Source organism: Phaethon aethereus (genome assembly GCF_964289735.1).
Source record: "Phaethon aethereus genome assembly, chromosome: 6".
Classification (NCBI taxonomy): domain Eukaryota; kingdom Metazoa; phylum Chordata; class Aves; order Phaethontiformes; family Phaethontidae; genus Phaethon; species Phaethon aethereus.
The window spans coordinates 20,633,457-20,757,415 of record NC_138580.1 but is presented as its reverse complement, the minus strand read 5'-3'; the positions used below and the strand labels follow the sequence as shown (position 1 = coordinate 20,757,415).

The 123,959-nt window shown below is 38.4% G+C and overlaps 1 protein-coding gene across 1 annotated transcript; it reads left to right on the top strand.

The window, feature by feature from the left end:
* Positions 1-2,307: 2,307 nt before the first annotated feature.
* GRB14 (growth factor receptor bound protein 14) lies at positions 2,308-69,879 on the top strand. Its single transcript, XM_082001457.1, has 14 exons — positions 2,308-2,604; positions 4,280-4,412; positions 42,281-42,437; positions 48,789-48,910; positions 50,836-50,910; positions 57,398-57,535; positions 58,604-58,714; positions 58,902-58,997; positions 59,584-59,664; positions 61,901-62,017; positions 62,114-62,171; positions 62,257-62,344; positions 65,903-65,996; positions 69,660-69,879. The coding sequence occupies exons 1-14, from the start codon at positions 2,462-2,464 to the stop codon at positions 69,804-69,806; spliced, it is 1,560 nt and encodes a 519-aa protein (XP_081857583.1). The 5' UTR covers positions 2,308-2,461; the 3' UTR covers positions 69,807-69,879.
* Positions 69,880-123,959: the final 54,080 nt, after the last annotated feature.

Here is a 123,959-nt window from a genome sequence, read left to right as displayed (position 1 = left end):
AAGATTAAATTAAAAGAGAAAACAAAACTACTGAGTTGAGCTTTGAAGAATGCCCAGAAATTTAGTCTTAGGGAAATGTCAGTCTTAGAACAAGGACCATTGTGCTGCAGAAACAAGCAAGTATCAAAAAACAGACTAGGCAGCTCAGGTGTATTTATGATAAAAAGGAAACAAAGTCACACGGCACAACAAATATTTTGGTGTCAGGAAATCTGCTAGCCTTTTTATATCAACAATTGTGCAGAGATTACCGGCTTTGCACTTGTTCAAAGAAAGAGTTAAAAAAGGTTACACTTGAACAGAGTCTAGATCAAATGCTCTCAGATTTCTTTAGCTAAGTTCAGGCAATCTCTTTTTTCCTTACAGTTGTTTGCAAAGAGTGACAGTAAGTCAGGTGAAACCTTAGTTTCACATTCTCACCTATGCAATGTTTCCAATGCTACACTGGAACAATCACGTAGGTCTTTCCGTGCCTCAGTTTTCCAATGACTGTATTTTTCCCACAGAAAGCACTGAAAGCAGCAAGCATCAGGACAAACTATGAGAAGTAGAAAAAAAAAATCTTTACATCAATTTGTTTCTTAAATTACTACATTCAAGTGAAATTATAATAGTATTACAGTTTTTATTGATCTTTCCTTAAAAGTGGCATTTTTGCTGTCATGACTCTTTAGAATCCTAGCAAAGTTATTTTGAAACATAGAAGTGTTTAATTTATTTGCTAATATTCCTTCTAATTGTGTTATTTGCCTGCCATTTTAAAACAATTACCTGGCTAAGCCAAAGACACAAAAATGTACCATATATGTCAGGTTGCAGCTATGTAACAAGTTGCACAGACTGGGTGAAAAGTCAAAATATACTTCCTTTTTGTGGCTGAACTTTTAAAATACTGATTAATACCAGTATACAATTGCCACTTGAAGGTTTTTATCTCTTCCTGACCTCAGTTTTCTGCCTAGAGAACTTACATCAGTTGTCCTTCCTTCCATTCTTCTGAAGATAGTGAGGTTTAACACGCCACACTTATGCCAGTGAATCAATTAGACAAAAAATGGTCTGATCTGTGCAATTGTGTAAAAAGATAACTGTTTGCAAGCAACGAGCAAGTCCAGTCAATCATCTGACACTAAAATTCCAGCTATGTTTGCCAGTCTCTGTATATATGAATTGCTAATCAGCTCGGACTTGCACTTCTGCTGTCAGCGTACCAGCTGTTCAGAGGACAAGGAATCCTTCGCTTCACTGAAAATAAACGTCCTGCAAAATCATCTGTGACTCAGCCAAAATGAAAACTGTGAGTTTTGCTTCTATGTCAGAACAACCTTTCTCCAGAATTGAAATTTTGACTTGTGTGTGAGGATTTCTTCGGCGGGTTCAGGAAAACTGCAAAGCACAGAAGTCCCAAAACACCCTGTATTTTCACCAGTCTGACATCTCAGTTACTGGCCCTCAGCACGCCAGGTACAGTCGGGTTTCTACATACAGCTGTTTTTACCAGGGGCTGGGCTTTAGTTATTTGACTTTCTATCAAATAGACTCACACGGTTTTACCCACTCTGCTTGATGCCACGACACTGTTCTTCATAAAGCAAGGGGGCATTTCTATTTTGCAATAGGATGAACGCTGACAAGGACGGCCACGGAATTGCCACACGGGATTTTGTGTACATAAAGCAGGACAGGAGCTGGCTTCCTCAGCACGCAGGCTGCTGTGGGGGAGCCCAAGGCACCAGGAAAAACCCTTCCAGTACCCGCGCTTGTCGGAGCTGCGGCCGAGCTCGAGTCCCGGGCCTAGCAGGGCACCCAGCCTCCCCGCGAGCTGCCTCTTTGGCGCAAAGGTAACGGGTCTGTCCCCGGTCCTTGCTCATTCCTTATTTCTCGGAGCCATAACCGTAACCTCCCGACCTCACGGAGGGACGGGGCAGCTCGGTTAATGATTTGTCAGGCGCTTTGACAAGTCCGCGGGGAGGTTACGGGCCAGGCCCGGCGCAGGGCAGCTTCACCCCTCCGCGCGGGCGGAGATAAAGGGCGTCGCCCCCTCCCCTGAGCCGCCCCGGCCCCTGCCAGGCCAGGCCCGGCCGGGTGACACGGCGGCCTCGGGTTCCGGAGCCGCGCACCTGCCGGGGCTCGCCTCGCCCTACCGCCCTCCGACGTGGCGGAGGCAGCCGGGAGGGCACGGGGGCCCAGCACCCGCCCGCCCCGCGCTGCCTCCCCGTTGCAGCGCGGAGCCGGCGTCCGCCCGCCCCCGTCGCCGCCCGCGCACGTGTGCTGGGGAAGGCGCTCGGTGCCGCTCGCCGCCCGGGCGGCGCTTCCCCCCCCGCCCCCCGCCGCCTCCCCCCTCCTCCGCAGCGGGAGCGGAGAGCAGCCTCCGCCCGACACGCCCGGCAGCGCCGGGGCTGCTCGCCGACGTGCCTCCCGCGCGGGCGGCCGCCCAGCCAGGACGTCGTCGCCGCCGCCGATGGCCGCCCCGCTGCCCGGTGTGCCGCGCGGCGCAGGGCGGGCGGTAGAGCCCGCGGGCGGCGGCCCCCGCGGCGCGGCGGGCTCCCCCTGCCCGTTGCCCCGGCCCGCCGGCGGGGAACCGCCGCCCTCGCCCCCCGACAGGTAAGGCCGGAGCCCGGGCGGGCGCCGCCAGCCCTGTCCGCTCCGTCGAGGGCCCGCCCGCTGCCGTCTAGGGGCTGGCAGGCGTCCTGCGGGCGGGAGCGCGGGGCAGGCGGGGCCTGGGCGTGCCAGCGCCCTGCGGCGTGGTCGCGGCGGCGTGGGGAGGGGGCGAAGCGGCAGGAGGGAGGCGGCCTGGCCCGGGACCGGCCCGCGCCTCCCTGGAACTCAGAAGTTGTTTCCTGGCCGCGAAGACGCTTCCCTCCGCTGCGGAGGCGTCTCCGCACCCACCCAGCCCCCCTCTTTTTTTATAGAGGTTTCCCAGTTTGCGGTGGAAAGGGACGGCGTTGCCGAGCCCGCCTTCCCAAACTGAGCCCGGCCGCTACCTTCTCACTGCGGTGTCTTTCCTATAACGTTCGTGAGGTGAACTGCCTCTCCCCGCTCGCGGTGCCGCTGCGGTTGCTGTCAGTGATGTGCACCCGGTATTTGTTACCTCTCGGTCTCTTCTTAAAGGCATTTGTCTCTATTCTTAGTAAAGGAAACTGTGAGCTAGGTTTTTGTTTTGTTTTGTTTTTTATAAAGCGTATGATCAGTTTTGGTAGACCGAAGTTTAGGAAATCTTAAAATACTGCATACAGTATTTTACGCTCCGTCTTAATGCTAAATACCACTTTAAATGAATGTTCGGTGAGATTTCCAGAAAGTGAAGCATCTTAATTCAGTGTCGTTACAAAGTGGTTTTCCCCACTTCGTACCAATTAGTGTGTGAACTCTGCAATGATAATAGCGAAGGTGATAAAGTTAAATCCTAAGCTTGGAGCCATCAGCTCACACGTGTAGAAAAATCTGATTATATGTTGGCAGACTCAGATACTTGGGGTGCTTTGGGTACTGCTCTCCAGATAAAATCAAGTAGACAAAGTGCTGTTCAGTATTTCACGTGAGAAAACCATGCACTGTAATGTACACAGCAGTCTAAACAACCACGTTATTAATGTGATACTTTAAACCAATGCATAACTGAGCTCTTCCGCAAGTGCAGTAGTGATTATCTTGACTACTCTTACAAACGCTGCTCGGTGATATCTTGATTGCGACACAATCGGGTTTAAGTAGTCAGAAACTACTGAGACATTTATTCTAAGATGGAGCTATAGAGATTCAAATACAAAAGTAACTGAAAACAGAAATGAGCGTGTTGCTGTGCACTATTTTGTCTTGTCTGTCACTTTGCTGACTCTAGGGGTAAAAAGTTTCCATTTGTTTAAAATGCAGCTGTGATGTACTCAGGAAGCCTTACTGAGAAGTTACATCCATCCACTGTTGTAATATGTGTACACAGGGAATGGCATGAACACAGAGACAACAAAATATTTACTGATGTCCTTAGGAGCCAATATAAATATATCTGTGCTCTTACTCTGCAAAAACTTACACATATTCAAACAACTTTATATTCAGAGCTGAATACTTCGATTGCTTTCAAGTACTGTTAAGCACTGTATGTTAATAGATTCAGCTTGCTGATTTAAAAAAATAACTGCACAAAAAAGCTAATTGCTGCAACCAGCAAGTGTTGTGGTACTAGTGGATTAGTATTTCATGTGTTGTGTTTGGATATTGCAATTGCAACAGCAGTTGTTACAGTTATTGCTTGATATTATGTATTTTGTTAAAATAGGAGAAAAAAGAAAGATGACAGTATTTTGGAGATCCCATCAATTCCAAATCCTTTTCCCGAGCTGTGTTGCTCTCCGTTTGCATCAGTTTTGTCAGCCAGTCTGTTGCCCAAGGCAACTTCAAGAAAAAAGCAGGTAAGATTTATAAATTATTATTTGACAAATTCTAAATTGGTTTCATGAAAGCTTGAGGAAAAGTCCAGTTACCTATTAAGTTATTTTTTTCTAATAAAGGTGTTTCGTATTTCTGTAATTTGGTAAAATTTTCTCTGTAGGTCGTCGATGATTGTAGAAAATGAGGTTTTGGAATCTGTGACTTAAGACATGACTGTTCTTTCACAGAGTCTACATGTGACTGTGCAAATTTTTTGGGTAAAGCAGAACCAGGGGCAGGCAAGCAGTACTTTATGTCCTTAAATGAGAAGTTAATTTCTTTCTTCCCTTTCTCCCCATCCCCAATTACTGTCATCATTGCTATAGCATGGAGGGTTTTAAGAGTCGCTGAGCAGCTTCTTTTGTCTGAAGGTCTAATTTTGCTAGGATAATTGAGTAAAATTGAAATTGATGAGGAAGGAGCAAATGCTGCGTACATGGCTGTGTTTTATATGCATGTTTGTTTATCTGTTTATGGCTGATGCTACTGTATTTCCATAAATACCTTAAACAGTAAGCCAAGGGATGTTCAGAGTGGGCTGACAGACCTGGCAGTGCTCTGTCTTAGTATTATTCACACACAGTGTATTTGTTATCCTGAGCAGGGGTAGAGGTTAAAGAGGAAGAGTTTTCAATTAATGGAGATTACTGGTGTCAAAGATCTGTTTCACTCTTTGAAAGCTTCCCTGTCTCATTTCTCTTTTCTTTTCTTGAGATTGGATAGAGTTCTGACAAGGAACACCTGTGGGATTAAGGGTACTACCTCCTTCACATTCTCTTTTTTGGTGGTGTGCGAGATCCCTGTCTTAACAGTTTTAGGGGTGATATTAGATGTGTCAGAACTTACACAGCTGCTGCTTATTCAGTTTTTAGATTTGCATTAAGAGGTTGTCTGGAAGTTGAAATTTCTTGTAGTTGTATTAACTTTTCTGAAGCTGACCAGCCACGGCTCTTCCTGTGCACCTGCCAGAGAACTTTACTAGCAAAGTCTTGGCCAGCGCCTTAAGGAGAAACCTTCTCCCCCCTTCTCCAGTGAAAAACATGTGTGTGTCTGGGAAACTGCACTGATTCTATCTTGCCATATTTTGCATGTTCTCTAAATGTAGCTATGGTGTCTTTCTGGAGTACTTTTATTGCATTTAGTTCTTTTCTACACCACCAATACTAATCTGAAGCGTCTCTGGTCAGTATGTGCCTAAATGTTGCTAATGCAGTGGGGTAAAATTATGCTAGTTTTGTACTTGGGCAAGTTGGAGGCATTGACTGCCTCTGCAGAGGCAGGAAAACCACTGAATTGGTAACATTGTCTTTCAGAAGATAAGGACTAGAAGTCACATTTAAAAAAATTAGTTTAAATTACGCATGTTGCTGGCTTAAATTTCACTCATTGTGGTAATCTTTGTGTCTGCGACTGGAAAGTAGATTTCCCAAGCATGATTTAACACACAAAGGTCAACACTCTGCTTTTGTGGCCTGTTGTGTTACCGACTGGCTTGATGAGTTAAGCCAGCTTCAGTCCCTCAGAAGCTGAAGTTGATAGCTTCATTGATTTCACTTCTGTTTCTTCATAAAAGCTCGTCTTAGCTTTTGTGGCAATTTCTGCTCACAGTCCTTCCGTTTCTCCCGGTTTTCCATTTAATAACGTAGTGCACTCTCTGGTAAAAGCAGGATCGAGAACAACCGGTTTGCTGACAGAAGTGAGATAAAATGATAACAGTGTCCGTGGCAGGCCTGATCCATTTTCCAGTTACCAGAAAAACTGAGAGGAGTCCTCCTGTTAGTTTCTGGAGGCATTTTAACAAGATGGTGTTTCTGTCAAAAAGCCTTTTGCTTAGGTATCCATTTATGGCCACTGCAGGAGAAATGGTACTGGGCTAAGCAGACCTCTTGTCAGACTCAGCATGACTGTTCTTATGTTCTTCATCCAAAGCTGTTAAAAGTTATGGCACAAAGGCAACTGTTGAGTTAAACTTTTATCTTCGAAATTCAGGTTGAAGTCTTCTAATATGCTTATAAAATTACTTAGGTTTAAAAAGGAGACAGAGGGAATGCTGAGCAGGTGTGCAAAGGGGAGAAGTGAACTGGCTGTGACTTCAACTTCCCACAGTTCCCTCCACCCTGTGGAGGCTGTGCTTGGAAATGTTGTGTTTCGACCCCGTGTTCTTATTTTGCCAGCTTTGTAACAGCTCTGTCTGCAAATACATAATCAATATGCAAAGATTTCATTGAATATAACCCCCAAGGTCATGAATATTACTGTTAGAGTTCAATAGTTTTCTAACTCTTAAGAGACACTAGCTACACTCAGCACTTTTTTTTTTTATATAGTGTTGACAGCTGCCAGAATTTTTTCTGTTGCTTCTCTGATGATCGACATATGTTTTCATCAATTCTTCCTTTAGATTGCTTGCTTTCTGATTTAGTTTCTTTTTCTGCTGTGTTTTTAATTTCAGACATGCTAAAGAAAAATTACAGAGTGAATTTCTACTTATGTTGGGTAGGTAACTATTATCAAAATAGGTGTTTCTAAAAGAAAAAAAAGAAGCTATGCCTCTTCTGTCTTGTTTTTCTCTCCAGAAAAGATTTTCTACTTCCATGGAAAAAAGAAGTTGTCACAAATACCTACTCTGTTACTCATAGCACCTGAGACATCTGAAATATTTCCCCTTCTGAATAGACTATTAACATTATTTTGAATTCTTTTTTCTCTAAGCTGAAGTTCTTACTGTCTTCTGATGATCTTTTGTCATAAACCTCTCAAAACATTGAACATGCTGCTTGAACAGCATGTCTGTGGGGTTGACTTACTGGAAATAAGTTTATAAAAGCAAATTGGTAAAAGCCACATAGCAGAATAGTGAGTTGCCTCTGTGCTTGGAAAGTAGGACATCTGTGTGTCTTAACATTTTTGAGTCTACGTCATCAACACAGCTGCCCGTTTCCTTTCCCCCTCTGCAGTTTGGAAGAGTTTTGTGTTATATCCTCACAAACTCATAATTGTGACACGTTAACAGTAATTAGAACAAACTTTCTTTAAGAGGCAACCTTCACTATTTTTTTTCTCTTTTCATTTGAAAACTGGAGGGAGGGAGAATGATGGGGATCAACATAAGGAGTAATAATATATGAGTCAGTTTAGTGACAAATTCTATTATCCTAGAGGGATAGAATGGGGAGCTGGGAGAGTAGAAAGAACAGGCCTGCACTGAGCTGCTGAGAACATGGAGACTTGTGCGTCAGATTACCTGTTCTCAGTGGAGCATTTAATGGAGGTGACCCTCTCAGGCTGATGTTACAGTATCTCACCCATGTTTAGGAAGGTGGAACTTTTGAGACGTTTCACAAGTTGGGGGTGGGATTATGTATTTAACATCCTCAAGAGAATAATATGAAGATGAAATTACAGCTGAATGTATGGATGGGAAGACCACTTTGTGGATTGCATAATCCACTCTGTAAGAAATCATCAAGTTTGGTATCCTTGGAAGAAATGTAGGAGGGAGTTGGGTGCTTTTGGCACGAATAATGTTATATATGTTCAGATAAACTGAATTTTATGCTTCAGGGTGGAAGACTTTTATCTGAAAAGACAAAAAACCCCAGCTTTCCCCTCATGTCCAACACAGCATAGGCAACTAGGTTCGTGGTGGGAAAAGTTGCCTTCCCCTAAGGAGCCATAGAATGGTTTGGATTGGAAGGGACCTTAAAGATCATCTAATTCCAACCCCCCTGACATGGGCAGGGACACCTTCCACTAGTCCAGGTTGCTCAAAGCCCCATCCAAGCTGGTGTTGAACACTTCAGAGCGGAGGCATCCACAACTTCTCTGGGCAACCTGTTCCAGTGCCTCATCACCCTCATAGTGAAGAATTTCTTCATTATATCTAATCTAAATTTACCCTCCTCCAGTTTAAAGCCATTACCACTTGGCAAGTCACTACATGCCCTTGTAAAAAGTCCCTCTCTGGCTTTCCTGTAGGCCCCCTTGAGGTACTGGAAGGCTGCTGTACAAGGTCTCGCTGGAGCCTTCTCTTCTCCAGGCTGAACAACCCCAACTATTTCAGCCTTTCTTCATAGGAGAGGTGTTCCATCCGTCTGATCATTTTTGTGGCCCTCCTCTGGACCTGCTCCAACAGGTCCATGTCCTTCTTATGTTGGGGGTCCCAGAGTTGAACTCAGTCTTCCAGGTGGGGTCTCACCAGAGCGGAGCAGAGGGGCAGAATCACTTCCCTTGACCTGCTGGTCACACTTCTTTTCATGTGGCCCAGGATATGGCTGGCTTTCTGGCTGCAAGCGCACATTGCCGAGTCACGTTGAGCTTCTCATCAACCAACACCCACAAGTCCTTCTCCTCAGGGCTGATCTCAATCCATTCTCCACCCAGCCTGTATTTGTGGTTGGGATTGCCCAATCTATGTGCAGAACCTTGCACTTGGCCTTGCTGAACTTCATGAGGTTCGCACAGGCCCACCTCTCAAGCCTGTCAAGGTCCCTCTGGATGGCATCCCTTCCCTCCAGCATGTCGACCGCACCACACAGCTTGGTGTCGTCAGTAAACTTGCTGAGGGTGCACTCAATCCCATTGTCCATGTCATCAACAAAGCTGTTAAACACCACCAGTCCCAGTAATGACCCCTGAGGAACTCCACTTGTCACTGGTCTCCACCTGGACATGAAGCCCTTTACTGCAACTCTTGAGTGCGACCATCCAGCCAATTCTGTATCCATTGAGTGGTCCATCCATCAAATCCATGTCTCGCCAATTCAGAGATGAGGATGTTGTGCAGGACAGTGTCCAATGCTTTGCACAAGTCCAGGTAGATGACGTCAGTTGTGCTTCCTTTATCCACCAACACTGTAACCCCATTGTAGAAGGCCACCAAATGTGTCAGGCATCATTTGCCCTTAGTGAAGCCATGCTGGCTGTCACCAGTTACCTCCTTATTTTCCATGTGCCTTAGCATAGTTTCCAGGAGGATCTGCTCCATGACCTTGCCGGGCACAGAGGTGAGACTGACTGGCCTGTAGTTTCTTGGGTAGTCTTTTTTTTCCCTTTTTAAAAATAGGGGCTATGTTTCCCCTTTTCCAGTCAGTAGGAACTTCACTGTGCCACAACTTCTCAAATATGATGGATAGTGGCTTAGCAACTTTATCTGCCAGTTCCCTCAGATGCATCTCATCAGGTCCTGTGGACTTGTGTACTTTCAGGTTCCTTAGATGGTCTCAAACCTGATCTCCTATAGTGGGCAGTTCTTTATTCTGCCCGCCTTTGCCTTCTGTGACTTATGAGGTGTGGCTTGAGCACTGGCTGGTGAAGATCGGGGCAAAAAAGTCATTGAGTACCTCAGCCTTCTCCGTATCCCAGGTAACCAGGTTTCCTGTTTCCTTCTGGAGAGGGACCACATTTTCACTAGTCTTCCTTTTATCACCAACATACCTATAGAAGATTTTCTTGTTGCCCTTGATGTCCCTGGCCAGATTTAATTCTGTCAGGGCTTTAGCTTTCCTAACGTGATCCCTGGATGCTTGGACCATTTCTCTGTATTTCTCCCAGGCTACTTGTCCTTGCTTCCATGCGCTGTAGGCTTCCTTTTTGTGTTTTAGTTTGTCCAGGAGCTCCTGGTTCATCCATACAGGCCTCCTGGCGTTGTTGCCTGACTTCCTCTTTGTTGGGATGCATCGCTCCTGAGCTTGGAGGAGGTGACCCTTGAATATTAACCAGTTTTCTTGGGCCCTTCTTCTCTCCCGGTTTTATCCCGTGGTACTCTAAGCAGAATCGATCATTTGCTGTTATTAGGTGGAATATGTGAACTTGTGTGGAAAATCTAATTGTGTCTCGGCGTCTGTGTTCTCTAAGAAGTGACAAGGAACAGAATATAGAAAACACTTTGTACTTTTGTCTCTAATTATGATCAAATGCATCAAAATGGATATTAGTAGGGAAAAATGTTAACTGTAAGAAAACATGTTCTGTTCTTTAGTATACTTCTGGGATTCTTTGGTGAAATGAACTAAAAAGAGGTTACTAGAGGTTTATGAAAGCTTAGTTTTCAAGTCTTTCTGAAAACAAAACCTGAATAATTTGCACAGGAGTGACAGTTCTTGCCCTGCTCAAGGATAAGCCAAAAAGTGTTTCATCACAAAAGTAGTTCAAGGTAATTAGTGCCTTGTTTCTTTAAATTAAATTAGAAGTGCAAAAATAAAACTCAAGTAAATCTCAAGGTGAAGAACACTCAAATCTTTGGAATTTTATCTTGCCTCTTTTGTCTTTCTTGATGTTCTAAGCAAGCAGATATTTTTATCATTTAGAATCCAAATATACTCCCACTATGTTCTTTCCAGGAAATCGATTGTATAAAGAGACTTCAAATACATATTTGATTGTAGTGGAATGTCTCTTCTCTTTTTGCATTAACGAAGATTTTAATGCTCTTTGGGAAAGAAGAACGGAGAGGAACTTTGTGACAGAGAGAGCAGATGTTTTTTTAAATGTGTGCTATTCTAAGTTTATTATTAATATAGAGCATTGACTGTTGTAATTGGAGTACCATTTTTTTTTTTTACAGCTATAGCTCAGGATCTTCTAGCGTACCCACTTCACAGAATCACTAAGGTTGGAAAGGACCTTCAAGATCATCAAGTCCAACCGTTAACCCAATGCCACCATGTTCCCTAAACCATGTCCTGAAGTGCCACATCCACACGTTTTCTGAACACTTCCAGAGATGGTGACTCCACCACCTCCCTGGGCAGCCTGTGCCAATGCTTGACCACACTCTCGGTGAAGAAATTTTTCCTAATATCTAGTCTAAACCTCCCCTGGTGCAACTTAAGGCCTTTTTCTCTCGTCCTATCACTAGTTACTTGGGAGAAGAAACCAACACCCACGTCGCCACAACTCCCTTTCAGGTAGCTGTAGAGAGTGATAAGGTCTCCCCTCAGCCTCCTCTTCTCCAGACTAAACAACCCCAGTTCCCTCAGCCGCTCCTCATAAGACTTGTGCTCCAGACCCCTCACCAGCTTCGTTGCCCTTCTCTGGACACACTCCAGCACCTCAACATCCTTCTTGTAGTGAGGGGCCCAAAACTGAACACAGTATTCAAGGTGCGGCCTCACCAGAGCCGAGTACAGGGGGACAATCACTTCCCTGCTCCTGATACAGGCCAGGACGCTGTTGGCCTTCTTGGCCACCTGGGCACACTGCCGGCTCATGTTCAGCCGGCTGTCAACCAGCATCCCCAGGTCCCTTTCCGCCGGGCAGCTCTCCAGCCACTCCTCCCCAAGCCTGTAGCGTTGCATGAGGTTGTTGTGGCCGAAGTGCAGGACCCAGCACTTGGCTTTATTAAACCTCAAACAGTTGACAGATTTTAACAACAAGGAATATTGCCTGGTTTATATTGAGGTGATCTAGCACAAGCTGCCTGATACATCAGCATGGGAAAACTTCTGAATAAACACCGGTTTGTCTCTTTTTCTTTTTGTATTTTACTTTATCTTCTTTATATTAGTTCATTCATTAGTGAATCTTTCTTCTAGAAAAAAGGAATTGTTTTCTGTCAAACTTCACATCAACCTTCAATGTTGTTGCAAATTAACCTTGTACTTTGTTACTGTCCAAAAACAACCCAAGCAAAGACTCTAAACATTCTAACGTCACAAAAATAGCATGTTTTTCTTTTCTAATGAGCAAGAAAACAAGGTCACTCTAACTTCACTGGTTACTAAGATATTGCCTCTGCAAGCTCATTGTTTAATTCACTTACATCAGGCAAATGTTAGGCTTAAATTTTTACTATTTGTAGCTATATAAAATAAAATAATCATCAGTACTGTAAAAGATTCTGGTAGGCATTTTGCCAATGTTTGTCACATTGGAATGATTTTTAATCATCCTTTTGATTTTGATTGGTTTGGGCTTATCAGCTTGAAAGTCAAAACTGAAGTTTCATATGTTTTCTGTTAGGACTGTTTTCTCACTACAAGAAACTGCCTCTTCTATGCCATTTGGGAAGCTATATTTGGAACAAGAAACCTCTCGTACATTGCAGTAGATTGAATGCTTTGTGTAGAAAACCTTCTCTGTAAATTTGGAAACCTTGGTTCTCCAGAAAGTGATTATTTAATATTAATCTCTGGAATTTTGAGTTGACTACCTGGTATTTTGGTCCCGTGACACCTCTGTAGTACTATGTAATTACGAGGTGGCTAGAGCAGACAATGATAATAACTGTCTCAATTTCTTTGAATGCACAAGAGACTTGAGAGTTAAAGCCAGCTGAAACTACAGGGAACTTCTGCTCTAATCTTGCTGAGTCACTTCTGATAACTCAGTTTTATTCAGTTTGGCTTTAAAAGATTAATCTCTGGATGGAGCTTGAATCCTCATAGTTCTCAGGAGGCGATGAGATGCGACAGATACTAACACTGTTCTTACTCATAATTGTTCCCAGGGACGGCTGCATTTGTTTAGGGTTGGACTGGAGAACTGAGAAGTTTAGGTCATTTTGTAGCAGCTCCATACCTGCCATAGACAGATCCATGATCAAATAAATATTTTATTTACAGATGTTTTCCCAGATGGCTTCTCATTGGTGGCATTGTGAGTAAGTGATACTGTGATAAGTGGGGGTGCAAGACATCAGTATTGTAACAACAGAATGCTATTGACATCTTCTCCTTATGGACCACTGTCTGAACTGTCTTTTGATCAAAACAGATAAACTTTCCCATCGACTTCCAGGGACACACAGTCTATGTTAATCAGAATAGTTTTTAGTAACATTCATAATTTGTATCATTTAGTCTAGATTAACATTATGGTAATATTGAAGAAATTATGTGGATTGCTGTTTAAAGGCTTTATTAAACTAGAAGACACAAATTCTGTTGCTTTTGAAGCAGTACTCCTCCCAAATTATTGAGAGCTTTTCTATTCCCCAAAGGATGTTATTTACAACCACCGTCATTTAAGTATTTTAGCATGTACATTTAGAATTAAAGTTAATGTCTGCATGTGTGTGAGAGCTCCACAGATCATTTTTTTTTGTTGTTGCCACAGCAGTTTTCATTTTCAACCAGATAAAATTGAGATTAAGCCTTAAGTATTTTTGCATGTCTTGTGGCTTTTTTCCATTTTGTTTTTTCTCAAATTTCTTTTCTGGTCTTATAAAACTGTATAACTATAAAAACTGGAAAACTTCTGTGATCCTATTCTAGTCTACTTTGTCATCTCATTGAACAGTATTGTAAACACCTGCTTTATTTCATGTTCTGCTATTTTTATAATATAAACAATTTAATAGTTGCTTAGTATTGAATTAGATGAGAGTGGTCAATGATGAATAGTGAAATTACCTGACATGCTACAGGATTGGTAAAGCTGACAGCTTAGATGTTTCTTATTGAAGGTCGTTTCTTGGCAACTTTCACCTCCTGTGAATTAAAAGCTGTGCAACAGATGGAGAAAGTACCAAGTAGTTTACCATAAATTTTAGGGCTGAAACTAACATATGATGATCAGAAATTCTATTATTTTATCAGTAAAACTTTGTTATCCTAGTGTTGGGGCATTAATTGAAGAATGGAGCTCAAAATAGGATTGATTTCTGCTAGGAGTTCTGGTGCAGTTTTTAGCATATCCTTTGATTGCTGCATTTCTGATGTTCTAAGAGTTATTATCTATTCAAATAAGAACTTGAGAACTATAGAAACAAGCAGAGGAATATCCCCATCCTACTTCTGTGCGTAAATGTTGCCACAGTAAGAATAATTTAGATTTTGCATAAACATCAACATTAAACCTGGTTATTTTTCACCACGTGGAATTAATTTGATCATGCATATAGAATAGTCTTAGATATTTGTGATTGGTAAAACAATTTTATATTCATTACACCTGTGTATCTTCTTGTAAGTTATTTACAATATATAGCTGAGGACTTCTTTGTTCTTTTACATGATAATTCCAGAGCCATTAATACCATAGTGGTTTTCCCCCTCCCCCCCGATTTCTGTTAACAAGATGGGATATATCTCTAGCAAGTGGTGAAATCCTGCAATGATAAGTGGGAGATGACAGTTGACCACTGTCCAGATTCTTGTTTGTCTTCAACATGTTTAAAACTGTTACTTCTGAGGGAATTCATGCCTTTATGACTGCCGTTAATCTGGGGATGAAGATAAAGGGAAACCTTCAAGACAGCGTACTTAAGTGTGTGTCTCATGTTAGAGTCCTGAAGGGAGTCACCTCAAAAGGGAAGATTAAAAAAAATGCTAATCAGGCCAAAGAAAATTTTTCAAGAAGGGCAGTTGTGGGAGGAGGAATTAAGAGGGAGAAGAAATTAGACCTCTCTGCTCTAGTAACGGCATGAACTTTCTTTTCTCTTGTCTCAGTCACAGAACATTCATTTGCAGCTAATCAGCTCATATTTTAGCCCAATAGTGTACATTACATTTAATACTTAAGTCTCGAGAGAGAAAGGTATATCGGTTATCTTAGAGGTGTGCCTGTGCTTCTAACTAGGATACTGATGGATCGTTCCTATCTGTTTCTCATATGCATGCATATGCTGCAGACCGGTATGTCTATCTGTTTGCTTCTTAACTTGGTATTATATCCACAGGAAACCAGGATACACTAGATTGCCTTGTGGTCAGAATTGCATTTTTCAATGAGTGTATTCTTAGGCTATAAGTAGCCTTTTTATATTAGTTATGTTATGATAAGACCTGTTACTGATTACATTAAGACCTGGAGTTTATGAACAGCTGGAGACACTTGATAATGGCACAGAAATGGTATCAGCTGTTGAGAAACAGGCTGAAAGTTTACAAGAATTTCTTCTCATAATCACTAGAATTTACTGCTATGTAGTGGGAGGGAAGCCCGTGCAATGTGAGGATTTTCTTATAACTCAGTTGACAAAACTTCAGTATCAGTATGCTTTTCAATCAGGCTTGAACCTATTGATTGCAAAAATAGGCAGCAGAAAAGTTTTGCAAGGAGTGTGCATAACAAGGCTTTAAGATCCTGCAATTTAAGATCCTGCAAGTTTGTGAGGAAAATTGGCGAGGACAGAAAACTGCATTATGTTTTTTAATACTGTAGAATTTTGAGCTGCATTAAAGAGCAGTGTTCAGCTTTTTGCCGTTGTTCTTGCAATGTGAACCCTTCCATAATCATTTGAGGGGAGATGGATCATCTAGTAAGAGAAGATTTTTTCCAGGCTAGTGTGATTTTCATTATTAGGCTTCTCTCTAGTATCAGCCCCTCTCTGATTAGTAGCATTGTAGCATTAGGATATAGGAATAGCCTCTTCCATTTTGGTAAGCAAACAGGATCTGCCTCGTTTCTGTCTAGTACAATAATTACTCATTAGGGCTAAAGGAAAAGTGTCCATATCCCGATTTTCATGCTTTAACTTCGTTGTAATTTTTGACTGGTTACACTTAATATTTGTATCTGATTGTTCTCATTAAGTTATATTTTAAAGCGATTTTCTCCGTTGAAATTTTCTCAAAGTTTGGGGCTGTGTGTGTGACTTGTTCAGGAGGTAACAGATGTCTAATTTCAGATTGTCCTGGAAAGCTGTTTTACTTCTGCTGTAGTGTTGTGTTAAGATTTGTGTTAACATGTTTATTTTCTGTGTAAAATATGAATTGCTTAGTTAGCATAGACCTGGGAGAGAGCAAGGTCATTTGGACTTTTCAAATAGGAAAAAAGAAGTGATTTACAGAGTTGAAGCTTAAGGGTCCTGCTGGTGATGCTGAAGAAGAAGGTTTAAATCCTTTCCTTGATTTTAAGTGATCTGTATAGCAAGTCATTGCTCTAAATTGAGCAAAGCTGGCTTTTCCTAGTGTTTTTATAACCAATGATTCTGAAAAAAAAAAAAAAGAGATTTCACAGCTAAAAGTTTTAATTGGCAGTATGCTGACAGGCTCTAGTCCATGATTAGTCATTTTTGTAATAGTAAATTATTTTGAGTTTATTGTATTCAGGTAACCAGAACGTGGAACTTTCAAAGGAGTTTGCATGTTGTCTTCTCTGGGCAATGAGACCCATTTTTACCCAAGTGTCCACATAACTACTCATTAGTGTGATCTTAAGATAATATCCTTCTCACTCATGAGCAACCATTAAAAGGATATGCTGTGGTTTTGGTTTGTTTGTTGGTTTTTTGTTTGTTTTATTTTTTATTTTTTTTTTCTTTAGGTAAGATCAAAAGTGAGTTGAAAGGATTTTGGAAAAGGGTTCTTCTTAAGTTACTTAGAAAGTTTTGTACTTCGTCCTTTGTACTTCTACCCATGAGACAATGACCTTATTAAATAACATTGAGGATTTACTTCAAAAATGTATTAATGCTTAATTAAGTATCCAGTAGGAGTTTTGTAACTTTGTTCTTTTTTTAGCAGGCATTGGGTGAACAGATAGAAGACTCAGGTATGAAAGATAATGACAGTCTTGTAAAGTTCCTGTTAACACTTCAGCAGTATCTGGCAAAAGCTTATGTAAGGAATATACTTTATGGAAAATTGGAATATGTAACTGTTGTGTCAACCAAACCATATAGAAGACACAAGATACTCAAAAGTAAGAGGTCTTTGGAACAGCTGAATGATGAACTTATCATGGTTGAGTGTTATTTTTCTTCTGAGATGGAGACTTCACAATTCCTGAATGAGTTTATAAAACAGAAACTACTCAGCTTTTCAGGCTCAAAGGAGGGGCATTTGTAGGATAACTGCAAATAAGCAAGTATGTAAGTTAGTGGAGAGGAAAGGACTGAGTAGGTCTAGGCTTTTTGTATAGAGGTATTATGGAGAAGTAGTGAGAAAATACTCCCAATCTTTGTATTTGGGGCTTATAGATTGGTACAAACCTTATATGAAGCTCTCTTAATCTCTTCTTAAACTATTCCAGCATCATTACAGTTTTGAAGTAGGGATTGCATTTAGCTAAGTACAAAAATAATGACCTGGGAAATTATTCGTATAGACTCCTCTAAATAAGATTTAAGAAAATATGTACTGTTGTGACTCTGTGATAAAACATGTTACCAATTCAGTCCAAGCAGTCTCAACGTACCATGAGGAAAATGCATGGTTTGTGGAGCTCTCATATGTGCTTGATTGACTGCTGTTGTTGGTTGATTTCTGTGTAACAGAAATACTAACATGAGAAAGGCTTCTCTTTCTCAAATGAAACTAGCTCCTTCAGAAGACAAACGTATGGGGACAGTAAAACTGAAGCCAGTGATTCAGCCACAGCACCAAGAATCTGCCTTATGTGTCTTTGTCCACTCAAAAGTGGACACAGTTCTTCCTGCAACCCATGTTTCTCTTTGCTTTGATTCTATGGGTGTTATTAAAAACATTTTCCTGTGGAAAACTTAACACTTGATAACAAATTGTTTACTAATACAACCAGCTTGTAATGTTGACTATCAGAAAGTACAGTTGATGAGAATTTTTATCGAAGAATCTTGTTTTAAGTATGTTTAAGGGTCAGTTTGACCCAGTGGTATCATAGCTATAACCCAGGGCAAGAAGGAAGCTGACACATGAGTTAGTAATTCAAGGATAGCATTAAAAAGGAGTTCAGAGTTTGTGGTACATGTTTCTTGGCCAGCAAAAGGACAGCAATCTGCGGAGAACTATGAACTGACATATTTGGAGATGGCTTTTCAGTGCAGGGTTTGGGATCTAGACTCATCTTGCTTTGCCCTTAAACTGCTCCAGCTGGTGTGTTGTGCTGGTACTTTTCTGTGGTGCGTTAGTCTCTTAAAATAGAAGTATTTAATAGGTGGATAATTGTATGAAGAGACAGAAGAAGAGAGATCATGATGGCTCAAACTTCATTGTGAAGTTCCTAGGTGTGTTATAATATGTATGTTGCTTTACAGGTAATATAGTCTGTTTTAGTGCAACTGTTTTTTGCATAGGAATCAATCATTATCAACCCTCTAAGAAGATGTACTATATGTTCTGTTTGAGGAATAAGACCCGCTTACATTTCTTTATGTAAGAGACTACACAAGTAGAAAGGCAACAACTCACTGAATCACTTAGAAACCTTTCTTTTGTGGGGTGATTTTAAAGAAAATAGTTATTTGCCAAAAGTATGCAAATGTACCTATGCAAAAAATACCCTGTATGTGTTTCCACAGTCATGTTGATGGTATTAACTGACTCTTCTAGTAAAGAGACAAAGTGACCGTCTGTGCCAAGCAAGTGCAGATAGCACCACAAATAACTTACCTGACTTTATGTTGGTCTTGTGTAATAATCTTCTTCCTTAGCTTATAGAAAAAAACAAGTACAAAAAATAACATCAAGGTTTTTTATAAACCTTAATGAATTTATATTCACTAGAATTGTTTTTTTATCTACAGAAGCAAAAGCTGAGTCTGATTTGCTCTTGTTACCTATAAATGCCTGCATTCCTGTGTTGTCTGGCAGAGCCAGGAATAGATCAGCTGTTGTGACTCCGTATCCAGTGCCTTAAGTACATCACTGACCTTCCTCTACTAGCAGGATATCTCTATTCCATATGTTGTTATAAAACCCTTACTTGGAGCTACTAACTACAAAGAGCTTTTCAATTCTTGCCCACTCAATTTAGTCACACTTTCTTTAGTAGCAAGAAGTAGAAGTGGTTTATATTTTGAAGTATCTAAAAAGTATCTGTACAATGTTTTCAGAACTGTATCTGGTAGCTTAGTGACAAAAATAGGAGTGAAAAGCTGCATGAACTTATTCGTTTTAACAGAGCTCTCATGCAAGTGAGCTGGATCTGGTTTCCTTCCTGTCCACCAGCACCAGCAAAATTCTTTGCAAACCTGCCATGGACAAGTCAAGTCTTCTACCTGTGGAAAAAAAGAAGGGATTCTATATGTTTCCCTGAAGGCATCATTGTCTTTCAAAGCCTTCCTGTATCTCACATTTATCAGAAGAACTCCTCTTGGCTTTCAGACGCTGAAGTGATTCTGCAAGGCTTGCACTTAGAAGTCGAGGTGTGATTTGTTTTGTTTTATTTAATTTTATTAAATTGGTATTTCTGAAATTCAACATTGAGGAATACCTTCATCTCTTATTTTTAGTACTCTTGGGTGCAACTGATATGTACTTTCATTAGTATAAGTAAACTACTGTAGTATTTTTGTTTAAAATCAAATCAGATCTGAATTTATTACAAACTCAAACACAACACTGAAGTGTTTGCTTGCCTCTCTAAATAGGTCTGCTCTGTATATCTGACTGGAGAAGATAAAATACAGGTAGTCTCACTGGCAAAAATAATCCTCTGCTTCACCTTGCAGATAAATAGGTCAATATTATTCATAGAACAAAAGCTGCATGTGCTTTTCAAGACCCAAGGACCTTCAGTACCCAGGGGTAAGCAAAAATGGCCTGGGTTATTTTTGTTTCTTTCCCAATAAAGACACTAATGCAATACACCAAGATTTACAGTTACCGTTTCCCAAACATTTTTCCATAAGATCCAAGCAAAAAAGATTGTGGAGGGACTTTTTTGCTCTGGTGCTGCAAACATATGCATGTCTAATATTCCTGGGAGTAAAATGCCTACAGGATCAGGCTCTGGTACCATCAGTTGTTTTCTGACTCTTACGGCGAAATTTTGAAGCTATATTATAGAATTTTGAGAACATGCTCCCATAGGAAATAAAAACTTTGTGCCTGAAAGGTAAAAACCTAATTGCAAACACTTGACATTTATCATAGTTATCTCTAGTAGAAAAGGATGTTAATTCCAAATATTACCGAATTAACACTTCAAACTTGATCTCTAGAATAACTTTTTATTCTTCTGATTTCTCAAAACAGTCATAAGGATTTTGGACTGGAGCTTAAGAGAGAAAAATAAAAGTAAATAAATATAACATATTAAACTTAGAAAATTAGCTGCTATGCATCTGTTGCTGCTATAGACTCAATGTAAAATGAGTCAAAGTTAAAACTGAACCTTTATTATTGAGCCAAGGAAATGGCTAATATCTGCTGTATTTTTAACTGGCTTTACGGCTTCATTAAAAGCTCTTGTTTTAAAGCTAACTGAACAAGGATCAAATGTCTGTCTCCAAACAAATTCTCTTTGTGACTTGGCATCAGTTTCTTACCAGTTTTTTTCCACCCTGTATGTCTCAATCAAGGACAACAGGTTTTGAAAGTTTAGGAAAATATTTGTCTTCCTGTAAAATATTGTTTACTTCCTATTCCTTGGCAGTATTTTATTACTATTTGAGATCTGCAGGTAAAATGCCAGGGCATTGCAGGTTTTAGTTTTTAGGAGGGAGCTGTATTTTTTTTCTATTTATGGTGTGTGTTCTTCTTGTTCATCAACAGGATTTACCAAAGCTCTACTGATTTTAGGATTCTAGGAAAGTAATTTAGCACGAAAATAGATGCTTTGAATCCAGATTCTGAAGTATCTTACTGGTGCCAGTGACTTGTTATGTAGTTTTTGCCACTTACAAAACTCTCAAAACAGAAAATTACATGAAATCACATTGTTTAACTTGCTAGTACATAGGTTCTTATGTCCTGGAGATGCTATTTTTTTCTGGACACTTTGGGATTATTACAGAGTGTGCTCATTTCCAGTTACTGAGGGGCAAAACCACTACGAATATGATCTAGTGGATTTTAGTATGGATTGTTATAATATTTGCCAAGTCAGTTCTGAATGCTTCTAGGACATATACATCAGTGTGTGCTAAATAATATACTTGCAGTAACTTTCTATGAAACTACAGTAGTCTGCATATCTGATACATTGTTGTTTGAGATGTTATGAATACTTAATACAAATAATTTTTGCAGAATGTCTGCAGTCTTCACCTGTGGTGAGCAATGTTTCGGATGTGAACTGCTTGTCCAAGAGTTATAAAGGAAATATCCAATGTCGCAGTTCTAACATCTGTTTAATAATTTGGTTTACAACAGGATTATTGCTTACTCATAGCGCGTAAAAACAGAAAACTGTTTTTCTGCTGTTAGGCACATCATGAGACCTTAAAAAAAAAAGGTTATGGCTTTCCTTATTGTATAAGCAATTTAAAATCTTACTTTTTGGCAAAGAAGGAAAGAAAAAACCCTGGCTTCCTTAGTAGAACCACATTAATGAAACCAGACTTGTTATGCAGATATTTGATACATAAAGTAAATATGTGAGTGGGGGTGATGAACAACTTGAATTCATAAAACAGTCTTAAATTTCATTCACTTGTAAGATTATATGTGCCACGTTTTCAGGCCTTTGTTGCATTGCAAAGGCAGAAATTGCATTACATTAAGTAAAAGGGGAGTTTTGCTGCTGCTGCACTGAATAAAGGTAGTTAAGAATCATAGAATTAAACTCCATGGATTCAGTGCATCCATTCTTATGCTCAGTTACTTTTCTGAAACCCTAAGATCAGAAGTACTGAAGAATATTATATTTGCTGGAAAAAAACCAAACACTATAACCACTTAGTGTAAAGTGCTAGAACACAGTCTTGAATTATTTGGTTTTTGTTTTTGTTTTGACAGTGAAGACAGGGTTCTGAGTGATAGAAATGCATGTTGTTCTGCTTATTTTTATAGCCAGAGATATCAGTGTGGGCCTTTCCAAGGACAGAAGATGAGTTTTCAAGCTCTTTGGTTGGTTGATTTCTAGTTAGTCCTACCCCAGTTTCTTCTGTAATTGGCTTTGAGTAGGACTGGATTCACATAAACAGAGTGACATTTACTACATCCTTAGTCTTTTCTTTGCACTGACTCTCCAATATTTGGGTTATGAGAAGTTAGGCTTCAGGGAATATTGCTAACTACTTTGTTCTGCTTCGTGTTATCACCTGGATGAAGGTTGGCAAGGTCTGTGAAAAGGAGACATGAGTTTGTCTTCAAGAAGAGGAACATCGCCTGCAGTTATGCCAATAACTCTGCAGAAATGGGTATGGCATTTATATCAGTCTCGTAATTCTGACTTTAGTATGGGTTGGTAATACATTTGCTGAGTGTAAATAAACAATGTTTAAAATAAACAGGGCTATATAATTTTTCACCTAATTTTTTTATTTCTCTAGTGTAATAAGAATTTTTCTGATAAATGTAGATTTTTTTGAAATTTCATTATGTGAAATATGTTTACACAATATACATAAATATACATGTGTACATAATTGGATATTTGTTACTGTGCTTTTTTCTCTGTTACTGTAATTCTGTACCTTGCATAAGGAATTGATTTTGCTTACACATTAATGTAGTTTTTAAATGTAAAGTGTCATAATTGCATTTCAGAATATTAAAATATGCCCCTCTAGAAAGCTATGGTACTTTTCCTAATGGAGGGTTATTGGAGTCTGCTTCCACAGGCTTTGGATCAGCCTTTAAACACAACATACTTTTTCCTCACCCTCTCAGGCTAACACCTTACTAGTGGATGGTCCATCATATATTTTGGGCATCAGAGTAACACTATACAGTGTTTCTCCATTGCCACCGTACCTTTCCTTTTTTGCTATCTTGCTAAAAAGTGGAAGCAATGCAAAATCATTACACCTATGTGCACTGGGATTGCCTAGTGTAACTCTGTGCATTGGGGGTATCTATGAAGTTAAAAATACACACATAAGTGAAGTATGGAAATATGACTTTCTGCTAAGCCAGATGTATTAACTTGTAAAAAGTTACTTCAAACAAACTGTAAGTAATTCGTTAGTTGGATTTATTTTGCAAATGTGTAGATATTTTTCAAAAATTCATTGCTGCATGATATGCCTGAATCACTGCTAATAGACTTTTCTGTTACTCAGAGGCTTTTAATATACCAGCAGTGTGAAAAATGAAATTTGACTGAAATATTGCTACAGTATTAAATGGTTCTCATGAGCAATTCAAACAGGACACAGCACATACTTTATGGCATAAACCCAGTGGGTCTGAAGTAGTGTATGAAAACACAGCTCTTATTGGTTTGGGATGTATGGTATTCTTTAAGATTACTTAGGTTGTTTGAGTTAGAGGGGAGAAGCCTGTGAGCGTACAATTTTAGTGGGATTGATTGGTACAGATTAGATTATACTTCTGTGTTAATAACATGATCATATACTACTTTTCTGGTATAGTAACTTCTCTTTCAGGTTTAGATGTATGCAAGATGTGCTCTTACACAGTTTTATCCTAACAATTTACTATATCTCTGTTACACGTCTCAAAAATACGCTTTTAAAAATTGTGGTTTAAGTTCAGCTTCTCAGCTCTCATCCTCTGAATCCTGTGGTTCCCTCCCCTTACTCTCTCCTTCCCCCCAACCCCCTACCCCATCTCGAATCTTCAGTTGTCATAGTTATTTTTGGCTGTTCTTTGATTATTTATATGTTAGGAGATGAAGGTCTTTGTTCTTTCAGTGTCTGGTTGTGTTGGTCTCCTCTGGTATGCGCATAGCCAGTACTTGGTGCTATGTGGGAGGGGAGAGATGTGTAACTTTGCTCAATCCAGCATTCAGAAGGTTAGGAAACCCATTTTTAACTGTAGTGTATATTTTAAAATGGATTGCTTTTCTTCTTTTGCTGTTGAGAGGTGAGCATCATTCTCCAAGGAAGCTTAAGGGTTTTCTCTTTTGACAAATGCTTGGGGAGTAAGATCATTTTCTGTGCATTCTCTCCTAACTTAAAACACAAATATTTTCACACTGCTATCAAATTAGCTGTCAACAGTTATTGGATTTACTTCTCTTTATCTGTGCACTTTGTAAGCCCAAAATAAACATAATGGAAGCAGGAGGAGGAAGCAGCACAGGATGTTGCTTAGGTAGGTGGGTATTCGGTTACACACAGTTGCAAAAATTCTCAAAGGCATGTGCCCTCACTGAGGGGTCACTGTATGCCAAATTTAATAGTCCTGTTTATGCTTGTGACATATCTATCTATGCATGTAGAATTCCTCCTGAAAGTATCTCTTCTCTCTGTTTTGAAGGTGCTTTTGTTATTTCTGTAGCAATACCCTACTTTCTGGAACTGGAATGCTGCAGGGAGGGAAGGCAGGAAGGGAGACAAGAGCGAGCCTTGCTTGTAAGGGGTGACATTTCTGCATGCATGCACATGTGTAGATTTGTTTTTGTTTCTCATGGACGTTAGAACTTTAGGCATCACCCTTGACTTAAAGTAGTGCAACTTCTATTTCTTGTAATGCAAGAAGGATCTGGAAATGTAAAAACGTTACATTAGCAGTGCATGGTCAAGGGAAACTTAAGCATTAGCTCATAAAGTATTATTTTAGGCTATCGATCATCCCCAATCACTATTTCTTAAATTCATGGAATGGGTAATTGTGTAAGAAGTCTAGTTTAATTATGGTACTGCAAAAATTGTAAGTCTTTTTTTTTTTTGGTCTTTTTTTTTTTTTCCCCTCCCTCACAGAAGTTAACATTTTGCATTACCAATGTGCTAATCTGGCTATTCTTGCCAGTTTCTTGAATACATGGATTTTTCTCATTTTCATTCCAAATATCTAATATGCTTTGTCCAAAGTTATGTCATACTTCTTTCTGTTTTAAAATCTGATATGAAGTACTTATCACAGTTGACATGTTTTATTCTGAAGTGACATATTTTTTACTAAAGCTGCAGGACCTCGTTTAGGTTCCAAGGGGTGTCTTAGCACAGGCAGGAAAATGACTTGCTTAATAAGCATGGGGGATTATGCATATTGAATGCTCTTAAAACCAGATTTCTAGTGTGGATATAGACTACATATATAATTAATCCAACACAGTTAGAGTAAATGTTGTCTTTATCTTTTGTATGAATAACTTTGTACTCCCCTAAAAATGTTTTTAAGAAAATAGATTTAAAAGGTCATAATGCACTTAAAACACTGTTTTACAGTCAGTTAACGACCAATCATTTACTCAAGATAAACAGCCATAAGTCTACTAGACTTGTTATGTGATAAGAAGAAGAGTGTTTATGTACCTGATGTTGGATGCAAGGGGTATAGACAGTGAGAGTTGTCATTTTTTCCACAGCAACTGGGAACTTTATAGCACACTAGGTCACACGATGTTAAAAAGCCTTGTGTACCTAGGCAGTATGTATTGCAGCTGAATAATTTCCGGTGAGACTTGAAGAGGTTGCATAGTATCTTTTTAAACGGAAGAAATATTGATTAGAAAATGAGGATGTGGTTTAGATTGCTCAAATCTAGGACTGGTATAAGCATGCAAATTTCAATATGCTCTTGCATCTTTATTCCATCCATTTTTCTGGCCTGAAATCACATGCTGCTTTAATCAGCACTTGCTCCTCCCCTAACGAAAAATGGTCACTTAAGCCAAATTGTACTGAGAATTAGTAATGTCTGTCTGCAAGGCTAAGAGCATGAAAGTAATTTTTCGGTTTTGCATTCGGGTTCCCTGAGATGAAAGGCCAGTGTGCTAATCTAGGAATTTTACATAAGGCACTTTAAGTGACATGATAATGGTGTCATTAAATGGATACCTTTTATAAAATAAGTGCAGGCAGACAAAGCGTTCATGTATGAAACATCTCTTTGTAAGGACAGTTTGAAAAAGTCATTTAAAGATGTATAAACAATACCCATTCCCTTTTTGTCTTTTGTACAGTAATAAAAATAAAAGAAATACAGTAATAATGTAATACAATAATAAAATAAAAGAAAGGGTAACATCCCGGAAGAATTTGAAGATAGAGGTTTACATCAGAGATGGACTTGAGTGTGCTTTGAAGACTTTAGGAACAGTGGTCAGAAAACCTGTGGTGGTTGAGGGGAAGCATTTGAATCACTGTAAGGTCTCATTCCAGTGGAATGTTTTGTTTCATGACTTATTGGGGCATCTGAGAGAAGATAACAGGGATAACCACAGGTAAAGCAGTAAGATGGGCCTGACTGGAAATTCAGTATAGGATTAGATCTTAGAGATAAATTGCTAGATAAAGCGTCAGGTTATGCTGCTACTGGATCTGCAGTTTGATACAAATAGTAAAGGTTTTGAGCCAGAAGAAGAGCTGAGGAAGGTTGAGGAGGAGGAATATATATGGGAATGAGCTGACACCCAAACTGAATTCAGGAGACTGGTAGTGTGTTTTTTGAAAGAAGTTTATGTTTTAAAATTTCTAGAAGGCCAAGCTAGTGTGTAGGCTCAAGGAAAGGTCTTGTAATCTCTGTGTATTTAACATGTACTAAGATAGCTGCATTTTTTTGGGGAGATCTGGAATTCTTGCTTCCTCTTGATAGTAGATAAAAACTTTGTGAAATTAGTTTTACAAGTATCTCCCTCAGATACTTGTTAGAGGGAGCATGCAACTTTCATGTTAGCTGTGGAAGGATTCATGAACTGCTTGGAATTCAGGCATCCGTCGTACTGTACTTGCAGATACTAAGTTACCTACTCATGACAGAGGCTGATGTGATGCTGGAGATTCAGTTTGTGGATCACAGGGAGGAAGCAGGGTGGCAGACTAGCATTTTCTGTCTTTGTGGAAGAGATCTGGAGGAAGGAGATCCAGGAACCGTAGGAGAGAGCTACTAACAGGGCCTCCTCAGGGGAAAGTGTTGCAGGATTTTTCCCCTCTCTGATGATATTGGCCAGATAAATCTAGATCTGATACTATACTTGAGAAGGATTCTGTGACCAATTTTTGCTTTGAATATGTACTCTTTATACTCAAGCAAGCACCTAAAAATGGATTCTGGTATAGCAGTCTTATATGAGTTGACCAGTCATATTTCCTGCTTTGAAAAACATGAAACCAGTAAAGCTTCCTACCATTTTTATTGTGTATAAAAATGATCCCACAAGTATAAATGAAATGAAAATTGCTAACTTTAGCAATACCTATGGTTCAGCTACTGAGGTGGAGAGAGATATTTTTTTCTATCCTGTGACATTTCAATGTCTACAAGCAATGAAATTTTACAGAATATTTTGTACACAAAATCGTCAATGATCTTGGAATTTAAAATGTATAGCACTGTGCTGCATAGTTGCTGTGAAGGGATGTATGTATGTGTGTGTGTGTGAGTAATAAGTGCACAGAGCTTTTTAAAAAGTCTTTTAAAATCTCAGTGGTTTGAAACACTTGGTCATTACTTGTCCCTTGTATAGTTTGACAAGGTTTAGTGGCACAATTAATGTTGCACTCTGTCTCCTCTCTGTCTTCAGTTCTTGAACAAATCTTTGATATGTTTTTCAGTTTCTTCTTGCCTTCTTTGAACATCTAACATTCCTTATACAGTAACCAAGGAAATTGGCAGTGTTTAGTGCCCTACTCTGCTCATAATCCTTTTCTGTTGGCAGAAATCCTTTGGAAAAAAACAGCTTTTTCATCAACTGAAGAAAGTGCTTGGCCATTTTCTAGCTCTAGTACTTTAGTCTTCTGTTGAATAAATTAGGCTTCAAGAAGTCAGAACTTGACCTTCAGACTGTGTTATCTAGCCTTGAAGTATATCAAGAGCTATTGCTGAATAGTTATTTCTGCTGGTAGTAAATCCTGTACTGATTACGCTGCATTGCTATATATGAAGGGGGAAACTCAACAAACTGCATACAAGATGTTGGCATCAGCCCTATGCGAAAATCAAATTTCACTTACTTATGTCTTCTGTGCATTACTTTCAACATGCTACAATACATAAGCAAGTACCTAAAAAATTAGAAAATTTTATTTACTTTTGATACATTGAAGATATACTAATGTATACAAAGAAAATTCATCACCTTCCACCAAGGAATTTTTCATATTTAAGCTTGCTTTCTTCCTCATTTTCATGCTGTTGCTATGGGTACTGGCCATACCCCATGTTCCTCCACTCCTTGTTTCTCTGCCTATGTGTCAGGAACAGAGGCAGGACGAACCCAGCAAAATGTCAGCTGCCTAAGGGCCTAAAAAAAGAAGTTATTACTGTATGATCAAAACTTCTGAACCAATATAATGCTATTGTAACACTGGAAATTTTACCCTGGCTCCAGTCCATCTTAGTCTCCTACATTTGGTAGTGAACTCCTAAAGTTTCTTTTTTGAAGTTGCCTTATTTAGTTGCTTTCAACCCTTTATTTATGATTGCATTATTTCAAGGTAACCTGTTTTTCATAGTTTAGTTATGCGAACAGATTTATTCTGGCAGAGTACAGCACATAATGGGTGCCTAAGGAACAGTACAAAGCAAGGTGAGTCAAACTTTCCAAGTCACACTTTCCAAGAATACACATCCAGCTTCTTGAGCCAGAGTTGATAGGCTCTCATCATATTTCTCGTAACATATTTCATCTCCTCTCTCTGGCAGACCCTACTGGCTGTCTTGTACTGCTGACCTATATCTCTACCAATACGCATGCTTGGGCATCAGAAATGTTAACTTGGAGAGATATCTTTGGTTCCTTTCTTTCCCATGCCCTGCACATCCCTGAGGTTACAACTTCCTGTTATTTGTATCTTTGCTGATACCTTTTCTTTTTGGCACCACTAAAATTCTTACGAAGGACTGAGACCTGGGAGGAAGTGTTCAGCTGACACCCTTAATATTTTTCCTTTATTTCCTACTAGAATCCTCTGTTTTTCACTATCCCTCAGCGTACTCTGATTTCTTCAGTCTTTTTCATCGCTCTTGTTGCATGTTGTATCATTTCCACCTCTGACCTTTGCCCTAACGTAACATTGTGCTTTTTTCTTAGACCACTTAGATTGCTTTTCTGAAGCAGTTAATTCTTCTTCAAGAGGTCAGCACTTAAATGGTATCTAGACTGAACAGCAATTGGAGCCCACTGCTTGTCTTGTATTAACTTGACAGCCGGACTTAACTAGCTCATCGAATTATTTGCCAGCGGTGTGTGCAAACCCTCAGTGTTGTCATTTTTCCTTTGGTCCTATTGATTGTAACGTGTTGGATTGGTGTCTGTCACCATCCTTTTGGTTATCTTGTTTGACAAGACTTTTTAGGATGGTCATAACACAAATAAAATACATACATTTATGATGATATGAACATGGCTTCTTTGTGGGGGAGAGAAGCACCAGCCAGACAACCCAGAAGACCTCTGAATGTTGGGTATCACAGCATGTGTAGAGATGAGAAATGTGCTACTGACTTCTCAGTTTTCCTGTATGACTGAAGGCTGTTTAGTCTACATACCTCATTTTTGTTTTAGAACAAATGATTAGAGGTATTTCTGAACTGCATTTCTGAAATGATTAGTCTCTCCTTATTACTACATCATCCACTTAACATTATTTTTTTGTTCCACTTTGTTCGCTTGGTTTAGTGAGACTCGCCTGAATTACATGACTATTACATTTTTGCTGATTTCCATGCCCTGGTACTCCTGGTCTTTTTTTCTGTTCCTGTAGTGGTTTGGACTTGTCGGCAAAATTTTCTGACAAATCTGTAATAACGCAACAGTGTATAGTTGAAGGTCTTACATGGTTTGAGCAGACTTACTAGCTTTATGGCAGGTTTTACTCTATATTTGGATTTTATGCTTTGGCTGGATGAAACAATGCTATGTGAATAAAATGAAAGACAAGTAGCAAAGAGCTGAGGGAGAAAATGTTTCGTCAGAATAACTATTCTACAGCAGTTAAACCTTGCTGTTATATACCACCAGTGACTAGAAATAGATACCTGGAGACAGTACTGGGCTGGAAGGATGTTATAGTCTGACCCAGCTAAGTAGGTTTTTAGGTCTTATACCAAGTGGCAAAGTGTTTCAGCATTCTAAAACAACCATTTATTATAGTGGATTAACCTACATAGCCTTTGTCATATTTGCTCTGGACATTCCTTGTACCACTCCAGAAATTCTGAGAAAACTTCCAAACTGTATCTTCTTTAGCTAAAAATAAAAACTTTGCTTAGTCTTACAGAGTCTACATTCTTTTATCCTCTAGTGACCTCCATGGGAATTCATAGGTGATAAATGCATTCTTTGCTTTGAAGCTGTTTTGTAGTTCAAGCCAGAACTTTTGTATAAAATTGTAAAAGTGAAAGAACATAAAAAAAAAATATTTTATTTTAAAAAATATTTTAGGACTGCTGCAAAATAAATGTGAAACTAATTGGTTTCTTAATGGTGTTATTCAGAGACTTGATCTTTCTCAGCTTCAGCAAGAGATCTGCTCTAGTGAGAAACCAGCAAACATAGTGTGAAAAACCTGGTAGAAACAATAGGTACTTCTTTTTATAGCTAGTATTTCTTCAGAAACATAGAGTGCAGCCAGAATGTGGCAGTAACAGATTTGCTTTCTCTTGTGCTGGAACACAGCATTCTATTTATCTATGACAAGCAAAGGATATGTTGGACAAACTGCACTATTAAATACAGAAAGCCTAATTTAAATAATGTTAGCACTTTGACATAAATAGGGACAAGCTATTCAAACAGGAGGCTGATAATATTCTGCCCTTAACTTTGCTGCACACAGAAAACAAAAAAACAGAAGTGGCTTTTAGTGGCTTTATATTTAAATGTCTTTCTCCCCTGATCTTTATACATGACTTCTTTGGAAAGTAGTGTAGCATGTGGATAACTTCTACCATGTATCTAGTTTGGGGGATAAAGAGCACTGGTGCACTGGGAACTTTTTTCATTTTCGGTTCATTTTCTATTTCACAAGCTCTTTTTATTTTTAAAATGAAATACTGAAGTTCTTCCTTCAAGTCAGATTCTTTGAATCCTCTAGTATGATTTTCCATCCTCTCCCTCTCTTTAAGTCCAGTTAGTCTAACTGGGGTTTTTTTCCATCTGTAAGCACTTTCTAAATGTTACTATTGTGTATAGTAAAATGTAAAGCTGTGTATTACTATTAAGTATATAAAAGCTATGTAAAGTTAAGTCTTGGCAGGCAATGTGGAGGCAGAGTGAAGATACTACATACTATAAGTTTACTAATAGGGCTAATAAACTGTTCACCTCGACTGAATTAACTTTTCATGAAGAAAAGTTCATGTGAAACTACACTCTTACTAACCTTAATGCAATAATCAAGTCTGGCCTGAATATTGATCTCTCTAAATCAAACAATAAGGTTTTTGAACTTTTATCATAAAGGACTTGGTTTGGGGGCAAAATATGAAACTCTTAGCCACTATCTAGATGAGTTTTGTACCTTGCTGGTTATTTTAGCAATTTTCTCTGTATTTTGTGAGAAATATTAAAGTAGCTCCAAGTGAAAATAATAGGTCATAAAGCAAGCACATTTTAGCCCAAATAATTTAAGCTTTTTGCTGTGAGCTGTATTGGTTGGACTTACTGAACTATAGGAATGAGCATGGTGATTCTGACACTAAGACGTGGTGATGCATGGCTAGAAGGGAGAATAGCTTGAGTACAAATGTACTTGTTTGGAAGCTTGATTATGTTATGTTCTCCACTGAGTTTTACAATTACTTTCCCTTGGTTAAAGAATTTTACCCAGTTTTCACTGGATTATCATCATCACTTATTTATTCATTTTTAGTGGATAGGAAGATGTAAAACTCTTGTCTTCCTCACTGAGGTCTACCTGTCTTATGTACTGGGTTTAGATTAACTGGGGAGCCATGTGTACTGTGCACTGAGGTTGAGAAGTGACCTACATTTGATTAGCTGTCTGTAAGTAAGTGGTTCATAGAAGACAGGAATAGGGAACCTTCTACCTTTCCAAGGGCCAGGAGGTATTTTCAAATAACTTTGCGTCAGGTGTTAATGTATACACTTAGCATTACTCAATAATGTAATGAAAAATAACTAAGACTTATTTTTAGCGTGCCTTGTAAGACATGGGTTCTCCACTCTGATTTAAAGATTAGTATGAGTAAGAGTCTGAAATAACTGAACTATAACTAACTGTTCTAAAAATGAGCCATTCATTCCAAGTTTATTTTGGAGTTTCTTACGCCATGACTCCATCTGCATAATAGCTCTTCTTTTGAAGGACTTGGGGAAAGTTATTGATACCAAATAATGCGAACTGCATTATTCTACTGACATTTTTTAGAAGTATGGTGATTAAACCATTCTGGTAACTGCTATGAACAAGGTGGGGAAAAGTTTTCATAAATTTAAGAGTGGATTTTCTTCTAGGAAGAGACTGATTCAGGTACTGGTAATACATTCTTACCTACCTGCCTGGCAATGGTGATTCAGAAATTCACAATGCAACACCCCAAAATTAATCATCTGCAATAGTCCTTGAGCTTTTCCTCTTTCTCAGGACTGAACAGAAGTTTATACCCTATGCATATCAGATGAAGTAATAGATGGAGCTTAATCCTCCATTTCTATTGATTTTAGGATAGACTGAGCTTTGCCATTGAAGTGTCTTTAAATTTTAGACTGTATAACCTTCTGTTACCTTTAGGTTTTGCCTTTTCATTTCCAGTGTCCCTTCTTTTTAAACGGTCAATTTTATTTCACCTGTAAAGAGTAGATCTGGGAACATACTCTTCCATATCTGTTGTGAATAGTTAATGCAAATGAATTGGTTCACTGCTCTGCAGTGTGTTTATCTTGTATAAGTGATCCTTTGGCTACTTAGCCATCTAGCAGACCTGCTAATTTTCTTTCATTTCTGCTATTCCATGGAATTATGTTATTTTCAATTTTTGCTAATGATATTTACATTTCCTCACAACTTCCCAGTTATTCATACACATTTCACCAGTTGTACTTGAAATGCCTCTTTAACTGCTTTTGTTTGGAATTCCCATAGTCTGAAAAAAATCTCTGGTAAGGCAGAATAATTTGAGGTTCTCTATTTAAATAAATTGTCCTGTCCAACCCTGCCTTTCCTTATAAAAAATGTGCATTCTTTTTAAGGACTTTATTGTGGTTTTTTACTTCTATAGATCCCTTTGCATTTCTTACTCCTGATTTGGTCCTTTGTTGTGGTAATGGCAGTTGATGGTGGTAAATTGCTCCCTTCCTATGTTTAATCTACGTGTTTATTACTGCAATTCTTACTTACAGTATGTTGAACTTCACAAAGTAGCTGTTGTTAATTAATTCTCCAATTAATGTAAATTTCTGAGCAAAATATCATATAATTATAGTTATTCTATAGTTAACAATAATTTTACTTTCTGCTCTAAAAGCAGTTGTACTATGAGTTAATTGTCTAAAGCATGGAAGTTGCTTTCTCTAGACCTTGCCTTTTGTTCAGTTTTATACAGAGAAATTAACTCTTCTGTAACTATTTTATTACTATTTATAACTATATTTTGCCTTCTGTTCACTAATATTGAAAAAGTGAATGTATCAAATTCAGGATTAAATAATGATATTTATATTTTAACTATCCTGTTGTCTTTCAAACCTTGTTTCTCTTCAGTTTTACTGATGTTGTCTTTGAGATGATTGCATGTCAGCATTGTCCTCATTCTGCCATTTTTTCTAACATCATAATATGATTGTCATAACCTTTGTTTTAAAGAACTTTGCTGGTATATTTTTGCACATAGCTTATAATTTGGAGATCTGCATAATTTAACCTCCTTTTTTATAATACAACGTATTTACACATCTAAAGCAGTAGTCATATGAGGAAGTCTAAGTGCTCTACAAATCTTAATGAGTTCAATCTGTTACCTTGCTGTACAGAAACAGATTTCAGTTCCTCTGCCCCATTTTACAGAAAGGAAACCGAGGGAGTAATACTGACTTGCCCAAAGTCAGGTGGCACATACATATTTTAAAACTAAGAATTGGACCTTTTGTGCCTATAGGTAATCTCAAATATTTTTTGTTACTTCTTCACATTGCTATTTAGTTCCTTTTTTTTGTGTGATTTTTCCATTCATGGGCTGGATTTTTCCATTCAATCTTCTGCTGGATTCGGTGGGGCCATACTAAGAGTCTGGGGGAGGGAGTGACTGTATGTACACTTGCCATAGTGCCATAGTAAACTATCAGAAGACTACTACAGAAAATAAATAGACATTGTTTTAGTTGATAATGAGCACATACTGTTACCATGAAATTAACAATTTTTTTAATACCTTCTAACAAAATATTTATGTCTAAAAAAAATTCATTGTGTGTTGCGGCAACAAATTCATGAAATGCTAGAGAGATTGAGCTTGATAGTGATCTTTAGCTGGAAACGGACATTATTTTTGCTCTTTGAAATGTCATTTTAAAAATGGTTAGATTTTGGAAATATATGAGATTTTTTTAGATTGTGGTAGGAAAGGCAGGCAATCTTCCTAGACTTCGCTTTTCCTTTCTTGGCAGTTTGGTTTCATTGCAAGACAGACATAATTGATTATTAGTGGTTTTATATCTTTTAGTGCTCATGGGACCATACCTCAATCTATCAATAATAGGTAAGTGTATGCAAAGTTCACTTTTGGTCACCTGGAAGAACAGCTCCTCATTCTTTGGGCAACTACTTCATTCTTTGATGTTTGCTGTCCTTGAAATGAGTGACTTGGATTACCTTCAGTTTCTTTAAATTGATCTCCCAATTCTTCAGTATATGGTTTCACAAGCCATACAAGGTGCTTGACTTTTCCTTAATAGCCTTGATGGTCCTACTGAAGAAGATAACAGTTTTGTTTTATTTCATGTCACTTCTAAAGTGTCCAGTCTGCCTATTTTGGCTGTTTTTCATACATTTTCTGTTTTGTACCTTGAGAAGAAAGCAAGGTATTGTGTTGGAGCCATGGAACAGAAAGTCTTGCTGGCAACAGGATCTTAAAATTTCCCTTCCTGAAGTTGATAGGAATACAGGGAGTCTGTGCATGACAGAAATTTTTAAGTCTAATGCTCGTGTCACCTAAGCTACTGTATATATATCCTGCATGGGAGCAGCGTTCCTTCTGCCTCTTGAAGCTATGCTCTGTTCCAAATAAGAAGTCAGGATTCACCAGGACCTGTATTTTACATAATTTTTGTTTTTGGATTGCATGCTAGAACTCAGATTTGCCCTCTTCCCCCGTGGACAGGCTTCCAGGTAATTGTCCCTAATCACTGGGTCACAGTTAGTACCTGCCCAGTTTTACATTGACAAGTCTGTGCAGAAATCGTGTGGTGCCATGTGAAATCTCCTGTGGAAGTTCACAGCATTAACAACCACCGTTTTGGATTTGGGTGCCTAAAATATTAACGAATCCTCTGTTGTTTTGTCTCTGTGCTTTAGTTCTCTCTGTTCGTTCTTCATGGGGACACGTACAGGACAAAGATTTGAAAGCTTCTATTGTGGCAATTGAGAAAATAGTTGCATTATGGTGAGCAGCTTCCGTTTATCATTGTGCGCACCCATCGTGGTTTAGCCCCCGATGGCAGCTAAGCCCCACGCAGTGCTCGCTCACTCCGCCACGGTGGGACGGGGAGAGAATTGGAAGAGTAAAAGTGAGAAAACTCACAGTTTGAGATGAAGACGGTTTAATAGGGAAAGCAAAAGCCGCGCACGCAAGCCAAGCAGAACAAGGAATCCGTTCACCGCTCCCCGTGGGCAGGCAGGTGTTCAGCCATCTCCAGGCAAGCAGGGCTCCATCACGTGTAATGGTTACGTGGGAAGACAGATGCCATAACCCCACCCTTCCTTCTTCTTCATCCGAGCTTTACATACCAAGCATGACTCATATGGTATGGAATATCCCTTTGGCCAGCCTGGGTCAGCTGTCCCGGCTGTGCTCCCGGCTCCCCGTGCACCGTGCAGGAAAAGCCTGGCGGTCGGGCCAGCATGAAAAGCCGGACGGCCCTTGACTGCTTAGCAACAAATGAAAACATCAGCACGTTATCAACATTTTCTCATCCCAAATCCAAAACACAGCCTCACACTAGCTTCTGTGAAGAAAATTAACTCTATCCCAGCTGAAACCAGGACAGCACTTTTTTTTTTAATGATAGGTGTAAAATTCCACAAACTCTGATAATCCTTTTGGCCTGGAAATCTTCCCTTTGGAGGAAATACTGGAAGATGGCCTTTTAACTGTAGACTGGGATATTTAAAGGGAAAGGCTTGCATTCACACCTGGTAATGAAGACAGCAAGTTTTACTAACACACTTTTTTTTTTTTTAACTAGTCGTGAGTTAACGTGCCCTTAAATATGTTTATGAATGTGGAATTTTGCTGATTCTCTCAAAACAAGACAGGCTATTGCTAGAAGTCATAAAATAGTTCAAAATGTTAGAAATTTCCAGGATCTTCCACTGTAGTTCAAATACACTCCAAATACCACTACCCTCTGCCAATATCAATAAGCAAAAAACTTTGTCTAGCAGGGGGCAAGGTTGGAAGTTGGAGAACAAATGCTTCAGGCAAATAGCCTGTTAGTTAACACTAAAGACAGAGGTTAGCACAGTATCAGGCAGGATCTCGGGAGAAGTATGGCACCCTGGAGTGTAAGACTTTTTAAGGCCTGGTTTTGCATACAATAACCGCGCATTTAATGTAAATGTGACTGAAATGGTAATGTAAGTACAAAACGTGTGACGTTTTATTCATGGGGAAAAATAATTGTACAAAGGATAAATCATTTTTTGATACAGGTTAGGTCCTTGTATCTTTATAAATAAAAGTGGCCTGATTTTTTTTTTTTTTTTAAAGGTGCTGACCATCCACTGATTCATGGCTATACAGAAGCATTAAGAGTCATGTAAATGTCAGGTCATTTTGATGGAGGCACCTAAATATGGACTCCATTTGCTGAGTGGTTCTTTTTCTGTTGTATCTACCTGGCTTTTTTCACATGTTAGGACTTAGTTTGAAATTTGAAACTGCTCAGTGTAGGGTATGGTCTTTCCATATGTTTGTGTAGTTTCCGCAGATTGGAACTTCTGAAAACAGATGGCTTGAAGATTCTGAAGAATCAGACTTGGACATCCTCTCTTAAAAGTCTATGAAACATTATTTAATTATTGTAGTGGAGATGATGATTGAGTGTGGAAGAACACTTGGGGAATTAGAGTCTAGCCTTCTCTTGCTCCTCCCTCCTCCCACACTGATTACCTTATGTGCTCTTTTACGTATTCTTTTAAACAGTTTCTGATTTTTTTTGCTCCTTCTGATTTTTTTTTAGTATAAAAGCTAGTGTGTGCTTTATCCTTTTCTGTGTTAAATACTAAGTTGTATTTGTCAATATTGATTTTATATTCTGAGTTCAGATTATTAGTGAAATACAAACAGTAATATATTTTATTTTGAAGCAAGATATCTGGGATCTTGGTTGATTTTTAATATATTGAAAAATGGAAAGAGGATGCGTCGGAAAGCTATACCTCCTTGCTTATTCCCATAGGCAATGGAAATTATTAATGTTTGTCATGCTCATCTTGGTGCTTTCCTCTTCTTATAAGAAGATCTTGGAGCTGCTAATTTCTTATTTCCAGTGGCTTAAATGGAAGATACTGAGTTGTTTCTTTTTCTGACCTTGGGAAGAACTAAAATCTCCTTGTATTTATGAATTAGACAGGAAAGAAGAAGGTATGAGCACTACTGAGCCAACTTTTTCTAACTGTCTACTAATATGTGTTGGCAAGGGAAGTTAAATAGCTTGCTTTAGAACAAAGATTGAGAATGTATGGTAATGAAAAATGTAATGACAGTTTGTTCTCAGTTAGTAGCTCTTTTCTTGTGTGCTATTTCTCAGACAAATTTTCAGGGGAAAAAATGGAAGAGAGGGGGGATGACTGGCCAGCCTAATGCATGGTGATAACGGGTAATAAAAATAAAGTGGTTGCTCAAGTTTCTTCATCTCTATAGGAGGTCAGCATAACTGCATCTTCAGCTTAATCCTGCCACCCTTTAATTCTTGGAGCACCCTCTACTTCTGGGAAGCTAAGTTTTTATTGCAAAATATTTCCCAGGAAAAATGAGATTTTGAATTTATTCTTTTCCATGTGATCCACTCCCCTTGGAACAAATACATTCCCAACAAATCCTACAAGAGACTTTGCTTCAAGCACAGCAGAAAGCACAGACTGAGCAACTTTTTCTAATTAAAAAACTCCTCAAAGGTCACTCTAACTGATGAGATTTACACCGTCACATTCAATTCATTAAACTAAAACTGTAACAGAAGTTCAGAAGGGTCTGTTAGGTGACTGCCTGTCTGTTGTCTTCTGCTGTATTTGAATCCTTTGCAAGGAAGAGAAAAAGGGCACAGCATTTGTGTTTTATAAGGTAGCATGTCATAGCTGTGAGCTGGGGTGATCTGTTGTCTTAGACTTGCACAGGATTTATTTCCCTATACTGAGAAAGCCAAGTGAGAATACCCACAGAGAATATAAAATCTGGTTTTTTTTCTCCTTTTTGTTGTTGTTGTTGTTGTGTTGTGTTGTTTTGTTTTAGCTGTGCTATAGTCCAAGGCCACCTCCAAGGCTTCCCACTCCCTGAGTTGAATGGCCGCAGGCAGCTCATTATCATGACTTGTGTTGCTGTCTTCAGCATTTTAAAAAGTCTTTTCTATTTGTTCAGCAATAAGACTGTAGTCATCTGCACTCTTAACCCTTTTAAAAAGAATTTCTGTAAAAATCGTCCGTCAAGGGCCTCAGCATGGACTGTACGTGCTCTTGCTGTAAAACCAGCATACCACCTACCTTGATGAGTACCTGGAGAAAACTGTAGTTGCTACTACATGCTGGCAGCATCCCTAGCCAGGGCACTGGTGTGGATTCTCACCCTGGTTTTATTGTGAGAATATTGAGAAATAGAATAGAATATTTAAGTCAGAAGGGACCTACAACAACTATCTAGTAAACACAAGGGAAGTCACTTTAATTCTCCCCCTTCCTTTCCCCTCCTGTGCATGGTCTCTCTCCTTCCTGGCACTTCAGCCTGTAAAATCTATTAGATTCAGCCTGAGACAGACTTGCTGGAGAGGCTAATGAAGTTGTCCTCGACCTTCAGTGCTGCCCAGGGTAGGACACATTTTAAGGTGATGGGATGCTGTTTTGTCTACTCACCTGTACAGCCCTCCATCCCATTCATAGTGCACCCTGCCAGACACCTCTTCTAATTCAGTCTTTGAATCCTTGTAAATACTACAGGAATGTAAATAATTCATGCTGGTTTATCCTGAACTGCAGAACATAATTTCTGTGCGACTGGAGTAGGAGTTTAAGTTGTGTGTCTGGTACCAGACCCTACTGCAAGCAGGCTGCTTGGTTCCCTGTCTCACTTGCTCAGTGGTGGGAATGCTGCCAAAGCATAGACATCTTATAAAACCAACCATAGCCACCAACCATGGCTGCTTTGGCAGTATTGGTCGTTGAATTTAATATTGATGTGGTCTTTTTGCCTTTTGTATTAAAGGTAAGTACTGGCCTGTAGCTTAGACCTTGGATTGACTTTCTCCATGCTCTGCCTGTTTTCCCGGGAAGACTGTGCTTTGAGGTGGTTGATTCATGAGTAGAGAGAGATTTTCACCACTTTAGAAGCATGATTTTAATGTTTTCCATATCCTGGAGATCGGTGGTGTGGCAAGGGTGGCTGAACTTTCTGTGGAACTCTTGGACTGTCATCATATATCATCTGAAATATTAAAGCAAATCATAATGGACTTCATGCTTATTTAATATGCATGGCCAAAGTTTGTACCAGAACTGCCATATATGTATTTCCATAGATAAAAGCAGTTTTTTGGAGAGGAGTAAGGCCATCAGTGTACTTCAATCTCTACACAGTTTTCAAGTGGAGTCCTTTTTCCTTTGTTCTGACGTTTGGAAAGCATGGGTGAGCTGACCTGATATTTTTTTTTTTTCCCTCCCCCCATTAGTGGGAGAGCAGCAGGTGGGAGGACATACGGTTGCAGCTCCTTGCTAACGTTCCTACCAACTTAGGCACAAAGCAGAGAAGGAGCCTCTGTAACAGGTTAGGGCAACAATACCTTGCTGATTTTCATTAGATGCTTGAAATGAGCATGTGTTTAGTAAGGCAGCAATTAAGGACTGACTGACGATAACATGCTTGTTTGTCTTTAAAGTAAGACCTTGTGTCCTGATGCTTAATGAAGGGTTTACAATGCTATTTAGGTTTTGTGCATAATGTTCAGATGAGGTGTGTCATGTATTCTGATAAATATGGATAAATTGAATAAACTGAGAGGATGATTTTTGAGAAAAATTAAAAACATCGTGGACACCCTTTGTTTTGAGGGTGTCTGTGCTTTGACAGGCAGGGTAGTTTAGCCTGTGCTGAGGTCCTTGCTGTTGCGGCCAGACTGTCACTTGCAAGCGAGCTGCTCAGTGTTTCTGTTGGCACAGTACGCAGCAGGCACTGCACTGGGGATAGGCATTCAGACTCCTGCTGTTCTGGTAGAGGGGGAATAATGTTGCTCAGTGTTACTTCGCACTAGTAGAAAGTGTAAATATTGGGGAATAAATCCCATTCTTAAAGGTGAATTCATGTCCCAATCTCATGATGTTGAGTGGCTTTTGGGTGAAAATGCTTGTTTGAAAATACAGAGTAAAAAAGATGCATTCCAGACTGCATCACTTAATGTGTTTCTGAGTACCTGGAAGACTTTTATGACATGTTTAATGTTGCATCAAATCTTCTAAATCTACCCTCATTTTTACCTGCCTGTTTGTGTTTATAACAAAATCTCAAACATCATTTTTGGAATCTCATTAGATTTTGGAATAGAGACCATGGCTCTATTCCAACATACAGTACCACAGATAAGAGCTGATCCATGTATCAGCAGCCTCAATGTTTGTCGCTTTTTCTGCTTTGTCTACTTTTAAAAAATGAGGAAACCTAACAGAGTATTGAGTTTCTTGACTGCTGTGAGGAATATGAAATTATTTTCTACTCTTATATCACAAAAACCTCTGTATTTAATGGGATTAGTTACTGTGCAGAGCTTACGAAGACAGAGCATAGTGATTTGCATCAATTCCATCCAACTTGCTGATTCATCTGATTCACTGGTTCATTCTCCTCCAGAGAAAAAAAATACAGCAAAAAATGTTCATGCCTTCTTTCAAACAGTCAATATGCAATAAGACTTCCTCAGCCTCTTCATTTGAAACTAAGCATAAGCAGGTTCAGTTCAAGCTTTACATCTTCAAAAACTTACTGGACACCTGTTATTCGGGAGTGTAAAACATGAACCAATGTTGAAAAATACGAATTTTTACTGAAATGTGAAAGTAAAACTGACAACTATAAGTCATGAGAGTTTATATTTCCCTCCTTCCCTTACCCCCCAACATACTTAGAATAAAGAAAGTTGGAAAAATACTGAGATAAAACATGATAAAAATTGTGTACTTTGTGAGATTTTTTTTTGCATGTACATCTTCTAAAACATGTTGTTTACTTTCCTGGTCCTCATATGAAGGTAATTCTTTTCCATGTATGACATTTTTGGTTCTGCATGTATGTATATATGCCTTTTTTTTACTTATAGTTGCAGTTCTTGCTTGTCAATATTTGAAGTAGCTCTGTAGCATCTTGTATTTTTATTGTCTATAGAATTCTGAGCGTCTTGAATATGATTGCGGTTCTCTGAACTAACTCTATCAAATCTGCAGTCATAGAGTTCATCAGTTTCACTGATTACCCTCTGTGGTTTCTTCCTTACCTTACATAAGAAAGTACAGTTTCACCAGGTTTATTTACCTCTCCATTACAGTTTTTTTTTTTAAAAGTGAATGTGTCCACTGTCGTGTGATAAGGGATGTCCAGTAGCCAAATTTAGAAGTGGGATGTGCTTTGTTCAGCTGTTTTGTTCTCAATTACAAAATTGTGAACATTGCACTAGAGAGAAATGGCTGTCTTTAGTATTGCATCCTACATGTATAGGTTCTTGTCTCAGTCATGAAGCTGAGAGAGGAACATATTTGGACTAACTGAATCAAAGATTAAACTTACGGATATTTTAGCTTTTTTAATTATTGCAGGTAATTAAAGTGTATAGTGAAGATGATACCAGCAGAGCTTTGGAAGTACCAAGTGATGTAACAGCCAGGGATGTATGTCAGTTGTTGATATTGAAGAACCACTATATTGATGACCACAGCTGGACTCTGTTTGAACAACTTGCCCACACAGGTTTAGGTAAGACTGATATTATATAATGGTAAGGCAGTAAATGAGGAGTTTGGTTTTCATTTTCACATAGAGGTACAATTGTAATAGAAAGCCTTGGAAAAAAATGATGGGAGAATTGTGTGAATTTGTTCTTTTTTGGGGGGAGTTGTTGCTTGTGTTTCTCTTCTTTTGAAAGCATAGTTAAAAGTACATTTTGTCATAGTACATTTGCCTCACGCTGCTTGATCTGCGTCTGTAAGTGGTTTTGAGGACACTGACTATTAAGGTTCTCACTGCAAATTACTCCTTGCTCTTACCTCGCTTTTCTTTGGCAGTTCTTCGACTTTTAATGGTATTTCCCGCTTATCTCTAGCGAGACTTGGGTTACTTTAATTGCAAATAAAATCTTTATTGTTCGCAACACACCTGAGTGAAATCTCTGACATCAAGGATAGAAAGCAGTTACACAGTGCTATTCTGTCTGGATAATAGGACTCAGTCTTCAGAAACAATGTCAGAGCAGGCTGTCAGTATTTGCATTCAGCACAATCAGTTTGGCTAGATTTATTGTGAACTCTGGGACAGGACTGCTTAAAAAGCAAAACAAAACCATTCTTCTAAACTTCCAGTTATGGACCAATGAACTGTGTTGAAGTGACTTTATGCTTATTATTTAAGTTGCTGGAAATGAAACGCTGTGAACTTGTTCCACACCATCAGTGTTCCTCTAGTGTAATAAAAAAACCCTTTTCCTATTATACAGTTTAAAAGGTGGTTCAGATCACGACTATAATTTTAACTTCTGGTCTCTGTTCCTTTTTGTAGTGTATAGACGTAATTTTGCAGTATAAAAACACATTAAGACAAATTAAATATAGGGAGAACAGAGGTCTTTGCAGAGATGTAAAAATGCAGAACACACAGGAAAGACTTTACTCTGCTAAAGATGAGTTTAGCAGCTCACTGCTAGGATGTAGTATTGAACTGATACTCTAGTCAGACAATCTTACTTGCTTTTACAGCACTATGTTTCAGTACTGTATTGTTTGGTTTTGATGGGGAATTATGTCAGAAAAATCTACTAGAAGACAAATACCATAAAAAATCTGGTTTTAATTTCATGTCACTTAAAGTTTCCTTGTTATTCTTGAACTTTGGCACTGTACTAGAGTTACCTAAGGTAGTACTACTACTGCAACCTCAAGGGCAGTTCCAGCTGCTAGTCCAAAGTGTAGCTTGAGAAAGAGGATGTTCTGGGGACTTTCCTGCATTCTAAAATACATACAAAACTCTTTGGAGTCCTTAGTTCTCAGAAGAGACTGCACTGACACCTGGTAATTAATTTTTAAAAGAAACACACACCACCACCAGCAAAAAAAAACCACCCACAACACCCCCCGGATATTTATATATGGCTAAGAGCTATTGTTAAACTCCCTTTCTGTATATGTATCTAGGGAATCTGGACTCGTGCATTTATGTAAAATAAACTTGACTGTGCATCTCCAACTGTATTATGTTTAACAGCTGTATTTTAAAGATGAACTACAAAAGCTAAAACAGTTTTCTGCCCTTTTCTGCTCCTTTATTCTATGAAGGCAGCCACAAACGTTTTTCAATTTTTTTTTTTCTTGCTTTGTAACATTTCAAAGATATTTATAACCTTTTGCACTGAATGTATCGGTTGTAAGATGCTTCCAGCTCTGAGTAAGGTCACAGTTAAATCTGGGTCGAGGCTGTAAATGACTGACTGCTGCAGAAGAGGAGGTATAAAAACGGCTTTAGACAACACTACTATATAAATAGTAGAAGTGTTTTCTGTGGTTTTTAGTGTGGCTGGTGTTTAAGTAGCATAGTAACTATTGAAGAAAACACTTTTGACAAACCATGCCCAGCAAAATAGTGGCATTGTTTCTCCAGGTTTGTTTATTTGCATGATACACTCTTTGTCAAATAGTGTGTTTGCTTCAGTCTGAAAGATTTCTTTGAAGATTTCAATATCAAATCATTAGTGAAGTTTCTTTTCCTAAGATCAGCAATTTTGAAAATTTCAGGAAGACCTGCATTCACCGTACAGTCTTCATACATACAAGCTCCAGCTGCTTTGGGCATAATTCTAGAAAAAGGTGAATTGTTCACTCTTAATATAAAATTATTTCCTAGATGATGAGGATGGTGATTCAACATTACTAGCCAAGGAAAGAAAAATGTGAGATAGCCTCTTTTTTAATAATACTGAATAATAATGTATTTATTTTTATGATACTTTTAGATCTGTTTTTTGTTGGAAAGGTTTAGCATATTGATCTTGACTTGCATTAAGTATATTCTTAAGCACTGGATGAGTAGTGTGAACAAATATTTTTCAAATGATGATTTGGTTTTGGGCTGTTTTCTATTTATTATTTTGTTGTATGTTTTACCCATGGAAATCTGGACATTCTTTTGCTGCTCCCAAGTTAAATGAATGGATATAGAAAGGAGAAGTACTGTGAGTGAGTGAGTGTGTGTGTCTGTGTAAATTCCAGTATGATGGGGATTAATAATTCATTCATCAATTAGTGAACATTTTCTTACAGCTATCTGAATACTCCTGAATTGGATGTGATTGCATGAATCTTAGTGAACTGAGCACAGCGTTCTGCTTTTAATCAAGACAGACATTAATTACATCACCGGAGTGTGCCTTCATTGCTGTGTGGAGGTATCTGCATGTGAAGGTTAAAAAAGGGGGGAAAAAAAAAAAATCCCACCCAAAAGAAAACATAAAACCACTGTCTGTATATTGCTGTTTTCACAAATCTATATGCCCTTTAGTGTGGAACTGTATTGTTGAAAATTAAGCGTGGTTGTGTCCTCACTGCATTGCATGGCAAGTGCTGACCGGGTGGTGTTGACTCTGGGCCAGTGGGCAGGAGAGATGATTTGCCCCCCTGTGCCGCTTCCCCGGGACACCAGCCGGTGCAGCCCACCTGCCTGCCGTGGGGCACCCACGCTGCGCACAGCCCACTGCCACTGCCTCGCCACCCAGGATCCCCAGCCTTCCCAACCACCTCGGAAGTTCTGCAGTACCCTGGGCTCTATTTCAGATACCTGGAGTATGGTTATTACGACACTATAAATAGCAAAATATTTCAGAACTGTGTGCTTCTGGTATGTGTCCTTTTTGTCCCAAGCTATTGAATTCAAATAAATTTTTGCATGTTTTTCACCTTGTCTAAGATTATTCAAGACAGCTGAAATATGATATCATGTCATCCCTACCACCAGGTACCTTGGTGTTGGAGTCTCATACTTCCACTGCAATTCCCCTGTACAGGGCAGGCTGTGAAAACAGATCAGTTTTCCATAGCTGTTCTCCTTTTTAAGAAAAATACTGTCTTTGTCCTGAAATGTTTCCTTTTCTAGTAAGAAATTTTTGTGTTGACTGTAAACAGTTTTCCATTTGCTTCTGCAGCTCAGTAGACTTGTGTTCTAGGGTTCCTCTTCGAGTAGGCAATAGTGCCTTGGCCAGGCACATCATCATTGTGTTTCAGTCTCATTTTTGATTTCACTGTCTGCATTCTTTTAGTTAGCCTGTGGGAAGGCTCACACAGCACTATCTGTGCAATAGTACTGGGTAATGGCTTTACTGGTTTTTATTTAGTTTAAATCTTTTCCCCCCACTGGGTGGCTATTTGAAATGTGTTCTGTCATGCACTTCAATATTAAATATTCTTTCTTGTGCTTTAGTTACTTTCCATAGTTAAGGAGACCTTGTTTTGGACTGTAGCAGGTGCACTTCATGTTAGAGATAGTAGTAATAACGAGGTGGTAGAGAGGAAGGTAGAAACTCTCCAGTCTAGCTGGAAGAGAAAAAAAATTCTAACTAAACCAAAGTGCAGCTTTTTCATGGCAACATTCAGAGATTTGATTACAGGGCTGCATTTTGAAGGGCATTAACTCAGTCTTTCAGTTCCTTCAAGAAAGTAAGTTGTATCAATTGTAAAATATTCTGTGATGTGACACCTTAAAAGAGATACCAGCATCCTTACCCATGCACTGGGGTGATGCAGAATGTCTTATTTTTGTACCGAGAAGTAAGTCTTGAGGAAATGGTATTTTCTTAAATGTCATAATGCCAAGCATTTAAGAGTTTTAAATGTCATCCCAGAGGAACACTTTCTGTCTATAAAACTGAAAGGAAAAATAATGCTGGTTTTGAGTAAGAGCTTCGGTTCTTTAGTGTCTCTTCACCCTTGCATCTGAAGAATGTGTTTTGGAGTAGAGCAGCCTGTACAAGATTTTAAAATGCTCACTTTCAGTATTTTTGGGATATTTTTTGTTTTCTGAATTGCTTTATGTTTTTATTGCTTCATTTGTTCTGGTTACAGAACGTGAGGTTCATGTAGCATCCTTAATATCCTCCTTTATGGGCTCAAGCCTGAGTTAAATTCAGTGGAAGTTTGACTTTTCCCTACTTGATCTGTAGATCATGAGAGTGCTTTGTCCTCTGCTAGTCATGAGCTTGATGTTTTCCTGCTGAGGTGAAATTTAGCTGAATGGCTGCATTGTCTCTAGCTAGCAGGAAACTTCCTGAAGAAGCTTACAGATTTGCAAGCTACAATAAGGCTGTTGCCCACCAGACTGGACAAGGCAGAAGCATGAAGTGACTGGTGAAAGGGGTGGCAAAAGATCAATAAAAAGATGCTGTAGTTCTAAAGAAGCTTTAATGAGTTCAGATTTGAAGTTTGATTTTTATCTCTTAGAAGGTTGTGCGTGCTACACTTTACAAAAGTTAGGCTCTGTTGAGCCAGGATCACTTGCAAAAATTTACCATTTATATTAATTTAATGTTATGCCTAATTAAGTTTAAAAAAAGAACTATACTATTCTTCAATCTGTTATGATTTTTTAAAAAGTTTCTAACAACAGGCAGATATGAAAGCATCAACATTCATTTAAAGTATACCATAAGATCCCTTATGATAATGAAGCATAGAAAATGTGATCAGAAAATTGTTACATGGTTTTATAATATATTTTTAATTGGCTTTCCCCTTTGAAACCATGCTCAGAATTGGATATTAAAACCCTGTAATTGGCAGGGAGACATAAGTTTAGATCTCAAACCTATTCTTAACCGTAACTCATTGTAACTCATTGTTGGAGTGTAATTTAAATTTGGAGGTGCCAATGATCATTTAAGTAAAATCTACAACTTTGCCTAAGTCCATCTTGTTCTCATTAGTTTGAGTCCACAGCAAAGTACAAGTGGCCACAAAAACTGTATACTTATTTGGAAGCATGTTCGTATTTTGATGATCCATGATTTCATAAGTTGCTGAAATTTACTAAAAAAAGGCAGTATGAATAATATTGTACAGAAACTATCCATAGTCTTTCAGGATTTATGCTTAACTTCCTACACTAAGAGTAGTCCCATTGCATTACTCAGAGTCTGCAACATGTAAACATACACAACACATCTATGGGAAAGTTCTTAAAATCTGTATCTTTCCTATAAGTATATTTCATATTGCTGTAAAATCAAAAAATTTACTCAAGTATCTGAGTGGCAGAAGCAGTCTAAAGGAGTGAGAAGACTGATTCTGAATGCCGGTGCTGTGGTACAAATAACTGAATTCTGTGCCTTTTCTTCCCTTTGCCCCACTGCAAAGCCAAACTATACATTAGGATTCACTTTGTAGGTTATTTTTTTGTTTTGGTTTTTTAGGTTTTTTTCATGGCTTACTTTTACCATTCCTTTTGCATACGTTAGTTCTGCAGCTGCTAAAATACCCAGTATTCCTGGTTTGTGCAAAACTATTAAAACACTGAGATACCCTAAGTTCATTTGCAGTTTTAGAAATGCTTCAGGACATAGTAGGGGCCTGGGGAAGAAGGCGACAAATTAATGCTATTCTATATTGCAGACAAGTTTCACTTTACAAAGGATGTACTAGAGAAAGGACCGTTAGAAAGACATTGTGACACCCCAGACAGGCTGAGTGGATGGTTGAAAGTGGTCTGCTGCCTGCTGCCCCATGCATCACTCAGCAGGAACTGCCTGGCTTCTGCAGGGAGAACATGGATTTGGCCATGAAATGGAATATAGCCCTCAGCTGCCCCTGTAAAAGAAAACAACAGCAGCAAAACACAAACAAAACACCCCACATGTGACCTACCTCACAAGTTGCACCCTAATGAGGTGGAAGAGTAACTTGGTGTAACATGGACCTGATTAATGTACTGTGTTCAGATTGCTTGTTTCATGTTTTGTGTTTGTTTAAATTACTTTAATAATACTTTTATTGCCTGACCTTTGTCTTTTCACTTTCTACTCTTAAGTGCAGGTTTATGTGTTGTGTTTTTTTAATTTGTTTGGGTTTTTTACAGGAAGAGCTATAGAGGACCATGAATTAGTGATGGAAGTCCAGTCAAATTGGGTAATGGAAGAGGAAAACAAACTGTATTTTAGAAAAAATTATGCCAAGTATGAGTTTTTTAAAAATCCACTGGTAAGTCCTATCTGTGAAGTGGTGCAATTGCTGTTGCTGCAAAATAGTCTCTGCTGTTAAACACAAGCAGAGCGTAAAGCTGTTAATGTAACATGAATCCAAAGGAATAACTGGGAGGGAATGTATGGAAGATAGGAATTTATTGTAGTGCACGTAACTGTTGGCCGGTCCCTATGTTGCAATTGTAAAACATCCATGTTCATACTTTTTTTTGGGGGGTGAGGAGGGCAGACATGGGTTTAACTTTATTGAAGTTTGCACACAGACCTGCGACAAAATAAAATTTTTGAAACTGAGTGAAGTTTCCATCAAGTGACAACAAAGCATAAAATTAACCAGCGTGAGGAGTAGCATCCGTAGCAAAGATGATTTGATTGTTAAAGCAAAAATCAGATGTTATGGCCCAGCACTGCCCAATGGCAGCTTCTCACAGCTGCAGCTAAATGATACAAAAGACGATGAGCAGCCATAACCTATTAGGAGTATGTGAAAGTGAAGCCAAAGATAGTATATGTAAGGAATGGAAAGAGAGCAGAGACAACTCCTAACTCAAGGATGTTGCCAAAGGTTAATGCTGCTGATTCAGACCTTGGCTGGTGGCAAAGGCCGTGGAAGCAGTCCTGACTCAGCAGGAGAAACTCACCATCTGGTTGCTGAAAGGCGTGGTGTATTTATTTGGATCACTCCTAATGCTGTCTCTTATAAAGTCAGCTTGTTTCAGATGTCAAAGGGAGAAATAGCAGAAATGTATGAGGATGTGAAAAGTGGAAGGGAACTCAAATTATCTACCTGTGAAAAGGATGAAAAGGTAAATATTAAGATAACAAAAGATACAAGAGGTCTGAGGGTTTTTTTTTCTTGCTCCACCTGTGTTTCTCTGGGCACATCATGTACTCCCCTGACATGGACATATCACTGCACTAGTGAAAAATTCTAAACTTGGGATAGTCTACAGTTAATAGAGAAGCTTTCAAAGAAGTAGTATGTTTGTGTATTGATTAACCAGTGAGTGGAACCAGCTGTGGTGTGTAGCAGACACTATGCTATGACTAGCATTACCAGCTGTGGCTAATCAGAGTCCTTACTGTTCCTGTTGAGTCATTCTTCTGGGTACTGTGGTCCCAGATGTAGCGAGAATGCTTTATCAGAAATGAGTTTATATGAATTAACCCTACCAGTAGTTCAGTTTTATTAAAAATGAAGGTCAGTGGACATGGGATGGCCCAGCTTCAAACTTGTCCAAGCCTTGAGAAATTAGTAATGGTCAAACTCTTGGCTGGTGCATATCTGCATGACTATACTGAACTCCCCAGCTGCAGGTCTGTCCCATAAATTACCCCTTGAGCTTTCCTTCATAATGAAATTGGTACTTTAATGTGGACACACCATACTGATGTAGTCAGATTTTTATGTTAATTCTTATTCATATCATACCAAATGGACAATTGAAAAAAAAACTTGAGAAGACTTGTTCTCTATTAATGGAAGTTCTTAAAAAATATTTTACTGGGTTTCTAGTGTAATGAAAATGGCAGAAAACAATATATTTTTCAGTATGTCGTGCATATCCTCCCTACTTTGTAGTATATTGAATCCCCAGGCAAGTCTAATACATCAACAACAATAGAAATTACTACTAGAACAACAACAGTAAGGGCCAAGTACTGCAATATGACTTGCATTGATGTATGAAAGCCTCTTGCTTCCAGGGACTATTTATGTTTTCTCAAAATTCTAAGTTTTTCAGCAAATTATATATAGGATATCACAATTTTACGAATGATATTAAGGTAAGATTAAATTATTGGATCAGAGAACCTGCAGTGTCCTGCACTGCATTGAGAACTTTAATTTTATGTCCAAAAGATACAGGAAGTTTTATATTTATTTTTATGGAACTTTGATACAAATTATTATTGTTACAGAGCTTTTTTCCAGATCATATGATATCTTTTCCAAGTGAGACCAATGCAGCTGTATGCCACTCTGGGATATTACAGGTATGTAGTCTTTCAATGAAGAGGAGTGAGCGTAGCTCAGAATTTCCTGTGGTGTTGTCTGTGTCGTGGGCATAGTTCTTTGTCACTGTTGGATCTATTGGTAGGTTGTTTTGTATAGCTCAAAACATGGTTAATAACTTCTTTTCTTACGCAATAGGAAGTGATGTCTCCCTTCTAGACAGTTATTAGATGACCACGCTTGGAAATTTGCATGTTCTTTCAGAATAAAGGAGTGCCAAAACAGAAAAAATGCAATAAAAATGGTTAATATCTTTATTAGATACTTCACTGGTGAGGCCGCATCTTGAATATTGTGTGCAGTTTTGGGCCCCTCACTACAGGAAGGATGTTGAGGTGCTTGAGTGTGTCCAGAGAAGGGCAATGAAGCTGGTGAGGGGTCTGGAGCACAAGTCTTATGGGGAACGTCTGAGGGAACTGGGGTTGTTTAGCCTGGAGAAGAGGAGGCTGAGGGGAGACCTTATCACTCTCTACAACTACCTGAAAGGGGGTTGTGGCAACGAGGGTGTTGGTCTCTTCTCCCAACTAAGTAGTGATAGGACGAGAGGAAATGGCCTCAAGTTGCACCAGGGGAGGTTTAGACTAGATATTAGGAAAAATTTCTTTACTGAAAGAGTGGTCAAGCATTGGAACAGGCTGCCCAGGGAGGTGGTGGAGTCGCCATCTCTGGAAGTGTTCAGAAAACGTGTGGATGTGGCACTTCAGGACATGGTTTAGGGGACACGGTGGCACTGGATTAATGTTTCCAACCTTTCCAACCTTAGTGATTCTGTGATTCAGGTGAAAAACACTGTTTTCTAAAAATGGTGAAGTGCTGCAGTACTCAGCACCTATTTAACAGCAGGGCTTGGTAGAATACTGAAGAACTGGTAATGTGATACAAATGGCTATAAAAAAGATTTAAATGGTTAAACTTAATGAGTAGAAAATTTAGCCTGACTAGTATGATTTGTTAGCTTGAAGGCTACTGGATCCTTCGAAAAAAAATATGGTAGGTCACTCAGTGTTAGTCATCTTTTAAGCGAACAAAAGATTTTAATTTACAGTGGGAATAATTTCACAGAATGACCATATCAGGGATCATCGTCTTACTTCTCAAAGAGGGGAAAAATGAGTAATAAAGGTGGAAACATACACATCACTCTTGTTTGCTTGTCACTAGAAAAATTAATTAATAGAAGAACTTTCACTGGTCTCAAGACAACAACCCTGTGTGTGAGTTTTGGCGATAAAGAATGATTGGAAAGGCAACATAGTAACACAAGACATTTAAGGTAGAACTGAAAGAAATATAAAAATTACAAAATTTTTTTGCATCTATATTATACATTCTACCTTAGCATTCACCAGTAAATGAAAAACACTAAAGAACTAAATCTCAAATCGTTATTCTGTTAAATAGTTATATCCTTATAGAAGCGGTTGTGAGTCAGGAGATCAAAAAACGTTTCAAATTAAATTTGATTTACACATACTAGATTCTGTAAATCATTTTTACAAACCTAAATAAAAACTTTGTCATTTCAAAAGATGCTGCGTATCTAATGAAAATTGGTTCACTTTTTGCTACCTAAATAGCAAATACATTTTGCAGTCTGACGTAAACATTGAATTTAGAAAATCTTGTCCAGTGTGTTAATAGAACTCAATATTTTTTGCTTGCAAATGTAATTTGGTAGTTTGAAAAAAATAATGAAGACTTTTATAATGGAACTGTTTGCTGTATGCTCTCGCACAGAACTTCCTTAGGCCCATATTGCGATACGTAGAATGTGTGCAAAGCTTGTGGGTAAGATTAAGAATCATTCTAAATATATGCAGTTACATCCCATTTTGATAACGTGAAAAATTTGTTACAAACTCTCCTCTGTTGCTATTTTATGGTGTATTGTCTGTTTAATTGTATTTCGTCAAATAAAAGTTACTAGGCACAAAGTAGAGAATACCTTTGTGGATTGTAAAGTCGTAATGCACATTTCAGCAGAAGCTGTTGGGTAAATTGTTTACAGTGAGTTCCTATTTCCTTGGAAACTTTGATTAAGACAAGTTAATGGGCTTGCATTATTATTTGTGATGTGCTTGGTCAAGTATCAAGAGAGACATTAGTTTTAACAACTCAGTGCTTACAAGCAATTCAAAAATCACTTCTGATACTTTTAGAGCTTTTTGTGGATTGAGCTGTAAGCAAGTAAAATGTTTTTTAAGTATGTTTTTCTTGACTTTCATTGAAAGTGAAAAAGTGAGTATTTTGGCTGATGACTTTAAATCAGAGCATCTAAATAGTCTCAAAAACAAAAAGAGAAACAAAAGAAGTGCACTTGTCTCCTATCCATTTAGCATGTGCTAAGTAAAATTACTAGATCTGACATATACCGAATGTCTGTGTATACCGAAGAGAGAGGCTCAATCTCTGACATGAAATTCTTTAGTCTAAAAAAATAAAAGTAGTGTGTTACTATATTGATTAGAGTATGGCTGCTCTGAGACACAACACTGTATGTACATGTCTAGTGGTAGGCAGTATGGATCATTTGGAACTTGCTTTAGTGTATTTTTGCAAATGGATCCTGTAAAACATGTTCAAAAATGAACGTAGTATAAAGTATTTAATCTGAGGCCTCTCCCCATAGTAATGAAATATTTTCAGAATTTGGGGTGGGTTGGTTGTTTTTTGAGAATTAACAACTTTCATAGGTGGGCAACAAATTAATTCACTTGGTCTAATTAGTTGTGAAACTGTTGTTGAATGTAATTTTAAATGATGCTTGTGACCTGTTTAAAATATTGTCTGCTTATTGGAGCAACTCTTATTTTAGATGAATTAATGTACATACTAGATCTTTTTGTATTCTTATTCATGACAGCATTTCCAATGAATAGACTGCATGGCATAGATAATCTGGACAGAATTTAGTCCTCCGGAGTTAGTAGGTGAAATCCTAGCCTCACTGAAGTCAATACATTTATTTTTTTTCAAATTACTTTGAAAGGTCAAAATTTTATTCTAGGTTTCTTTAATTTTCTTTTTGTCTGTGAATAACATTTCTCCAATTTTGTAATTCTGTTTTTTAATTTTTAATTATATTTGTAGCCCTCTTTCCCTGAGCAGTTTCTCATCTGACTCTGTTCAGTCTTCAGGCTGAAACAGCCATGCACTGAATTTCAGTCTCTTGTCGGTCTCCTAGAGGTGTTTGAGTCTGCCTGTTGCCTTTCCCCGTCTTCCACTCTAGCTTTCGCTGGCCTTTCTCCCAGTCTAAACCCCTCAGATTGACTGAAGTCTATAGGAGACAATACTGAGGATCAGTATCAGTTCTTCACTGGAATTACCTGGTGCCCTCCAAATTTATCATCAGGTTCAGGGGAAAATCCTGCTCATTCTCAGTAGTGTTGGGCTGGATCACGGCTGGCTGTCATCACATCTTTGAAAAAATCAGTCCTAAAATTCAAACTTGATTCACAGTGTCTTAGGAAAATGATGGCTTCTTTAATTCTCCAAAATAGCATCTAAGTGCTTGAAAAGCATCCACCTTAGCAAACGTTTTTGTCTCCACTACTGCAACTATTCTTTCATAGAAAATGGTGAAGGTGCAGACAAATAAGTTGTATAATTAGGAGTGCAGCTCTCAATCTGCATTGCATGGTGACATCTAGTATTTCTATGTTTTTTATTATTGTATTCATCTAAGACAGTGCAATGTTTTTCCTGTTCTGTTGTGTTTTTACTTGTTGATTGATTCGATTTTTTTGTTTTGTTTTTTTTAATCAACAAAAGATATTTATTTGCTTTGTTTTTTGTTCAGATTGGTTTTAAATTGGTTGGTTTTACAGCTAATCTAATCGTAATAGAGTCCTTGGTGCTGTGATATATTAGTATCTGAAAGACGTAGTGACATTCGACACCACCCTACATATCATGTTATATATTCCACTGCATGAAGTGAGAGGGTGCAAGCTTATTTCTGTATATTGTGACCAGTAATCCCTGTCTGCAGCATACCATCATTTAACTCTACCCACCACTTCTTCCTATATTAAGGATTTTTCTTTATTTTTGTCTTATTTTGATTATCTCTTGTGTGCAGAAGCAGGCATGTACTCCCCCCATAATAAACTTGCACGTGCCTCCATTTAAAAAAAAAACCCAACAAAACAACAAAAAAACCAACCCACCAAAAAAAAAACCCAAGGAAGTTATCTTTTCTACTATCTTTAGTTTTAGGTGTTTATTACAGACATTCAGTTCTCACTCTGAAATATTTTTACTGCTCATTCCTTCTGACAGTTAATGGTTTTGACTACAGCATGTTCATGTTATATTTTCTCACACAGGCCTCGCCTGTCTTAGAAAGAAAAAGATGGATCTAGGATTGCCTTTTTCCTAGCATTATTGCTACTTTATTTTAATTTATAGCATGGGTACAACAGTGACTGTTGAAGCTGAGCTTTGTATTGCTCCTCCACTTTGGTCTGCTGAGTAAGAAAAGCATTTTTCACGACAGCGCTGCTGGTTTGAAGCTCTTATGACAGAAATCCTGGGGAAGACACTTGTGCAGGCTGGGAGCCAAACACTCCTTTCATCTTCAACAGAGATACTAAAGCCTAAAAAGATGCTCTTTTGTTTTTACATACATTGACTCTCCCAGATTTTCCTAAAGCTTCCATTTGACTTTGTTTATGGAGTTAAAATACTTTTTCAGTTTAGCCTTTGTATTCACCATCAGTGAACCTGTTAATACGTGGCAAATGGGAAGATTAACAGGCTGGAACACCTACCAGGACCTACCCGTCTGCTTCAGTGTGGCTGAAATAGCTTAAACTGCGTTTACACACCGCTGCGTGTCAGCAGCGTATGTAGATAGATATACCTAGGCTTACTGTAATTTAACTCTTCAGGTGAATGGCGGTGAAGCTATTCGTAATGCATGCCCAGCTGTGGGCTAGGGCACTCCCCGCCAAGCAAAGCCTGCCCATAGTCCTGCACTCACACCACCTGAATTTAATTAGCTCAGGTTAGTCTACAGGTGGTACAGTCATGCGTCTGGCTGCAAGATAGGGAAACAATAAAAGTGAAAGAAACCTTGTGTATCTTGGTTGGACTGCATTGTTTAGTGGCCAAAGAACTTGGTGTACTTCCAAAGTCACGTTCACTTCATCATTGTGCTGCAGCCCGGTACTGGCCGGTCTGTCTCTTGCCTGGTAATCTGTTACTTCGTGTCCTCAGATCAGATTTTCTGGAAGTCGCAGTGGACAGGAGGAAAATGCAGCAATGAAAGCTGCAGATATCAGCCAGAAAATCCCTTGTTCCCTATGTATATATGTCTAGATAGTATTTATGATTTCTGCAGGCCAGTCTGGGACAAGGTTCCTTGAAGAGCTTAGTAACAACAGAGATTCCTTTGCATATATGGAAGTTGAGGAATTCTAGGTTGGTCAGTTTAGGTGTGAGTCATAGTTCTGAGCAGTTTTATTGGAAGAAGAGTAATAAAAATGAATGTATTACGTGGAATTAGAATAAAGTTAACACGGTTGTCAGCTTTTAGTGGGTGCTTTTGCAGACTGAGTAGAACCGTGTACTTGGTCTTAGCAAGGTAACAGCTGTGTTGCATTCTGACAACACCTGGTTGCAACGGCTGAGGAGGGGCCACGAGATACCTTGAGTAGAGGCAGTGCGTCAGTTCACTTCTCTTGGTGCGTTAGTTAACTTCTCTCTGCCTTGCCCATGGCTTGTGAGGGTGCGCACCTTTGTCTTGCAGTTCTGGAGGCAACATGGCTAATCTCTCAGGCTTATAAGTCATCCTTCCTTCCTCCTGAAGCAGCTTTTTTTCAATACTCTCTGCCGTAGGACCTTGAGCACAGACAGCATCTTTCCTGGTGACTGGCCCAGCCTCTCCTCTTTTTGGTTCAACTAAAGCTTCTAAAGCTCCTACTTCAGCACCACTTCAAGTCCCGAGACCTTTGTTCCCTCCTTTTGAAAGTGCTAATACCTGCCTGAGCTGAATGGTTTTGTGATTCAAATTTTGTGATTTGTTTGCTGAATTAATTTTAACTCAGATCAGTTCCCCATTCTGATTTGTAACACAGGAGGCAGGGAGGGATGTCATTTTTTTTTTTCTTCTTTTGGTAGCATTGATTTGCAGTTTTATAGAAAGAGGGTCTGAGGCATGGGATCAGAACTTCTTACACTGGTTTTGTTGCTGAAGTGACATACTGCATAACTAATGCTCTCATTTCAAACTATATGTTCCATAGAAATATGTAACTTGCTTAGCATACCTTGGAGTTGTGTAACATTCTACATGTCTTAAATCAGAGGTACTTTTAATGGGATTAGGTGCAATCATAACTGAATTACTGTGGTGTGATAGTGGATTTAGGGGTTTATTCCCCTTAGTCCTGTCTGAGTAAGTTAATGAAACAGAAAGCTGGTTTCAGATGAAAAGAAAAATGCATGTCTGATATTTTCTTTCAGATGTTCCTAAGCTCCAGCACATATCCTGAGATTCATGGTTATTTGCATGCAAAGGAACAAGGGAAAAAATCATGGAAAAAATTGTACTTTCTTTTGAGAAGATCTGGCCTGTATTTTTCCACTAAAGGTACATCTAAGGTAAGGGAAGGGGAAAAAAAAAAGAGAGAGAACTGAAGTTAGAGCACATGTGTATACATTTCTCATTCGTTGTAATAACAACCAAAATTTGAATTTCAACTTAGTGATAAAAAGGAAAAAAAAATCTATTTATTACAGATAAAATCTAGAGAGATATTGAGATATAAAATTAGAATGCATTGTCTTAGAAACAGTAGTTTCTTTTTGCCTGATAACTTTTCTTCATTCTGTTTAATATTTTTCCAATCAGTTAACAGATTGCCCTTTCAAAATGAATTTTCAAATAGTAGTTAAAATTCTGAAGTGTACGTAGATGCTCTGAAAGGTGGACGTAATACTTCATTATCTAAAATAAACAAAACCTATGTATAAAAGGATTTTACAGGAAGATTTTGGGAATTCTCAAATTTTGTCACTGGACAGTTTTTCATTTAACTAGTTCAAACTTTTTGATGGCAGTACTTTAAACCTGATTATGTTAAACAGGATTCACTGGAGTTGAGATATCTTTTACATAAACCACTTAAAACAATGTTTTTTCTTGTTCTGAATTTTCTGTGTTTACTGCCAGAGTAATCATTGGGCTGGTTTTGTAGCCTTCAGCAAATTTCCTTTGTTTGCTTCCTTGACTTAATTAACCTTACAGGATGGAGATAATGGTTAGAAATAGTACTGTGCAGTAATAATTACAGTATGTTGTTTTTCAGATTATGAAATTGTATTTTATTTTGATGTTTGAAATGCATACTGCTCTCAAAACTTGACTCCTACTCTAACGTTATTGTGGCTTGTATTTAGTGGATGTCTTCCCAGAAATTATATCACTTGTACTTTGTTTTTTCTCCCTCTCTAGAAGAATGAACTCTCTGACTAGTTTGAGGTGTTTTTTCTTTGCATTATAAAATTGATGTTGAGTTGTCTCTTTCTAGATTTCATGATGTCACAGTTGAAACTGCAGTATTTAAGACTATATTTTGGAACAGGATAACTACTATAGTCTTCTGAGTTTCTTGTCTGGAGATGCTGGCTAAAAATAGTCTAACTGTATTACATTGCTCTTCTTTTTAGGAGCCAAGGCATCTGCAATTTTTCTGTGAATTCAGCAATAGTGATATGTACATGTCTTTGACAGGCAAAAAGATTTCTGGAGCACCAACAAACTATGGATTCTGCTTTAAGGTACAAGCTTATTATTCTGATACATATTAAAGCCACTGTTTTTAGGTAAGCTTAAGTTTCTTTAAGGATTTTGAAAACAATATTCAGTTGTCTATTATAAAATAGGAGAATTAGTGGCTTTTATTTCAACAGGTATTATCTTCAAGATATGCATTAATGCTAAAAAAAATGTGCTGTGGCCTTCTAGCCTAACAAATCAGGAGGAACCAGAGACCTGAAACAGCTCTGTGCAGATGATGAACAAAGTAGGACCTGCTGGATGACAGCAATTAGGTTGCTTAAGGTAATTTTTCTGTGCAGAGTTAACTTGCTTAAGTTTACTATGTGGAATTTTGGTGCTGTGCAGTAGAGAAGTAATGTAATTCTAGGTTCCCATGCGATAGCATTATCAGTTTTGTACTCTGAAAGCTTATTTTTCTTCATCTCAACAGAGAGAGACCAAATTACTGGAATCATTGTAGGGGACGGGATGATGTCTTCAAGCCTCAGGGCTGCAAATACTTAAACTTAACATTAAGCATATGCTTATATGTAACCATGTTGAATTCACTGAGATTGTTGAGTAATGTTAAACAAAGCTACAAGAATACACAAGAAGAGAACTTTAATATGTTTTTAAAATGTATCTGTTTGTGACAAAATAGGAATAGGTTAGTTGACGTATTAAATGGGTAGTATTTAATGCAGAGTGTACATTTATAAAGGCAGTAGCAACAGCAACGATGTTGTGCACTTCCTTATCCTAACAGCATTTGTCCCTGTTTTTTAATGGTAAAGAAAAGTACGTGTTATCTTTTACATCTGGAAAAAAATTTTTTTGCCCTAGGTTTCTAATTTAAAATGCTAACCATATTATTTTCTGGTTTTAGTATGGGATGCAGCTGTATCAGAATTACATGCAACCATATCAAGGTAGAAGTGGCTGCAGCCCTTTGAATCTAACAGCTATGGTATGTCCCACAATAGCTCCATGAATAAATACACTATTTCTGCCATCATGCTATTTTTAGGTAACTTGTGTCAGTTATACTACTGACCTGATATGTGCAAATGCTTGCCGAAAACTTTAGGGGTTGTCAGGGTTCACTAGAGAGCTGATTTATTAATTTACTTAATACAAATTGGGTAGTTCAGACCAGTGAACAGGCCTTTTCCCTGTGCCGTATCTCCAGTATTTTGGGAGTTCATTGGCTAATTACCACTGTCAAAAAGAACGGAAAGCGGGTTTTGAAAGCAGAGCAGCAGAACTATAAGTGCATTAAAAAAGAAGCAAAGTATTTAAAGTTACGCATGCTGTAAATGATCAATAAGAAAGCTATAACAAATCCTTTTTGGTATACAGTAATACTTCCATTATATTTTTTTTAATATAAAATACTAAGTACTTAAGATTAATTTCAGCAGGTGTATTACTGGCTGGATTCATGGGAACAGCATAAATTAGCAGAACTGGGTTTTGGAGGAACGACAACCTATACTGGATGCTGTGTCCATCTCCTCAATCAGATAGTTAGGATTGGATCAGGTTGTCCTTTTCTTTAATATCTTATGTTATCCCAGTTCTTTATGAGTCATTTGATTTCAGAGTTTTTCATGGATTATTTATATCAATCTTGTATTTTTTTGTTGCTAAATTGGGCAAAGATGTCTTGTGGCCGGGACTTGTGACAGTGATTTTACAGTGGATTTTTTTTAACTTTCTAACTTTTATTGTAGTTCTTGCTGTTAAAATGCCGAAAATATACATTTGCTGTTATATTTATTCACAAAAATAGTTTTCAGTGATATTGCTAATAAGCATGGCTTCAAAACTGTGCTTAATACACTGACTGTGTCTTTGCTTTCTGTTATGTGAAGCTGTTAGAACAGCCAGCTGCTGCTCTTGTAATGGGGCTGGGAGCCATTACTGATTCTCTCTCCTCTTACACTGTTGCATGTGTTGTAGCTCACGTAGCTTCTAACACATGCAGAATCTATAACCAGTGTTAAGCATGGCAGTGTTTTTCTACTTGTGTATAATTCATTAATTAAACAGCAAATTGGATACGCTTGGCAATTAAGTGCACAAGCTAGTGAACATACGTCTTGGGGAAGCCGCTTCCATGTTCCCCATTCCTCAGTAACTCACAACCATGTCAGCTACAAAGATTTCGCTCTACTCTCCTAGAGGCGAACATTTTCTCCTATTTTGCCCTTGGTTTTTTTACTTTTAAAAAGTTCTTTACAGGTTACAGTTACTCAGGCACACCTTAGACTACAGTGTCAAGAATTACAGTGAACTACAGAATTGCTGTCTTCCATTTCTAATTATATTCATGCTTGTAACCAAACAAGAACAAAACAGAGCTGCTTTGGTTTTGGACTGGAAGGGTTTGCTAACACTACAGAAATCTGTGTCTCTTGTGTTCCAGAAGTTACTTTAACTTATAGAATGCTAGAATGTTCTTTTAATTATTTGATATTCCAGTGCCTGCCAACATTTGAGGCATTACAATCTGTATTAAACTTGATTTTGTAAACCTTGGTTTCTGAGAAGTATGTTGGTGCATTTTAAGACCGTTTTGTCAAACTTCAATGCTATTTATTCTGTTGTAACAAACTAGATCTTCACTGGCAGAAAAAAGCAAAGCATTTTTTATAGCAGATCCTACAGTTGAGTCTGTGATAAGAGTTAGAAGGGATGTATTAAAATAGAAATAACTGTTTTGAATGCTTAAGTCCAGTAAACTTTGAGTGAAGTTTTATATAGAAGATACATAAATTTGTGACATATTTATAGCAAAATATTTCAAGTCTCTGTTAATTTGATGGTTATGTATAAGAATTTTGTATTTTATCTTTTTTCTGTTACTTGGCCAACTTAATAACAGTTTCCTGATCTGTTTTGACACGCGACGGGCTAGTTATAGTTAAAAATATAAATGGCATTTATGGTAAAGCAATGTATTTATCATCCGTTGCAGTAATGCAAAAAGATGATCTGTCCTGCCAGGCTGTAAAAGTGAGCTTTGCAGCAGCATACTGGAATTGCAAATGCTCCCTAGGGTAATGAGTTTGGCTCTGATGGGAAACACTGCAGATACTTGAAACAGCACTTGCAAAACATAATGTTTTCTCAGAATCTCACTTTCAAAGGATGGAGCTTTTAAAAAATGAACAAACTAAATTTGTTTTTCTTTGTTGCAGAGAAGCATTTCAGAAAATTCTTTAGTAGCAATGGATTTCTCAGGACACAGAAGCAGAATTATAGAAAATCCAACAGAAGCCCTTTCAGTTGCAGTTGAAGAAGGATTAGCATGGCGGGTATAAACACCTTTGATTTATCAGAATAGTATTTTATGATTTATTTTTTTTTAAACAAAAAGGTGTTGAAATCATGTTTTTACTTCTCTCATACAGAGGAGAGGGTGTCTACGACTCAACTCACATGGTAGTCCTATTGCGACGTCTAACATGGGTATATGTGAGTTAGTTAATTGCCAGAGAAATGCTGGTTCTTTCAATAAAAGCAAAATGTTTTTAAAAGATCTTTATTTCTGCAGCTATACACAGATCTCAGTCATGGTTTCATCATAGAATCTCTAGAGAAGAAGCTCAGAGACTTATTTTGCAGCATGGACTTGTAGATGGGTAAGTTAATTCTTTACATTACTCTTCTGAGACACATTTCTAGTCAACAACTGCTTTTTTTCATGTACTTCTTATTGGAAGGGAGATGGAGTAAGGAAGATTTTGCACTTACCTAATAGAAATAAAAATTCTTTTATATAGGGCTATCTGGGGATCAGTTGGTTTCTACTTCATATCTTTTGGAAGCAATAAAGTGGTGATCTAACACTTCGATTCTGTCACTGACAGATTACTTATGTCTGCTGAGAGCCAGGCACTTGAGCTCTGTATTTGCACAATATTCTCTGGGAACTGTCAACTTTGGCACCAGTGTCTTTTGTTTCTCTTATTAGTGATGAAAGAATGAAAGAAAGCCTGAAAACATCGGCTAGCCTTATTCTAAGAACTGTGCAGAGACAGCAGTTGAAAAAAAAAAAAGTATGCTTTTCCTTATGAAATGTCTAAAAATTGTAGTATCCCTTGATGGTAAACAATAAACATTAGGATAAGACTATTCACTTTTGTTTTTCTCTCATTTAAATATTAAACTTAAAAGATGACAAAGCAAGTAGGTATCTTATGTTCACATCCTCCCGTTTTTGATTTCCATATTTTTGTAAACTTGGGCCTCCTTCATTCCATAAAACTTCAGGTGTCTCTGAGTCTGTTTCCACTTAGGTACCTGTAATATCAGATTACTGGTTAAATTCCTTCAGTTTTAGATTAAGTATGTTGTTATACCATTTTCTACATCTGCAGAAAGGGCTCTAGGAAAAAAAAAACCAAAAGAGATGGAAAGGAAAGGGAGACAAAAATAGTCATAGTCATAGTTTTAATTTCAGGGGTCCTGTTTTTAAGCCTGGCTAATCATCCTGAAACTGCTTCTGTACTCTGCATTCATTTTTGCATTTCCTACATGAGAGGGATAGGACATGGGGGTGAATCCAACTTGTATTTCTGAGCGCTACGCCATTTTAGGGCTGATGAATCTTCCAGTGTATTTCAGTGGGTACACACACATACTGTTAAATGAAACCCAGTAGATTTAATGAGTAAATAGCACTGGTGTTTGAGGTGAGAAAGTGAATACCTTGCTAACAGTAGTTTAGTACAGTGTTGTTTATGTTATATTCTTGAATCTATTCATATTCATTGTGGTTTTGCTTGGGCTGTCTAGAATTGATTAGAACATGGTAGTATGAGCACTCATATGCTGTCAGATACATATTCAGGAGTTACAATGAAGTCATGAATATATTACAGCATGTGACAAATGCTGTGCTTTTTGATGGGCTGAAGGAATGAATTATCACCAGAAATACAGAAGTTTTTCGTGGGAATAATAAGATTTTAATTTCTCAGTGCAGGTGGGGGTGGCAGGGAGCAGAGAAAATAATCCATGTTGAGCCTTTTAAGGTGATCCCAAGCAGGGAGATTTCCTGCATATACGAGGGAGGTGATAGGACCTATATAATACTCTGTGTACCAACAAATACACTGTTCATTATGGCTTATAGAAGATAAAGGGACTATTAAATAAAGATTCTATGGTAGTATCAGTATTTGAATAACCAATAACAGAATTAGGGACAGCAACCATCTTAAGGTGTGCTAGGAAGGAATAAAGTTCTTGGATCTACTGTTCCAGTATAAAGCCAACTTTCTTAAAGAAGTTTATGTAGCAATATTGTAGATTTCGTACTTTACTCCCTAAAGGACATTTGAAGAATTTTCAATGATAAACAGTTGACAGGATTGCAAACTGATAGGCATCTGATTAATGAATGGGATAAGAGCGTTACCAAAAGGCCCATGAAAAAATGCAACTGGTCATTCAGAGAATTCCGTGTAAGTTTATGAAGGAGCATCCAGCATGTCTAAAAAGCTCCCTTGCAACCAGCATTTCTAAGATTCTGTGAACTACAACCCTTTCTTTATAATAAAGTGACCTTTTTAAAGGTTCTTTGACAACTAAAGTTAGGTCTATTTTGATAAGGTTAGAAAAGAGTAAAGGTCTTTTTATGTGAAGGAGGACAAATGTTGCTTATCTTTGCTGTAAAACAAGGAAAAAAAAGTAAGTAAATGGACTTTAAAAGAGCTGATGAATGTGAACATAAATCCTAATCAACCTGTATTTTCTTTCCTACCCAAGGTGATTACTTTGTGTATTGTTTAATGTAATCCCAGTATTTGGGTGTAGAGGCCCCATTTTGGATAGCTGTAAAGTGGCACATTCTTATAGTGTAATTTTTCTGAATAAAGCAAAATGCCAGTCCTTAATGACAGACTTATAAAAGATTTAAGTTTATGCAAGGGATCTATCTAACTGCGCTCTGAAAAATGTCATTCATGTCCTGGAGAGGGTGAAAGGCCACTAGGTGGTGAGAGAGAGCTTGTTAGGAGAGCCTGAGTCTATTGAGAAGTCTTACTTGTCCTTATACTTGGGTGTGCTCTTACAAGCCGTATGCTGAGTTGGCAATTATCCCTCTTTAATAACTGAATTAGTGTCAGAGCTACGAATCAGACTTGGTGGGGATTTTGATAGAAATGTTAATGATTATGGACTCCAAATTTCTTAATTCCAGGTATTTTCTTTGTAAAAACAGAACTCTTGAAAAATTTGAGGATGAAATTAGTAGTTTGGAACCATGCTATTAGTCAGTGAAAATCCACTGTAAGCTTTTGTCTGCTTTCTTCTCCTGAAATCCTTTCTTTTCATGTCATAGTTGTACTCTAATTTCTGGTATGTGGTTGGGCAAAAGCAGGTGGCCACTAGTGCTCACTTGGTTGGTACCTGCAAGTCCATTTTGCCAGTTTCTTTTGTGTCCTGAAAGAGCAGCATGCTTGCCAATGGCTGTCCCTCCCTTCCCCTTCTTTGGTACGTTGGTTAGCTGTATCTGTTCCAGACCTGCAAGGTACAAACACTTCAGACTCTCTCCACTACAAAGCTGTGAATCAGGTGTTTCCCTCTGTTCTCCAAACCATTCTCTGCCAATATTCCAAACCCGGTGATTCAATGAAAGCTGTCTCTTATTGGTAATCCCCCTTTGCCCAGCAGAATGTAGCTCTGTCTCAGTGGGAATTTTGCCAATGTGCAGAAGTGAGTGTGCATTTATGAATATTGGCCAGATGTGAAAATCATTCTGGTATGTCCTGCATTACCTTTTCTGTAAACTTCCTGTTGAACTACCTTTCAAATTTTCCCTATAACGCTTGTGATTTAGGTAGCTGTCAGGGTCCAAAGAAGAATTTTGTTCAAAGCGCAAATATTTGAGAGTACTTTTCTGTCTAAAGAGATGCATTGTAATTCTATGCAGTGTAAAAACTAACACCTACAGTGTCATTCATTCTGAGAATGCATATTTTTCACATAATAGACAAGGTGAAGAAGAACTCAAGAAAAAGTATTTCCAGTGACACATTTGCAAAGAAATACTGATTAAAAGCATAATTTAGGTAATTAGTATTATTTTTGCTTTTCACTAATACTTCTGTAATGAATTTACAACAGTTTTAACTAGATGTTTACAAAAGGCTTTCCAGAGTAATCTTACTGTGAAAAATTTCAATCTCTTTTAGGGTATTCCTGGTACGTGATAGCCAGAGTAACCCCAAAACATTTGTATTGTCATTGAGTCATGGATTAAAAATAAAGCATTTTCAAATTGTACCAGTAAGTAAATTTTTTGGTTTATGTATAAAATTGTAAAACAAAACAATTGAATAATTGTGATAGAATATTGATGGATTTTTTTTTTCTTTTGCTGCTATATGGAAGATGTAAACATAATACCTGCATCACTAAAAATAATTAGTCTTCTTGAGTAGACTTGAATGTTTTTCAGCTTTGCTGTTTGATTTGTTATAAAGCTTGACTAGTATTACAAAATCTTAGAAAGCGTCTTGGAAAAATAGACAAATCTATTTGAACTGGAATAGCAGCAACCCTGATGGCATAAAAATTATGTATTAATAAAGGTCATATTACCTTTTCATTTTTCAATATGTGCACAATTTCTTGTTAGTCATCTGTTTACGTGGACTGCCTGTGACTTGTGTGTGTATCTCATTGACTCAACTGTTCAGGATAGTTTCTTTCAATATTTGGACTTAAACATTTTTTGCTGACCTCTCGTCTTGATTCATATTACTGTGGTACATTCATGTCCAACTCTTCTTCAGGGGGACAATTTTAGCAAAAAAAATGATATCCTTATTTAGTCCAGCCATTTATAGGTAAGCTGGTATTTCCTGAATTAAAATAATATTTTCATCAGTTTTCATTGAAGATATCATCCAGTTTGCCTACCAGAATGGCCAGCTTTCCTCATCCTTTCCACTCCTCCAGAGCTAGTTTATACTGTTTTCTTTACAGGCTGCTTCTGTTGAGATGAGAAACACTTTAGCGTTTTGTGTTTTAGCCACAGATGCTTGACACAACTGAGCAGACAATAGCTTTTTCTTCTCTCTTCACAAAAAACTTTATTCCAAGACTGCATAATACTCTAGCCTCCATGTTTCTTCCTACTGCAGTTTCTAGGAGATTCTGCTGTTTCTCAGCAGAAATGAGTGCAGTGGCTTTTTTTGTTGTTTCTGATCTGGTGATCCCCTCTGATCGTTCACCTAATTTCTGTATGCCTAACCTAGGGCTTTTAGCTGATATCCTCCCTTTAAAAAGTTCCTGTATAATAAAACTGAAGCACTACTGGGGAGGAGGAAAGGAGTGAATAAATTTAAAAGAATTGCCTAGGATTTCCATTGTGTTAGATACAAACAATGGAGGAATCCTTCACCCAAAAGTGATAGCTATGCCCTGGATCCCATGCGAGCATCAGCATATGCCCTGTGATAAGAAGCCCAGGTGTAACATTTCTGTGCTTCTATTGACTGTGGTTGCTTCTAGTATTTACTTTGGGATAACTGTTGTGTGGTTTAGAAAACCTTCGGAACTCTGGACAAATACTGTATAATTCTACTTCATTGGGATGTCATTTAACTCTCAAATATGAGAAACCACTTTTTCTTTCCCCGTCAGGAAATAGACCATCTCTTCTCTAAGAGCAGATAGAGCAGGAAGCTGCAGTTATCTTCAGTTTCCTCTGAACTGGATGATTCCTCATGCCATTCTCAATACCCTGACTTACTGCATGCTCTGTTTTTTGCTAGAACAATACTCTTTAAGGAGTTCAGAAAAGGGGGGGTTTTTTGAGAGGGGAAAGTTTTTGCTTCCAGTTGCTGCTGATCATCTAAATGAAGTTAGCATTTTCTAAGAAACAAGGCATTTTGTGTTACTGCAGTAAGTTGGTAGCTTATTAGTTGGAGATCAAGGTTACCTTTTTGAACTTCAAATCCTACTGTTCTAAGCTCTTGCCTTTTTCCAGTCATTGGGAAGAGAAGATAAACTTTCCTACTAAATGTAAAAAGACCTTCCAAATGTCATCTATTTATTTACAAGTTAAAAATCATTCTATTCTGAATGAATTGTTTTTCTCTTACACTTTAGGTTGCTTCAGGTTATACTGCATATAAAAGTGTCTCCTTTCAGATGGGGCATGCAGCCTGCCAGTTCAAGCCTCCCCTGCATTAACAGGTGCATCATGTTAACATTGATAACATGTGCAACAGGTATTGCAGGTGGGTGGCAGGGAATTGATTGTAAAAAGTTGGAAAGAAAACCTTTGGGATACATTTGAGATCCCACACTGTGAAAATTGAAAAACTTGATAGCTTACATGTATTTTTCAGCCTTACTACTCTGAGCTGATACAAGTTAACTTGAGTGTAGTCTATCCTGAAATTAGCTGTTCTGTAGTCCATGCAAAAGAAGAAGAATTGATACACATTTCTGGGACTGTCTTTTTCAGATAAATGTTTCACAAGCTGCCTTAGCTTGCAGAAGATGTTAGATTCTTGGGCAACATAACTTTGATGTGAGTTTCTACTTTGCAAAATATTGATTAGCAATCTGGTATTCGCTCCAAGTTTGGGATTAACTTGGAGGGAGAAAAATAAGCTAAAAATGAAATCCTGGTCAACAGACATCTGATTTGTCAACTCTTCCTTGTCGTCAGTGTGTCAGCAGGAAAATTGCATGCATAAGGAAAGTCCAATGGATGATAATCCATTTTCAGATTGTTGGCTGGAGCACAGGAATTTACACATGCACACATTGGTCGTTCCTTAACTAGCAGTGTTAGACCTGGATTGACCAAAGTCTCAGAATAAAGAAATTGCAAACTACTTCCATACGTAGTAGAAAGGGCTAGAATAACCAGGCGTCATAAGCAGTTCAACAACTGCTTCAGATGAGAAATCTTAATTACAGGTAAGAGAGCTAATTATATCTTCTCTCTTCCCCTCTACTCAAGTAGGATAGTTGCATCTTTCCTTAGCACACCATCTGCTACTCTGTGCTAGCCCTACTTCAGGATCTTCTGTTCACTACTCTCTCAATCTTGTAAATTATGTTTTTTCCCTTTTCTTTTTAAAAAAAGTTTAAATATTTTTTTACCTTCTATTTACATTAATACCATTGCACTGAAGTTTCTTGATATTAGATGTCGCAGCAGTAGAGGAAACAAATTGAGAAAGTATATAGTCACCACTGCAATACAAATTGTGCAAGAGATGATGTTCAGTAACCTAGAGTAGGGAAATGCTGATTGCAATTTTTTAAGCATCTGAAAGTCAAAAGTAATCTGTCAAGGTACGTTTTGCAGTTTCTTCTTTCACTCCTCTGTCTACGCTAATACGCGTGTTTGGAGCTGCAGCAGTTCTTTCTCTTACAACAAAGAACATACTACTATGTCAAGCGTGCTACTTTTGTGATGGGCAGTTTCTTCTATAGCAAGTAGCATCCAGTACACACCAATGCACTAGTGTGTAGCCTCATTGCACCTTACAAAATAAGTGATACAAAATGTAGCAGTTACACAGAATATGAATGGAGCAAAGGTTGAAATCTATGAGTAAGTTGAAACTTGATTGTTTCTTGTCACACTGTAAAAACTCAGTGTTTGCATTAACTCCAGCTATTATTCCAAAGCAAATGCATAAAGTAGAATTGTTAATGCAGAAAGAATATTCCTATACTTAACTCTTTTTTTCCATTTTTCCATTTCCATGTATCTAACTTAAAGGGGAAGTCAAAGAATGCATTATTTTTCTGTTGTTTTTGTTCTTGCTGTGAATGATTGCTGTATTTTTCCTCCTCTCGGTAGTCATAAGATTATGAATATCTTGGTCTACAAGAAGGTTTCTCAAACAAGTATTTCGATCAGGAAGAAATACCATAGCAAAAGAGATTTTATTCTATGTTGTTTTTCCATTTTTACAGTTGGAAGATGATGGGAAGCTATTCTATACCCTTGATGATGGTCATACCAGATTTACTGATCTCATCCAGCTAGTGGAGTTCTACCAGCTTAATAAAGGAGTACTGCCTTGCAAGTTAAAACACTATTGCGCACGAATTGCTCTTTAACCAAAGCATCTGTTGTTTCATCAGAGGGAAAGGAAGATACTAGAATACTTTTTCCCCTAAGGGCAATTTGTCAAGTGAGAAGGGAAAAAGCATTACATTGTAAAGATTCTATGTTTTGGCTGCAGAAAAACTTACATTATATATAGATCAGAACTTTGCATTGTGATTGTCACAGCAAAATTAACTTTATGGTTTAAAAAGACCCACATTCTTTCCTGTATAATTCTTTAGTGTTGTCTTGGACTTGGTTTGGTTTTTTTTCCAACTGAAAATTTTTAAAAACTAATATTGTGTAACTTCTACAAAAATATAACTGAAGGAAAGATCTTTGCTCTTAGGTTTAAAGTGAACTTTTTGCCTCTTCAAATGTTTCTCAATTTTTGTTTGTCACATGGAAGAATAACATTTACTGGGGTGAGGATAAGAAGCTGAACTGCACATTTTATTTGTAAATAAAATAAATATTTTGCACTATATTTTTGAATGCTACTTTGAGGATTATCATACACAAAAAGTGAAAAATCATTAAAATTATAACTGATCAGTTGTATTGAGTTGCGCTGTTACTGTCGTAATATTTCAAAGGATTTTTTTCTCTGATCTAATGACTAAATCTACGTCTTTATACAGAGCTGGAGTGTCACTTACTTGGCCATGATATGTATAAAAATGCATAAAGTATCATGTAGTGCATAACGTGGTTTAGTGTATACGTACAGTCTCTAACACAGCGAGAGGGAGAGAGACCTGGTAGGTACCGTGGATTGTTGCAGAGTTGGGGAGGGAATCAACTTCAGTTGCCCTTAAAAAAAAAAAAAAAAAGAACCTTTTATTATGTACAAATTTACAATATTTAAAAATATTTACAATACCTACAAATAAAGTAAACCCAGCGAACTTTGCTGAAAATCTGGTGAGAGTGTATTTGCAGTCAGTTCCTAGCTTACCTTATTATTTATCACAGAATAAAAATTTCAATATAGCTACCAGTCAACCAGTCTTTAGAGATTACCAAATATCTAACATTCCAACTAAAAAGAATTGTTACAGTAGACTGAGTCAAATTTTGGACCATAGCATTAGAAATACTTTTGGTATCTCTGGTTTGAAAGAGGGATGGTGCTGCTGCATCCTTGAACAGAGACTCGAGTGGAATGGGGCTTGGATTGAGAGGGGCATTCCTGTCCTGGTGCTTTGCTGTCCACTAGGTTTGATCTTTTTATGAAGGTTCAAGGACCTGGTCCTGCGTATCTTTACTTGAGGTAAAGGCTGGATTGCAAGGTAGTGCTTGGAGGTTGGCCATCACGTTGATCTGGCCCCTCCTTCCTGTGCTTGCTTTGATGCTCTGACTGTCGGACATTCCTGCTGTGGGAGGTGGTGGGGAGAGAAGGTGAAGGAGGCCTGGGCAGGGGACGGCGTAAGATGGGACCCAGGGCAGAGCAGTGCCAGTGTGCGTAAGTCAACAAGGTGATGCGGATGGAAGCGTTAGAATAGTACGGTAATTATAGCCTATGGTTTTGTTATTGTGTGTCGGTGGAAGGGAATCGTAACATAATACTGTGATACTTAATTTACTGTCTTGATCCACACATACTGACCTTTTCCTCTGGTATGCAAATAGAGTTTTTAAAGCTCATTAAAAAAGCAACTCTTCATAACATGCACCAAAGATGCAACATATGTGGTGCCTAAGCTCATTACATTAGGAATGGCTTGTAAAACTCTTCACAGTCTAATAAATTTAACTCTTAAGCCTCAAATATAATTTTAAATTGTAATTATAAAAATATAGTTTTAATTAAAACCTCTTCAGATTTAGTTTAATAATATGATTACTTCTCAGGCCTCACATTATTTCAGAGATCAGTACAGAATAAGGAGAAACATCCTCCCCTGCATCCCTATTTTTTTGATCGTCTTCTGACATGAAATGAATTGTCTACTGTGGTCCATTTCTACTTGGACATGTGAAAGCTTTACCATAATTTTTACTTGTATTTATGTATTTGCTAGCGAGCGTGGTAGAGAAGCTAACTGCTCGGTGAGTGAGTACCTGTCACCTTTGGACCTACTGGAAAAGAAAAGAGAATGTGGGGATTATGTCATGTGCTAGAGAGACACCAACCATCAAGAATCTTTCCCTGCTTTTTCAGGTTTTTTCTGCAAGTGAAATTGGGGGGGGGATGTGGGAAAAATCAACATCAAAAAACCCCAAGTAAAACAAAGTATTGCTTAATGAGCATGGATTTTGGACCTTTGAAAGTTTTTAACTGCAAGTATTCAAAGCATTCTTACTCTGTAAAGTGTTGCCTCCTGCATTTTGACATCTTTCTTCATTAAAATCTAAACTGAAATCTTGCTGAGAATACAAAACCTTTTTTTTACAAATGTGCATACCTTGCCTGAACTGTTTGGTTGGTTGTGACTATGCTGTAAAAACCAAACCAGACTTAGCAGGTTACCTCCTTGTTTAAATATTACTGAAGGAAGAAGCACGAAGGAGGTAATGTTAATGTGTAAAAACAACCAACCTCCCCCACCCCAAACCAAACACCCCAAAACTCTTTGATATCCCAAGACTACTCTAAAACATGCTAAATGGTACAGGTGGTTGGTATATGACTTGCAAGATCCTTGCTAGCAAGCGATATTTTAATCAGAAAAATGACAAGGTTTTTCATGATACCACCCAGGGTATGTCTGACCATGAAGTTCTTTGAGGGTGTAGGCAATGCTGTTGAAACAGAATTTCAGTGTGTTGACAGTGGCTTCTAATTAGGAATACCACACTTCTTTGGTGCACACCTTCACAAAGAAAATTGGCTAATCAGGAGTTGTTAACAGCTCAGAGAGAAATCAGTACTATTTTGGGCAAGCCAGTCTATCTGTCTCCAACGGTTTGCTTCTCTACAAAACGTGTACCATTTTATATCTACCTCATAGAGCATTTAAGGACTAAATTACAATTGAAATTGATATTGTTTGCAGAGTGTTTTTTTTTTAATATGTAAGGAAGTGATATGTTTTTACCTTTACTTTGGGGAGGTCTTGATGGATAATCGGTGTCAAAGCATCTAGGTTTGCAGCAGGACATTTGAAAAACTCTTCATACTTCCTTCAGATTTAAAATGTTATACTTCTGTGAGCATATCTATCTGCAGTGCCAGGAAGAGAGCTAAGCTTGCCATGCAGAGGTACCAGAAGCAGTATGACTGTATGAGCCCATCTTTCTGTCTGGGGTAATTAGCCCTGCAGGGGTATGCTCTGCAAGATGTGAGCTAGTCCAGAGATTGCTCTAAATCTCAGCATTGTGTTTGTTGGCATGCCCTTTGTGCCTTGGTTTCCAATCTTAAAATCTTCTTGGCTCAAAGGAGATTAAAAGTTAATTCACTGGCGTTTCATAATGCATATACGTACACGGCCAGAATTAAGGTTGCATGGGCAGCATTAAATGGCGTTTTTTAACTTTAGAGTGTTTTTACTTCACAATCTTATTAAGTCACTTAATGAATATTTTGAAATGTGGCAAGTCTTCAGTTCATCAAACTAAATGTTTTGAAAGAGAGTTTTAACCCGTTAAATAAAAGAGGATTACATATGTAACTGCAAGTGGGATCTTTCAAGGATAATTGAATTTCTGTCACATGTCGTCTGTTACATCCCGGTTTAAGAATTGTAGCCTTTTGTGCTTCCCTGGGGGTAGAATTATTCTGTAGCGTAAGTGGGTTTGGGGTGTCTCATTTTAAGACACAAATCAGCTTATTTCAAGGGAATAGCCTTTTTGTTGTTGTTATATTGTTTAAAAGCTACTCATCTTCATCTAAGTACAAGCCACTTAGCCACCGTTTAGTTTTAACTGTTTAAACCTATTCAATAGATGTAGCTTGCAAATCAGTCTAGCGTTTGTCAGTAAGAAATCTTATTCATAATTTCGTTACCTTTATTACTTTAGTTTAGAAAAATACAAAGCAACTTATGGCTTACATCGGTGTTTCTGTTTGGTTAGTAAAATAATTATTTTTATTACTGTTCTGAAATTTCAAACTACTATCCCTTAGCACTGTAATGCATTCCACCTAATTTCAACTTTGTAGCTGAAGCTTTCACTGAAATCGTCAAAGATGGGACATACCCCATTACTTAATATACTTGCAAGCTTTCAGAGGTTAAACACTTATGGTCTATGCATAATCAATGTGTATGGTAGTGCAATTAATGTTAACTTTAATGAAATGCATGAATATTTAAAACTTAATGAATCTGGCTTTACAGCACGCTTTACAGCCTGGTTCGCATATGTGAACAGTATTGACTGTTGGCCTCTGGATGTCAGCAGCGTATCACGAAATTCCTGTAATCAGCCGCTGTTTTCCTGCTTCCTCCCAGAAATATCTGTGACTTGTGGTCTCTGCACACCTCCAGAACACCCAGTGCTTTTTCTTCTTATAAATTATTCACTTACTCTGTACCAATTAGTTCTACCAGTTGCTGGGTTTGTTATCAAGTTAAGCTTCAAGACAAGAACCTGAACTCAATGAGTGATTAAAAATTTATTAGCAGAGATGATTAAATATGCAGATAGTCTGTGAAGCTTGTTCTTGAAACCATTATATTACCTTTTTAATACTAATGATTTGTATAATTAATTTTAAAAAAGCCTGAAAGTCTTTTAAAAAAAAATCAGAGTAGGACATAAAAGGGAAGAGATTAAATGCAGAGGAGGCAGTGAACCTGAGTATTAAAACAGCTCATTCGCATGTATAGGCAATAAAGTGATTTCCTTACAGGAATAGTTTGTGGTTTTTTTCCCCTCTGCTAAGTTGATTATTTTATTAATCTTTTAAGCAATTTGGGAAAACTCTATCCACTAGTGAGTCATATTTTCAAAACAGAACTTTATGTGATTAACGCTGATAATACAGATGATGCCCCTAAACTTTACGGTTAAAAACTAAACTGTATTTAAGCGTATGCTGGATTCTAGGTGTGCAGGTAACCCCAGGGGGTCTGTGGGAGCTGCTCAGGTACATGGATGCCACCAGTGAACTGCCGGGCAGCGTGGCAAAGTTTCCGAAAGAGGGGCTGTCGCCCGCACCAGTTTTTCGGCGTGCTGTGCGCGTGTGTGAGGTGGGTGCTGAGAAGAGCCCGTGTCCTCACAGCTGTGCCCAAGGCAGCAGGTAGGCAGATTTGGGGGTGACGGGAGGTGGGACCCTCTGGAGCCTGGGCTGTGGAGAAATGGCCGAGTGAGCGGGAGCAGCCTGGTGCTGTTGAACCTGCAGGGCTGGCTCTGGAGGAGACGGGCCTGTCCCCCTCTCCCACCGGCAAAAGCAAACAAATTACTTTATTGCCCTTTAAGGGAGTCAGTGGAGCAGAGAGGCAGCCCCGGGCCTGGCTTTTTGCTTTCCACCTCCCTGAGAGGAGCGAACCCTCATGGCAGCGTATGAGCAGCCTGGGGAGCAAAGGCGGAGGGCGCGGGCTGTGGCGCGAAGGGAGCGGCTGGCGCTACCGACCGCTGGTGGTGTGGCACGGCTCCAGCGCCTGCTGGCATGGGGGCACGCGTGGTGTGTCAGAGGCTCTGTGAGAGGGGACGGGAGGTGACAAGACCTGGCTGTGCACCCGAAGCTAGACCGGGTCGGGAGCTGGGGGAGGCTTAGGGCTGAGCCGTGTCCCGCCGTGCTTCTGCGCCGGCGCCCAGCGGGGCAGGTAGGGTGGGTGGCAGGCAGCACCCCGCCGGCGCTGCGCTCTGCAGCGGGGGGAGCTGAAGCTCACTTTTCTCTCCCTCTCCTTCCAGCTCTGCCTGCCTGACACAGCGCCGCCGAAGACCATGGCCGACGGCCCCAGGCACCCCATGGGTGTTGCTGTGGACGAGGCCTGAAGGAAGGTGAGGGCCTGCCCCAGCTGCTCCTGGGGGCCCTGTGCAAAGGGGGGTGCAAGGAGCCCAGGAGCGGCTACTGTGCCCCTTGCCTCCGGGAAAGGGAGGAGTTGCCCCTCAGGTGAGGCCAATGAGCCCCAGTAGCTGGGGCTTGTCGGAGTTGATGAGTTGCCCTTGATAAATACGTGAGATCTGGGTTTGAGTAGTAGGTGTGTGTCTGGAGGAGGCATGCTGTGTCAAGCTGAGGTCTGTATGAATAGTGAGTGAAATTGTTTGGGGGGGGGGGGGGTTGAGATTGGAGATTTGAGGTGGGGAAGGGAAAGCATATGGGGAGCTTGTGTGTACCTGTTGGGTGGCCCTTTTTTCTGTTCTGTTTATCGATTGGAGTGCCTTTATTTTTCAAATGCTAGGTTCTGTGTCGTATTCTTTAGGCTTCAGTTATGTGAAGTGCAGTGTATTGTTTCTAGCCCAGGCCATAGTAGGCAGCAGAACTGGAGCACGGCCTTTTCTAGAGTGAGACCCAAGGGAGGTGTTTGTGCTGCCATCACCACTGAACCTCCATGGCTAGGATCTTGCTATGGATGATAAGTCTAAGTAAAAACTCTTGTTCTTTATCTAAAATAGCAGGTATGCCTCTTTGGTGTGAGATTAGACTGTGCCCTAGGACTTCCTTAGCAGAGCACAGTCTTGGAAGCATTTCTCTAGTTCTCTGGAAGAGGCATTGACCCAGATGTAAAACTTTCCTTTCTTATTTCTCTGAGCTAAGTTAAAGCACCATTTTTCACAAATATATTTCAGCTTCCCCTTTTATTATGCTAGCTACCTACCTACCTGGGGAAAGAGAAAGAGCAAAGAGTGTTAACTAGGGTTGGTAGAAAAAATCGAGAGGCCGCTGCATGAGATTTTTCCTCCGTTCCTGCTTGTGGCTGAAACTGAAGAAAAGAATGAGTACTTGGTCTTGCATTCCTAAATATGAGGTAGGCTGATGTGGTCTCAGGTGGGATCATGAGTTTAGATTGGTTGTTAGTGTCAGCAAAAACTTTCTGATGTGAAGAAAAACCCTTAAATGGAGGGAAAGGAAATATATAACTTCAAATATTTTTACAATGCAAGACGATGCAGGTGGGAGAAAAAAAATGTATGGAGCTTTCACAGGTTGGGGGTTTTGTTTGTTTATTTGTAATTTGTTGTGTGTGGTTCTTCTAACCAAAAAAACTTACTCTGTTAAATTGTGTGGAACTCTGCAATTGCCAAATCTATAGTTTATGATAAATGTTTAAGTTCTGGCAAATAACTCATAGAAATATATCTTCTGATGATGGATGCGAGGTCAGCTTTTCAAACTGAAATACTTTCTTGCCAGTTACATGGTATAGGGCTGTGGTGCTCAGACCATATGTGTAGTTATTTTTAGGCATTTAAGGAGAACATAAAGGAGGTTATATGTGTAGGAGGGTGGAAGGGTAAGGAAAGAATTTTAAAAGAGATACTAACACTTGGAACAACAATAGATATGCTATTGGAGTGATTTTTCTTTTTCCTAACCTGTACACATCTAATATGAAGGAGTTTGCTTCTGTACTGAACAATTAATGAAGTCCTCATTTCAGAAATTATGCCTGTGCTTCTTTGTGTTGTGCATAATGCTATGGATTACAGTATGCTTAAGATAATGTGTGTAAGCGTTGGCAGGATCAGAGTCAAAGATGTAAAAAATAACTTGGAGGGCTTGTGGAAATTCACAAAGTGTAATAAGGTGATACTTCAGTTGGTGCTGAAGTGGAAGTTGTAGCTATATTATATTTAATGATGGACTGTGGTCACTGGGTTCACTGTGACCAAACAATATCCATCTCTCTTTTTGAGGTAAATAAAGAGCAATATATGAAGCTAAACTAAAATTTAGGAATGCTTTTCCTCTTTTGTACATGTACATTTATAATGCTATTTACACTTATTATCCTGTATTGTGTGTTTAAGAAAAAAAAAAAACCCAAAACACACAAAAGACCTAACCTAAAACCCCCCTAAAACATTCTTTACAAGAAAGGATTTGCAGTAGGAATCTGTATTTGAAGTGGCCTTGTCCTCGTGGAAGTGTAAGATGTATGATACTTTTTGAAGAAAAAGGTCCTCATTCCTTAGGACTGTAGAGTTAGGAACTAAAAAGCATTATGGGAATGATTTAATTGTTTCTTCTTCTTTGCTAGTAATAAAACTAGCACACTAATTCAAAGAGTATCAGTAGTACAGGTGAACCTTAAAAGGGCCTCCCCATGGCAAAGAAGTTCAGCTGAATTATATTATCCCTCTGCTTAAGATAATGGGTGTTTGCAGCGAATGAATTCTAGGTTATTCTGTGATGTGGTGAAATGCTCCTTTGCCTGCAGGAATGTGCGTTCTACTTCTGCTCCTACTTCCGCTTGAAATAAGGTCGTATCCCTCAGCATGAATTTAGACACACGGGGAAGAATGAACATACTTCTGCCATCATGTTGATCCAAGGAGCTGCAAGAATGTTAACGATTGACATTCTTCTAGACTTTCAACTTTTTTCCCCTCTGTATATAATTCTTTCTAGATTATCTTTTTATTACTTGCAGAAATTAATCTCTTTCTTTGAAATATTATTTGGCCAGTTATTTATCTTCCTAGAATTTATTCTATAGAACAGGGGGAAAATGCCCTCTTTGCTATATGAAGAACATTGTTGGTTTGCAGTTCTTTTAACAAGTTGTTGATATAACCTGGAAGCAGTGTTGGTTCTGTATCTACAGTTGATGAATCTAGTGCTGAAAGCATGATACTGAATGGATTAATGTACATGTACTGTTAAGGATGCTTTCAAAGTTGTAACAGTAGGAGAAAAATGTATTTGATGTTATGCAGACTCCTTACAAAGAAATGTGGTGGTGAAGAAATTCTGCTATACTAGGTTGTACAGACAAAGAAATTGGGCTCAAGGTAACTGAATATCTTTATAGTGAAGTGTTTTGCCTTTATAACATAGAAGACTGGTTGTGGGTAGCTCAAGAGCAGAAAAACGAAACAAATGGAGAGGTCCTGAAGAGGAGTACTGTGATGATGAAGAGGGTGGAGTAGAAGAGGTCCAAGTAAAAGTTTAAAGAACTCTAGCGGTTTAGCCAAGTAGGCTGTGGCGATTACAACCCTGAAGAATGCTAAAAAGTGGAAGAGTGAATGGGAATATGAAATGGAAGGTAAGAAGTTGAAGAAGAAAAACTACTTCAGCTGCTTGGGGCAGAGGAGAAGTCTTAGTCAGTTTGACCCATGATTATGAGGCATTCTTGCAGGCATGTGTATGAATTGGAAAATTGTCACCAACTCTGACAGTCACCCGTGGAGTCTCATGGAGCAATTTCTGATCTAGTGAAACGCTAGTGTGTTTACTGAGTAACTCTGAACTTGTCGCTCAGTGGCCTGGTGTTGCAGGGAAAGTTCTGTTCTGAGTGGCATGTGTGCTTGTTTCTGAATCTGATCTTCCTATGCTCTGCCCAATGGAAACAACAGCATAAACTGGAGACAGGTGGACAGGTGGTGAAATGGAAAGAAGGGAGGCAGGTGCATGGTATGTGCCACAATTATGAGGCTTGACCAAGGATGGAGAGACTAGTAATGTGGCACCATTTGCTGATGTTGTGTAGTTGTAAATGAAATGCAATTGTTTTGTGACTTTTTTTTCTGGCTTAGGTTTCTTATGCTGAAGGTAGAGATCTAATAATTGTTAAGGGTTGGCAATAACAATTGTTACTTGAAAGTTTCATTGAAAGCTGCTTGACTTTGAAGTGTTGAAGTAGTTGAATGCACTGCAAAGTTTTAAAGTAAACTTTGCTGTAATATCGCTGCTAAAGAGTAGTGTAGATATAAAAAAAAAAAAAGGTGGAAATCAGATATGTAAGCATGTTAACTTTTTATTAAAAAAAAATCATTCCAGGAGACCTCATTAAGCCAGGATGATATTCTAAAAGTGAATATACATGTTGACAGCTACACCCATAAACTTGAAAACTGCAAACATGTTCAGCATAAAAGCCATTTTTGAAAAAAGCTGTTGCTCTGCCCTTGTACTAATTTAAGAATTGTTCTTTCATTCTGATTTTTATAGTTTCTTTTCACATATATAACTGGGACAGTTTAAAAAGTACATTAAAGAATCTTTCATGATGTCACAAACTTCATAATGCAGATGATTATTTTTAAAAACACACACATTACATAAGACTTGAAGTGTGAAATAAGCTCAGTAATGCCTTTCTCTTCCTTATTAAAGAGACAAAATGACCTGTCCATAGACTGCACCTCTACGGTATTCTGTCACAGAACCTCTGTTTCCTAGGAGTAGTGATGTGAGTTTAAATCTCTGCTCCAGCACTAGTCTTGGTGAAGAGGTTCTCTTGTTCTATTCATACTGTATCTTCACTGTGAAGACTTTATCTTGGACAATCTCTTTCAGTAGCTTTCTCTGCTTGTTCCTTGAATGCACTCATATTTACGTTGGTTTCAGTGGAGTAGGGACTTAATATTAACCCAGCTTGGAGAAGTATAACTGGTACAGAGAGACTTGAGCATTCTGCCTGTGGATCTAGGTTCTGTTGAGGAATAAGAAACAACTAGTCGTGACCTCAGGTTTGTTTTCTTGTCAGTGTGGGAGGAAGGAGGAGGAATGGTTCACTTGATCTGCTCTGTGTGGGCAGAGATAAGATGGTATTCAGAAGCTAGAATAATTTTAAATGAAGATCAGTGATGAGAAATCCCACTACAAAGATCATGGGAAGATGTCAAAAAGTCATCAGGTTACTTAGAGGAGCTGAGCAAGGGGCAAGACCTTGGAATGGTTCTTGGGCATTAAGAAACATAAAAGGGGTGAGGGGGTTGGTCAGTTGTGGTTTTTTTTGGAGGAGATTGTGTGTGTGTGTTCTCCTTTATTTAGTAGGTAGGGATTTTTGTTGCTACCATTCATATCCAAAATGTGTGTGTACAAATGGATTACTTGTATTTTGTCATACTTAACAAATAGCTTCTAGGATTTAAATTATGATACTTTATATTTGCTTGGGAAGGGATTGCATTTCATGACTAAATGTGTATCTTACCTTAGTTCTTCTGACAAATGGCCAGTACTGTGGTGTTTTTCCCTACTACTTGAATTGCAATATTTTATATAGAAAATCTATTCTTCTGTCTTCCTAAGTGGTGATACAAGGAACAGGAGAGACAAAGAACCGTTGCCAAAAATAATTTGATGAGCTTTGATGCTTGAGATAAATCAATACTCTGCCAATAAAAACAGTATTTATGATAAATATTTTGATGTGTTGACTGAACTCTTAGTGGTGCAAAACTTTAGGTAGATAGTATGTTTGATTTGATAATAAATGGAAGACTGAGGTAGAACTATGAGGTCAATACTCAAGGATTTACATTAATACATGCATGTTCAAATATTGGTAAGATTACATTTAAAACTTTGTCTTAATTCTTAACAGCCAAAAAATATAATTTTGCTACAGAAAGATTGCCAGGTATGTTGTGCTGCAGAAATGAAATCTGCACAGAGTAAAGGAAGTTGTAAAAGCTACAGAGTTCCTGGACAGAACTGACATGGAATCTTTCTAATGAAATGAATTGCTGACATAGCTGTGTTTGGTTTTTCTGCCCTCTTCCAATCTATGTGAACATAAGCTCCTCAGACAGGCTTTTTATTAGTGAATATTAGTGGAAATCATCTGGTAAAAGAGAATCTGTTTGTGCAAAGTACTTTATTTCTGATTAGTGGTCTCAAACAGCTTTTCATATCTCTGATTGTATATGTCTATGTTATTTGTGGGTAGTGGGAAGAGGAATAAGACTAAATTTCTTATGTAAATCAAGTGTGTCGGCAGCAGTTCTCTGTTGGTCTCAGGGCTTTACTACTTTGGGTATTCGATTAGACTCCTGCCTCAGTCTTACATTCTGGTATCTTTGGCATAATAGGGCACAGGGAACAACCCCCAATATGAGGATATAAAAAAAAAAAATCTTTTTAAGGTGATGAATAATATAAAACCCTCACATCTTATGCATCTAAACCAAAAGATTCATATATGCATAGAAGATGCTTTACATAGTAGAAACCCAAGAAAAAGTGAGGCTTTGCAGAGTAGTGGCTTTGACACGTTCTCTACAGCTGACATTTCCAAAATCATGTAATGATTACACCATGGACTTCCAAAAGGAAATCTTGCCTGTAACTCTTCAAGGTTTTTGAACTTGGGATAGAGCCAATAGCAGACCCAGACAAGGGCAACTAACAGTTTAGGAAAAACAGTTGTGGCAGAGAAAGGACTAGAGGGATGCTATATGGGGATAAACAACACTGGCACTGAAAAAGAGAAAGCAAGCAACGTAGACTACAGCTAGTAACACATTAGTCTGACATAAACACTTCTACGTTGCCCAGTGTTTGTGCTGGAAAAAATATCTTTAGAAGGAAGAATAATAAGGGTTTATATCAAGCTGCTGATATAGTGACTAAAATTCTTACTTGTGTAGTATTTTCTGTTTTCCTCTGCTGACTGAACAAGATTAGAGTTTTCCGCAGAGGTAGCGGAGAGCAAGAGTACATGAAACTTTGGAAGAGAGTACCAAAGAACTAGGTGCCTGACACTGAAGGTGTCTTCTACTTGGTTATTGAGAGATCTGCCAATTTACTGTGGTGATCCCGGTGATAGATGGAAAAGGACCGTGCTGGTGTGATATGCTGGGGTTTGGTTGTTTTCTTTTTATCAAACATTAGCTAAACTGTTTTTAAGATGGCAGACTCAAAATAATCACGCAGAACTTGAACAAGTGTTATACTACTGGTACCCAGCAGGAAATATTAAGTATAACCTATGTACTATGTACATACTAACAGTGAATAGCAGTGTACCGAATATATTAATTGCTATCAGTACACTTAATGGTGTTCAGCTGTGACTATTATTGCATACAGACTTAAAATTTTTTTAATGCAAAACATACTATGTCTTTGAGCATTCACATTCTGGTTTTATGCCAGGTGAAGGGGTTATCTGTCAAATACGTAAACAGTGATATTTATAGCTGGGCTAATGGATTTCTAAATGATGCAGTATAACTAGAAGAATACCTTTTCATTTAATGTGGATTTTTTTGGTGGTGTGATGTGTTTTTTTGCACAACACAAGCCACTCTTCTATTGGAGAGGAAAATAGATGGAGCTGGGCAACTGAGCAAATATGTCCATATGGCAGCATATACTACCGTATCCTTCCAGATTCTGGAAGCAATAGCAGTAAGACTCCCATGTTATAAAATAGTTTCTATATCCAGACCTTTTTCTTAAGGATAGGTTAACAAAACACAAACCTTGCAGTATTAATTTCTTTTAAAACGACCTACATGTGTACAGTTCCTTGTTAAACCTCCATTTCTAGTTTGCTTACTATCATTCTTCAATTCCCAAATACTTTGGCTTGTAACTGGAGGTATGGGCCCATGCAGATCAGTTGAAGGCTATAATTTCCTTTCGTTCAAGGAATAGTTTTGATGTATCCTCTCTCCTGTGAAACCTTCTGCCCCAGATTCCTGTGCCTGGAAGACTGCTAATGATGGCCAGAGGTGGAAATGCAGGCTGATTCTGTATGAGAGATGGAGAAATCAAAATGGAGCATTGAAGAAATGAGATTCAACAACTTGAAAAGACGAGTACCCTTTGCCTCTAGGAATAGCTGGTTTGAGAGTAAGGATTTCTTTTCCCCTCATCTCCAAAATGCTGGGTGTGGTGGGGAAATGATCATTATGATTTCTGGTAATGTCTCTAAATTAAAGTCAAATGGACTAATTATTCTCTTCCTACTAGTGGTTAATTGTAAATGCTTCTAGAGTGAATAGTAAATAGGAACTAAATGGAGGGATTGTCCCCTGGTGTGCATCCTTTTACAACCAGTCTGTCATTAGAGAACTTCCTTACAGTAGGCTGCAGCTTGTCTATTCTTAATTAGTCATTACTGGACAATGAACTGTGTTCTGCTCTGGTCCCACTAATACTCTTGACTTCCACCACATCTCAGGCAAAGAGTTGCACTTCTCATTAAGTGGAGGAATTTCTTTGTGGGTTTTCAAACATACTGCTTGATATGTTTACAAGTAGTGAGCAGGTGACTTGTCATCCCCTTTACCTCAGTATGTTACTGTATGGACATGGGTGTAACTCTCTTTGCTGGGAAAGAGACTAGTTGAACAGTTGAGCTCTCTCCTTGTTGGACATTTTCTATATTCCTGATGGTTCTTGTGCTTTTCTGAATGCTTTGCTTTCCTTTAATAAGGTTATCAGAGCTGCACGTAGAGTGAAAGAACTGTGTGTATTTGTATTTATGAAGTCACATAATGTTTTGACTTTTTTGGTGGGGGTTTTTTTTTTGTTTTGTTCTCATTTTCCTTCTTCACAGTTTTTAATACTCTGTTTATTTTTCTGACCTCTGAGCACTGAACTGATGTTTTTGGAGTAGTAGTATTTAACTTGTGGCCAATCATTGCATGTGCATGCTTCAGGTTATTTTTTCCCATTGCTTTGAATTTAATGGTATTTTTTTAATTTTAGTTACTGTGCAAATAGTACGTGGGTGTATGTGAGAGTATATGAGAGTATATGTGGGTGTATGATGTTGTCCTGCTTGGTGTGTTGTTGCTGTTGCCCTTGGTGTCTGACTTAACTGGAATATTTTAGAAGAGAAGATGTAAAATTTGGGATTTTGGTGTTCTGAAAAAGTCTAGTGAGGCAGCAAAGATAAGAGACTGCTGGACCACAAAGAAAAGGGAAATTAGAAGATTTCTTGGAGACAGCTGGCTGGGCTGGCTTTCTAAGTGAAGAAAGTTACTGATCCCGAAAAGAAAGGCTGACAAATCTAGGACTCTAATGAAGAAAGCAAGAGTGGCATGAATGAAGCTGTATGATATTTGGGTCAAAGGAAAGTGGAACAAGAGATAGCTTGGTTGCAGAGAAGTCTGAAAGTAAAACTTTTTTTTCTAATTTGGTTCATAGAATCATTTGTGTACACTTTTACAAATGACCAGTAAATTAAACTTCTGAAAATTGCCATTTGTAACTCTTCCAAACTGCCAGTTTGAATGGACTGTGAAGATATCTTTCCATCCACTCCACTTCCCCTGCCGCTTTCAGTTAAGATTGGATCCTGATGGATAGCATCATTTTGTCCCATTGTGGCACTTTATAAATAACATAATGCAGTGATGTACAGCGCACTGACAATTGCGGTTTTAGTAGCTATTGGGAAAGCTAAAAATGAACATTTTCCATAATCTAGAGCGTTTACTTTGGCTGTTGGGCTTTCTGCCCATCTCCAGTATGTATTCCCATAAGATATTAAAAAAGATGTATATGTGTTTATTATATTGTGTGTACACTTTGGTAGGTGTAAAATAAGTTTACATTTTAAATGCATTTGTGCTGCTATCAGAGAAAAGCAAAACAAAATAAATTGATGCCAGGGGAAATGTCAGGCATGCAACACAGATTTGTTAAATAAACATTACTGTGTGGCGTTAGCTAATGTTATTACTTTGTTTCCCTAGTGGCTCTTCTTTTGATTATCTGCATTTCTAAAGACTGTGCACATTTCATACACACCAAGAACAAGGATTCTGCTTACATGAAGAGCCTTGCAAAAAATACAGAATATGAATGGCGTTTTTTATTTACAGCTCTGCTAGTAACATGGTTCCTTTTTTGTTGTAGAAGAGATAATGTGAAGAAATTTAACTATTAAACTTTTTTGAAACTGTGTGGGACATGTATGTAGAAATACTTAAAAAGCAAAATTAAAATCTCAGGGATTTAAATAAGAGTCAAAAGTATATAATTCTTTTCGTGAACATCTTCCAGAATAGAAACCAAAATAAAAGTCTAATTTGGAATTTGTTTAAAGCACTGGATGAAGGATGGCATAGATATGCTCATAATTGACTTAATAATTTCCTTTCAGACTTTTACACGAAAATGCTTCTTATTCACAGTACAGGGCTATTGAAGCCAATATCCAGTGTAGATAATGTTCATACATAGCGTAAATTTGGGAAATCTTACGAAGAATTCTGTGGGTGGGAAATTGTTCCCTCTGTGGCCAATTCATATCCAAGAGTGGAGACTAGAGTACCTGCAGTACCACTGCATAACTTATTGCTGGTTTTATTAGCAAGGGTTCATAGTAATACCAGCTAGGGGTTGGTCTGTTTATATATTTGCTGTTACTATATTAGATTGGATAATGTATGTATATTTATTTGAAGAGTATAAAGCTTGTTTTCAGGGTTTGTGTAATCAGCATATTTCAAGCAAGTCTCACACAGAGAAGTGACTGGGGTGAAAGAGTATCAAAGCTGAATGTTCTTACCATCTGTTCAGTTTATTTCATATACCATGTTGCTGGTCTTCGTCCAAGTTCAAATGGAGTTGTATCCGTACCAGAGCTGACATCAGCTGGCCTGCCTTTTGGCTGTTTGTAGAGGAGAAGGAAGGCCAAGGCAAGAGAACCAATCTCAAGCATGACTGACACTTGTTGACTACAGTATTTAGAGGAGAAATCTTGCACTGATATTACCTTCCTCAGGAAGACAACTTCATTTGAACTCAAAAGAGCAGGTTGGACAGGTGTAATTGTCAGTGCTTGTTTAGTGTAGTGTTTCCTCCCTGCTGAATGTTAGCTTTGCAACCTAAATGCTATTTCAGTATAATTAATTGGTTTTGCTTGTAAAGTAGGGAACAAAAGAAAAATTGTATTTAAGGAACAATACTAACTTTTCTCTTGGCTAGTATATCCTATCTTTACTTCGCTTGACTTAATGGAACAACTTGTAGAAGTGGCAAAAGGAAATAACTTAGAAGGAAAATACTATTAATCTCTGTAGATTAATAAGAATGTAGAATCTGGGTTTCAGGGATATTTTTTTTTTATTCATATTTTTGATGTGTGCAATGTTTACACGGTCTGACTTTGTCCCTTCAACTTTAGTCTATCAGACTTGGTCTTCTGGCTGCTGTTGCTTTCTTTCTATGGCAAGAGGGCTGACAAGGCATTAGTCTTTCTTCTTACTAACCTTTGTTTTTGACTCTCTCATCATTGCACTGTTCCCTTCCCTAATATACGGGTAAAACGGAAGCACTGTCTTCCTGGTTTCCTTTCTAGTGCCTGCCACACTTTAGGGATTTCCTGCTGCCAAGAAAATAGTGTGGCTTGGGTCTGACTCCTCAGGATCCTGGTATGTTTGGTGCAAATGCACTTTCTAAGGACTTTGGCTGCCAAAATATGGCAATGATCATTTCGGTATGTGCAAGCCTTGTAGCTTTGCCAGAACAGGTGGTATTTGTGGGCAATTAACTTTCCCGGATCTGTATTTCTCATGAGAAAACATGTTCTCCAAGACTGAAGTTGGTTGTTTCTTTTGGGTTTGTGTGGGTTGTTCCCCCCCTGCACCCATCATACCCTGAGTTAAGATATTCAAGCAAGAAAGGATCACTGTGAGGGAAAAATGTAATTTCAGGAAAGTTATGATCTGATGAGGATATGATTTTATGATGGAGAATGAGACACATTTAACTACAAATATTTTCTGTCTTTAATAACTATGTTATAGAGTGTATGTATGCTGAGACCTGCTGAAGAGAAACCCTCTTTTCTTGGGGAATGTGACATGCCTGGATGGACAGTTGTGTCAAACATTCATAGTACATCATATTGAACCTGTATTAGGTTATTTTAAAATGAAAACTTCAAAACACTCCTGAGCCTGATCCAGCTGAAGATGATAGTTGGCATGCCATTCATTTCACTGGGAGCTGAATCAGCTCCTAAATTAATCTTCCTTTGTTGCATAAAACTGAAAAAGAAGAAATTCAGTGAGTTTTGCTGTAGGTATAGAACTAATTGCCACAACTCTAATTTCTAGGCTGGTTTTCAACTCCCTTTTACAAAATTAACTATAAAAATAACCCTTCTTTTTTGTTATTGTTAACCCTATTAACGGATTCTATCACCTAGTGGTAGGACTTCAATCCGAGTACCCACCCTTTCCCATAATTTTCCTGAAATCTATCATTTGCAGCATGTGGCAGTGGAGACACTTAAACAGTAACATATATTTATCCTTAAGAAGCAGGTTTTCCTGGGGTTCATGCTTGAGTCTGTTTTTTCTTATCTTTCTCAAATGGCCAAAGTTAACTGATTTGAAAGGGCCTCATTTTAAATTACATTCGTTCAGTGAAAACAGAAATTAACACTTAGAGACATCTATATGCTAATGATTGTACCTCAGGGAATACCCTTCTAACCTTTTCAAAAAGAGTTGGTAAAAAGCCATTCCACTTGAAAGCAACTTCGTAAAAATGGTAGATTAATTAAATACAACAAAATTTCCCTAAAATCTTTATCCCATTTATCACTTATCATTATTTTTCATTTTCACATATGGTACCTTAGCTCCAAACTGAATGTTCCAGGATGCATTTATTAAAACTGTTTTTCTGGTGACATCTATTAGATGCTGAAAAACAGAGGTTAATAATGTCATGAGTTTTAGGGATGGCATGCAAACAGAGGTGAAAAAGCAGCTTCATCTATCACAGTACATAAGATACTAAGTGCATGAATTTTGGCAAAAGGGTCAAAAAATGGGTGGGGGAAAGATTCCCCCCCCCCCCATAATCCTTCCAGATGTTAAACAATGAACTGAACAAGAAGATCCCAAGCTTTCAGACCTTTTAAGTGCTCTGTATCTGCATCCATTAGAGAGTTTACTGTAAATGCAAAATATAGCTATTGCTGCTTGTAAGTATATTTATTATAGGTGCAGTCTGTTTTGTTTTTGACTCTGTAGGAGGTCAGAATTCCTGAAGAGGATAGATAGAGTATTGCACGTAGTAAGCTGCTTGTGCACACTGGTATTATACCTCGTAGTACCTGTGTTACTGTGTTATGTGTAACCTTTCTTCGATAAGGTCACTGCTGTACATAGAGGACTTGCAGGTCCTTGAATCTTGTGTTCCTATTTGGAAGAAAAGCAAAAGCTTGTGGAAACAGTTGCCCTGTTGTTCTTACACTGACTACTATTCATGTTGTAGTTCTTAGAGGAACAATTTCTAAGGAAAAGACCTAAAAAGCTAATGCCTGAAGTTTCTTTGAAGCCACCTGTCTGATTAGTCTTGCAGATCCTGATATGAAGTCAAACTAGGGTCAAATAAAGTATTAAGCCCTGGAGTAAGATGTGTCTGCCCTAGGCTAGGAGCAATTTGCAACTCATACTTGGTTTAAATTTAATAGCAGTAAAAATCCTATTGAAACAAAATGTGGTAATTATTGCACTAGAAATTCCAATGTAGGAGAGACTGGAGGAAGGTCACAGATCTGTACTTGATTTACTCATGAAAATCTATAAAAGTGATGTGAAGATCCAAAAGGATCATAAGCTTTAGTAATGCTTACTTAAGAAGGTGTTATGGAACAATTTCTTTTCCACCAAGCAGAAGAGAAGTTTGGAAACCTTCCCAGCTGGCTGAGCAGTGCATCTGCATGCCCTAAGGAGGCAGAGGCACAAGGCAATGCTCGGCTCTATCTCAAGAGAACAAGAATCAAATATGCTGGGCAACCAGACAAGAGAAGATAGATGGTGGCAATCCCTAAGCAGAGAGGGACAGTTGTGATTTGAGGATGAGATTTTTCTGCAGAAGCTGAGGGAGAAAGCTAAAAGCCTGGGTGATAGCTACCTCCTACACAGCAAAGGAAGAGAGGCTGGGAATCTTTTTGAGAAAGAGATGCTAACAGGTAATATATGAATAAAGGGAATAACTGTGCTTTGAAGACACACCAGAAGAGTATGTGGGGTGTGAGAAAATGGCTTTTGCAGGCTTTATTAGCAGCTCAATTGTACCCTAAGTTTTTTAGCATTATCAGAAAAGTAATGATCTACACTGCTGTGTTTTTGTCCCCTGGACTGCAGAAAGACAGTTTTTAAGCAGCTGTTGCCTAATGCCACAAAAAACTAACATGACTGGGGATCAGAGCAGTTATGAACAACAGGATCTTTGTTTTTTCACTGTTCTGAGTAGGAGCTATTACCTCTGCTCTTACAACTTCAACTTTCCCCTGGTTTTTAATCAAAACAGTGTCTCTTTCAAAATCCTTCAGAAAGGGGAAAATACCCTGTTTGAGCTGACTCATATTTACAATGTCTCTCAGTCTGGTTCTCCCTCCCTGTGCCTGCCCCCTCCCTCCCCCCCAAACCCCAACTAAAACAAAAAAACCCCCACAAAAACCCAACTGTTGTCATTCTTTAATCAATTTTGGAAGCAGCACTTATTTCTTCCTGGCAGCCACTGAATAGCAATTTCTGTACTGCTTTGGATAAAACATGATAGTTCAATTAATTTTCTTAGTTAATGAGAGATGGTGTCCTTTTTTTGATAATTGGTACTCTAGGTTTTAGGTTGGTCTAGCTAAATAAAAGCCCTGCTGTCTTGGCTGTTATATGGGGCACTCCAGAACTGTTAGAGCTGGAGAGGTGAAGCTTTGTCCTTGTTCTCTTACACTTCTCACATCAGTGTGGTGGGCACAGCGGGGAGCTGTAGCACACTCTGCTGTTGGACTGCAGTCTGAGACTGGCTGCGGGCTTTCGGCACTCTTCTTGCAAAGGCAGGACTGAGAAACCAAACATCTGTAACCTAAACTATTTGGTATGTTATAAAGCAACAATAAAATGCTTGTAGAGTCCATGACTAAACAATAGCCACAAGTTCAGAGGTCAGCATACTTTAATAATCTTTGCACTGATTTTTATAGGGATGCTTAATATTCTCAGTATTCTATGATTTGTCATAGTCCTTTAATTATAAGCTTTGAGTGCTAAACTGTATACAACAGTTTGGATGTTGCAATCACTGTACTTGTGCAAATGTATCGAATGAAAAAAATATGAATTGTATAAGCAACATAAACCAAATTATTTTCAATGCACTGTTTTTCTAGTTAACTGTAGTTTAAGTGCCATTTCCTGTGGCTCTAAATGAGGGCTGCCGTGCAGTTCTTCTGTTGGTCCAAGAACATTTTGTAATGAAGCTTCCCATGGAGGCAAATGCTATGCTTTGGGCATGCTATCAGACTAGAACTTGGTCCTCAGTTTGCACACTTTTTGATGGTATGTCGTATGAATTCTATAAAGAGCTAAGCACGTTTTGTTTATGTATGCATGTATGTCAGGTTTTCTGTTTATTTTAAGGAGAAAAACTTGTTTAAATCTTGTGGACTAGATGCTACAATTAATTACTGTACTGGTGGATTTATTGTTTGATTAGCAAAGCATTGATATGAGTGTACTTGGTATTCTTTGTTTCTGGACTTACCTGTGTGCATTTAATTTGTTTATTATTTTTATTTACTTATTTATTTCCTCTTTCTTATGCTAAAACAACCAAACTAAAATTGGCTATTTGGAGACACCTTCCTGCAGCGATCCTCGGTACCTTCACAAAATCCAAGTGTTGCTAGTAGCTTGTGTTTCTTGCTCACGAGCAACTTAGTTAAATGGGAGCTAAGGACCATTGAGACTTTTCTACTGGGAAAGGAGAACAAAAGCAGAGGAATGGCAGCCTGTAGGACAGAGGCCTTTATGATACTTTGATCTGAGACCCAAGAGACTCCTTCTTGCAGCTCAGTAATGACTTGGAGAGGGACCTGATATCCTGATAGATGTCCTTGGTGGGGTTGAGCTGAGTTCCTTGCGTAGTGGTTGTGGGAAGTCAGGGGGCTGATGGAGGTCAGGAGCTTCCAGAGCTGTTTTTTGGGTTCGGTGGCCTGGCTTCTTCCCAGCCCCAGGGCACGTGAGTGCTGTGGGCCTGGCGTTGTGGACCTTTGAGTTTGCTGGTGGTGGGGGCAGGTGAGTGACTGTAGCTCCACATAGCCTGAGAAGGCTCCCCGTGTCTGTCGGTAAATCTACCCACTTCTGATTCGCGGTCGTTGGCGTGCCAGACTGGGTCGCTTCCTCAGAGGTGTCAAACACTGCTCATCTTCAGCCTGCGGTTTATAGAAGTAAACCCACATATAAATCTCTCCGGTGCTGTAATAAAACTGGGTTTTCAGGAGTTTAGCAAGCTAGAGCAGATCCTGCAAGATGAGCAGGTGTATATTTAAAGCAATGAAAAAACCTGACTGAGGCAACTTCATAAATTCTGGTTGCTGAATGTATGGGCAAACCAATTGTTTGGCTTGCTATGGCATGAAAATTTAGTTACCTGAGATAATTATTAATCTCTTGAAGGTTGTACTCCCTGCAGCAAGATCAAAACTGACTGATGTTGATACCGTTTATGTTAATTAAGATATTTTTAAATGGATAGCTATAGTATAGTTAGCAATTGTCATGGTTACAACAATAGAAAGAAAAAGCCTATTGGAAAGTTTCTGAGTAAAGATAAGTGTAAAATTTCAATACTTAATAGTTTATAATAAAACTAAAGGAAGTCTCTCTTTCAGCTGGTGATACTGTGCTTTACTGTACTTGCACAGGTTGTGGCATAGGTTTCCAAATCTAGAGCACATGTAGACTATAGCTTGATAGGGAGAAAAATATTCTGTGGTGGCTTGTTAGTTAGCTGAAGTTATTAGTTCTTAACAAAATTATCTATTTAAGTGGAATGCTGTTTTTCAGGCTTATTTGAGAGGTGTCTATAGAATAAGACTATCGTATCTGCCTGTGTTGCTGGCACTGTCTGGAAAAAAGTCTTCAAGGCCTCCCACCTTTCCCCTTTATCTTTTTGGGTCAGTATTCAAACATGTACGTCAGTTGCAATGTTGGGAATTTGACATGTCTTGGCAGATAATCTTTTGAAAAATGTACCAATTTCTTAAATCACCCCTTCCAAATGCAATACCTAAGCCCTTGTGCATCCTTTTGTAAATGAAGCATTAATTGCCATGTGATAGATTCTTTTATTACCTGAATTAATGTAGATATGAATGAAAAATTACAATGGTAATGTTTAACAGTACATAATAATAGTAGGAGTGTCCCTATCATCAGATTTAATCCACAACCAGAAGCGGCAAAAAAAGATGTATTGGGATTTTTGGGGGTATTATATCAGATCTCTGAGATTCTAATTAGAGTGTTGAGAGTAAATTCTCTGCTTTTATACACTTCTTTCTCTATGAAACTTAATGTAGAATTTTTCCATTGTAAATTCTGTATTTTTTTTAAAGGTTTCTTTAAAATATAAAACCGGCTTTTTTGTAGACAGTATAAGTAGGCTTCTGATACTGCATCTAAGCAAGCTGAAGAATCTAACTTTTTCTCTGCATCTCAGTTAAAGAACCATCCATGTTAAATTACACGTAATTTCAGCTGACTCCCTTGAAAAGGAAAATAATTAGTTCCTTTTGCTGTTTCATTGTAGGTGAAACTATAAATTCAAGAAGTTGCTTACTATAAGTTAGTCATTTAGAATATTAGTAGAACAGATACCAGTTTGAGTAGCGTGATGTGTATTGGACCCAAGAACGAGTCACAGAATCACTAGGTTGGAAAGGACCTTCAAGATCATCAAGTCCAACCATTAATCCAGAACCACCATGTCCCCTAAACCATGTCCTGAAGCGCCACATCCACACGTTTTTTGAACACTTCCAGGGATGGCGACTCCACCACCTCCCTGGGCAGCCTGTTCCAATGCCTGACCACCCTCTCAGTGAAGAAATTTTTCCTAATATCCAATCTAAACCTCCCCTGGCGCAACTTGAGGCCATTTCCTCTTGTCCTATCACTAGTTACTTGGGAGAAGAGACCAACACCCTCATCGCCACAACCCCCTTTCAGGTAGTTGTAGAGAGCGATAAGGTCTCCCCTCAGCCTCCTCTTCTCCAGGCTAAACAACCCCAGTTCCCTCAGCCGCTCCTCATAAGACATGTGCTCCAGACCCGTCACCAGCTTCGTTGCCCTTCTCTGGACACGCTCCAGCACCTCAACATCCTTCTTGTAGTGAGGGGCCCAAAACTGAACACAGGATTCAAGGTGTGGCCTCACCAGTGCCGAGTACAGGGGCACAATCACTTCCCTGCTCCTGCTGGCCACACTATTCCTGATACAGGCCAGGACGCTGTTGGCCTTCTTGGCCACCTGGGCACACTGCCGGCTCATATTCAGCCGGCTGTCAACCAGCACCCCCAGGTCCCTTTCCGCCGGGCTGCTCTCCAGCCACTCCTCCCCAAGCCTGTAGCATTGCATGGGGTTGTTGTGGCCAAAGTGCAGGACCCTGCACTTGGCCTTATTAAACCTCATACAGTTGGCCTCTGCCCATCGATCCAGCCTGTCCAGATCCCTCTGCAGAGCCCTCCTACCCTCCAGATCAACACTCCCACTCAGCTTGGTGTCATCTGCAAACTTACTGAGGGAGCACTCAATTCCCTCATCCAGATCATCTATAAAGATATTGAACAAGACTGGTCCCAGAACCGAGCCCTGGGGAACACCACTCGTGACTGGCCGCCAGCCGGATTTAACGCCATTCACCACAACTCTCTGGGCTCGGCCATCCAGCCAGTTCCTCACCCAGCGAAGAGTAAACCCGTCTAAGCCTCAAGCCGCCAGTTTCTCCAGGAGAATGCTGTGGGAGACGCTGTCAAAGGCTTTACTAAAGTCCAGGTAGACAACGTCCACAGCCTTTCCCTCATCCACTAGGCGGGTCACCTGGTCATAGAAGGAGATTCTCCAGGAGAATGCTGTGGGAGACGCTGTCAAAGGCTTTACTAAAGTCCAGGTAGACAACATCCACAGCCTTTCCCTCATCCACTAGGCGGGTCACCTGGTCATAGAAGGAGATCAGGTTGGTCAAGCAGGACCTGCCTTTCATGAACCCATGCTGGCTGGGCCTGATCCTTTGGCTGTTCTGCAGATGCCCTGTGAGCACTCTCAAAACCAACCGCTCCATAATCTTCCCTGGAACAGAGGTCAGGCTGACAGGCCTGTAGTTCCCAGGATCCTCCTTCCGGCCTTTCTTGTAGACGGGTGTCACACTGGCAAGCCTCCAGTCTTCTGGGACCTCCCCTGTTAACCAGGACTGCTGATAAACGATGGAGAGTGGCTTGGCAAGCTCCTCCGCCAGCTCTCTCAGTACTCTCGGGTGGATCCCATCAGGCCCCATAGACTTGTGGGTGTCCAGGTGGTTTAGCATGTCCTTGACTGCTTCCTCCTGGATTATGAGGAGTACATTGTGCTCTCCATCCCCGTCTTCCAGCTCAGGGGGCCGAATATCCTGTGGATACCTGGAGTGGCTATTAAAGACTGAGGCGAAGAAGGCATTAAGTACCTCAGCCTTGTCCTCGTCCTTGGAGACAATGTTCCCCGCCATATCCAGTAGGGGATGGAGATTCTCCTTGCCTCTCTTTTTGTTGTTAATATATTTGTAAAAACATTTTTTATTATCCTTTACGACTGTGGCCAGACTGAGCTCTAGCTGGGCTTTTGCCTTTCTAATTTTGTCCCTGCTTGACCTAACGAGATCTTTGTACTCTTCATGAGTTGCCTTCCCCTTCTTCCAGAGGTGATAAACTCTCCTCTTTTCCCTGAGTCCCAGCAAAATCTCCCTGTTCAGCCAGGCCGGTCGCCTTCCCCGCCAGCTCTTCTTACAGCACATGGGGACCGCCTGCTCATGTTAGTCATGCAGTTACCGAAACAAGGAGAGGGAAAAGGGTTTCCTGCATGCATAAGCAATGCATGTACATTATATAACCTTTAACTCTCATCTTCCTGCACTTACATTAATGGACTTCTGGAAAAAATATGTTGCCAGATTAGTTCATTTCTACTCTGTCCTTGCTGATAGAGATCTATTTGTCTTTGTACTAGGTTTTAGGTATTCTGTTGCTATAATAGGAGCACAGCAGAGCCATGTGAGGACAAGAAGGAACCCTCTTGGGAGGGAAGGAGGACACAAGGCCAGCTTTGAAGGTTTGGGTCTTCCATGCTGTAAGCAGGCACAGAGCCAAACATCCAACTGACAACCAGTGTATCACATGTAGGGGTGACAATGGGTTTGTAATCCAACGGCAACAATGTTAGTTAATGACATACTGAATTAGAGCAACCTGTAATTTTAATAAGTGTCTTATGGAAACAGATCCTTTGAAGTTCAAGGGATTTAGTGGTTTTGTACAGGAGAATGTGATAAATTACTTAAAAGCACAAGCATGCATGTGATTTTGATTTTTACATGTGCTGTATACAGTTGTGTGATTGTCTGGATATTTGCACTAGCTTTGTGTGACTGCGTTATCAGGGATAGTTGGGTCTTGAGGCTCTTTTGCCAAGAGGTATCCGTACCTTTTTGGAGCATTCATGCCCTCCAATCTTCTCCCAAAACAAACCTTAAAGTTATGATCTTTACATTTGGACACCTAAAAAGATGCTCCATACTGGTACTGATAGTGGTAGAGCTTGCTTAGCAGGAATTCAGTGCCCTTAAAAGAAAGGGCAGGTTACAGAAGATGTAAATTGCCTTTTCTTCCCCTATCTTCTTTGACTCAGCTTTTAAGGTCTGTGGACCATACTGGGATTACTATTTATATAAAGCTTCTGAGACTTGCTTCCATCTGGCCTTTTCTTGCTTCCCTCTATCCCCTACCCCCAAAGTACTTGTAGGGCTATTTGGACATTACAGCTATCAAATGTAGTCCATTCAACACGCAAATATTGATTGATAGATCTCCAAGCCTTCATAACAGAACAGGACCAAAAGAAAGCATAATCCATTGGATGGATGTCTATAGAATACTTCCTGCTATCCATGAAAGCCTGCTCAAATGAATAAACAAATCTAATTTTTCACATACTTCTGTTTAACCTTAATCGCAGCTGTAATCCAAGCCTAACAGGTAATCTGCTGATGTTTTGGGTGTGCAAAAGTAGCTGTATCTCTTAAGATCTTGCTGATGTCTGCCAGTATTCTGCTTGCTCTGTGCCTTGCAGGTTGAAGCGGAAAACAGAGCTAGTCAGGATTTTTTCTTTTTTATGTTCCCAGCCCCATCCATGTCTTTAGCATTAGGATGCCTCAGATATACTAAAAACTCTGAAAGCTGGTCCTCATCCTTGCACTTCTAAGGCATTAAATACTTCTATGAAGTGCTAGCACAATGAAGTAAAATGAACAGCAGGGTTATTAACATCGTGGAATATCACAGGTATATGCAACCAACTTTCAGATACTTTTGAAACCACAGGAAGAACTTGATTTTTTTATAATTAAATATACAGTTCTCCTCATTCTATCCCTGTAAATAATCCTATCAGCATCTCAGTTTGTAGTTCCCTGGTCCTAACCCTACAGTGCTCACTCTAAAAAAAAACAAAAACAAAAAAAAAAACCAAAACACTTTGGAATTTTGTTATCTGCCAGTGAGTCTCAAGGTGCCTAATGTTTAAATAAGAGATGCATAAAAATGCAAAATGATTCACGCAGGAAAGCTTGAAATAGTGAACTCTTCCTTCATTGCAATCCATTCTAATTTGTTCCATGATTCTGTCATTTCTGATGGAAATACTTTTGCAATTTGGTGGATAAAAAAAAAAAAATCTCAGATCTGTGTAGAATGTAGGTAGTTTTTAGAGCTGTATGTGTAATGGGAGCTGCACAAAACCATAACCCATCACACTTTAAGGTCCAGCTTGTCTGCGTTTAAAAACAAACCATAGATTTTTTGAGTGGCTATATACATATTGCATCCTGTTAGATAGGAAAACCATACTCATTTTTCCTTTCAAATAGGAAAATTCTTTAAAGTCTTTTGTCTCATTGGGATAACGTAAATAGAAGAATGGATCCTTAAAGTGCATTTCTCTCTTCCTACAGACATGGCATCAGAAAGGGGGTCTCTGTCACCAGATGTTGACAGCTCTGTATTTTGGTTTTTTTCTAATACGCTTTAGCTAATAGATTTGTAGATGCACTGAAATGAGTTTTGTTTATTTGGTCAAACTAGAGTTTAATGCCCTTCTTGCATAATTCTTGTAGTATTAGACTAGGAATGCAGTATAATGCACCTATAAACACTAATGTAAAGGCAGCAGCAGCAACAGAATGACTGCTTTTGGGTAAGCCACTCAGGATACAGTAATGAGCACGAACACATTTTTAACACTGGAAAGTAGTACAGTATATACTTTACGGTTATTGTACTTACTCTTCATTTGTTGGTAGTTACATGGAGGAAAACTGGTACTACTTTATGCTCCAATACATAACGTATACTCTGCTAAGGATCTGGGATTTCCCTCCATGGCATATTTTGTAAGTGTTATTGATGTTACTTCCCGGGGTGTTGCTGGTGAACGATGAGTCAATGCCTGCTGTTAATTAGTCTCAATCTGCTGTTGCACTGTGCTGAGATGGTGCAACCTATGCTAACATATTACATACACCATGTAGCATTCCTATGCTTTGGGAGGAGGTGAAAAGAATTGTCTTGGGCAAGAATTGAGTGGAAGAAAACCTGGAATAGCCAGGAGAATATGTTTATAAATTCTCTGGGGCTTGTGGACTGTGTTCCTGACAGTTCACAGACATTTGGCATGGATATTACCATTTGGTTAGAAAGGTCATGCAACATGGTGGTAAAAAAAGCATATTTCCTGCTGTAATTATAATGTGGGCAATTGTTCTTCAACTTCTTTGCAATATATTTTGGAAACTTTGTGCTTCTCAGCATAAGCAATGTAGGTGGTATTTTTCTCATATCACCAAAGAAACCAGAGAAAATATACCGATAGGTTTATGCGAGTGATGTCTTTGGCACAGAAAATCCTCTTGAACATATAGGCTGAAAAGATGATTTTTTTTCACGCTGATCAAACTTCAGTTGAAGTGTAACAGTCTTGAGCTTCTGATGGCCCTGTATCATTTTGCAAAGTGTGGGAACTCGCAGCATTCAGTTACAGCAAGGTGGTATGCTTTCTAACTTTAAAATTTTGTACTAAATGAATGTCTTTTTTTTAAATTTTTTCTTGTGTTCTGCCTAAGGTGTTAAAATTAGGACCTAAAATGTTTTTGGTAGTCTCAACCGATCCAAAGGCCAATGAATTACTCTTTCTTGCACAAACCATCAGCCCTTTGGATTGTATTTAAAAGGTTATCCTAAAATTGGTTCAACTTCTTTACAATCTAGGATTACTGAAGGCACCAGGTCCATCTACTTCCCTTCATTCATCTGTAAGGCTTTCTTAACGGAGAAGATGGTAATCTTCAGACTCATCCCAGACACTTTTCTGTATTACTGCAGGTAGGAAGTCAAGCACTGAATTCCAAAAGGGGAAAATACCCCTGCATCTAGGAAAAACCTTCCAATGTTTCACATAATATATATCTGTAACACAAACAATATGCAATTTTTTTTCCCCTCAATGAATTTCAGTTAGGTTTAGGAAAATACTCTATGCATTCTGCCTATGATAGTTTGGACTGAAAACTTTAATTAGTTTGTAAGACTTCTTGTTATTTTATCTTTGTTCATTATTTTTTGCTCAGTCTCTGTGGACGTTCTGTATTTTCATCATCAAATAAGTTGCTGGCTATTTTTGTCAAACAAGAACCCTGAAACCATCACACTAGAGTGCTAAGCCTATCTGCCCATTCTGTCAACAGGATGAAAGTGAATATCAAGCTTTTTTAATTACAAGGATAACATGTTCGCTCATCTAATAATGAAGATGGTTAGCAATTTTAAATTTTAATAATCAATTACTGAAAGTAATTCTCCATTAAACCACAGGAGAGCCATTAAATCTCAAAAGATGGAACATGCTGTATGTAACAGTAGCAAAATTTCTATTTTTAAATATCATTAGGGAATATCTGATTTTCATTTCTCTGCTTTTCTTTTACCTTTTTCCTCATGCAGACCATCTCATTTTCAGCAGGAAGACAGCACATGATCTTATAAATAATAAAAGAAAACCCTTGCAAGACTTGATCCAATGTGTGAAATATGTGCTAAAAATCTAATTTGTTTCAATCCAGCATATTTTGACTGAATAATAAGGAAAGTGACTAATTAATATCTTAATATGCTGAGGGCTAGGTGGCATGGTGGGCTTGATACACTCTCCTTTCACCTCAGGAGACCTGAGTTCAAATCTTATTGATATTGTTGGTGCTGAACAGAGTTTGGTGGTTTCTTTCTTGCTGCTGATATAGCTGCCATCGAAAACCATAAAATTCGGTAGTATTGGCAGTTTCAATTATAAGCATGTTGAGAGCCGGAACACAGGGATACTGCTGCTCTCAGAGAGCTTGGTGTGCTTACATGAGGCTGCCTATTCAGTGAAAACCAAGTTGGCAAACATAAATTGATAGTTGCTTCCAGCAGAAGTAAAATAACCCAAATGTATTTGGGGGGGGGCGGGGGGGGAGGGAAGCAATATATTAATCTTGCCTCAAGTGCCAAATAGCTATTTTTCTTTCCAGGGCATTTAAAATTGGAAGCTGCAGAAGTGGAGCGGTTTGTTGATAATGTTGGACTAACTATAAAACATATACTGTTTAAGTATGTAACAGTAAAGTATGATAAATGTGTAACTTGAGCCATTTTGTATGGGACCTGAAACACCAGTGCCAATTTGAAGGAAAAAATAAAGTTCTGAAATGAAAAGCTGATACAATGATTAAATTAAAAAGCACTGAAGATTTTAAGTATCATTTTGATTACTAAAAATCCACTAATGTTACAGAGCACATGCATCTTTTCAGCAGATAGTAGCGTGTATTAGCATCTGCGAAGTTCAGCTTGATTCTTTGGACCCCATCACTCAATTATTCTGTCCCAATGTGCCTAATGCTCTACCATTGGAGCAATATGTGGTTGAGGGACACTTAGCATTAGTTAGCATCAGTTCCCTGTGCTTGGAAGGGAAGGTCTGTGTCTCTGGCTTGGTTTGAAGCAGGGTCTGATGACATCAGCAGAAACTTTATCAACCTTTTCAAAGGAGCTGAGATACCTTAGGAGCCCAAGTTTTGTTGGAAATAAGGTGGAAGAAGGTTTAAGATCCCCCCTTTTTTTTTTTTAAGCCAGTGTACCACTGACCCTTGTGAAATTATGTTTTCCTTGGCGTAAAGCCTGCTGCTGCAGCCATGATAAGTTTTGGTTTAGAGATTGAGGGGGTAGAAATTGTCTTAACATGGGACTCTGCATCAGACTTAGGGCTATTACAATTGCATTAGATACATCTTGTTCTTAGCTTGTGTTTTTATTGGTCTAGAAAAAAATAACTGCATAAAACTATGTGGTGCTCTTCCAGAACTTCAGGTTACAGATATAAATTGACTCTTTAAGGTAAAGCTTCTACATATCTGAAGGCTTAAGTAAAGTAATAAAGGTATGGTTTTCACCTTTTTGGTTAGTCTGAACAAATTTTATTCCCTATTTCAGGCTCTTTGATAAGACTGATAGGAAAACAACTGATACAGCTGCAGGGTGGAGGGGAGGGACAAACAATCTTTTGAGCACAAAGATATTCTTAGTGTCTGAAATAGAAGCAAAAAAACTTTTGAAATTAAATATAGGTTGAGAACAATTGCTCTGAGCTTAACTTGATTATGTTCATCAATTAGGCAATTTGAAAGAAAAGGTGACTAGACCCATGGAGCAAAGGGGAAGTATTAACAAGGAGAGGGGTGACAAGTTCATTAACCTCAGTGGCACAGAGAAAGAGACAGATAATTATCATTTGTGGAACATTAAGGCAATATTTGGGGGTAGAAGGTTGCTGAATAAACTGCAATATTACAATAAAACATTGTTCCTTTGTTTTGTCACTACAGTTGTTACTGTAGAGCTATGAATCTTCATTCCAGTTTTGTCTCTTACTTTTATTTCTTCAGGTCTTCCTTAATTCAGGGCTGAGAAGTTAGATATGAAATAGTCTTTTGTGGAAAATATTCTGTGGTAATTATTAGTATTTCTGTCCCTCTTATTAGTTCTCTAATCATATTTGGATTCACAGTGGTTGTTAGGAACTAGCTGAACCCATGGATAGTTTTGTAAGAAGCATAAATAATTTTAGCATGGTGTAATTACAGCAATTAATGGCCGTCTTCTGTCTTGACTGCTCTGTGTTTGCCTGCTTCCATTAGGTAAAGGAGGACCTGTGAAGTATTTGATTCCAGTGATGGGTTTTGCTTTAGACTTAACGGGTTTTGAAGACTAAAAGCAGCTTCTCCCACTGTGAGTGAATTTCTTCTGAGGTGTGATCTTCTCCTAGTATAAGTTGTAATGGCTTAATGAGGCTTCAGGGAACGGTGGTAGATGACAATCTAAGATATAGATATAATGGGCATTGCTTTATCTTGACTATGTACATAGCACATGTTTGAAGGAGCCACGTGTCTCCTAGAGGAGTTAGGAAAGTCCCAAGAATCTGGGTTAAAGAAGTAGTCCTTGGGCCTACTCAAGGTATGCCTGAGAGGAAGAGAGGCAGTGTTTGAGAGCCTTTGTCCTCTGGCAATTTTGGACATGTTTGGAGGCCTGGGGCTTTTGTGGAGTATGTCTGCAGGTTTTTGTGTTTTGCAGCTTGGGAAGACTGTGCTTTTGATGCTGTTGTTTTAGAAACTGTTATGGAAGAGAAATTGTTAGAGGGTTTAGATAATGTCCTTTTCCAAATTAATCAAATGAAACTTGGTGACAGTTCTCAATTTAGAAATGAGTCAAAACTCCTGAAGAAAGGCTTCTGTGCTTGGAAACTTGGCTGTCTTTTCCCTATTGTTAAAAGTCCAATTGTTATGTAGCTTGACTAAAGGTAAGTTTCCAAGGAAGGGTTATCTCTTCCACTTACAACTGTGGAACATCATGAGTACAACAGCACCACTGTTGGTGAGCAGAGGTGCATGAGTATATTTAGAGACTTGGATCTTCTCCTGAGTGTTTAGTCTTGTGCAGCAGCTCAGAGAAATTCGGCTTCTGGACGTGCTGACTGTAACTGGTAATGCTGTGATACTATTAGTATGCCTGGAGAAATGCGGAGTACTTGTTCTCTGTTTCTTTGCTCACCACAACCTTCATTGTTTAACTTTTCCTGTTTTCTCCTTCTGAAATACTTGTCCCTCCTCTGTGGTATATTTGGTGTGTGGGTTGGTGTGTGTGTCTGTGTGGGGGGGACTGTGTGTGTTTTCTTTTGTTTTGCTCAAACTGTATTATTTCTGTCTGATTTTGAATTTGTATAGCACTTTTCAAAATTTGAAATGCATTACATCTAATGTCCTCTATCATCTGTGCAGCTTTCCTGCTGGCTCTGCTAACCTGGCTGGTGACACAACTGGTGCTGCTTTGATGTCCCCAGCCCTGTCCTGCTCGTGCTTTCAGTGCTTTTGGCTGTTTCCTGCTCATTGTAGAACGAACATAATTTTTCGGAGTACAGAGAGAAGCTTTTAAGTGTAGCCTTACATGCTGCAATGGCAGGAACCATAGAAATACTTAGATATCACACAGATAAGCAGAAACACCACAAAGTTTAGCACAGTTTCACATGAATAAGTGTTGTCCAACCCTTGGCAGTACAATCGCATCTCCCCAGAGTTATTGGTTGTACAAGCTGCCTTCTGACAGGCTACAGAAGGGAATGATTAAATGCTTTTTTAATGTTGTCTGAATGAAGATGTAACTATTGGCCAAGCAAATCAGCTGCTGTCCAGGACTGCAAATGAACTGTGGTGTAGAGAGGTTTTCTCATGCCATAGGTAAACCATGCAAATTCAGTTTAATTACAGCTATTTGAGTACTGTGTAAATATAGGAAGAAAAAAAAAATCTTAAACCTACAGATACAACAGCATAGCCTGTTTCAGCTAAATGGGGACGCATTTTTTTTTTTGTTCAGGTGAGACTAGGAAGTCTTCCACTATGAAGAAATAAACTTTCCTTGTCTGTTTGATTTCCTCCTACTGTGTTCAAGAGGTGGGATTATGTTCTGTGTAATAAGCCTGACGGCTGCTAAGAAAAAGATATGACCAGAAATACTCAGGAAGAGTAGTTATCTTCAAGAACCTAGGAATTATCTTATTACTCAGGCTAAAGTACAGATAAAATCTTAGCCATTCTTGCCATCCAATCCAAGTCACTTAAAGTAACAAACCAAGAGGAGTTTGAATAAAGAAAAAAAAAAAAAATCTTGTTGGGGTTTATGTGTGTTGGAGGAACTGATTTTTGAAGATGAGTTTTAAAAAAAAAATCTATTGTAAGCATATATAGTTTAGCTATGCAAATGAAATGTCAGATGTGGCAAGGCTTAAGAGCAAGCAGCATGGAGGGGAAGAGTCTTCAATCTTAGTGAAGGGCTGAAATTAGGCAAATGGAGAATTGCAGCAAATATTTCTGAAAGTGTTCCACAATAAAAAGCATTCCACAATAAAGCTGAAGTTGCATGTATGTTTGTACACAATTTTTAAGTCCTGCTGAAGACTGATTCTACTAGATGTTCACCTGACATAAGACAGTAGTGGTCTTAGCAGAATCTAAACAATTTTTTTGTGGTAGGGGCAAGATTGAGTTGAGGAGAAGGGCTGGTTTTGAGGTCCAGAGATGGGTACAGTTGTTGGGGGTACAGGTTTCTTTCTTCTTTCATTCTCCCAGGATATCTGAAGCCATCCCTCACCATTTGCTCAGAATGTGTATTATTTTTCCACTGGACACCTGCTTACCTCCACTCCTATGTTCTCTTTGTAAGCATGAGCTCTGGCACCTTCCTGTACTACTGAAGATGGACAGTACTGGTTCCTTATTTCAGGGAGAGGAAGGGTTGATACCAAAGGGAGCTGTGGGGTTCTTGAGCCCACTGCTGCCAGAGCTTGGGGGTAGGAATTGCTTTGGTGTGTGAAAGGTACCTCCTGAGGTGAAGATTCAGGTGTATGCCGTCTCCTCTCTTGATGGGACAGACTTTTTAGCTGGGCCTGTAGCAATAGGGCAAGAGGTAATGGTTTTAAACTGAAAGAGGGCAGATTTAGACTAGAGCTAAGGAAGAAAATTTTCACAATAAGGGTGGTGAAACAAAGGCACAGGTTGCCCAGAGAGGTGATAGATGCCCTGTCCCTGGAAACTTTCAAGGTCAGGTTGGACGGGGCTCTGAGCAACCTCATCTAGTGGAAGATGTTCCTGCTTATTGCAGGGGGGTTGGACTAGATGACCTTTAAAGGTCCCTTCCAACCCAAAGGTTCTATGAGTGGTGAGAACAAGAACTGATGACTGTTGTGGATTGACCTGGAAATACTGTTTTCTTCTCTAGCACAAATGGGATGAGAGTGGCTTGTGGTGACAAGCTACTTTATACCTCTAATGCTTTCAGGCAGTTCTGCTGTGACGGATCCCTTGCTAAAGTCTGGGTGCTAGTTACTGATGTAATGGCCTTTTTGGGCTCAGTACTCTGGTGTACTAGAAAATGGTGAACACCGGTGAATACCTCTTCCAGGTGAGGTAGGAAAAAAGGTGAAAGATCTGTCTTGCTCTTGTTTCAAAATCTCTTTTCAAGGGTTTGAGTCCCTCCTTCTAGCCCTGAGGCAAGTGCCAGTTGGTCAGCAGCAGGATTGGTTTATTGTTTAGAAGTTGGCTGTGCATTGCAATGACATGTGATGCTCAATTATGCCTTGTGATCTGTTGAATAAAGCAACTGAAAAATCCCACAGCTTCTACCTTCCCTTGCCTCTAAGTGAATGGCTCTGAATATAAAAGTAAATTATCATCAGTATAACCAACTGTCTTCCTCTTTGGCCCTCATAATATATGCTCAAAAGTTGTAGTGTTTTCTCTGTGTTGTGTGTTGTTCCCTGCTCTCCCCAGCCTACTGTCCCGCCCCCCCCGATGTAATAAATTGCTGCTGTTCTTGTTTCCTTTATTCAGACAAAGGTATAATCTGATCTGCAGTGAAGACATGTAAAATTTCTGGGATATAAAATAAGAACTTCTAAAATTTTTTTATGTTTATTCCTTCTAGTGACTTAAGGAACAGAGCTCGCTGAATTTAGGGGTTCAGGCATGAGATTGTGTTAGATCTTTAAGTCTGTCTTGAGACTTTAAATTTACTAGAAGAATTACCCTTTTGACAGCTCGAGACTTTTTTTCATGCATAGTTGCATAACATGCTTCAGGTCTTTCAGACAAGATGCAAATTCAAGGTCCTGACCACTTGTGGCCATTAAGGACTTCATGGCACACTCTTTTGCAAGAGGAGGAAAGTTAACACCAATGACCTGGCCAAATTCCAGCTTCAGTAATTACATTCTACTTTCCTAAAAATATCTTTGCTGTTTTCAAATGGAAAATCTACTCTTAATTTTCTTCCCAAAAATATTGTTGTATGATGCTGAGTGCTATAAAGCCTATCTGGTCCACACTGAAGGCCTTAAGCATAGGCTCAGGCAGTCACCATTTGCTTAGCTCTCTGTAGGGCTGGTGACCTTGTGCTAAACACTTTCATGCACATAAATAACTAAAAGGAGTTCTGTGTAATTCATAGTTGAAGTAAAGTTTGAATCTCTGCATGTAATAGCTTCTTGCATGATGAAAGCATTTCATACCTCAGAATTTTTACTATTTGTCTCATGTTTCTTCATGAAGAGTTTAAAGTACTTTTAAGAATGTTTGCTACTCTTCTCTATACAGTTTGTAGGGTTTTTTTTTTTCTTTTTTTTTTCCTTATGGCCAGGAAAGGAAGAAAAGAATATTTAGGAAATGTTTAGAAATCTAATACTGCTACTTGCTATGTTTCTTCCAGTTCTTGGTCTTGTGAACACCCATCAAAATGTAATCATGAAGCACCAAATGCCATTCTTGCATGGGCTTTGCCAATACTAAAATAAAAATTGTTTTCTTTAATGTTTCTTACCAGTGTACTGCCTTCCACCAGCCTGTTGCTACTTAGTATACACGTATTTTGATAAGGCATTTTCTGGAGGCTTAGTTTTGCAGGTAGGGAAAAGATAAGAGTGTAAGGGAGGTGACAAAATTGCTTCGCTCAGTTCAGCTTTGCATTTAAAGGCAGGCCTAAGTAAAGAGCAGAAAGGTATCTTAGTTTAAAATTACATTAATTCATATATTGAACATCTTTTGAGCTATGTAGCTAATGATTAGGCACTGAAACGTTTGCACGAGAGTGTAGCTCTCGTGAACAGTAAGAGAGAAATCAATGTGGTGTGCTGGGATGTGCCAAAGGGAGTACAGTTCATCTGAAGAAGTTGATAAATGTTTTGGAACTTCTCTAATCTGGTTGGTCTAGTTTGTTTTGCTGTTTTGCTAATGAATTCCCTGTACACTGTAGCTTATGGATAAAACTAACTTCACAATAAGCTGAAACTAGTGCTCACCTTAAAATCACATACTGCAATAAAAATTGAAAATAATACACCAGGAATAATCTCAAAGTTTGTAGCCCATGTTTGTAATCAATGGAAACTACTGACATGTTTGAAGACTACATCTGTTTCGCTGTATTCAAAAAAGAAAAATCTAATCTAAAAAATAAGAAAAGAAAAAGCAAATTGCTGAATTCTGCAATGCTGGTATAATGATTATTAGACATACATATTAAAAAATATGCATGCCATTTCTCAGCATGATCATGGGAAGATATAATTTCTTCTTGCAATGACCACGGTTTTGTTAAGTAAAACTTGCAAACACACACCACAAACTTTGGAAATGCAGCTTTATCATTGCTCGGTGTTCAATAACTAAACGCAAAATGCAAGAAGTTGCTGTCTTAACTTTCAAATCATACTTTTGCCACATCCAAAATGAAACACAGCTGAACTGTACTAATAAAAGTAGGCATGACTAAGCAAGGTAATTTCCCCCTGCATGAATCTTAAATTCTTTAAGAGTCATCGGAGTTTTGTTTCACTGGTTCTGGTTTAAATGGCTGAGTTTGATCTCCCTAGTGCGAGTTTAATGTGGTGTTAATTTCAAACAAATGCTCCCTTTGCAGTTGTGCCTGTATGAAGGAAAACAGTCTTCTGCTGACCAGAAATTCAGTGTACTTTAAGCAACATTTGAAGGGGCCAAGTGACTGGTGTATGTTATAGGGCTGGATTCTTGATATCCGCTCATTTTAAGAGTAGCAAAGCGTTCATGACAGTGTTTTCTTCTGCTCTAAGACTCTCTGAGCACAGAATGGATGAATAGCTGTCAGGGAGCAGGTTGCAAGTAACCACAACCGAAGTCCTGCTGCCCAGTAGATCACTCAAGCTTATTTATTTATTTTTTCCCCCTCCTCCTAAGTGACAGTGTTTAGCTTGGATCTCTAAGAAATCAAACACATTTTTAATCTGATTTGCAACTTTATCATTCTTCCCTTCTGGGCTCTCTTCTGCTGGAGAGTGATAGGATGGAAAGGGACCCAGTTTAATTCCCTGAATTTAAGGAAAATGCTTAAATAGGCTCTTCTCCATGCCCAGGTTCCATGTTACAGGGGAGATGACCTTTTTTATTCTACAGTTGAAAAAACTAAGGGGAGGTAAGATTGTGTCATGCAACCCTTGTTCACTTCTGTAATCCTAATATGGATAAATGCATATCCCAGTCAACAGAAAGGAGGGCAAGAGAATCCTGTTGTATGACTGCGGGCATTGTCTTATGCCTTGGCATTTGGACATTATTTAGGTAGTGAAACCAATAGGTAAGAATGAATTATTGTAACAGCAATCAAGCTTTCATTTAAATAGTCCTACTGAAATCTTTGCAGCTATTTATATGGGGTAAATATAATTGCAATCTAAACTTCCCAATTTCTGAATTGGGTTATCTGATGTCTGGAAGCAGTGTTTGAACGAAGTAGTCAAACATAATTAAACTTGACTTCTGTTGCTTAGTAGCATGTATATAACTTCAAATTTATCTTTTAACTTTCAGTGATTTTTAGCTGACATCAATGCAAAAGCACTTAAGTATTTTTTGGGAAGACTGAAATAGTTCTTGCTGAGTCTTATGTAGCCTTTTGGCCTTGACCAACCTAATTTAGTGGCTGTTGGTGCTTATGTGGCAGGTACCTCTATGACAACAATGTAGATACACCATCATCAAGAGCTATTTCTCATCAAAAGGCACGGGATAATACACAGCTCTGCCTTGCAGCCTGGTCTGGGAGGTGTGCTCTTTTTTCCTCAGGTTTGTATTTCATGGATTAATCTCTCTGCTCCAGGACTTCTAAGTGTTACACATATTGCCAATCACAGGCATCCATGCTCACTTCCTGCATTCAACTGGCTATGGGCGAAGTCTGTCTATTTTGACTGGTTTCTCATAGGTTAGTGAAGAGTCCATTTTGTGAGCAACAATTAGGTGGCCTTATACTACTTTTGTGGATTCCCCACTGTGTTAGGCATACTTGGCTTTTTCTTTCTAACTTGGAAAGAACAGAATTACTAGAAGAAGGGAGAAAGTTCTTTAGGGTCTACCAGATACTATTCCTAGCTGTTATCTCTCAGCAGAACTGGCTATGTACCCACTATCTGCACCAGATACCTCAGCAATAATCCTTCCATAGTTAACCAAAATGTGCTTATGTTCCCACCAGCTTCTCCTTTCGTTCTGATGGCAGCCACCATTGCCTCTGCCAGCTTCTAATGTCTTTAGCAGTTGGAGCTGCTAATTTTTCAGTAACTACAGTAAGTCATCAGTAATTATTTTCAGACAACTTTCAAATATGCATATTAGGTAATTAAATTTGCCATAAGTGTCACTCTGTTATGCTAATGTTAAACATGCAACCCTTTCCTTGTCCTTCTGTATTAAGCCTTTTCTAAACTGATGCATCAATAACTAATTTTTTTCCCAGCTGTTCTAGATCAAGTTATTTTCTGAGCTGTGATGTAAAAACACTCACCTCATTTTATACTTTTTACCATTAAAATGTAGCACCTTCAGAAGTCACTTCATTGTGTTCTGGTGTCATATTCTAGCCTCTAGAATTACTATTCTCCTTTAGTACCACATAAGACTTAAAGATATAAGAGGTATGCTTGTATTGCCTCTGTATTGGGCCTTTTGAATCTGTCAAGGCGCAAGACCAACAACCCTTTAATGTAGAAGAGAGTCTTAGATTTTCTGGGTACAAGAGAGTCTATTAATAACCTACTGATCATAAGTAATAAAGTTTCAAAAAATATAGGAATCTTCCCTTTTAACTGTCATGGTTTCCTCTTCAAATAGTTTCCTAAGAAGGAAATAGTTCTTATTGGTGTTGGGGTGGATCAGAGCTCAATCCTTTCAAAAGGCTCTTTCTGAGATGTCTTGCTCTTTAGATTTCCTGACATAGGACTCTGAGGTTATTCTTACTTTTGCTTAATGCTCAGGTCTTATTTCCCAAATGCAAGACTTTTAACAGTTGTCCAGGCAGACAACCAGACTATTCATATATCACAGTTTTTAGTGGTAGACTTGGTAGTGTTAGGTTAGCAGTTGAACTTGACCATCTTAAGGGTTTCTTCCATCCTGAATTATTCTGTGATTCACCAGGTTTCTTGTGAGTTGCCTTTCTTGCTACTGCCATTCCCCCTTAAGTTTCATAGTAGAAGCAGTAACACAACATTATTAGAAGATTTGTTACTTCAGCCTGCTTTATTACAGAATTTTTATGGAATAGATAAAATTCAGTCATAACAATTGGAACTGAAGAAGCTTTCCTTGATGAGAAAGAGAAGGTGGGGGGTAATCTTCCCGGTACTAGGGTGTCAAGCCAGATCCCTGCCTAAAAAAATCTTCAGAGTTTTCTGTCATGCATTCCTCTTGTCCCAAAAAGGAAAGTAAAAGATTAACTGTTCTTGCTCTTGCTTATGACTGCTTATGAAAAACCAAACTTAATCTGCTTTTCCTTCACTGCATAGTTCCTAAAACAGTACCCACTGGCATGTGCTTGATAAAACCTGGGGTGATCCTAGTAACATATTTTTCAGCAGTGGTATGCCCTGAAGATGTAAGTCTCTCTCACCTGTGGCAAGCTTACGGACTCAAGTAGCAACCATCGTACGAGCTTGTTTTCAGCCATTGGTGAGGACTCCCTTAGGTGCAACAAATAAACATGGGAGCAGGTAACTAGGCATTTGGCAGAATGAAAGCATCAAGCAATTGCTTGCATTTGGTTTTCTGTATTCTAGAATGGTATTCCTTATTGTATGTGTACACTGTGGATGTTCTAGAAGACTTTTTCTGCCTGGAATATGTGATGTAGGATGCATTTGCCTATAGAAAGTACATATTATGACTAAAAAAGGAAGTGATCATATATTTCAAGACTGTGTCATAATACATTTACATCAGGGAGCAGAGCTAATGTAGCGTGTGCAATCTCAAGCCTTGTCACTTCCCGAATGTAAATTTTTTTCCAGCACAGCCTTAGTGGAAGGCCTGCCAGATTTCAACTTGCTCACCCAAATGGGCTCAGACTTCTTTTATGTGACCCTTTTGATGTAACCACCCATAAGGTCATCTCTGTCTTTAAAACAAAACAACTTTGAAATGAATATTGCAGCAGAGCCAATTTCTTTCAACAAATCAACAAGCTTGACTTGGGGAGTGAAATGATTGCTGTCAAATGACTAAGCCCCGCTTTTGTGAATCTACAACACAAGTTCTGACTGCTCAAATTGGAACAGTGGCAAGGTGATTACATGCAGTCTTGATGTCTTCTTCAGGATGAGAAATGGAACATACTGGATCTTTGTATAGAAGGATGCTGAATGCTCTAGTTTTTTCCATGGTAATATAATTTAAACATGGGTATGTGTAGAGAACCACTGTCCCAAAGGAAAAATTCTTTATGAAGGTACAGTTTGTTTTGTACATGTTTAATATGCAGAAGAAGAAATTCTTTTTTCTCCTCTTTACCTACCAACTAAAATGTAAGAATACAGAACTCTAGTGACCTTTTTTATTAAATATTGCTGTTATTAGAATTACTCAACCTTACAAGGTGAGTTTACAAAGAAAGCATAGTTACCAATACCAGAGAACTTGGACTGTAAAAAAAAAAAAAAAAAAAAAAAAAAAAAATTGGCCACAAGAGATTCAAGGTGAGGTTTAAAGTGCTTCCAAGTCCTCTGTATAGCCTATGTGATTAATTCTGATGTGATTAATTCTGTGTTTGGGCCTACAAGTATAGGTATACGTGCCCTTAAAGGGTCACAGTACGCTGTTATGACACCGAGGGTAGCAATACTTGACATCTAGGGCCCTCGTTTGTAACATGAAACTTCTACTTTAGCTTCTCTGACTGATAGAGATTTACTGATTACGGAGATTTACTTTATTTACATAAACTATGAGATTTACTGATCTGTTTTGTGCAAAGACACTTATAAGGTGATCATCTAAATTAGTCAGTATGACATCATGATTACAAGCAGTATTGAAGCACTGCATTAATTTTTCAGAGCTTGAACATCTACCTCTGTGATACTTATAATGTTAAGTTATCCCTTTTTGTTTGACCCTTGGAGATGTTTCTCTACAAAAAGCAAAACAGGACATTCCTGTCCTGAAAGGAATTTCTGTCCACTGGTATGAATTGTTCAGCAGAAGGAGCATTGGTCAGACTGGTGGAGGCTTGAACCTATATTGGGCTCAAATCTCCTTCAGTGAGAGGCCTCACTATCTTACACTATATCTAGGTTGCTCCTCCCTTCCTTCTTTGCAGAAAAGATGTGTTGGCCTGAAGGGGACAAGCAGGACTCCTGGCTGGGGCATGCTGCTAGGAATGAGAAATCTGTGTTCTGCTTCCTGCTCCAGTGGCTGTTTGTTTTACCCATTAACTATTTCATACAAAGTCCATGAAATCTCATTCATAAAAGCAGCTACCCTGTGGGCTGTTCAAGTGCTCAAGAATAAGATGTTTCTGGGCATATTTAGAAGCAGAACAAGAGAGTAAGTGTCTATAGTCCAGTGAGAGTTGTGAAGAGATACCTGAACTACAGGCTAAAAAAAATGAAGCCATATTAGCTGTGGCTACCCCGACTGTGCTAATCATCACGCCTCAAAAACCTAATATGGTTAAACTGCTTCCAGTATCTGAGATACTCTGGGAACCTTATGGGCTATGGCTGACTTAAGTGTATGCTGTGAAAAAATGTAGATACTTTACACTCCTTCAGTCTTGGAGTATTCAGCATAACTGCATGTGGCTGGAAGATGTAGTATAGGAAACCTGAATGTTTCTGAAGTGGCAGCTGGAGACCAGGCAAAATCCTCAACAATTCCTACAAAGTATTTGTAACGGGATGCAACTGAATCCTGTTCCTGGGCACAGCTTTGGACACCTATGCAATTAGGCAGTCATCTAGAGTCTGATACTGTTGGGTTTCCAAAGGTGAATTTGCCCAGTCCCACACTAGCGTATCAAGTATGTGTGTGTGATTCCACTAAAGTGGAAGGAAAAGCATAAGCTGGGGTTACTGACAGATGGCTGAGCTACCCCTGGGGAGGTAGGAGGCATGGATTTGAACCTTGTCCGACAGCAGAGGAAATTGATACCTTACCACAATTTAATAACACACTTGAGCGTCCGCTCAAAAGCGCCTATTGGGAGTGTCTGAGTTGCAGAACAGATGCTCTCTATGGTGCAACTTGCCATCGTACTTGCTGATCGTCTAAACCGAATCCCTCTGGATTGACTGTGAGCGCAAGGCCCCCTCTGAGGGGACCTCTCCAAGGGGACTTTGCTGAAGAGCTCACTTCAACCTGCAGTCTGAACACAGCTACATGTGTCTGGGTGCCAGCAGGCACAGGGGAGCATTGTCTTGCAATGCATGTGCAGCTAAAATGCTTGAATTACGATACCTGTGGAGTCCTGCTGTGCTGCATTCTAATATTTTCTTGTCTGTGAAAATGCATACCTACATGGTTTATAGTTGGATCAGACAATCTAATTTTTTTTTTAACCTAGTTTATGCTTAACTTGCATTGCAATGTCTTCGTGCACAGAGCATACAGGTTCTCCTTCAATGCTCTAGTGTAACAGAACTGTAATGTAGTTTGAAGTTCAGTTTGTAGAGCAAAAAAGATATTTTCAACAGGCTGTTGTTGCATTTTTCTGCAAGCTACTTGGCTTTGAGCTTTTTGGAGTGCAGTCAAATCTTTGCTCTGTGTGTGGAAAGGACTTTGCATGATGAAGACTCCTGAAACCCTGGCGTTTGGATGCTGTTTTGAAATGGAAAGTAATAATATTGTAGTTACATTTTTTTTTTTTCAGTGAGAGTGGGATGGAATAATAAAGTTGCATTGTAGATTTATGATAAAATTAACCTTAAAGATTTAACTCTAAGAAATGTAAACTTTCTATTACGCTTTGGTACTGCAATGGCACATAGAAATAGAGTTTTATCAAGCTAAAGTTGTATCGTGTATATATTCACTCGGAATGACCCCTTCTCTTATTTTTTTGTTAAATCTAAGGTGGAAATTATGATGAAGTAGATTTCAAATGTCTTATTTGTTTTTTTCAGCTCCTTAGTACTGTATGAACTACTCATTCAGGCAGTAGCTATAAATACATAGTGGCAGACAAACTGTACAAATGAACTCAGGGCTATTATATATATGAGAAAGAAAGAGGTTTTTGCACTGGTTAAAGTGGAAAAAAGAACATTTTCCTGTGAAATCAAGATACAGCTTGATTGAAAATATGCACAGGCGTACAAGCACATGCAATTACTGCTTGTGCTTATGAAAATGTAGCTCTTAATATCTGTTCTAACCTCCATTAGGAATATTATAGAGCTGCAGTCTGCATCTATATTGGTTATTTAACAGTGATAGTGCATATTGTAATTGATCTAGATAAAGATTTAGCATAAAGTATGGCAGATGTGCTTAAACCTTATGTCCCTATATAGTTATATTGGCCAATGATGGCTTAATTTTTCCGTGAGATAAAATGTGCAGCTCCACGTTGTGGCTTGGTGTAGCTTTTAAAAGCAAAATTCCTGTGCATCTTTATTTAAAGTGACAGAGTAGTTATTAAAGAATACAGATAATTAAGTGCTGAAGCTGAAAACCATCTCTGAGTGAAGAATTCTGCTGATTTTGTGTGCGTGATTGTTTACAGATTTCGTTCTCCATTTGCTCCCAAAGAATACACTTAAACACTCAATCAATGAATAACCTACAGCAGTTTGTTGTAGATTCAATAATGGGGAACGGTGCATTGTACCAGGATAGTCAGATATACCCATAGGGAGTGTCAGTGGTCAAAATGCTTCCATTGCCAGAAGGTAGTCTGAAAATGGTCTAGAAATTCAATACAGCATTGACCCTACACTGTATACATGATCTGCAGTCAGTGTCTCAAGCTTACTTGAAGTTTAAAAAACAGCCATTTTAATTCTAGGATTCAATATATATATATTTTCTGGATTAAAACTATTTTTCGTTCTCTGAAGTTGTAAGTTCAAGGTGCACACACAACCCCTCCATGTACCTTTTTACAGTTTTGTCTTAGCACAAACGGATTTTATGATGGCGAGGTTTCTGAAAATACAGTCTTAGAAGATTTACACACAGTCGTGTGTCAAGTCCCCCCCCCCCCCCCCCATTGTCAGATATCTCTACCTGGTCTGTCTGACATGAAATGTTGTTGAAATACATAGTAATGCCTAATTACAGACAGTATGTATGCAGCTAGACTTACTGAAAAGCTTTAGCTCCTGTTGCTGTCAGGAGCTGTCTTGAGTTATGAAGTTCACAGTTCTGTCCTTTAATGTAAAAGTTTATTTAAAGATTTCAAATTGAAACCAAAAATATGAATGACCTCTTAAAATACAAATTGAAAATTATATTTCTTAATTGCTTTACCACAGTACACAGAATTATAAATGTTTTTTATTGCATAAAAGAAAACCAAACCTGTTTCCATCTATGTATGTTTTTATTCTTTCTTTGTTTAGCGTGGGAGTGCTAAGTTTCTGAATAATCATACCTGGTATCCTGCTCACTCCCAATGCCCAAATGGATCCTATGCGGCAACTTCTTGAATGGAACAAAAACTTCCTGCTAATAACACATCTCCACCTTGTTCCAGTCTATTGACCATTGTAGGTAAGTCAGACATTTTTATACTGTAGTGTGTTTCTTATTTTCTAAATTGTCAGTGAAGGTCTTGCTAAACTAAAGCAAACGTGTGTGTTGCGTTGCCCTGCGCTTCAGACATGCATATTGAAGTGAGTGTTACTACTAAATACTTAAAAAAAGCAGTCATTAGACTAAGTGCCTTGAGTTAGGCATGTGGCCATAAAGTGAGATTACACTCCTTGCAATTTTTAACGTCAGAATTCGTATGTTCAGAGAGGAGTGCACATCTCTAACATTTGCTTCCCAAATGGAAGGCTAATTGTTCTATTAAGATAGCAGCCATCAACTTTTTTGTTTAATTAAAATTTTGTAAATGACCTTTGTCCCTTGAAATTGTTTGCCATGATGAAATATTTCAACTGTATCCGATTTAACAGATGCAAACGTTTCCTAAAAGCAAGAGAGCAAAATAACCTTTCAGCTTTTTCTGAAGCCTGGAAGTGTTTTGTTTTGCCAGCTGACTATGAAAGTTCAGTGCATAAAAGGTTAGAAGCCTGACTTTTTCCTGTCTTGTATATCTTTGAAAAATTGGTTTATGGCGAGTCATACATCATGTAGCTAAGACATATGGGAATAGTTAAAGATTAAGGTAAATAGACAAATTGAACTGCTTTAAATCATTTTTCCCTGTTTCACTTTTATGAAAGAGCATAGGAACAAAAGTTGACATTAAGCAATCACAATAGGCTATTCTATATATTTTAGACAGTAGTAAAGACTTTAGTGTCAGAAAGTGTTGTATCACTGATGCTTATATCAATTTGATTGGTGTCCGAGTTTTAAAAATGTTACTTTGTCAAGTCATAACCTTTTCTGAGTCTTTCATTTGTCATTGTTTTGATGATTATATCTTTAAATAAAAGAGGAAAAAAAAAAAAAAAGAAAAATGTTCTGTGTATCAGGAATCATAAGTTCATAAGACTTATCAATTGTTTGGATAAAATTAGCACTTTTCCTATTTTTATGTAATTGTTTAGATGTTTTAGTGTAAATGCTTCATTTTAAATACAAAGTTTAGCAGTTTCACACAAGAAAAGTATGGTGGAAGTGTGTTTTTATTATACAGTTTGGCTTGCAAAGGTATAAATGAGAAGATTGTAGTCATATGTAGTTGCCATACTCTGTTATTGATAATAACATTACCATGAGCCAGGACCTACCAGACCAAAAAAAGCATCAGCTGACAAAGCAAGGTAATTTAGAGTATGAACTTGATATAAGCAGACAAGTATTTTTGTTCTTGTCTTAACTGGTCCAACAAAATACGGCTATTCTGTGGACACCAAATAACTAAGAGGGAATGGATCCGTGTTGCCTATTTGTGTTCTTTGAGTATTTGGCAGAAACTGAAGAAATGAGAAACAATAGGAGTTTGGACTAAAAATGCTATCCGTCAATTAAAGTGCTGTTTCCTTTACTTTGTGATTTTGGAGCCATTATTTGTGTTGTCATTCTGAAGGGCTGGGAGCTGGGGTGGGTGTTCAAGATGATTTTAAGATGAATTGACCATGTCTAAATATTTCTGTGTGCTATAGGAAGCTTTAGGGGGAAAACAACCAAGCTACCAGTAGGAATGTTATTCAGATCCTGGGGACAGCTTAGCCAAGCAATCTTAAATTAACACACCAGTTTCTTCCAAAATAGGGGCTAAATATGATGATTGCTGTCATGCTTTTACAGCTGTTGTGGATAATATGACTACATAGTTACATGAAGTTTTACTCCTTTACAGTATTTGCTTGTTATTTGACTGTAAGGAGGTCTTATATTTTTATTTGTCTAGTATGGGTCTCGTAACTAATAGTTATTTAGCTTTATTTTTGCTCTATGCAGTAATACTAAATACGCTATCAGTTTCTCTGATCATGTTAGAAATTGGTGGTTTATATCAATCTGTATACAAAAACAAAAGGTTCTGAATATCTGTTCCTCTACAAAAGGTAATTTTATTTCCAATACACATGAGGGACAAAACCACAGATATAAAATAAGATTTAATGCTGGGAATGCTCCTCTCTATAACACGGTAATAATATTGCTTTGTAGTTATTTTTAATGGATCACTTATTGTTTTGAATTAGAGGATGTATTTGGACTGTTTCTGTGCACTATGTAAAAAGCAGGCGCTGATTATTGTCAGTACCATGGGTATCAGTGCAGCTTTTAGCCTCTGTGCCAGGAAAGTGTTTGCTTCCTGAAATCTATTGCTAGCTTCCCTATCGCATCAGCTAAAAATAATCAACAAAATCCTACAATATTAAAATAATTCTGAGGGGAGTTATATTCCTTAAATTAACGGAGAAATCACTCTTTTTACTTTCATAGATTATATTTGGATATTAACCTTGGCTGTTGAATTACATTGCAATGTTTTAAGTTGAAAAGGTGTATTAGCATGATCTTCCGGTAAGGCAACTTCTCTCTCCCTCTTTTTCTTAACATTGGCTATGGAAAGAGTGTCGGTAAATTTAGCATGATATCCAAATGTGACTGTTTAGGCAGGAGAGCTTTGGCACTTCAACCACAAGAGGGAGCTGTTGGAGCTAAAACGATTAGAAATGCGGGTTTACACGTTGCCGTTTTAATCAATACTGCTCAGTTCTAAATATTTAATGAAACACATTAACAATTATTAGTTTCCGCCATCACACCCTATGACTACTACTGACATGCATTTTCTAAGAGAAGTATGAAAACAATAATTAAAGTGAATAAACCTATACATTGGGAGTAACGTATTTGGCGTGTGTGGGGGAACAACAGCCAATCTTTTCTTCTTATTTTGGTGACAAGCTTAAATCTGTTTCAAAGCAAATAGTCTTGTCAAGCAGTGAAACGATACTTTCATTATAGAAATGAAACCTTTTGTTACTTATTTATGTTGTTTTATATCAAAAGTCTGTGGGTCCAACTTTTCTGGTGGCTCTGGTAGGAAATGGAGTGCATGCATGAACGTCATATGGTGAAGAATGTCAGTTTATATGAAAATTGAAGAATTATCTGTTTTCCCCCTGTAGTTATGCACAAAGGCATCATTGTCAGTTGCCTTTCTTAGACCTTCCCTGCAGGCATGATCAGACTCAAGCAGACAGCTATTTTCCTTTAATTTTCCACAGCAAGCCAGTAATGCTTATGATTATTGTGAAGTCAGGAAAAGTTTAGTTTCATCAAGTGACATGTAGTGTTGCAATTAGTTACTTAAGTACTCCTTATAAAATTTTTCTACTATGGTACCTAGCTTGTCAGATGCAGCCAAATATTAGCATCTCTCATTAAACAGGAGGGTACAAACTCCTAGCAGAAAGCACAGCTGACAGCTCTCAACATGAGCTGAATGATCACTCACAATTGTAATCGATTCTGTAAGTACTGAACACAAACCCCTAGGCAATTGAGGAAAATAGGATGATGAAGGACTGCAAACTAATACGTTACACATCTTCATTGATTAGTCATTGATTAACCATTATTTTCCTGAATGACAAACAGCTAGTGGTAAAGTAACTGAAGCTGATGATTTATTTACATGTTAGACAGAAGATGACTTCTTTATTCAGCTGATCGTGAGCTAATGCGAAATCAGAAGACAGCAACAGTTTAAGAATAAAGGCAGGTTTATAATCTTTTTTGACAGCATTCCTAGATTCGAAATCTTTTTACTGGAAAGAAATTTAACTAGACTTTCAAGCAACACATGAAATTCAAATGCGAATCATCTACACGATACCTGTAGTATAACTACGTTTAAAGAGAAGATAATTTTATAGACTTGGTATTTACAAGAATATTGATCAGTGTTTATTGAACTTTTAATTTAATTCTCTGTTTTGTTCAGTGCCTTATTGGCAATTAAACACAGCTGCAGAAATAGCAGAATAATGGCTTGCAATGTACCTACTATCTTTATTATTTTGAAAATACCTCCAAACCCTAGCTTTGAACACCCCATGGAATTAGGAAACACATAATTAGGAAGCAGTCTATGCATTTGGAGATGAGTGTTTTTCTTTAAGTATCAAATATCTAATTATAATCAGCTCCTACCAATACAGTACGAGGTAAAACTGATTGCAGTGGAAGGTGGCGGGGGGTTGGAGTGAGGTTTCTGCCAGTCCAGTGGACTTGTGTTGAGAGCCCAGCTGACCTTTTCCCCTTCTGTTTTCTTTTTGTATCTTCTTTTTTTCTTTTCCTCCCTGAAGAGGGAACAAATCTATTCCTAGTGAGTGTAGTGCTTAAATCAGTTTAAGGAAAGAGGCCTATGATACTGTCTGATTGAGAGATTCTCTGGTACAGTCTACCTCAGCTATGAAAGTATTGTGGACAATGTTTGTTATTTGTTAGTGATGAATCATTAGGATTCATCACTTTTCTTTTTCATAGGATTAATTGTGATGAGCTTTTTGTAAGCATGTGGATATGTTTCTTCTTAGGAATTATGTTCTAAATTAACAGTAATTAATGTGTGCTTAATATAGAGTGCTGGTGATCTGTGATGTGTATTAACTAGCTATTAGAGAGAGTTACAGTGAAAGATGTGTGCTTTCAGGATATATGAATGTAGAATAACTACTTAAGGGAAATTCATCACCATTGCTAGATTTAAAGGTTAATTATCTCACATAAATGAAGAAAAAGAAAGGTGCCAGTATACCACAGAACTGCAGTTGAAGTGCAAATGTGCTTGATACTACCTCTAATAACTGTTTCATTGTTAGACATACCATGTGCAATTCTGTTGTCTTCTGGTCTTAATAGTTTTCTAATTCTGTAAGTTAATACATTAAAGTATCACTACACACTTGACCAACTCTTTAAACATCAAATTCCCTCCCCCCATTTTATAGTGAAAACTTATCATGTACCTTTTATCTTCTGTAAATATTTTTGAGGAGCTTACTTACCAGCTGGATATTAGTTGTTACCCACTTGCATGTTCTGAACACATTTAGTATGAACTTCTGCTAGACTGTTAGTTTTACCGTCAAAATGTTGTCAACTGGCACTAAACATGATCTTATTTCAGGGTTTGAGCATTTTTTACATTAAAAACAATAAAAGTCTATGCTCCTTACTTTCAGATTTGTAACTTGCTTGCAAAAGAGTTCTGGGACAGTGGTGAATTTATACCATGATTTTTTTTTTTCACCTTTCTGCTGACTGATTACAGCTGAAGCACTTTGCCCCTTGGGACATCCCGTTGTCCCCTAGTTTCAGGACTGGGTTGGACTGGGCAGCAGAAGCATTTTACCAGGCACCAAGTCGCTGCTTGCTAGGCAGTCCCGTGTTATGAGCTCTGAAACGACGGTACATATTGGTTCGACACGTCTTCATTATAAATCTCTACCTTCTCAGAGCTAATCAGCCGTGTGTGTTTCTGAGGAACCTGCAGCACTCTTGCCCTCCCAAGTGCTGCCTCGTGCTACACACTGAACATTTGCAACTGGACAGTGCTGATTGCTTTAACAATCTGAAAAATAACAAAAGAAAAATTGCTCTTGCACTAAAACCACAAGGAAAAGCCCCTAGGACAAGGCATGAAAATACACAGTTCCATTCTGGTTACACCTGCACTTTCAATACCTGTTTCTGGTTCCTTCTGTAAAAGTGAATTAAAAAAAAAAAAAAAAATCTAATGAATCTTTATATAATTTTGTATGTCATACTCTGTTTGCGTTACCCATTGAAGTTGCCAATTAAGGGGACTATTTACATGAACAAGAGTGCGATGTGGCCTACTATGTAATGCTGGTACATAGTTTGTAATTGAAGAAAAGAAATAAGTATTTTAAATTTTCCTTCTCATTCTTTTGAGTCCAGATACATTATCACAACTACGCATGGGGTAGAATATGCCTGAGTGTCTTCAAGCATATTAAATATCTTTAAATTTTTAAATGAAAATGTAGCTGTCAATTTTAAACTAATTTGGATGGACAGCAATAAAATGCAAACCTCACTTCAAATTAGAATTTTCAGTGAGGATTTCTAATGGAAAGTAATTGCTGACAATAGGAAATGACAAATTACTAATTACTTACTTCAATTAGACTTTTGTGCCTTTGGTCCTAAGTGGCAAGCATACAGCAAATCTTGCACTTTTGTAACAATTAATGACACTAAAACTATTTAAACTGCCAACAGATGTGAGTAAGACGACATGAATTGGAACTTACTTAATTTACATACTATCCCAATTTTATACCAAGTAAATGGTGTTTAGTTTTTATGTTACAATTAAATATCACTGGCATAGTGTAATTTCTGCAGAACTTCTCAGTAAAATAGTTTTCTTGAAATGTTAGTGCTAATGCTTCCCCCCCCCCCCATTATTACAGCACTATTTATCTGGAAGTGACCCTAAAATATATAGGGGCAGGGAATGGAATATAATTATTTTTTTGTAGAACTTTGTGCTAATGCTTTTCCTAAAGTGGGAGGCAAAATTGCATCAACTAGAGTACTGCAATGTAAGATTTCAAATTCTGCTTGTAACTTAGGGGTGCATGCAAAGCTTTATCCAGTGTATAACATTTGGAAGCAGTCAAATATCTATATTTGCTTCTCAGTCTCTAATAAAGTCCTTACAGAATTTGTACGTTGGATATTGTTTCTTCATTAATATTATGCTAGTTTATGCCATTTTTTAATAAGGGCTGGATTCTTCATTCTTTCTCACATTTTGCTCTTTAGCTCTTTTTGAATTGCTTTCCAGTATGTTTGTACTGAATATGAAGAGTGGCAGACCATGAATTGACTGTAATGGTTTCTGTGCTGTCATTATTATATTTATGCACAGGTATGTTTTCCCTGTGAAGTTTACTGAATTTCTGTACTACAAAACTTCTAATATTGGATGCCTAAAATTAGATGCCCAAATAAACCTTTTATACCTTAGGAACTGCTAACCTCCTTTCAATGTATTCCATGTGATCATTAAAATTTCTTCAGGTGTCTAATAGTTCTGAGAGCTGGCCACTTCTGTTTGGATGTAAGAATACCCTGCTCTGGAAATATTGCCCAGTAATATATTTTTAGCCAAGAAAAGAATGGAAAGTTACTAAACTGTGAAGCTATTAAGCCAGAAAAACTCTGTTTGACTTTACAGATGATTTTGCAAAGGCCTATTTCTGACTTCTTCCCTTAGGCAAAACAGAAAGAAAGCTAAAGGCAACATTTAAAAGAACCCATTAATCTAATAGTATTTTATGATTACTTAATTTTCCAGAACAATCTCCCTGTCCTTTTGTTTTGTAGCAAGATACAAGGTGGTAGAGGGTATTTTAGCAATGGGTGTTCCTGCTGAAAAGATGTATAGATAGAAGATAATATTCTTAATGTGGGATTAGAAATAGGAATGTCTTTATAAAATATAAATGAGAAGGCTACAAGAAAATTAAAATGTAGGACCCAAATCAGGAAAGATTTATAGAAGTGCCTACATTTAGTTTAAAGAGTTGTCTTGAAAAAGAGTGCTTTGTAAGGAGCATTGTGCAGGTATATAATTTTGGTTTACAATGGAATATAAGTACTGATAATGTTGCAACAGCCTTAATGCAGCATACTTCAAGACAAAGTATGAGACTGAATATACTATTATGGCATTTCTTCCTCGGTGTGCTTTTATCTAAGGTCTTTCTAAATGACTGCCAATTGATCATCACTTTCCTCAGTCATCTTATCCTTTATGTAGTACTACAAACAACATAATTTAATGAAATTCTCCTTGATTTGAAATATTAGGTGGCAGAAAAGCTGAACTGAATAGATGTAGAGGGTGTATGTTACACGAGGGTTATAACCATATGACTATATAAGAACTAGTTCTTCACCTGGATTGTGTTAGTGCAGGTTTTTTGTTGGCATAGATGCTTCAGTCTACATCACTTAAGTCTAGTAATTTCTGTTGAGCTTTACTGTGTTATAATCCTCTAAAAATCAACCGCACAGCACAGGCAGTCTGTGAAACTCCTGGCAAAAGGATTTCTGTAAGTGTATTTCACCAAGAGATTTGTCTTGGTGTGGTGTTTTTTTTCTGGTAGTGTTTTTATTTAATTTCTAAATTTCCAGTAATTAGAGCAATTATACTATTACTTGAGAACAAACAAAGCTGAAAACTGAA

Excerpts from the sequence above, each read along its gene's own strand:
- GRB14 (XM_082001457.1), top strand. The coding sequence starts at position 2,462 with ATGGCCGCCCCGCTGCCCGGTGTGCCGCGCGGCGCAGGGCGGGCGGTA. Across the intron at positions 59,665-61,900 it reads CTTTGAATCTAACAGCTATG|AGAAGCATTTCAGAAAATTC; the intron begins GTATGTCCCACA and ends TCTTTGTTGCAG. Across the intron at positions 62,018-62,113 it reads AAGAAGGATTAGCATGGCGG|AGGAGAGGGTGTCTACGACT; the intron begins GTATAAACACCT and ends TCTCTCATACAG.